The sequence below is a fragment of the Hordeum vulgare genome, chromosome 3H (assembly GCF_904849725.1).
Source record: "Hordeum vulgare subsp. vulgare chromosome 3H, MorexV3_pseudomolecules_assembly, whole genome shotgun sequence".
Lineage (NCBI taxonomy): Eukaryota > Viridiplantae > Streptophyta > Magnoliopsida > Poales > Poaceae > Hordeum > Hordeum vulgare.
In genome coordinates, this window is record NC_058520.1 from 408259427 (window position 1) to 408403605 (window position 144179).

The window sequence follows — 144179 nt, forward strand, 5'->3', positions numbered from 1 at the left end:
CAAAAACCTTTGAATCTGTCCGAGTCAAAGTTTGTGCCATTGTCGGTGATTATGCTGTCCGGAATCCCGAATCTGGCAATGACGTCTCTGACAAATTTGATGGTCGTAAGGGCGTCAAGCTTCTTGATGGGCTTGGCTTCAATCCACTTGGTGAACTTGTCGACTGCTACCAACAGATGAGTGAATCCCCCTTGGCCTGTTCTGAATGGCTCGACTGTATCTAATCCCCACACTGTGAACGGCCAAACAAGAGGGATTGTCTTCAGCGCAGATGTTGGCTTGTGGGACTTGTTCGAATAGAACTGACAGCCTTCGCATCGGTCGACCATATCTTTTTCCATTTCATTTGCCTGCAACCAGAAGAAACCAGCTCTGAATGCTTTGGCGACGATTGCTCTTGAGGAAGCATGATGGCCGCAGGTTCCCGAGTGAAGGACGCCTGAAACACTTTCCTTGTACAACTAGCCATCAATGACGGTGAAGGACTTCGACCTGCGGACGATCTGCCTAGCTTGGACTTCGTCTTCTGGTAATTCTTGCGTCACGACATACACAATGAACGGCACAGTCCAATCGGGGATGAGAGCAAGAATCTCCATGATCAAATCGACCACAGCAGGGACCTCGACTTCAGTCGGATCTGTTGAGCTCTTCAGTTGTACTGGTTCTTCTGTGAAAGGATCTTCTTTCACCGAAGGGAGATGTAGGTGCTCAAGGCAGACATCACTCGGGACTGGCCTCCAAGTGGATCCGAGTTTTGCCAACTCATCAGCTGCTTGGTTTTTCAGTCGGGGAACATGGTGAAGTTCCAGACCTTCAAACTTCTTCTCGAGCTTCCTTACTGCGTTGCAGTATGCGGTGACGGCGGGGTTCCTTACATCCCATTCTTTCATCACTTGATTAACCACCAGATCGGAATCGCCATAGACCATCAGGCGACGGACACCGAGTGTGATGGCCATGTGCAATCCATAAAGGAGAGCTTCGTACTCTGCCTCATTGTTGGAAGAATCAAAATGTATCTGCAACACATACTTGAGTTTATCACCTTTTGGCGATATGATCACTACGCCAGCGCCGGAGCCATTCAACATCTTGGACCCATCGAAGAACATGGTCCAATGAGCCGAGTAGATGTGAGTCGGTTGCTGTTGTTCTACCCATTCTGCTATGAAGTCAGCCAGAGCTTGAGACTTTATAGCCTTCTTGGCTTCGAACTTGATGTCACAGTATAACATCTCCATTGCCCACTTCGCCACTCGGCCTGATGCATCCCGATTGTGGAGGATTTTCGACAACGGAGCATCAGAAATGACAGACACCGAGTGGTCTTAGAAATAATGAGCCACGTTCTTTGCAGTCATGTATATCCCATAAATAAGCTTTTGATAATGGGGATACCTCTGCTTGGAAGGAGTGAGGACTTCGGAGACATAATATACTGGCCGCTGAACCTTGTACGCTTTGCCGTCTTCTTCATGTTCGACTGTGAGAACAGTGCTGACGACTTGATTTGTAGCTGCGATGTATAGAAGAAGGGGTTCTTTGCTGAGCGGGGCAGTAAGAACCGGCTGGGTGGAAAGCAGGGCTTTGAGGTCGTCGAATGCAATTTGGGCTTCGTCTGTCCACTCGAAAGTATCTGATTTCTTCATGAGTCGGTACAGAGGTAGCGCCTTCTCGCCGAGTCGAGCGATAAACCTGCTCAAAGCCGCTAGGCAACCTGTGAGCCTTTGAACATCATGTATTCTGACCGGCCGTTCCATTCGGACGATGGTCCCGATCTTTTCGGGGTTGACATCGATCCCTCGTTCGGAAACGAAGAAACCAAGTAACTTCCCGCTGGGAACGCCGAATGAACACTTGGCTGGGTTGAGCTTGATATCCTACCTACGCAGGTTGGCGAATGTTTTTGCCAAGTCATTCAGCAGGTCGGAACCTTTGCGTGACTTGACTACAATATCGTCCATATATGCCTCCACATTTCGACCGATCTGGTCAAGGAGGCATTTTTGGATCATGCGCATAAAAGTTGCTCCTGCATTCTTCAAACCGAATGGCATAGTGATGTAGCAGAAGCACCCGAATGGGGTGATGAAGGATGTTTTTAATTCATCCGGACCATACAGACGGATCTGATGATAGCTCGAATAGGCATCAAGGAATGATAAACGCTCGCAGCCCGCAGTCGAATCGACAATTTGATCAATGCGGGGGAGCGGGAAATGATCTTTCGGGCAGACCTTATTGAGATGCTTGAAGTCGATGCACATATGGAGGGACTTGTCCTTCTTGGGCACCATGACAACATTGGCGATCCACTCGGAGTGGTGTACCTCGCGAATGAAGTTGGCTGCCAAAAGTTTAGCCACCTCCTCTCCGATTGCCTTCCTTTTGTGCGCGGCGGACCGACGCAGGCTTTCTCGGATGGGCCGAGCAGCAGGATCCACATGCAGTCGGTGCTCAGCCAACTCCCTGGGTACACCTGGCATGTAAGCGGGCTTCCATGCAAAAATGTCCCAGTTCTCACGGAGGAATTGGATGAGCTCGGCTTCCTATTTTGGATCAAGGGTGGTGGAGATGTTCGTCGGGGCAGCGGCGTCGTCCGTCGGGTGGATGCTGACTTTCTTCGTGTCTCCTGCCGACTGGAATGCGGACTCCGAAGCTGGCTTCTTCGAACGCATCAAGTCAGCGGGGTCGGCTGTCTTCTTGTACTCATCCAGCTCGAGGATAGCCATCTGCTGATCGGCAATCCTTGACCCCTGTTGCAGACACTCCTCGGCCCGCTGCCGATTGCGTGTGACTGTGATGACACCTTTGGGACCCGGCATCTTCAACTTCAAATACACGTAACATGGACGGGCCATGAAACGCGCATACGCCGGACGACCCAGAATCGCATGGTATGCACTCTCGAAGTCCATCACCTGGAATGTCAGCTTTTCCTTGCGGAAGTTCTTGTCGGAGCCGAAAACGACGTCCAACGCGATCTGGCCGAGTGACTTGGCCTTTCGTCCTGGGACGACTCCGTGGAACTGCATGCTGCTCTCGCTAAGTTTGGACATCGGAATGCCCATCCCCTTGAGAGTGTCGGCGTATATGATGTTCAAGCCGTTGCCGCCGTCCATGAGGACTTTGCGCAGTCGGACTCCTTCCACCACCGGGTCGACAACCAGAGCTTTCCTCCCTGGGGTGGGCATGTGTGCTGGATGATCCGACTGATCGAAGGTGATCGCAGTCTGAGACCATTTGAGGAACGTGGGGTTGGTTGGGGTTGCCATGTTCACCTCCCTGTTCACCAGCATCAATCGACTCTTGCTTTCCACGTCAGCAAAAATCATCAATGTTGCATGGACTTGGGGGAACGGATCCTCCTTGTCCTCATCATCCTGCTCGTTGTCCTTTTCACTCGGCTGCCCTTCGCCGAACCCTTGGATCAGGAGGCACCATTGCCGAGTGGTGTGCTTCGGGAATATGGCGTTGCCTTCTTCGTCCATCTTCGTATGGATTGGACATGGCTGATCCAGGATGGAATTCCCGAACTGTTTCTTCTTGGGGGTGTACTGAGATTTCCCCTTGCCCTTGAACTTGGCATTGGTAACGGCTGCTGCCTCTGCCTGCGGAGTGGACGGAGCTTTCTACTTCTGCTTCCGATTGCTGTTCCCATCTCCACCGGCGACTGCCTTATGCTTGCCGCTACGTATGCGGTCCTCTTCTTCGCCATTTGCATAGCGTGCAGCTATCTCCATCATCTTGCTCATGGAGATGTCGCCTATCCGACCGAACTTCAGGTACAGATCTCAGTACCGCACGCCTGCCTTGAAGGCGCAGACTGCTTGGTGCTCTGTAACATTCTCCACCGTGTGGTAGAGGGTCGTCCAGCGCTGGATAAAATCGCGCAGGGGTTCATTCTGCTTCTGGACACAGTGCTGGAGCTCCACGAGACCAGCAGGGCGTTTGCACATGCCCTCGAAGGTCCTGATGAAGACTCGAGACAGATCTGCCCAGCTATAGATGCTCGATGGAGCCAACTGGTTCAGCCACGCTCGTGCCGAGCCGTCGAGCATCAGGGGGAGATGTTTCATGGCGACCTGGTCATCTCCGCCACCGATCTGGACTGCCACTCGATAGTCGTCCAGCCATGTTTCTGGCTTGGACTCTCCTGTGAACTTGCTGATCCCCGTCGCCAATCGGAAGTTGGGAGGGATGTCAGCTGAACGGATGGCCCAACTGAAGCACTCGGGACCAGAGACGATGGTCCTGTTACCACTCGGACGGTCTCTATCGTGACCATCACGGTGGGCTCGACTCCTGTCGACCTTCCTCTGGGCGATGTACCCTCTTGCGTCGGGCCTTGGATCATACGCGTCACCGACTGAACGCCGATCATCGTGATGTCGGGGCCCGTAAGGCCCACCCCGCGGAGGGGTGCGTGAACGGCGACGATCTTCAGGATTCATGGAACGGCTGCCCCCTCTGCGTCGCTGATGAGAGTCAGGGCAGAAAACCAACCGATGCGTGTTCGCGTGAACAGAACTGTTGTGGATCCTGTTGTGCGACTCGGAGACCGCCGAATTCTGCTGCTGCGCTGTGTGCAACAGGGCACGGATCTGCTCGATCCCTCTACCAGCCTCTGAATCAGTCGGTTGAAGGGAATCGGCTATCTTGGCAGCGGCAGCCAGGTTGAGGACGGGTGTGCGGAACACCTCGACGTTGCTCTGGCGAGTGCGCCGACTGGCAGAAGGCGGTGTTGACGACGAGCGCCGGATGATTCGCCAACCTCACGCTCGTTCCGACCAGTTCGGAGGGGACTTTCATGGGAATCATCCATGAGAACTTCGGCTGCAGGCCCGCAACCCAAGTACTCGGAAGGTAACTCAGTCGGAACTGAGTCCAAGCACTGGGACGGCGGCGCGACCACAACCGACTCGAGGACCGCCACTTGAGAAGACGCGTTCTGTCGCGCCTTGGCGTGTCGCACCCAACGCAGGAGCCGTGGACGGCGGGACCGCCTGTTGCGGCGCGTGACGGGGGAGAAGATCGACAACGGGGCCGATTGCTGGAGAAGAACGACGCCGCGGGCACCGGCACGGAAGTGCGTAGCCCCGCGACTGGGGAGCGCTTCGACATCGAGAGGCGCATCCCGAAGCCATGCCGAATCGTCGACGATGAAGGAGGGCGCGCCGAAGAGGATCTCATGACCCATGCACAAATCTCCGTCGAACGACATGATGAAAAGATGAAGTTGCAAACTCGCCGGAATTCCCTTAGACGCCTGCCCCACGGTGGGCGCCAACTGTCGATGGTATAAGTCTGACAGTAGATGTGTAGGGTACGAAAGGATGGGTAGAGCCTTAGCTACGGCGAGGTTGTATGAGTTCAGGCCCCTCTACGGTGGAGGTAAAAGCCCTACGTCTCAGTGCTCTTGGGAGCTTAGTGTCGAGTGGAATATCATATTACAGTAAATGCCAACCCCTGCACCAGTGGGGAAGGGCGGCTTATATAGAGTGCGCTGCCCTCCACAACGGCCCGTTGGACAGGGGTGGAATAGTGGCGAATAAATGCCTACGTTACAGGTAACGTATGCCTTAAATGCTAATAATGGTGTATGAAAACGTATGACCGTTGCCCTCCTGGGAGGTTACGATGTACAGAGTGGAATTCAGTCGGTACGTTAAATACGCTCCGAATTCTCGTCACCGACTGGATGATGGGGGAGTCCTTAGTTCAGTCGGAACTGTCTAAGGGCCTTGTCCTCTATGAAGGGTAGTCCTTGGATAGGACCTATAGGGCAGGCCTATGACCCTACCCTGGGGCTATAACCCCATCACCTTCTTAGTAGTTGGAGATCTTTCGGTGTGCCACTGAGAATAGTTTGTCATGATGTTGTCCGAAAGTTTGGTTGCCTCTCCTAATGTCACGTCCATGAAGGTCCACGTGCATCAGAATCTAGAAGGTTCTAGACACAAAGTTTAGTCCAGCATAGAAATTTTGGATGATCATCCACAAGTTCAAACCATCAACAGGGCAATTTTTAATCATCAATTTCATCCTCTACCAAGCTTGTGCAACATGTTCCCGGCCATGTTTCTTAAAATTCATAATTTGATTTCTAAGCGAGATGATCTTAGCAAGAGGAAAAATACTTGGTAATAAAAGCATCTTTATATTTATCCCATGTTCCAATACTATTACGTGGTAAAGATGAGAACAAAGATTTAGCTTTATCTTGAAGTGAAAAAGGAAATAATTTTAATTTGACAACATAATTATCCATATCCTTTTTCCTTTGCATATCACATAATTCAACAAAGTATTAACATGAGCATCGAGATCCTAAAAGGACTATCCGAAAAATATCCTTTCATCACAAGATTCGGCAATGAAACATTTATATCATAAGACTCCACACTGGTGGTGGGTGGTATATGAGTAATAATAGAATCATTGTTATTAGTATTCGAGAAGTTACACAACTTGGTGTTATCTTGAGACATGGTGACCGAGCAAGCAAAGTAACAAGCAGAACAAGTAAACTAGAAAGTTAAGCATGCAAACAGGTAAACTAGCAAAGATAAATATTTTTGTGTTTTTTATTGAAAGAAAAATATAAGAGAAAATAAAATGTATAACAAGTGAATGATAATTTGTGATAAGGTACTTGATAGTAAGTTAATGATACTCCCCAACAATGGCGCCACAAATCCTTCCTGATACTTGTGATCTGCGTTGGGTTTTTCCTCGAAGAGGAGGGGATGATGCAGCACACTATAGATAAGTATTTCCCTCACTGAGAACCAAGGTTATCGAACCAATAGGACGATCACACAACTTCCCGTCTTCACCACATACTTGCACCCAACACGGGTAAGAGGGTTGTCAATCCTCTTGAACTCGTTACTTGCAAGCAAATGAATAGTGTGTTTGATAGTTGATAAATATAAATAGGAAATAAATAAAAATTAAACAAAGTCAAGGTGTAAATATTATCATTTGTATATATATATATATATATATCTGTGTGTGTGTGTGTGTGTGTGTGTGTGTGTGTGTGAATAGATCTGGAGGCCCTAGTGTTCTATAGTGGCTTCTCTCTTGATGATGGCGTACGGTGGGAAACAAATTACTGGTGGGCAATTGATAGAAAAGAGCATAGTTATGCAATATTTATTCATGGAAACGATCATATGTATATAGCCATCATGTCCATAAGCAAGTAGACCGACTCCTGCCTGCATCTACTACTATTACTCCACCCATTGACCGCTACATCTAGATTATTAAGTTAAATAGAGTAATGCTTGGAGAACAATGACATGATATAGACAAAGAAAATCCAATTAATATGAATCAAACCCATTGTTTTACCCTTAGTGAGAGCCATACAAATACATGTCATGTTCCTTTCTATCACGGGGATTGAGCACCGCAAGATTGAACCCACTAGAACGCATCTCTCTCACTGATAGATCGACCTAGTTCGCCAAACCAAATCAATATGTCGGAGAGAATTAATAAGCTATAATAATCATGCAAATAAGAATCAAATAGTAGTTTAAATAACTCAAATATTTATCATGAATAATCTGAACATAAACCCACAATTCATCGAATTCCAACGGATGCACCACACAAAGTGATTACATCGAATAGATCATCTCAAAGATGCAATGGACTTTGTATTGAAGAACACACACACACACACACACAGACACACACACACACACACACACACACACACACACACACACACACACACACATATATATATATATATATATATATATATATATATAGAGAGAGAGAGAGAGAGAGAGAGATCTAGGTACTAGCTATCGACCCGTAGGTATGTGGTGAAATACTCATACATCACCATGGGAGAAACAAGGTTGATGTAGAGGCCCTCCATGATCGATGCCCCTCTGGGAGGGCACCGGAACATGGCTCCAGATGGGCACACGGCGGAACAGAGATTTGCGGTGGTGTAAAAAGTGTTTTCTAGATCCCTTTGGGATTTTGGTGTATATATATATATATATATATATATATATATATATATATATATAGAGAGAGAGAGAGAGAGAGAGAGAGAGAATTTATAAGCTAGAGTACAAGGTCACAAGAGCGGGGAGCGGGAGACAAGGAAAAGGGCGCACCCTGTTGGCTTGTGGGGCCCTCGTGCAACCACCGATCTTCTCTCAAAGCTTTCAGGTCTTCTTTTCGTCTAGAAAAAATCATCAAAAAGTTTCGTGGTATTTGGATTCCGCTTGGTACTCTAAACCTGAAAAACCAAAAACATAAAGAAAATAACAAGTGGCACTTGGCACTGGGTTAATAGGTTAGTGCTACAAAATAATGTGAATCAACAAATAAATGCACAAAAGGTATCCTAAAAAGATAATATTATGGCATAGAACAATCATAAATTATAGATACATTGGAGACGTATCAACGGGTTGTGAACATATTGATTGTCATACTTTGTCTACATTATGTCATCTTGATTAAAGCCTTACTCTGTTTGTCATGAACTTAATATCATGGATGTATGTTCAAAAGCAGTCTATTGGTGGAGTAATAGTAGTAGATACAGTCAAGAGTCGGTCTACTTGTCACAGACATAATGCTTATGTACATGATCATGCCATGGATAACATCATAACTATGAGCTTTTCTATCAATTAGCCAACAATAATTCGTTTATCCACCGTATGTTATGTTCTTGAGAGAGATGCCTCTAGTGAAAACTATATCCCCCAATTGTGTTCCACATATTTACCAAAGCTCAATTTACTTCGTGTAATTTATCTACTTTTCATTTACTTTCTAATTTATCTACCAATCACTATCAAATTTGATTGTTGCAGTTAACGAGTATATGGGGATTGACAACCATCTTCCTGCGTTGGGTGCAAGTATTTGCTCTTGTTCGTCCTGGTACTATCGATGATTGATTGCATGTTTCTCCTAATTGTTCGATAAACCTTGGTTCTCACTAAAGAAAATACTTGTTGCTACTCTACTACATCGATCTCTTTCCTCTTTGGCAAAAACCCAACGCATCTACAAAGTGCAGTGATCTACCATGAGATCAGATGTGAATGAACCTGGCTTTTACGGCCCTGGAACCTCTGCTTATATAAACACTAGGGATACATAGGGTTTACACAATGTGGGTCGTATCTAAGGGCCAACTTTGTCGAGGACTATCTCTATCCCGTTAAGTACGTGTCAAGTCTTAGTGTTATTCCTTCTTGATGCTTCCGGTCCATACGAATGAACCCACGAGTGATAAGCTTAGGGGGGTCCTCGCCACGACCCAAAGGTCGGACAACCAACATGCCAAGCATCCCCTAATACTGGTCTCTGTGATACTCCTCCCCTCCCATTCAAGCTTAGCTTGACGCGCTCATCATCGTCAGACGATTAGCCTCTTGTCGGCTTCACGGAGGCAGATAGCTTCAATTCCTAACTTCCTGGTGCTCATGGCGAGCCGAACTTGGCGAGCCGAACCTGGTGCTCATGGCGGTCATTTATGCTATGTTTAGAGTACAATTTACTACAAATATGCCAAAATGTAATGATTTTGCTCTAGTTTAGATGAAAAACATTCGAAAAATTATACAAGTATGATTTTTTTTGCGGAAATACAAGTATGAATGATATCACCCAGTTTGTTTAAATATGTATTAAATGTGTTCGCTTTCATTAATTTAATTCCTAAATGCAACCTCGCATTTGTTGGATGACTCGCTCCGGTATCAGTGTCCACGGACTAGTCACCCATTCAGATTGAGGACGGACACATTGTCCTTTTTGAAGGTGAGCGTTAGAGATGCCCTTACTTTCTTTTTAAAAGAAGAAGCAAAACTGTAATTGTGAGATCAAGAAATATAGATAACTAATAATCAACATGTGGTTGTCTGATAACGGGGTGGTTGTACTCACAATTCATCATGAATCAAATCCTAAGTTTGACGTTTAGGCGTCTTATAAATATGCAAAAATAAAATAAAATAGAAGAAGATATACCTGTCGATAACAAGGTCCCTGTAATGTCTTCATCAATCTTATGATCTCCTAATCTAATCAATTAAAGGCGTTAATATGGTTAAGGTATTTGTGCGTGGGTTCATTTGTGTGAATGTACATGCGAGTATTTTGTTTTCTAAGAAAAAGAACCCTTGTGACCAGCAAATGTTCGATGGGAGGTATTACGATTGCGAATGTTTTGTATGACATTTTTTGTTCTTTGTGGATGAGAAGTTTAATTGATAAACATGGAAAAACAATAATTTCATTTTTTTTCAAGATTTGTGGTGCTTGCTAACTAAATTTGCCATATTCACATCAACTAAAATTGACAAAGAACAAAACCCTTTATATTGCAATGCCTTCTCTTGGAATCTCAGCACAATAAAAGTCGACAACGTTCAACATAGGAGACATGAATATCTTCTTCGTTGATAGCAGATCGTTTCCAATCCTAGATTCGGTATCAAGTTCCAACAAAAGCGCATAATTCTAAGCAAACTCGTGGGCGGTTCCAATCTAGTTCATTAGAGCTAGTGCCGAGGATTTGATACGTGTACTTTATACGCCCCTAATCAGCTCCTGTCCTTTGGTCAAGTCTCTCTATCCTTCTATTTTTTGCAGAATCTTAAATAAGCACCTCAACATCACCAAAGAATCGTTCAACTAGTGAAACGATCATATATATATATATATATATATATATATATATATATATATATATATATATATATATATTCTTTGAAGCTGGAAGCATTATTTTTTTAATACAGTACATACACAAATGCTCAGATACACGCGCATACACTCACCCCTATAAACGCGCATATATATAGTTTACCCTTATGAGCACCTTTAAGAAACTGAGCCGACATATCACCTTGAGATTTACGAAGTCACCATAGACGGCTCGTCGGCGGCAGGAACATCTCCTCCCATTGAAAGCTTATCATCGGATATTCTGAAATAAATTCAACAATAATGCAAGCACCACGACTTAGGCTGAGGATACCACTATCCCTCTAGCCATCCAACCACAGGTTGGTTTGCAAACATTATTTGCATTAACCAGAGGGAAACAAGAGGAGCAATGTTATGTGACAGGAGGTACGTATTTCATGGAGCTCGCGGCTTCTCCCCCTCCCGGTCGCTCCCGCGAGTGACATGGAGGGGAAACCCTAGCTCTCCGCTAATGCCCCCCTCCTTCCCTACTCCCTCTCGCCGCCAGGGCCAATGCGGATCGGGGTCTACGGGCGGCTGCACCGCATTGGCCGAGGGCGTGGCGGCGGGCGGCGGGCAGCGGTGGCGGGCTAGTGTGTGGCAGCTGTGCGTTCGGTTCGGCGGTTTCTACGCGGATGTGCCTCGAGGTGTTCGGAGGCCGCACGCGTGTGGTTCCCCTCTTTTCTTGCAGCGGGTGGCACGGGCGGATGCAGAAGAACGCCTGCCTGGCCACGCGGGCGACGGTTGGTGGCAGGCGTGGAGCTTGCTCCCGGGACTCCCCCGCAGTCCTCGGATCGGATCTGAAGGATGGTGGTCCCCCTCACGTCCCTTCTTGCCTCGCCAACCCAAGCTACCGGCTGGTGGTCCTCCGGCTCGTCGGATCTGGTAGTTGGGCGAGGGTGCAGGCTGGTTTGGATCGAGGGAAACCTTTGGCTGGCTGCTGCATCCGCGATGTCGGTGGCACTATGGGCATCGCTCCCCTTCCTGAAAGCGCCATCGCAATCCTCCAATGCCCCTTCCTCCATGGTCCGAGTGAAAACTCGAATTCAGGGATTGGGTGGCGATGGCGCCGTGACGTCGTTGTTCTTCTTCAAAACGTCACCTTTCAACTGTGGCGTGGTGGTCGGGGATGCGGTGGTGATAGTGGTCTACCGGATTCCTTTAGTGGGTGCTCCAGCTTGTTGGGAACGTTGCATGGGAAACAAAAAAATTCTTACGCACACGAAGACCTATCATGGTGTTGATCATCTACGAGAGGGAGGTCGGATCTACATACCGTTGTAGATCGCTATGCGGGAAGTGTTAAGAAACGCGGTTGATGTAGTGGAACGTCTTCGCGATCCAAATCGTCGCCGTCCCACGATCCGTCCCGATCTAGTACCGAACGGACGGCACCTCCGCGTTCAGCACACGTACAGCTCGATGACGATATCCACCTTCTTGATCCAGAAAGAGAGACGGGGAAGCAGATGAGTTCTCCGACAGCGTGACAGCGCGCCGGTGGTGGTGATGATTTATTCCTGCAGGGCTTCGCCTAAGCACCGCAGAAATCCGATCTAGAGGAAGAACTACGAAGAAGAGGTTTAGGGTTGCACGTGGCAAAGTTGTCTCTCAAAAAACCCTTAACCCTCTAGTATATATAGGAGGAGGGAGGGGCTAGGCTTGAGGCTCAAGGAGAGCCTCCTTGCCTCGGCCGAAGAGGAGGAGGGAGGAGTCCTCCTCCAAACCCACTTGGATTAGGACTCCTTCCTAAATTGCCCACCTCTTTTGGATTTTCCACCTTTTTCCTCATGAGCTTTCCTTGGATGACTTGTGAGCCCATTAAGCCTTATTGCGCATCCAATAAACTCATGTGGACCCCTTGGGGCGTGGTGAGCCCACTAGGTGGGCTCCCAGAACCCATTCGTCACTCCCGGTACACTACCGGTAATGCCCGAAAACCTTCCGGAATCCAAATACCAACTTCCTATATATCAATCTTTGTTTCCGAACCATTCCGGACACCCTCGTGAAGTCTGGGATCTCATTCGGGACTCCAAACAAAACTTCAGTCACCAGCACCTATAACTCGACTATACTGAAACGTCACCGAACCTTAAGTGTGTAGACCCTGCGGGTTCGAGAACTATGCAGACATGACTTGAGACACTTCCCGGTCAATATCCAATAGCGGGACCTTGATGTCCATATTGGATCCTACATATTCTACGAAGATCTTATCGGTTGAACCTCTATGCCAAGGATTCATATAATCTCGTATACCATTCCCTTTGTCGTTCGGTATGTTACTTGCCCGAGATTTGATCGTCGGTATCTCTATACCTATTTCAACCTCGTTACCGGCAAGTCTCTTTACTTGTTACGTAATACAAGATCCCATGACTAACTCTTTAGTCACATTGCTTGCAAGGATTATATGTGATGTTGTATTACCCACTGGGCCCCGAGATACCCATCCGTCACACGGAGTGACAAATCCCAGTCTGGATCCATGCTAACTCAACACACACCTTCGGAGATACCTGTAGAGCACCTTTATAGTCACACAGTAATGTTGCGACGTTTGGTACACACAGGGCATTCCTCCGGTGTCAGTGAGTTACATGATCTCATGGTCATAGGAATGAATACTTGACCTGCAGAAAACAATAGCAACAAAATGAGACCAACACATGCTACGTTTATAGTTTGGGTCTCGTCCATCACATCATTCTTCCAATGATGTGATCCCGTCATCAAGTGACAACACTTCTCTATGGTTAGTAAACCTTAACCATCCTTGATCAACAGGCTAGTCAACTAGAGGCTCACTACGGACACAGTTTTGTCTATATATCCACACATGCATTTATGTTTCCATTTAATACGGTTATAGCATGGATAATAAACGATTATCTTGAAACAGGAAATATAATAATAACTATTTTATTATTGCCTCTAGGCCATATTTCCAACAGTCTCCCACTTGCACTAGAGTCAATAATCTAGTCTCACATATTCATGTGATTTACAATGTAATGAATCTAACACCCATACAGTTCTGGTGTCGTTCATGCTTCGCTCGTGGTAGACGTTTAGTCAGCGCATCTGCAACATTGAGATCAGTGTGCACTTTGAAAATATTAACGTCCTCTCCTTCGACATTGTCGCAGATGAGGTTGAAGCGTCATTTGATGTGTCTGGTCCTGTTGTGAAACCTTGGTTCCTTGGCCAGAGCAATGGCACCGGTGTTGTCACAGAACAGAGTTATTGGATTCAGTGCGTTCGGCACAACTCCAAGATCTGTCATGAACTGCTTCATCCAGACACCCTCCTTAGCTGCCTCTGAGGCAACTATGTACTCCGCTTCGCATGTAGAATCTGCTACGACGCTTTTCTTGGAACTACACCAGCTTACCGCACCCCCATTGAGAATAAATACGTATCCGGTTTGTGACTTAGAGTCATCCGGATCAGTGTCAAAGCTTGCATCAACGTAATCCATTACGATGAGCTCTTCGTCACCTCCATAAACGAGAAACATTTCCTTAGTCCTTTTCAGGTACTTCAGAATATTCTTGGTCGCCGCCCAGTGTTCCACTCCTGGATCACTTTGAAACCTGTCTGCCATACTTATGACCATGATGACATCTGGTCTTGTGCATAGCATTGCATACATGATAGACCCTATGGTTGAATCATAGGGGACGACACTCATCTTTTCTCTATCTTCTGCGGTTACTGACCATTGAGTCTTACTCAACTTTATACCTTGTAACACAGGCAAGAACCCCTTCTTGGATTGTTCCATTTTGAACTTTTTCAAAACTTTATCAAGGTATGTGCTTTTTGAAAGTCCTATCAGGCGCCTCGATCTATTTCTATAGATCTTAATGTCTAATATGTAAGCAGCTTCTCCTAGGTCTTTCATTGAAAAACTTTTGTTCAAGTAATCCTTTACACTCTCCAAAAACTCGACGTTGTTTCCAATCAGCAATATGTCATCCGCATATAATATTAGAAACGCTACAGAGCTCCCACTCACTTTCTTGTAAAAACAATCTTCTCCTACAACTTGTATAAACCCAAACGCCTTGATCACCTCATCAAAGCGCTTATTCCAGCTCCGAGATGCTTGCACCAGTCCATAAATGGATCGATGGAGCTTGCATACTTTTTCAGCATTCTCTCGATCGACAAAACCTTCGAGTTGTATCATATACAACTCTTCCTTAAGAAACCCGTTAAGGAACGCCGTTTTGACATCCATCTGCTAGAATTCATAATCGAAAAATGCAGTTATTGCTAACATGATTCGGACGGACTTAAGCATCGCTACGGGTGAGAATGTCTCGTTGTAGTCAACTCCTTGAACTTGTGAAAAACCCTTTGCTACAAGTCGAGCTTTATAAACGTTCACATTACCGTCCGCGTCTGTCTTCTTCTTAAAGATCTATTTGTTCTGAATAGTCTGGCGACCTGGAGGTAATACTTCCAAAGTCCACACTTTGTTTTCATACAAAGATCCTATCTCGGATTCCATGGCCTCTAACCATCTGTTGGAATCTGGGCCCACCATTGCTTCTCCATATTTTACAGCTCATTGTTGTCTAACAACATGATAGACAAGACAGGATTCCCGTACCACTCAGGAGCAGTACACGCTCTTGTCGACCTGTGAGGTCCGACAGTAACTTGATCCGAAGCTTCATGATCATCATCATTAGCTTCCTCTTAAACTGGTGTTGCCTCGACAGAAATTTCTTTCTGCCTTGCGCCACCATCTTGTTGAAGCATAGGTTCCACAACCTCATCAAGTTATATATTCCTCCCACTCAATTCTTTCGAGAGAAACTCTTTCTGAAGAAAAGCTCTGTTGTTAGCGACAAACACTTTGCCCTCGGGTCTGAGATAGAAGGTGTACCCAACTATCTCTTTTGGGTAACCTATGAAGACACACTTTTCCGCTTTGGGTTCCAGCTTTTCACGTTGAAGCTTTTTGACATAAGCATCGCATCCCCAAACTTTAAGAAACGACAACTTTGGCTTCTTGCCATACCATAGCTCATATGGTGTCATCTCAATGGATTTTGATGGTGCCCTATTTAAAGTGAATGCATTTGTCTCTAATGCATAGCCCCAAAACAATAATGGCAAATCGGTAAGCGACATCATAGATCGCACCATATCTAATAAAGTACGATTATGACGTTCGGACACACGATTACGCTGTGGTGTTCCAGGCGGTGTCAACTGTGAAACAATGCCACATTGTCTTAAGTGAGCACCAAACTCGTAACTCAGATATTCACCCCCTCGATCAGATCGTAGGAACTTGATCTTCTTGCTACGATGATTTTCAACTTCACTCTAAAATTGTTTGAACTTTTCAAATGTTTTAGACTTGTGCTTCATCAAGTAGATATAGCCATACCTACTCAAATCGTCGGTGAAGGTGAGAAAATAACGATATCCCCGCGCGCCTCCACACTCATTGGTCCGCACACATCAGTATATATGATTTCCAACAAGTCACTTGCACGCTCCATTGTTCCAGAGAACGGAGACTTAGTCATCTTACCCATGAGGCATGGTTCACATGTGTCAAGTGATTCAAAATCAAGTGACTCCAAAAGCCCATCAACATGGAGTTTCTTCATGCGCTTAACACCAATATGAGCTAAGCGGCAGTGCCACAAGAAAGTGGTGCTATCGTTGTTAACTCTACATCTTTTGGTCTCAATGTTATGGATATGAGTGTCATCACAATCGAGATTCAACATGAACAAACCCCTCACATTGGGTGCACGACCATAAAAGATATTACTCATATAAATAGAAAACCATTATTCTATGACTTAAATGAGTAACTATATCGCAATAAACAAGATCCAGATATAATGTTCATGCTCAACGCAGGCAGTAAATAAAAATTATTTAAGTTCATAACTAATCCCGATGGTAACTGAAGTGAGATCGTGCCGACGGAGATCGCATAAACCTTGGAACCATTTCCCACGCGCATCATCACTTCATCCTTCGCCAGCCTTCCTTTATTCCGCAGTTCCTGTTTTGAGTTGCAGATGTGAGCAACAGAACCGATATCAAATACCCATTCACTACTATGAGAGCTGGTTAGGTACACATCAATAACATGTATATCACATCTACCTTGTTTGGCGTTGGTCGCCTTCTTATCGGCCAAATACTTGGGGCAGTTGCGCTGCCAGTGACCAGTCCCCTTGCAATAATAGCACTCAGTTTCCGGCTTGGGTCCAGCGTTGGGTTTCTTCGTCGGAGGGGCAACAGTTTTGCCACTCTTCTTGGAGTTACCCTTCTTGCCTTTGTCGTTCTTCTTGAAACGGGTGGTCTTATTGACCATCAAGACTTGATGCTCTTTCTGGATTTCTGACTTAGCGACTTTCAGCATCGCAATTAACTCGCCGGGTGACTTATTCATCCCTTGCAAGTTATAGTTCAACACGAAGCTCTTGTAGCTAGGTGGCAGTGATTGAAGAAATCTGTCAGTGATAGCTTCTTGCGGGAGAGCGATCCCCAGCTCAGCTAGACGGTTTGAGGACCCAGACATTTTGAGCACATGTTTAGTGACAGACGAATTCTCCTCCATTTTGCAAGCATAGAATTTATCGGAGGTCTCATACCTCTCGATCCGGGCATTCTTATCAAAGATAAACTTCAACTCCTCGAACATCTCATATGCTCCATGACGTTCAAAATGTCGTTGAAGTCCCGGTTCTAGGCCATACAAAACTGCACATTGAACTAGTGAGTAGTCATCCTTACGAGCTTGCCAAGCGTTCAAAACATCTTGGTCAGCCGTAGCAGGTGGTTCATCTCCTAGCGCTGCATCAAGAACATAATTCTTTTGCCAAGCTTGAAGGATAAGCCTCAGATTTCGAGCCTAGTCTACAAAGTTGCTACCATCATCTTTCAACTTAGCCTTCTCGAGGAACATATTGAAATTTAGGGTTGCTACTACGCGAGCCATTGATCTACAACACAAAATTTTGCAAAGATTACTTAGACTATGTTCAAGACAATTTGAGTTTAGCTAATCATATTACTAATAAACTCTCACTCAAAAAGACATCCCTCTAGTTATTTCAGTGTGGCATGATCCAAATTCACTAACTCAAGTCCGATCATCACGTGAGTTGAGTATAGTTTCAGTGGTGAACATCTCCATGTTGATCATATCTACCATATGATTCATGCTCGACCTTTCGGTCTCTTGTGTTCCGAGGACATGTTTGTACATGCTAGGCTCGTCAAGTTTAATCTGAGTGATCCGCGTGTGCAACTTGTTAGAGCATATATCTCCATATGTGGTTTTGGTAATTGATGACAATTCCTATGGACTAATGGTTTCCTTAAGTTACATTTATAGGATTTGTCCATAGGCACTTCTTGAAGTCCATCTGTTGGGTTCAAGGAGTTTATATATGATGACCAAGATGGTATTCAAGGTATTATCCAAAGAATGGTCATAGAGACACATGGTTGATCAAGGTCTCAGACAAAGAGTAAATCAAGATGATCAACACACAAAGCGTACAAGATGTACCGAGAGGGATCAAGTGATCCTATGGTATGGTAAGCATTGTCCATTACGTGTTTGTGTAGTAACCCATGGTCTTCGTGAGAGTTCTATGTGTGGGTTAGGTGTGTTTCCATGGGCTTGCGTCAAAAGGAAGATCTCATACAACCCATGAAGGATGACGTCAAGTGGTGATCGTCATCAAGATTGCGGTGTGCAAGTTCAAGTGGATCAGCACGAAGATATCATGCTTGAAGCTTGCCATCCATTGTGGTGGCAATGGACTTGTGAAGATATGTTGAAGAGTGGCTCACCCATAGTGAGTATGGGGGAGCAATCAACTAGTCTTCATCAAGCCAACGCAGTCAAGAAAGGTGGTCCATCTTGAGGAAGCCAAGATCATCATCATCTAGCTCAAGAGGACGAGGTGCAAGGTATAGGTTTGCCCTTGATAGGTTTTCTGTTTAGGATAGATTGTTGTACTGTCAAGGGGGGCTCTCAAGTGAGTAGCTTGATCATATCGTTGGTTGAGAGCTCAAACCATTTGCATCCTTGCATCATACTTCTTGGTTCTTGTTTGGTGTTTCTCTTTGTGAGTTTTAGAGCTTATGGTCATCTTCATGACAAGCTCGAGTTCATCGAAAATGGAGTCCATATGAATCTACTATGATGTTTTCGATGTTCGAGTTTTTGCCGGTTCTTCATTCATAGAGGACTCACATCTCTAAATCATTGGCATTTTCATATCTGCATTTTTCATATTGTTGTTTGGATAGCTCTTGTCATCCTAAATCCAACAAGCTTGGGTTTGCTCGATTCGTAGCTCGTATGCGAAAGTTATGGTTGTTTCAGTGGCGAGCAGTAGTACCGCTGGCCCTAGCGGTAGTACCGCTAGAGCTGGCGGTAGTACCGCTCTCCCAGCGGTAGTACCGCCCCTGGCCAACGGTAGTACCGCTCCAAGTTTTTAGTACCGTCATCTTTGCGGTTGTACTGCGTCGGACATTTTTGCGAAGACTTTCTTGGCGGTGGTTGACCTGGTAGTATCTCTGCGCTACCATGGGCTCAGCGGTAGTACCGCTGCAGCCAGCGGTACTACCGCTGGAGGGTCAGCGGTAGTACCGCTGGGCTCGGGCTGTAAGTGGGGGTAACGGTCTGATTCCTTCCCCCACTATATAAAGGGGGTCTTCTTCCCCCTTGGTCTTATCTATCCGTTGAGCTCTTGTTCTACCTCCATTGTTGACATTCTTAGAGCTTGCTTACTCTCAATCCCTCCAATGATTCTTGCTTGTTCTTGAGGGAAAAGAGAGAGGAGATCTAGATCCACATCTCCACCAATCACTTTCTCCTCTATGTGAGGGGAACCCCTTGGATCTAGATCTTGGAGTTCTTTGTGAGCTCCTTGTTCTTCCTATCATATTTCTCCATCGCTTTCGTTGTTGTGGAGGGATTTGAGTGTGAGGGACTTGACCACTTCGTGTGTTCTTGCCATTGCATTGGTTGCATCGGTTTGAGTTCTCCACGGTGATACGTGGAAGTGAAGTTTGAGAAGCTTATTACCTTTGGTACTTAGTACCCTAGATATTGTTCTTCGTGGATGCTTTGGCGTCCTAGAAGCTTGGTGGTGTCTCGGAGCTCAATCATTGTGGTGTGAAGCTCCGGGCAAGCGTTGGGGTCTCCAATTAGGTTGTGGAGATTGCCCCGAGCAATTTGTACGGGTACCGGTAACAGCCCCCAAGGGTTTCCACGTGTACGGGTTCGGTGACCGCCCCCAAGGTTTGCCATTTGTACGGGTTCAGTGACCGCCCTCAAGGGTCCCTTAGTGGAATCACGACATCTTGCATTGTGCGAGGGCGTGAGGAGAATATGGTGGCCTTAGTGGCATCTTGGGGAGCATTGTGCCTCCACACCGCTCGAACGGAGATTAGCATCCGCAAGGGTGTGAACTTCGGGATACATCATCGTCTCCGCGTACCTCGGTTATCTCTTACCCGAACCCTTTACTTATGCACTTTACTTTGTGATAGCCATATTGTCTCTTGTCATATATCTTGCTATCACTTAGTTGTTTATCTTGCTTAGCATAAGTTGTCGATGCACATAGGTGAGCCTAGTTGTTTGAGGTTTTGTCCTTGACATATTAAACGTTAGTTTTATTCCGCATTTTTTCAAGCATAAACCTTAATTATTTTAAAGCGCCTATTCACCCCCCCTCTAGGCGACATCCACATCCTTTCACAACTGTTTTGCACCCGTTGTATGTGAACGTTGAGTCTATCACACCCGATCATCACGTGGTATCTCGAAACGACAAACTGTCGCAATGGTGCACAGCCGGGGAGAACACAATTTTATCTTGAAATTTTAGTGAGGGATCACCTTATAATGTTACCGTCGTTCTAAGCAAGATAAGGTGCATAAAAGGATTAACATCACATGCAAATCATAAGTGACATGATATGGCTATGATCTTGTGCTTCTTGATCTCCATCACCAAAGCACCTGCATGATCTTCACCGTCACCGGTGCCACACCATGATCTCCATCATCGTGTCGCCATCGAGGTTGTCATGCTATCTATGCTATTACTACTAAAGCTACTACCTAGCAATATAGTAAACGACTGTTCAAGCACAAACGTTAGATTAAAGACAACCCTATGGCTCCTGCCGGTTGCCATGGCATCGAGGTGCAAGTCGATATTTAACTATTACAACATGATCATCTCATACATCCAATATATCACATCATGTCTTTGGCCATATCACATCACATGCATACCCTGGAAAAACAAGTTAGACATCCTCTAATTTGTTGTTGCATGTTTTACGTGGCTGCTATGGGTATCTAGTATGATTGCATCTTACTTATGCAAAGCCAGAACGGTGATATGCAAATTGCTATTTAACCTTCTCCAAGGACCGCCTCGGTCAAATCTGATTCAACTAAAGTTGAAGAAACAAACACCCGACAGTCATCTTTATGCAACAAGTTGCATGTTAGTCGATGAAACCGGTCTCTCATAAGCGTACGAGTAAGGTTGGTCCAGGCCGCTTCAATCCAACAATACGGCCGAATCGATAAAAGACTAAGGAGGGCAGCAAATTGAACATCAACGCCCAAAAACTCTTTTGTGTTCTACTCGACATATCATCTACGCATGAACCTAACTCATGATGCCACTCTCGGGAATGTCGCATGGGAAACAAAAAAATTCCTACGCACGCGAAGACCTATCATGGTGATTATCATCTACGAGAGGGAGATCGGATCTACATACCCTTGTAGATAGCCAAGTGGGAAGCGTTAAGAAACGCGGTTGATGTAGTGGAACGTCTTCGCGATCCAAATCGCCGCCGTCCCACGATCCGTCCCGATCTAGTACCGAACAGACGGCACCTCCGCGTTCAGCACAAGTACAGCTAGATGACGATCTCCGCGTTCTTGATCCATCAAGAGAGATGGGGAAGTAGATGAGTTCTCCGGCAGCGTGACGGCGCGACGGTGGTGGTGATGATCTATTCCTGGAGGGTATCGCCTAAGCACCGCAGAAATCCGATCTAGAGGAAGAACTATGAAGTAGAGGTTTAGGGTTGCAGGTGGCAAAGTTGTGTCTAAAAAACCCCTAACCCTCTAGTATATATAGGAGGAGGGAGGGGCTAGGCTTGAGGCTCAAGGAGATCCTCTTTGCCTCAGGCGAAGTGGAGGAGGGAGGAGTCCTCCTCCAATCCCACTTGGATTAGGACTCCTTCCTAAATTGCCCACCTCTTTTGGATTTCCACCTTTTTCCTCATGGGCTTTCCTTGGATGACTTGTGAGTCCATTAAGACTTATTGCGCATCCAATAAACTCATGTGGACCCCTTGGGGCATGGTGGACCCACTAGGTGGGCCTCCAGAACCCATTCGTCACTCCCGGTATAGTGCCGGTAATGCTCGAAAACCTTCCGAAATCAAAATACCAACTTCCTATATATCAATCTTCATTTCCGGACCATTCTGGAAACCCTCGTGACGTCTAGGATCTCATCTAGGACTCCGAACAAAACTTCGGTCACCGGCACCTATAACTCAACTATACCGTAACGTCACCGAACCTTAAGTGTCCAGACCCTACGGGTTCGAGAACTATGCAGACATGACCTGAGACACTTCTCGGTCAATATCCAATAGCGGAACCTGGATGTCCATATTGGATCCTACATATTCTACGATGATCTTATCGGTTGAACCTCTATGCCAAGGATTCATATAATCCCGTATAGCATTCCATTTGTCCTTCGTTATGTTACTTGCCCGAGACTTGATCGTCGGTACCTCTATACCTATTTCAACCTCGTTACCGGCAAGTCTCTTTACTCGTTCCGTAATACAAGATCCCGTGACTAACTCTTTAGTCACATTGCTTGCAAGGATTATATGTGATGTTGTATTACCGAGTGGGCCCCGAGATACCTCTCCGTCACACGGAGTGACAAATCCCGGTCTTGATCCATGCTAACTCAACGGACACCTTCGGAGATACCTGTAGAGCACCTTTATAGTCACCCAGTAACGTTGCGATGTTTGATACACACAAGGCATTCCTCCGGTGTCAGTGAGTTACATTACCTCATGGTCATAGGAATGAATACTTGACATGCAGAATGCAATAGCAACAAAATGACACGATCACATGCTACGTTTATAGTTTGGGTGTCGTCTATCACATCATTCTCCCAATGATGTGATCCCGTCATCAAATGACAACGGTTGTCTATGGTTAGGAAACCTTACCATCCTTGATCAACAGGCTAGTCAACTAGAGGCTCACTAGGGACAAAGTTTTTTCTATATATCCACACATGCATTTATGTTTCCATTTAATACAGTTATAGCATGGATAATAAACGATTATCTTGAAATAGGAAATATAATAATAACTATTTCGTTATTGCATACAAGGCTTATTTCCAACATCGCTTGGCTACTTGTCGTGGATGCCATCCTTGCCGATGGCCACGACGAAGTTTGGGGAGTCGCCTCGCATGGTGACGTAGTTGTCCTCTATCTCTCCACTACAACTCGTTGGTCCTCTTCCTTTTTCTTGGTGGTGAGCAGCTTTGCATGCCGATGGTGTGGCACCCTATGATGCAAATGTATGGATGCCCTCTTTGCCGGCAGAGACAGATGACAGACCAACTAGGGGTATCCTTCCGAGTTGATGGAGCACGGTTTTGCTCTAGCTGCGGGATACTCCCTCGTCCTCGTCATGTCGTATGCGTGGTCTTGTTCGTCGAGTTGCTCTATGCCCAAGCCTCATTCGACGTTTTTAGTGGCTCTTTTGGTGTCGTGTACCTTCGTTGTTTTCTATTTTCCTGTTGTACTTGGATCTGTTGATCGGTGTTGTGGTGGTTGATTCATAATATAAAGTGGCGGGTAACCGTTTTTCGTATCTCAATGTTATGCAACCAATCCACAATTGTTGTGGCTCCCGATGCTGACCATGGATTCGCCTCCTAGTTCATGCCCTTGCCTCCATCGTCGATCGGTCTCCATGCCAGTTCGGTCGCGCTGCTGCTCCGACTTCTCTCCACCTCGTTCTCCACACCCCTTGCGGGTCACATACAGATCTATAGCTGGAAGATTTCGCTACCTCCGTGGAGTCCGTCCCTGACTCTCAGCCTGCTGGAGCGCCCTCAGGCTGGGTTGTGTCTGGGGCGGCGCTTCTCGCCCCTTCTCCCCCTGCATCGCATCTTCAAGTGGTGCCTGGTGAGGGCCATAATTCCGCGTGTGCGCGACAGCTGGCTTCCTCCATCCCTGCTACTGGTGTGCCTTCAATGCCGACGGAGCGTTCTGATGCGGGGCACAAGGCAAGGGTGACCAGCTGGCAGCTCGTCCCATCGCGTAAACGCTCGCACGTCCTGGCTCTGCTCAACCTCCAGGCATGTGGTCACTGTCGTCCGGGGTGGTGCGGGCTTTGACATCGTGTCATCATCCACCTCACGTCCTCGAGGACCACTCGAAGGGGAGAGATGATGACTACAACTCAATGTCGCCAGACATCAACGAGTTTACTTGGTACCGCAAGACGGTAGATGGAATGTACGTCCCAAGGGAGTGGCAGCAGCAGCAGGGAGACATGGTCCGCCATTCAGACAGGCGTGATGATGAAGGCCACCGCAATGGTGGACGGACAAGGGAGAGTTGGGGAGAGTGGGTGTGGCGTTCTCGCACTTGCAATGCTCGCAACCTCCACCACGACGAAGGCCAGTAGCGCACCCATGACCATCCGATGGCCGTCGACACAATGGAGGTGTCTGAGCTACAATATTGGCCACTTTTGTCGGTGGCACTTCTACTGATGCCCCGGCTGCTGCCTTGCGGTGCTCGGGGTCCCGCAGTGGATTGGAGCTCCTTGTCATCCAGGAGACGGCACCTACGATGGGTCGTGGCTGCATCCCGGTGCGGTAGGTCTCACCACGCTCAGCTAGGCACCGCTCTCAGGAGGAACGCACCCCACCGACGTCCCCCTCCCCTCTCTCCACAACCACGGTGTTGCCTACCAACCCCAAATCCAAGTTGGCGGTTACCTCAAGCTCCCTTCTCCTCCAAGCGGTAAAAAACGAGTCCCTGCTTCAGCTATGCCACCAGGATTCCACTCCTCCCCAACCCCACCTCTGAGGTGTATCGCCCCCTCCAACACACTCCATCATCCTCATCGATGCGTCCTCAGCTTGGCATGTCCCTTGTTGATCCAGTGTAGTCCCTTTTCGAGGTGAGGCAGCAGGGCATCCTTGCCTCTTCTCCATCGCCACCCCAAGACCTCCTACGGCTTGTCGTAATACACTGGCTGGGGGAAGATCTCCAGAAAAGGTGGCCTCTCTCTCCAGCGGATAAAGCGCCCTAGTACAAGTGCTGCTCCAGCGGGCAAAGCAGCAGAAAAGCTGGTCTGTCGCACGCTCGGCATCATGAGAGATGGCAAAAATGTGATGAAGGGAACCCTGGATGAATTCATTACCAAGTTCAAAGATCAGCTAGCTCCAAATATTATTATGGCGATGAGAGATTTCTTCCATCTTGACGACCCGGCGGTTAACAGAGTCGAAGATGCCCTGCATGCTCATGGGGGTGAGGGACCGCTGGAGCTTGATCAGTTGGGAGATGTTGCTCTTGTGGGTGAATGATGTTATTTGTTTACTTGTTAGGGTCCCTCCCTCTCTTATGTTAGCCCAACCACTTAGTGTGTTAAGTAAGGCCAAGATAAATGCGTGTGTGTTTGCTATACCTAGTGGTGTGTGTTTTATCGGCACCGAATGGTCATGTGTTAAGCGTCTTGTTATCTCTGTCATGGCTCTACTCTACCTCTTAGCTGTGTTCAGCTGCTCTGTTTGGCAACTAACAAGTGTTCGTTTGGGTGACCCATAACCACACAACCCGTCAACACTTTAAGCTGGAACTTCCGCGGGCTAAATTGTCGGGATCGGAGGGCAACACTCAGGGAAACGATTGTTCATTCCTCATGCCAACTCGTTTGTTTGCAAGAGACTAAGCTTGAACACATTGACAAATTCGTCACTGCATTTCTAGGTGGCAACAAGTTTCACATCTTTGCACATCGTCCTCCTCTTGGGACTAGGGGAGGTATACTTCTCCCATGGGATGACAATGTCTTCGACGTTTCTCATATCACCACATCGACCTACTGCCTCTGTGGCATGGTCCATATCTATCGGGGAAATGACCCCGCGGTATAACCCGCCGTTTGGGCCGGGTTAGACTGTAGGCGATTCAAGAAGTATATACTCCATGGGTTGTACAAAGTACACAAGGACAACAAGAAGACTTACCAAGTGAGCCACCGGTCGGCCCAGTACGTGAAGATGGCAACTCAAGGCACACAAGGTAAGAGACAACAGTAGCCTTCCTAACTTGGGGAAGAAGACAAGGTAGAATTACAATAGGTCACGTGCGTTTGTTGACCCGGACTTTGTTGTAAACTCGAGGCATGTGCCTATATATAAAGGGGATCCCTTGACGCGGAAAGATCAAGCAAGAAACTCTCGAGAGCTTGTGAAAGCGCAATATGCCCCCTTGGTGGTTTTGATAATTCATGACAACATACATTATCTCTTGGACTAACACTTTTACCTAGATATTTCAGGAATAGTCCATGGAGAGCATTTTCGAAAGGTTTATGTGGAGATGCCCCTTGATGCAAGAAAGGAATAGGATTCGCTCAAGCTTCAAGCTAGAAAAGTCTTCATTTTATATTTGTGAGAAATCACTTTTGTGTCCATATGAAAGCCAATACTATTAAAAGGGGTGAGGTATTAACATGAATTGGTTGCTCAAGTGCTCAAAGTTAGCCACCAAAATACTAACTTATTTTTTCCATATAACCATTCTATCCAATTCCACATACTCAAATTCGGTGCCACCTACTTTCGCATTTCGGCCTCACCGAGTTTGACCTCACACAGGAACACTAGCCATTCCCACCAAATCGGTGCAATCGAAACCATATCGGTGCTACCGAGTACACGGTGACCAACTTTCTGTTGCCTCGGTACACAAAATCGGAATTTCCGTGTTTGTGTCTCGGTGTCACCGAGTTTTGTCATCTGACCGTTAGCCACCTTTTTGGTGCCACCGAGTTGTGTATATCGGTCCCACTGAGATTCAAAAGTTGTTGCCTTTTGTGCGAGTCGGTACCATCGAGTTTATGACTTTGGTGTCACCGAGTTTTCCACTTTAGGTGTAACGGTTGGATTTTGTGTGCTGCCTATATATACCTCTTCACTCACCTCTCATTCATGGGAGAAGCACTCAGAACACACATTTCATTTCTAGGTCCATTTTCTGAGATAGAACCACCTACTCATGTGTTGAGACCAAGATATTCCAATCCAATCATTTGAAACTTGATCTCTAGCCTCCCCAAACTGATTTCCACCAAATCAATCTCTCCTACCCATTCCAATTTTGTGAGAGAGTGACTTCGTGTTGAGGAGTCTATCTTTAGAAGCACAAGAGCAAGGAGTTCATTGATCTACCACATCTATTACCTTTTTGGAGGGTGGTGCCTCCTAGATTGGTTAGGTGTCGCTTGGGAGCCTCCTACTTCGTGTTGTGGAGTTGAACCAAGATGTTGGTAAGGGAAAGGAGATCGCTTACTTCGTGAAGATCATCCGTGAGTAAGGCTAGTCCTTCGTGGGCGGAAGCCGTGGTGGAATAGTCAAGGTCGCTTCTTCGTGGACGCCTTGTGGGTGGAGCCCTCCATGGACCCTCGCAGCCGTTACCATCCGTGGGTTGAAGTGTCCACTAACATGGACGAATGATAGCGCCACCTATCGGAACCGAGCCAAAAATCGTTGTGTCAACCTCCTTGCGTGTGATCTCCTAAACTCTACTACCTTACAGGTGCAAAGTCTTTACTTTTACGCTGCCATATATGTTGACTAGCATGTGTAGGGTGTACTAGACTTAGAACTGCTGAATTTCTGCCTTCCTTGAAATTGGGTTAGGCTAGGATTTTTATCTTGACAAGTAGTCTATTCACCCCCCCTCCTCTAGACACACCTTCTATCGATCCTACAATTGGTACCAGAGCAAGGTCTCCAAAACTTTGGTATAATCATCGTTGAAGGAAGATGAATGTGACTATTTCAGGGATTTTTAGTTGTAGAGTGCCTATTCTTGATGGGGAGTATTTTAGACAATGGAAAGATGAAATGCTTGATATATTTGACGAGTTCCATTTGAATATCCCTATGTGCCTCCCATTTATCCCATACATCCTTCTCATGATGATGAAATCGATATGCTTGGTAATCTTAACACTATTAATCTAATCATTATAGGATTACCAAGAAATGTGTGTAATGAGTTGCAAAACTTTGAGTGTTCTCATACCTTGTGGAAAGACTTAGTGAAAATATATCCAAATTATTCCTTGAAAAATCTTGATATCATTGTCCACAAATGGATTGTCTTTCACAAGATGAAGCCAGCCGATCCTAACTTTGATAAATGCCTATTTGAGCTTTGCGACCTCATGCATGCTAAACGAGATGTCATTACTATTAAAAATATCATTGTTGAAGCCATTTGAATGCATAAACATGCACATTGCCATAGTCAAAATTCTGATGAAACTCTTGTTTCTTATAAGGGAAATTCATCCGACGATGATTATGTGGAGCATGGCTACTATGATGAAGATGAGGACTTTGACATCGAGTATGAGAAGACCATGAGGAACCTTAATCATATGACGAACCTTAGAGACTACATGGCCGGTGGAAAGGAGTGGGTTCTCAACAGTTGATGGACCGATCACATGACCGGAGATAAAGACATGTTCCATGAGATCACACCAAACCGTGGACCTCGAAGGTATGTGACTTTTGGATATAAATCCAAGGGTAAGGTACTTGGTCTTGGTAAGGTGGTCGTATCTCATGATAGTTCCATTCAAAATGTCATGCTTGTTGAATCCCTTGGCTAGAATATTATTTTCGTATATGGACTAGGAGACTTCGATTTGGATGTGCTATTTATGGAAGTTGACTGTCGAGTGTTTCGTAGCGAAAATCATAACATTGTCTTTACTGGTTTCCATAGAGGTGATCTATACATTGTTGATTTCTCTAAGAAAACCAAACCCCATACATATCTTATTGCAAAATCTTCTAAAGGTTGGTTATGGCATAGAAGTTTAGGACATGTTGGTATGCGTAATCTTGACAAACTTATCAAAGGTGATCATATTCTTGGTGTTAAAGATGTTATCTTTGACAAAGCTACACTTTGTAGTGCTTGTCAAGCAGGAAAGCAAGTTGGTAGAAGTCATCATGTGAAGAACATCATGACTACTACAAGATCACTCGAGCAGGTTCACATGGATCTCTTTGGTCCCAATGCTTACAAGAGTCTCGGTGGAAATTCTTATGGTTTAGTCATTTTTGATTTTTTTTTCCAGATTTACGTGGGTATTCTTTCATGATGATAAGTCACACGTACAAAAGATCTTCAAGAACATTGCTCGGAAAGCACAAAAACAGTTTGAAGTGAATATCAAGAAGGTTCGGAGCGACAACGGAACAGAGTTCAAGAACACGAATGTGGATACTTTTCTTGACGAAGAAGGTATCTCACATGAGTTCTCGACGACGTACACACCTCAACAAAATGGAGTTGTTGAGATGAAGAACCGAACTCTCATAGAGATGGTGAGAACGATGCTTGACGAATACAAGACTCCAAGAAACTTTTGGGCATATGTTATGGAAATAGCTTGCCATACCATAAACCGACTCTACCTGCACAAACTTCTCGGTAAAACGGCATACGAGCTACTAACCGGTAACAAACCCTAAGTTGGATACTTTCGGGTATTCGGCTCTAAATGCTATATTCTTGATAAGCATCATAGCTCTAAATTTTCTCCTAAATCTTATGAAGTTTTCCTACTTGGTTATGGATCAAACTCTCATACTTACCGTGTCTACAACAACTTCACTCAAAAAGTTGAAGAGACGGTAGATGTGAAGTATGATGAGACTAATGGTTCACAAGTCGAACAATTGCCAAATGATGTAGGAGACAAGGAACCTTCAGAAGCTATCAAAGACTTGTCCATTGATAAGATTTGTCCCATAGTGGTGAAGGAAAGTACTTCATCATTTCAAGTGGAAGCCCCTACTTCGCGTCAAGGCAAACCACAAAACGACATGGAAGCATCCAGAAATGGTACTTGACATGATGAAGAAGAGGAAGAAGTACATCGTGATGATCCACCTCAACCTTCCTCACCACCACCTCGAGGAGATGATGGCGTCAACGACAACGTGCAAGATGATGATGAAGAATAAGAAGCTCCACCATCGAACAAGAAGAAGTTGTCAAGTGTTAGAGCAAGAGTGGATAGAGATCATCCGTTGAATCAAATCTATGGTGACATAAAAACCGGGAGAATCCCTCGCTCTAAATCTCGTTTAGTTAACTTTTGTGAGCATTATTCTTTCATCTCTAGCATTAAATCTATGGTGACATAGCACCACCTATCGGAACCATGCCAGAAATCGATGTGTCAACCTCTTTGCGTTTGATCTGCTAAACTCTACTCCTTTACATGTGCAAAGTCTTTATTTTTCCACTTCCATATTTGTTGACTAGCATGTGTAGGGTGTACTAGACTTGATAGAACTGCTGAATTTATGCCTTCATTGAAATTGGGCTAGGCTAGGATTTTTATCTTGGAAGTAGTCTATTCACCTCCTCTCTAGACACACCTTCTATTGATGCTACAACTAGGTTACCTATTTCGCATTCTTGTAATCGAGACCGCCGTTAATATAGACAAAAAACCAGGATGTAGGCTTTTAACTCCAATGGAGGGGCCAAACCTGGGTAAATCCGTGTCTCGTTCCTGATCAACCCCTTCAAGTCGCCACACAACGACGATGGTCTCACCTCTAAGTCCTTTCACGAGGACATCTGACGTGACAAAACCAGGACAACTAGCGCCCATCGTGGGGTTATTGCAAGGTGGAGTTGAGTTCTCGGAGGGATCTCTTCCTAGGTTCGGGAGCTACGCGGGTGGTCTCATGATGAAGAGCCGCCGAGGCAAGCTCAGCATCGACGAATCAGACTCGGGCCCCGAGGGCGGCTCAATCGAGTCGGGGTACCGGGTCCTCTTCGGCAAGATGAACGTCTTCATCGAAAAAATCCGTGCGCCGGTACCAGAGCCGGACACCTTCACCGACATCGTTGAGTTGGCTCGGTACGCCCAACCCAGCCGGCGTCACATCTTCGTCGACTTCACTCAAGGAATTAGCCTGCCGGATGAGTCAGCAGGTGGCGAGGACACCCTCATCAATACCGATGGAGAGTCATTGATGGGAGACACCGAATCAATTTCTCCTCTCAATACCGATGGCGAGTCATTGATTGAAGCAAGACTTGAGCCTCGAAAGTCGTTCTCTTTTTACCGTGTCTCACTGAGCCGACGTAGGAGTTATGCTTTATTATTATTTTCTGCATGATATTACGTCCTAAGCTTTCAAGGACAAGTACTACTTTTGCTAGTTCATCATGAATTACCGGATTATGAAAACTGCGGTCATAATATAACCAGTTCAAAATTTCACATCTTCTACAACAATGTTGTCAGAAATTTAACTCAAAGGGTGAGCCTCGCAAATCAAGTTTGTTTGCCAGCATAAAGTCCTACTCTTTCTACCGTTTCTCATTGAGCCGACCTATTAGTTGTACTTGATTTTCTGTAGGGTATTATGTCTTAACCTTTCAGATACAAGTACTATTTTACAAGCTCATCATGAATGATCGGGTTGTAAAAATGCAATCATATAATGGCCAGTTTAAGTCATATGATTTCACACACGATATTGTGGGAGAATTCAATAAACAAGTCTCTGTGACAACTTGTTTTTTCCTATTTCAAAATTCAACAAAATATCCGGAGCCAAGCAAATACAAACATGTTGGTAAAGGGATCAAAATGATAGAATATCATGACAAGTTTTACCTCATCAAGCTAAGTACAAACCAACATGCACGATGGCACGAGAAAACATCTCGGAGTTTCTAATACCCCTATTACAAACTCACATCAGGAGTTGTTAAATATTCAAGCTTTTAATTCTAAAAAATGCTTGGGTGCTAGTTCTATGTTGGGCGAGTTATATGTTCTGAAAGGAACCCGCCTTCAATTTTCGTCGTTGGCTAATTCAGCTTATGATTCCTCCGGCTTATCATCATAAATGACCTTTTGACCCTTTTGAAGCCATCGGATTGTCTGTAGGGACTCATAGTTTGAATTTCCTTCAACCTTAGCGGAAGCATCAACTTTAGGAGCAGTTTTTCTCTTGTGACGAGGCGGGACCAGATGAGAATGTACATCTTTAGGCATTGGGATGCATTCATTATCAATGGTATACACGACGTAGTACCCGCATGTGTCAACTTGCTCTGCTAAAAGAGTCGCCAGCGGCTGGGTCTCTTCCATTACACGATGAAATCTTCACGAGTGAATTCCGAGTTGTCCACTTATATTCTAGCAATCCATTTTTCAGAGCCGCCAAATCGAGTTCGGGTAAATATGCCTTAGCACGCGTAAGAGCCAAATTTGCCCCGCCGCGGGCTATTGACTTCCGGGTTTCAGAGACCTATTGCAGCACATTGGATAGTTGCTTTAGCATATCCTTGAGGGTCCAGGGTGGATAATTCAAATTCTTGATGGACATAATGGTATAAACAGACCTGATGAATAGTTGTTCCACATAAGTGAATATCGCTTTCAGCTTCGTAATGGGCAACTGCATCAGGGACTGATCTGTTCGGCCTACACATGAAAGCCAAATACAGCTTTGAGTCACCCTTTTTCATATCAATCTGAGAAGATCAAAGCAATAAAGGTCACAAGGTCTTACCAAAGATGACAGTTAGCATCTTGATTTGACATTTTAACCGAATGGCATAATTTTCTTTCAAGGGACCTAGTTTCTCCTCGGCCTTTTCGGCACAATTCAAGAGGGCAGTTTTTTCAGCTTCATAATTTTTCACGGTTTGCTCAAGACGGTCCAGCATGTGACAAACGAAATGTTCAAAATAACCCGTCGTCGATTTGGCCTCAGCCCTTAGCTTCATCTCTTCCTTCAGATGCTTCTACAGGTCCGTGGCCACATATTCAGCATCTCCTACATACCTCTCAGGGATGCACAAAGTTTGTCAAAAATTGTGATTATGACATGCTTTAAGAGCGGATTATTATAAGCAATAAGAAGGTAATGATAAGGAAATATTTTTTGAAGTTCCCAGCATATGGCATGCAGTTCTTTACAAAAGGATATGACGAAAAATAGGAAAAACTACTTCATCTCACAGAATGAGCTGGCCCTTTGGGCGCTATAGGTCGAATCTTCATAAAAAATCCATCATAAAGAAGTACCGACTCATTATCATCATAACGACTCCGTCCTTGGGGGCTAGGGACGCAAGTTCACATTTACCTAGTTTAAAAAGAACCGACATATCATATTTATAATAAACTGGCCCTTTGGGGTTGGAGACAATATATAAAGATAGGGTAGGTAAGCAAGAGTTTTTACCTCATATTTCTCCATCATAGTACAAACCATATTGGCTTTAATTTCTCGGCTTTAAGACAGCTGGGTCAAGTATTGTTGGTAGATTTCTTCAACAGTAAACAAAGACATATTCGGGAGCTCCAATTGGGTTTTCCCTTTTTCCAAGTTCATCATTTCTTCCTTGGTCACAATCTTAATAAGTGGGGTGGAAACAACACAAGCTTTAAACTTTTCTTTGACAAAAACAACATCTGGAGTGCTCTGGTCTACCGGTGGAATAGGATCATTCACATGAGTCGCCGAACCTACTGGATGAGCAGGAGGATCAACTAAAATGCGTGTAATCTCTACTAGTGTGTTCATTAAAACCGGCTCATTTGATTTAGGCATTTCAACAATGATTGTCAGTTCGGTTGCAACATATGGAACGTTCTTCTTAGAAAGGTCAGCCTCGATGGCTGCTTTTCTGATTGGGGGTTTAAAATGTCTTGGTTATTAGCACATGGCCCGGCATCACGACTAGAAAAAGTAGCGTTGGCCCTACACAGATCATAAATCAAATACTATGCTACGGAAGGTAAACATATGGAATCAGGTCATGATTAGAAACTTGCTCGCGATAGATATTAAAGCTGGAACTAGCGTTGCAAATGAGGTGCCCAAAGATGGAGGAGACAACTGGTAAATGAGTTTTGAAAGACTAAGAGGTTTTTTGAAGAAACCATCCTTAAGACAAGGATCATATGGTACCTCAACACGTGTCTTATGAGCCGACAGTGCATGGTGCAAGCTAGGGCCTAACTTGCCCTGCTCACTTCGGGTATTGCGTTTTGACTCACAAACGAATTGCATTTTCTTCAAAATAAAACTAGGAACTAAATGAGTATCTTGATTTGACATTTTAACATTCCAGACGGCTTGCCTTGTCCTTGTTGCAACAAAGGTTTCTGAGGAACTAGAGGAAATTGCAATTACGTCAACGTCGTCGGCTTGGCTGGCTTCAGAGTGGCCCTAAGAAGAAGGATGTGAGCAAGTTCAGTAAAAAAGGACCAAGTGAGTCGAGTTCTACCTCAGATGGGTCTCGTGAATATGAGCCGGAAGTCAGATCATCATGGGACGGATCATTCCTTTGACTCATGGAAAGAACAGGGATCTGAGGTGTGACTTTCCAAGAGCTAGAATCCTCGTGCAAATGAAGGAGCATGGTAAGGATGGCGGGTCAAAATAAAATCAACAAAGGAACATAGTAAACTTGAATGAAAAGGATCAGTACCAATGGCAGAGGATTTAGCAAATAAAATAGACCTAAACTAGTAATGTTGCACCTCTCCTTTGAGTCGAAGAAAAACTTTTTCGTCTCTTTATTAAGACCACTGTCGGATAAATCTTGGGTGGAGAAGAGTTGAACATCGGATGAGTCGCGTGAGTAGTCGCACGTTAAACTGGTCCTCGCGCTGATAGGCTGGATGTGCCACTTTAGCCACCAACGGATCAAGTCGATCCCGGTTAGGCCATGACCAACCAAGGTTCTCAATTTTGTACGAACATCATCCATCATATCCCTCTCCTCATCTATTGGCCAACCGGGAATTCTATGTTGTTGTCGATCCTCTCCAATCTGTAACCCGACAATGGATTTTTTTTGTGTAGGGGCAGTATTTCTACAATAGAACTAGGTCTTGTAGCATCCCTTCGGATAACTCGCCAATTTAGACTCATGGACCAAATTAGTTTTCCTTTTCTGGAAGGATATTCCGCCAAGTTCACAAGAGGGGCCGTTCCTGACTTCAGTCTCACGGTTGGCATAGAAGAACTCCCTAAAGAGAGTCACTAACGGCTCAATCTGGAGATATATTTCGCATAAAATTTAAAATTGACATATGTTCATTATAGAATTAGGACAAATATCCTAAGGCCTCAGATTGAAGAAGTGTAGAAGGTCAGTGAAGAATTTTGGTCAGGTGGTCGAAAACCTCTGCGTAAGTTATGAGTGAAAATAACAACTTCTCCTTGTTGAGGTTGCGTGTAGGGCGCTTCTTTGGGAGCTCGCCAGTTTATCTCCTTTCGAGCCAGCAAGAACCCTTGAGTCACAAGGTTTTCCAAAGTAAGTTTGGATTTCTAGGACCTAGCCTAGTTACAAGATTTGGATTTCTTGGGGGCCATTAGGCGATATGAAAAAGCTACAAGGATGCTCAAAGAAAATAAGGTGATGCATGATAGCACCACGTGACTATGGTCGTTATTCAAGGGGTGTATAAATGGCCAAAATTATTACAGAACAGTGTTCTAAGTCAGCCAATGCTACAACAAGGTGTTTTAAGCCGGCAACAACCAGTAAATGATTTTGAAAGGTAAACTCCATGGGAGACTTAGCAGAAATTCTTCACAAACAGGTTGCAACAAGCGACATCTCTTGCGATGGATCTAAATAAAGCGTGAAAAATAGGAATATGTGTTCAATACCGGCGGGATGCCCGAAGTTCAAGACATTTGTAGAGGATCTCCTATAAAGAGTCTCATATCAAATCTATGCGCAGAAGATGCCAAGCGGAGGCCGCGGCAAACATATGGATGCACAAGGGATGAGAAGCTTGTGGATTGATACGTCTCCAACGTATCTATAATTTTTGATGGTTCCATGCTATTATCTTGACAACTTTGGATGTTTTATATGCATGAATATGCTATTTTATATATTTTTTGGGACTAACCTATTAACTCAGTGCCTCGTGCCAGTTTCTGTTTTTTCCGTGTTTTTGATCTTTTTCAGAAAAGAATATTAAACGGAGTCCAAACGTAATAAAACCTGCGGAATGATTTTTTCCATAGCAGAAGATACGCATCGGACTTGAGAACCAAGGCAGGAGACCTCGTGGGAGGTCACAAGCCCCCTAGGCGTGCCTGGCAGGCTTGTGGGCCCCGCGTGCCTCCTTTGCCCTACCTCTTTCGCCTATAAATTCTCTAAATTCCCGAAACCAAAGAAGAGGGCCACGAAAATACTTTTCCGCCGCCCCAAGCTTCTGTCTCCGCAAGATCCCATCTGGGGACCGTTCTGGTGCCCTGCCGGAGGGGGATTCGGAAATGGAGGGCTTCTTCATCAACACCATTGCCTCTCCGATGATGCGTGAGTAGTTCACCACAGACCTTCAGGTCCATAGCTAGTAGCTAGATGGCTTCTTCTCTCTCTTGGATCTTCAATACAAAGTTCTCCATGATCTTCATGGATATCTATCCGATGTAACTTTCTTTTGCGGTGTGTTTGTCGAGATCCGATGAGTTGTGGATTTATGATTATATTATCTATGAATATTATTTGAGTCTCCTCTGATCTCTTTTATGCATGATTTCGTATCCTTGTAATTCTCTTCGAGGTGTGGGTTTCGTTTGGCCAACTTGATCTATAATTCTTGCAATGGGAGAAGTGCTTGGTTTTGAGTTCATACCGTGTGGTGTCCTCACCCAGTGACAGAAAGGGTAGCGAGGCACGCATCATGTTGTTTCCATCAAGGGTAGAAAGATGCGGTTTATATCATGTTGCATGAATTTATCCCTCTACATCATGTCATCTTGCTTAAGGCGTTACTCCGTTTGTTATGAACTTAATACACTAGATGCATGCTGGATAGCGGTCGATGTGTGGAGTAATAGTAGTAGATGGAGAAAGTATCGGTCTACTTGTGTTGGACGTGATGCCTATATGTATGATCATTGCCTTATATATCGTCATGACTTTGCGTGATTCTATCAATTGCTCGTAAGTAATTCGTCCACCCACCGTAATACTTGCTATCAAGAGAGAAGCCTCTAGTGAACACTATGGCCCCCGGGTCTACTTCACATCATATATTCAGATCTACAAAAATACCAAAAATACTTTGTTGCACTTTTCACCTTCAGATCTCACCTTGCAAATTCACGTGAAGGGATTGACAACCCCTTTTTCGCGTTGGGTGCAAGTTTGTTTGCTTTTGCGCATGTACATTGGTGCCTCATCTTGATACTCCTAATGGATTGATACCTTGGTTCTTAAACTGAGGGAAATACTTATCGCTACTTTGCTGCATCACCCTTTCCTCTTCAAGGGAAAAACCAATGCAAGCTCAAGAGGTAGCAAGAAGGATTTCTGGCGCCGTTGCCGGGGAGTATTCAAGTGAAACATTCCAAGTAACTATCGCAAACTCATCTCTTGCATTTACATTATTTGCCTTTTGCCTCTCGTGTTCCTCTCCCCCACTTCTGAAAAAATAAAATTTACAAAAATATTTTCCTTTTTCGTTCGACCTTTCTTTCGCTTGCTTTCTGTCCTCTCCCCCACTTCTGAAAAAACAAAATTTACAAAAATTTACAAAATTCACCATGTCTGAAAACACCAAATTGTGTGACTTCTCGAATACTAATAATAATGATTTTCATAGTACTCTCATTTCTCCCGCCACTCGTGCGGAATCATATGAAGTCAATGCTGCCTTGTTGAATCTTGTTATGAAAGAGCAATTTTCCGGCCTTCCAAGTGAAGATGCCTCATCCCATCTTAATACCTTCATTGAGTTATGCGGTATGCAAAAGAAGAAAGATGTGGATAATGATATGATTAAATAGAAGCTATTTCCGATCTCATTACGAGATCGAGCAAAACCTTGGTTTTCATCTTTACCCAAAGATAGTATTGATTCTTGGAACAAGTGTAAAGATGCCTTTATTTCCAAGTATTTTCCACCGGCTAAGATTATCTCTCTCCGTAATGATATCATGAATTTTAAGCAACTAGATCATGAACATGTTGCACAATCTTGGGAGAGAATGAAATTGATGATTAGAAATTGTCCCACTCATGGCCTGAGTCTTTGGATGATTATACAATTTCTCTATGCTGGTTTGAATTTTGCTTCTAGAAATATCTTGGATTCCTCCTCTGGTGGAACTTTTATGGAAATCACACTAGGAGAAGCCACAAAACTCCTAGATAATATCATGACAAACTATTCTCAATGGCACACTGAAAGGTCACCTACTAGTAAAAAAGTGCATGCTATAGAAGAAATTAACTCTTTGAGTGCTAAGATGGATGAGTTAATGAAATTGTTTGCTAGTAAAGATGCTCCTCTAGATCCAAATGATATGCCTTTGTCTTCCTTGATTGAGAATTGCAATGAAAGTTTGGATGTTAATTTTGTTGGTAGGAATAATTTTGGCGACAACAATGCTTATAGAGGTAACTTTAATCCTAGGCCTTTTCCTAGTAATCCCTCTAATAACTTTGGCAATTCCTACAACAACGCTCATTTAAATTATAATAAATTACACTCTGATCTTGAGAGTAATATTAAAGAGTTTATCAATTCACAAAAGATTTTCAATGCATCCATAGGAGAAAAACTGCTCAAAATTGATGACTTGGCTAGGACCATTGATAGAATGTCTCTTGATATTGATGTTTTGAAATTGAGATGTGCTCCTCCCAAGATTAATATGGATGAAACTTTGAAAGCTATGTGTGTTTCCATGAATGAGAGTAAAGAAAGAACCGCCCAAATTCGTGCTAGACATGAATGGCTTAAAAAGGCGTGTTCTCGTGATGAGAATCACGAATATCTGAAAGTGCTTGGTGTGACTCCTATTGAATCCTTGTTTTCTAATGTTAATCCTAATGATGATGGGGCTGGATATGAATCTGTTGGGTGATGTAGCATAAATTCAAAAAATTTCCTACGCATATTCAGATTTTCCTATGGAGAGACCAGCAACGAGAGAGGGGTAAGAGCATCTTCATACCTTTGAAGATCGCTAAGCGGAAGCGTTGCTAGAACGCGGTTGATGGAGTCGTACTCGCAGCGATTCCGATATGGTGCCGAACTACGGCACCTCCGCGTTCAACACACGTGCAGCCCGGTGACGTCTCCCGCACCTTGATCCAGCAAGGAGGAGGGAGAGGTTGGGGAAGAACTCCAGTAGCACGACGGCGTGGTGTCGATGGAGAGACGAGGTCTCCCGGCAGGGCTTCGCCAAGCACCGACAGAGAGGAGGAGGAAGAAGAGCGAGGCTGCGCCGAGATAGAGGCAAAAGTATGATTTCCAATGGCCAAAAGTGCCCACTATATATAGGGGGAGGGTGGGGCTGCGCCCCCTTGAGGGTTTCCCTCTCATGGGGGGGCGGCAGCCCTAGATGGGGCTGGTGCGGCGGCCAAGGGGGGAGGAGGGGTGTGGCGCACCCCTTAGGCCCACCTGGCTTAGGGTTTACCCCCCCTTTTCTCTCCCCCACGCATTGGGCTGAGTGGGGAGGCACACTAGCCCACCTAGGGGCTGGTTCCCTTCCCCACTTGGCCCACCTTACCTCCCGGGGTCTTTGCCCCCCTTCGGTGGACCCTCGAGGCCACCTCCGGTGGTCCCGGTGGTCCCGGTACGTTACCGGTGATGCCCGAAACACTTCCGGTGTCTGAAACCATCCGTCCTATATATCAATCTTTACCTCAGGACCATTCCGGAGCTCCTCGTGACGTCCGGGATCTCATCCGCGACTCCGAACAACTTTTGGTAACCTCGTATAACAATTCCCTATAACCCTAGCATCACCGAACCTTAAGTGTGTAGACCCTACGGGTTCGGGAGACAGGCAGACATAACCGAGACACCTCTCCGGCCAATAACCATCAGCGGGGTCTGGATACCCATGGTGGCTCACACTTGCTCCACGATGATCTCATCCGATGAACCACAATGTCAAGGATTCAATTAATCCCGTATACGATTCCCTTTGTCTGTCGGTATAGAACTTGCCCGAGATTCGATCGTCGGTATACCTATACCTTGTTCAATATCGTTACCAGTAAGTATATTTACTCGTTCCTTAGCACGTCATCGTGTGAATAACTCCTTAGTCACATTGAGCTCATGATGATGTTCTACCGAGTGGGCCCAGAGATACCTCTCCATCACACGGAGTGACAAATCCCGATCTCGATTCGTACCAACCCAACAGACACTTTCGGAGGTACCCGTAGTGCACCTATATAGTCACCCAGTTACGTTGTGACGTTTGATACACCCAAAGCACTCCTACGGTATCCGGGAGTTGCACAATCTCACGGTCGAAGGAAAAGATACTTGACATTAGAAAAGCTTTAGCATACGAACAATTCGATCTAGTGCTATGCTTAGGATTGGGTCTTGTCCATCACATCATTCTCCCAATGATGTGATCCCGTTATCAATGACATCTAATGCCCATGATCACGAAACCATGATCATCTATTGACTAACGAGCTAGCCAACTAGAGGCTTGCTAGGGACACATTGTAATCTATTTATTCACACATGTATTACTGTTTCCTGTTAATACAATTATAGCATGAACAATAGACGATTATCATGAACAAGGAAATATGATAATAACCATTTTATTATTGCCTCTAGGGCATATTTCCAACAGTCTCCCACTTGCACTAGTCAATAATGTAGTTACATTGTGATGTATCGAACACCCATAGCATTATGGTGTTGATCATGTTTTGCTCACGGAAGAGGTTTAGTCAACGGGTCTGCAATATTCAGATCCGTGTGTACTTTACAAATATCTATCACTCCACTCTGGACATGGTCCTGGATGGAGGTGTAGCGGCGTTTGATGTGCTTCGTCTTCCGGTGAAACCTGGGCTCCTTGGCTATGGCAATGGCCCCAGTGTTATCACACAAGAGTGTCATTGGACCCGACGCGCTTGGAACCACTCCAAGGTCGGTGATGAGCTCCTTCATCCAAATTCCTTCATGAGCTGCTTCTGAAGCAGCTATGTACTCCGCTTCACATGTAGATGCTGCCACGACTTCTTGCTTGCTGCTGCACCAGCTCACTGCCCCACCATTCAACACATATACGTATCCGGTCTCTGACTTAGAGTCATACGGAGCTGTGTCGAAGCTAGCGTCGACGTAACCCTTTACGACGAGCTCTTCATCACCTCCATAAACGAGAAACATTTCCTTAGTCCTTTTCAGGTACTTAAGGATATTCTTGACCATTGTCCAGTGTTCCATGCCGGGATCACTTTGGTACCTCCCTACCAAGCTTATGGCAAGGTTTATATCAGGTCTGGTACACAGCATGGCATACATTAGAGAGCCCACGGCTGATGCGTAGGGGACATAACTCATCTTCTCTCTATCTGTTGCCGTGGTCCGCGACTGAGTCTTACTCAATCTCACACCTTGCAAAACTGGCAAGAACCCTTTCTTTGAGTTTTCCATATTGAACTTCTTCAATATCTTGTCAAGGTATGTACTTTGCGGAAGACCTATGAGGCGTCTTGATCTATCTCTATAGATCTTGATGCCTAATATGTATGCAGCTTCTCCAAGGTCCTTCATTGAAAAACTTTTGTTCAAATAGGCCTTTATGCTCTCCAACATCTCTATATTATTCCCCATCAATAATATGTCATCCACATACAATATGAGGAAAGCTACAGAGCTCCCACTCACTTTCTTGTACAGACAGGCTTCTCCGTAAACCAGTATGAACCCAAACGCTTTAATCACCTCATTAAAGCGAATGTTCCAACACCGAGATGCTTGCACCAGCCCATAGATGGAGCGTTGGAGCTTGCACACTTTGTCAGCCCCCTTAGGGTCGACAAAACCTTCTGGTTGCATCATATACAACTCTTCCTTAAGGTTCCCGTTCAGGAACGCTGTTTTGACGTCCATTTGCCAAATTTCATAATCATAAAAGGCGGCAATTGCTAACATGATTCGGACTGATTTCAGCTTCGCTACGGGAGAGAAAGTCTCTTCATAGTCAACTCCTTGAATTTGTCAAAAACACTTTGTGACAAGTCGAGCTTTGTAAACGGTTACATTACCGTTTGCATCAGTCTTCTTCTTGAAGATCCATTTATTTTCTATGGCTCGTCGGTCATCGGGCAAGTCCACCAAAGTTCATACTTTGTTCTAATACATGGATCCTATCTCGGATTTCATAGCCTCAAGCCATTTGTTGGAATCCGGGCCCGCCATCGCTTCTTCATAGTTCGAAGGTTCACCGTTGTCTAACAACATGATTTCCATCACAGGGTTGCCGTACCACTCTGGTGCGGAGCGTGCCCTTGTGGACCTTCGCGGTTCAGTAGTAACTTGATCCGAAGCTTCATGATCATCATCATCATTAACTTCCTCTTCAGTTGGTGTAGGCGCCACAGGAACAACTTCCCGCGCTGCGCTACTATCCTGTTCGAGAGGGGGTGTAATTACCTCATCAAGTTCTACCTTCCTCCCACTTACTTCTTTCGAGAGAAACTCTTTCTCTAGAAAGGATCCGTTCTTGGCAACAAAGGTTTTACCTTCGGATCTAAGATAGAAGGTATACCCAATAGTTTCCTTAGGGTATCCTATGAACACGCATTTCTCCGCTTTGGGTTCGAGCTTTTCTGGTTGAAGTTTCTTCACATAAGCATCGCAGCCCCAAACTTTAAGAAACGACAACTTAGGTTTCTTGCCAAACCATAGTTCATACGGTGTCATCTCAACGGATTTAGACGGTGCCGTATTTAAAGTGAATGATGCAGTTTCTAATGCGTATCCCCAAAATGATAGCGATAGGTCGGTAAGAGACATCATAGATCGTACCATATCTAATAAAGTGCGATTAGGATGTTCAGACACTCCGTTGCATTGCGGTGTGCCAGGCGGCGTCAGTTGTGAAACGATTCCACACTTCCTTAGGTGTGTGCCAAACTCGTGACTCAAATATTCCCCTCCACGATCAGAACGCGGACATTTAATTTTTCTGTCACGTTGATCCTCAACCTCACTCTGAAATTCCTTGAACAAACGTCTAAGATTTGTGCTTCATTAAGTAGATATACCCATACCTACTCAAATCATCGGTGAGAGTGAGAACATAATGATAGCCACCGCGAGCTTCAACGTTCATTGGACCACACACATCAGTATGTATTATTTCCAATAAGTCGGTTGCTCTCTCCATTATTCCTGAGAATGGAGTCTTAGTCATCTTGCCCATGAGGCACGGTTCGCATGTGTCAAATGATTCAAAGTCAAGAGACTCTAATAGTCCATCAGTATGGAGCTTCTTCATGCGCTTAACGTCGATATGACCAAGGCGGCAGTGCCACAAGTATGTCGGACTATCATTATCAACTTTACATCTTTTGGTACTCACACTATGAATATGCGTAACATCACGATCGAGATTCATCAAGAATAAACCATTCACTAGCGGAGCATGACCATAAAACATATCACTCATATAAATAGAACAACCATTATTATCTAACTTAAACGAGTAGTCGTCTCGCATTAAGCAAGACCCTGATACAATATTCATGCTCAAAGCTGGTACTAAATAACAATTATTAAGGTTTAAAACTAATCCCGACGGTAGATGTAGAGGTAGCGTGCCGACGGCGATCACATCGACTTTGGAACCATTCCCCACGCGCATCGTCACCTCGTCCTTGGCCAGTCTCCGCTTATTCCGCAGTTCCTGCTTTGAGTTGCAAATGTGAGAAACAACACCGGTATCAAATACCCAGGAGCTACTACGAGCGTTGGTAAGGTACACATCAATAACATGTATATCACATATACCTTTAACGTTGCCGGCCTTCTTGTCTGCTAAGTATTTGGGGCAGTTCCGCTTCTAGTGACCTTTTCCCTTGCAATAGAAGCACTCAGTCTCAGGCTTGGGTCCATTCTTTTTCTTCTTCCCGGCATCTGGCTTACCGGGTGCGGCAACAGCTTTGCCATCTTTCTTGAAGTTCTTCTTACCCTTGCCTTTCTTGAAACTAGTGGTCTTGTTGACCATCAACACTTGATGCTCTTTCTTGATTTCCACTTCTGCAGACTTGAGCATCAAGTACAACTCGGGAATGGTCTTTTCCATCCCTTGCATGTTGTAGTTAAGCACAAAGCCTTTTTAGCTTGGTGGGAGAGACTGGAGGATTCTGTCGATTATAGCATCATCCGGAAGTTCGACTCCAAGTGAAGTCAGACGACCGTGTAACCCAGACATTTTGAGTATGTGCTCACTGACAGAACTATTCTCCTCCATCTTACAGCTAAAGAACTTGTCAGAGACTTCATATCTCTCGACACGGGCATGAGCTTGAAAAACTAGCTTCAGCTCCTGGAACATCTCATATGCTCCGTGTTGCTCAAAACGCCTTTGGAGCCCCGTTTCTAAACTGTATAACATTCCACACCTAACCAGAGAGTAGTCATCACTCCGCGTTTGCTAGACGTTCAGAATGTCATGGGCTGCTGCGGGAGCGCGAGGGTCACCTAGCGGTGCATCAAGGACATAAGCCTTTTTAGCTGCTTCAAGGATGAGCTTCAAGTTGCGAACCCAGTCCGCATAGTTGCTACCATCATCTTTCAGCTTAGTTTTCTCTGGGATTGTGTTGAAATTGAGGTTGATGTTGGCCATCTACAATATTTATAAAGATAACTTTTAGACTAAGTTCATGACAATTAAGTTCATTTAATCAAATTAAGTATGAACTCCCACTTAAATCGACATCCCTCTAGTCATCTAAGTGATACATGATCCATGTTGACTAACCCGTGTCCGATCATCACGTGAGACGGACTAGTCACCATGGTGAGCAACTTCATGCTGATCGTATTCAACCATACGACTCATGTTCGACCTTTCGGTCTCTTGTATTCGAGGTCATGTCTGTACATGCTAAGCTCATCGAGTCAACCTAGGTGTTTTGCGTGTGTAAATCTAACTTACACCCGTTGTATGCGAACGTTAGAATCTATCACACCCGATCATCACGTGGTGCTTCGAGACAATGAACCTTCGCAACCGTGCACACTTAGGGGAATACGTCCTCGAAATTTTAAGAGGGATCATCTTGTTATGCTACCGTCGTTCTAAGCAATAAGATGTAAAACATGATAAACATCACAATGCAATCATATAGTGACATGATATGGCCATTATCATCTTTGCTCTTTCGATCTCCATCTTCACGCATCGCATGATCATCATCGTCACCGGCGTGACACCATGATCTCCATCATCGTGTCTCCATGAATTCGTCACGCCAACTACTACTATCACTACTACTATAGCTAACCGTTAGCAATGAAGTAAAAGTAGTAAGCACATGGCATTGCATCTCATACAATAAATTAAGACAACTCCTATGGCTCCTGCCGGTTGTCATACTCATCGACATGCAAGTCGTGAAACCTATTACAATAACATGATCATCTCATACATCATACATGCAACATCACAACTTTGGCCATATCACATCACATGTCAAACCCTGCAAAAACAAGTTAGACGTCCTCTAATTGTTGTTGCAAGTTTTACGATGCTGATTTGGGTTTCTAGCAAGAACGTCTTCTTACCTACGTGACAGCCACAACGATGATATTCCAAAGCTATTTACCCTTCATAAGGACCTTTTTCATCAAATCCAATCCGACTAGAGTAGGAGAGACAGACACCCGCTAGCCACCTTTATGCACAGTATGTATGTCTGTCGGTGGAACCAGTCTCACGTAAGCATACGTGTAAAGTCGGTCCGGGCCGCTTCACCCCACAATACCGCCGGAAAAGAATAAGACTAGTACCGGCAAGCAAATTGACAAATCATCGCCCACAACTTTTGTGCTACTCGTGCATAGAATCTACGCATAGAAAACCTGGCTCGGATGCCACTGTTGGGTGACGTAGCATAAATTCAAAAAATTTCCTACGCATATTCAGATCTTCCTATGGAGAGACCAGCAACGAGAGAGGGGTAAGATCATCTTCATACCTTTTAAGATCGCTAAGCGGAAGCGTTGCTAGAACGCGGTTGATGGAGTCGTACTCGCAGCGATTCCGATCTAGTGCCGAATTATGGCACCTCTGCGTTCAACACACGTGCAGCCCGGTGACGTCTCCCGCACCTTGATCCAGCAAGGAGGAGGGAGAGGTTAGGGAAGAACTCCAGTAGCACGACGGCGTGGTGTCGATGGAGAGACGAGGTCTCCCGGCATGGCTTCGCCAAGCACCGGCAGAGAGGAGGAGGAAGAAGGGCAAGGTTGCGCCGAGAGAGAGGCAAAAGTCTGATCTCCAATGGCCAAAAGTGCTCACTATATATAGGGGGAGGGAGGGGCTGCGCCCCCTTGAGGGTTTCCCTCTCCTGGGGGCGGCAGCCCTAGATGGGGTTGGTGCGGCGGCCAAGGGGGGAGGAGGGGTGTGGCGCACCCCTGGTGGGCCTTAGGGCCACCTGGCTTAGGGTTTGCCCCCCCCTTTTCTCTCCCCCACGCATTGGGCTGAGTGGGGAGGCACACCAACCCACCTAGGGGCTGGTTCCCTTCCCCACTTGGCCCACCTTACCTCCCGGGGTCGTTGCCCCCCTTCGGTGGACCCCCGGGCCACCTCCGGTGGTCCCGGTACGTTATCGGTGATGCCCGAAACACTTCCGGTGTCCGAAACCATCCGTCCTATATATCAATCTTTACCTCCGGACCATTCCGGGGCTCCTCGTGACATCCGGTATCTCATCCGGGACTCCGAACAACTTTCGGTAACCTCGTATAACAATTCCCTATAACCCTAGCGTCACCGAACCTTAAGTGTGTAGACCCTACGGGTTCGGGAGACAGGCAGACATGACCGAGACACCTCTCCGGCCAATAACCATCAGCGGGGTCTGGATAACCATGGTGGCTCGCACTTGCTCCGCGATGATCTCATCGGATGAACCACAATGTCAAGGATTCAATTAATCCCGTATACGATTCCCTTTGTTTGTCGGTATAGAACTTGCCCGAGATTCGATCGTCGGTATACCTATACCTTGTTCAATCTCGTTACCGGTAAGTCACTTTACTCGTTCCATAGCACATCATCGTGTGACTAACTCCTTAGTCACATTGAGCTCATGATGATGTTCTACCGAGTGGGCCCAGAGATACCTCTCCGTCACACGGAGTGATAAATCCCGATCTCGATTCGTACCAACCCAACAGACACTTTCGGAGGTACTCGTAGTGCACCTTTATAGTCACCCAGTTACGTTGTGACATTTGATACACCCAAAGCACTCCTACGGTATCCGGGAGTTGCACAATCTCACGATCGAAGGAAAAGATACTTGACATTAGAAAAACTTTAGCATACGAACAATACGATCTAGTGCTATGCTTAGGATTGGGTCTTGTCCATCACATCATTCTCCCAATGATGTGATCCCGTTATCAATGACATCTAATGCCCAGGATCAGGAAACCATGATCATCTATTGACTAACGAGCGAGCCAACTAGAGGCTTGCTAGTGACACATTGTGATCTATTTATTCACACATGTATTACTGTTTCCTGTTAATACAATTATAGCATGAACAATAGACGATTATCATGAACAAGGAAATATGATAATAACCATTTTATTATTGCCTCTAGGGCATATTTCCAACAGAATCCACTTTGGTTGAGAAATGCCCCAATGATTCGGAGTCTATTTATCTTGATGCTAAAAGCACTGAAAGTGGAGTAGAGGATATCAAAACTTTGTGTAGTGATGAAATTACTACTTTGGATTTCAAGGAATTTAATTATGATAGTTGCTCTTTGATTGAATGTATTTCCTTGATGCAATCCATGCTAAACTCTCCACATTCTTATAGCCAAAATAAGGCCTTTACCGATCATATCGTTGATGCTATGATGAAATCTCTCGAAGAGAAACTTGAGTTGGAGATATCTATTCCTAGAAAACTTCATGATGAGTGGGAACCTACTATCAAAATCAAGATTAAAAATTATGAATGCAATGCTTTGTGTGATTTGGGTGCTAGTGTCTCCGCAATTCCAAAGTTTTTATGTGATGTTCTAGGCTTCAATGAGATTGATGAGTGCTCTCTTAATTTGCATCTTGCGGATTCTACTATTAATAAAACTATGGGAAGGATCAATGATGTTCTTATTATTGCAAATAGGAACTATGTGCCCGTAGATTTCATTGTGCTTGATATTGATTGCAATCCGACGTGCCCCATCATTCTTGTTAGACCTTTCCTGAGGACTATCGGTGCTATTATCGATATGAAGGAATGGAATATTAGATTTCAATTTCCATTAAAGAATGGCATGGAACACTTTCCTAGAAAGAAAATAAGATTGCCTTATGATTCCATGATGAGAGCTACTTATGGTTTGATCACCAAAGATGACGATACTTGATTCTATTGCCTTATGCCTAGCTAAGGGCGTTAAACGATAGCGCTTGTTGGGAGGCAACCCAATGAATAAATTTATTTTTGCTTTTTGCTTTCTGTTTTGTTGAGTCCACACCATCATGATTCTATTATGATTGTGTTTTTTATGTTTTAGTTAGTGTTTGTGCCAAGTAGAACCTTTATGATTAGTTTTGGTGATAGTTGTTTGATCATGCTGAAAAAGACAAAAACTTTGTGCTCACGAAATTAGTTTTAATTCCTCTCCAGAAAGAGCTTTTGAGTTTATTCTTTTGGCTGCTGATTGATATGCAAATTTCCCTAATTGTCATAATGTTTCAGAATTTTTGGGATACCAGAGGTATACGAAGTATACAGATTGCTACAGATTGATCTTTTTTTGACAGATTATGTTTTTGTTGTGTTGATTGCTTATTTTGATGAAACTATGTTTAGTATCGGGGGGTACTAGCCATGGAGAAGTGAGAATACAGTAATATAACATCAATATAAATGGAAATCAAGTTTACTACAGTACCTAAAGAGTTGGTGGTTTGTTTTCTTATGCTAATGATATCACGAGTTTCTGTTTAAGTTTTGTGTTGTGAAGTTTTCATGTTTTGGATGATGTTCTCATGGACAATGGAATAAAGAGTGGAAAGAGCTTAAGATTGGGGGTGCCCAAGACATCCCAGGCCAAATTCAAGGACACCAAAAAGCCTAAGCTTGGGGATGCCCCGGGAAGGCATCCCCTCTTTCGTCTTCAATCCATCGATAACGTTACTTGGAGCTATATTTTTATTCACCACATGATATGTGTTTTGCTTGGAGCGTCGTGTATTTATAGGAGTCCTTGCTTTTTGTTTTGTCACAATCATCCTTGATGCACACCTTTTTGACAAGGACATGCACTCATCGTGAATTTGCTAGAATGCTCAATGAGCTTCACTTATATCTTTTGAGCTAGGCAATTTAGCTCCCATGAGCTTCACTTATATCTTTTGAGCTATATAATTTTGCTCTAGTGCTTCACTTAAATCTTTGTAGAGCACGGCGGTTTCATATTTTGAATAAATAAAAACTCTCGATCTTCACTTATATCTTTTTAAGAGTGCTCTCTCTAAGTAACTTGGTAATTGGCGTGTGCTATGAAATTAGTCCCAAATATGATAGGCATCCAAAGAGGATATAATAAAAACTTTGACATTCATGTGCATTGATTAGTAAGAGAAGTTTGATTCCTCACAATTAGTTTTGAGATATGGATATGGCAATATTAGAGTTATGTTAGTATGGTGTTGTGAATCTAGAAATACTTGTGTTGAGGTTAGTGATTCCCGTAGCATGCACGTATGGTGAACTGCTATGTTAGGAAGTCGGAGCATAATTGATTTACTGATTGTCATCCTTTGTGTGGCGGTCGGAATCGCGCGATGGTTAACACCTACCAACCCTTCCCCTAGGAGTATGCATTTAGCACTTTGTTTCGATTACTAATAAAACTTTCGCAATAAGTATATGAGTTCTTCATGACTAATGTGAGTCCATGGTATAGATGCACTCTCACCTTCCGCCATTACTAGCCTCTCTAGTGTCGCGCAACTTTCGCCGGTGCACAAACCCACCATATACCTTCCTCAAAACAGCCACATACCTACCTATTATGGCATTTTCATAGCCATTCCGAGATATATTGCCATGCAACTCCCACCGTTCCGTCTCATGACATGAGCCGTCACTTTCATATTGCCATTGCATGATCGTAAGATAGCTAGCGAGTTGTTTCAATGTCATACGCTAAGCTAGATCGTTGCCCATCCCGGTACACTGCCGGAGGCATTTCATATAGAGTCATCATTGTTTTAAGTATTGAGTTGTAAGTAAATGAAAGTGTGATGATCATCATTATTAGAGCATTGTCCCATGTGAGGAAATAAAAAAAAGAGGCCAAAGATTCCCACCAAATAAATGAAGAAAAAAAGAGGCCAAAGAGCCCAAACAAAAAAATGAGAGAAAAAGAGAGAAGGGACAATGCTACTATCTTTTTACACACTTGTGCTTCAAAATAGCACCATGTTCTTCATGATAGAGAGTTTCTTGTTTTGTCACTTCCTTATACTAGTGGAAATTTTCATTATATAACTTGGCTTGTATATTCCTGATGGGCTTCCTCAAAATTACCCTAGGTCTTCGTGAGCAAGCAAGTTGGGTGCACACCCACTAGTTTTCTTTTTGAGCTTTCATACACTTATAGCTCTAGTGCATCCGTTGAATGGCAATCCCTACTCATTCACATTGATATCTATTGATGGGCATCTCCATAGACCATTGATATGCCGAGTCGATGTGACCATCTCCTCCTTTTTGCCTCACAGCCTCAACCACACTCTATTCCACCTATAGTGCTATATCCATGGCTCACGCTCATGTATTGTGTGAGAGTTGAAAAAGTTTGAGAAATTAAGAGTGCGAAAACAATTACTTGGCCAATACCGGGGTTGTGCATGATTTAAATTCGTTGTGTGGGGACGATGGAGCATAGCCATACTATATGATTTTGTAGGGATAACTTTCTTTGGCCTTGTTATTTCAAAAGTTCATGATTCTTTTCTAGTATGCTTGAAGTATTATGGTTTTCATGTTAATAGTAAACTATTGTTTTGAATCTAATGGATCTGAACATTCATGCCACAAGAAAGAAGTTACAAAGAACAAATATGTTAGGTAGCATTCCACATAAAAAATTCGGTCTTTATCACTTCCCTACTCGAGGACGAACGGGAGTTAAGCTTGGGGATGCTTGATACGTCTCCAACGTATCTATAATTTTTGATGGTTCCATGTTATTATCTTGACAACTTTGGATGTTTTATATGCATGAATATGCTATTTTATATGTTTTTTGGGACTAACCTATTAACGCAGTGCCTCGTGCGAGTTTCTGTTTTTTTCGTGTTTTTGACCTTTTTCAGAAAAGAATATTAAACGGAGTCCAAACGGAATAAAACATGCGGGATGGTTTTTTCTATAACAGAAGATACGTAGGGGACTTGAGAACCAAGGCAGGAGACCTCGTGGGAGGTCACAAGCCCCCTAGGCACGCCCTAGGGGGGACGCCTGGCAGGCTTGTGGGCCCCACGTGCTTCCTTTTCCCTACCTCTTTCGCCTATAAATTCTCTAAATTCCCGAAACCAAAGAAGAGAGCCACAAAAATACTTTTCCACTGCCACAAGCTTCTGTCTCCGCAAGATCCCATCCGGGGACCGTTCTGGTGCCCTGTCAGAGGGGGATTCGGACACGGAGGGCTTCTTCATCAACACCATTGCCTCTCCTTGATGCGTGAGTAGTTCACCACTGACCTTCGGGTCCATAGCTAGTAGCTAGATGGCTTATTCTCTCTCTTGGATCTTCAATACAAAGTTCTCCATGATCTTCATGGAGATGTATCCGATGTAACTATCTTTTGCGGTGTGTTTGTCGAGATCCGGTGAATTGTGGATTTATGATCAAATTATCTATGAATATTATTTGAGTCTCCTCTGATATCTTTTATGCATGATTTCGTATCCTTGTAATTCTCTTCGAGTTATGGGTTTCGTTTGGCCAACTTGATCTATAATTCTTGCAATGGGAGAAGTGCTTGGTTTTGGGTTCATACCGTGCAGTGTCCTCACCCAGTGACAGAAAGGGTAGCGAGGCACGCATCGTGTTGTTGCCATCAAGGGTGAAAAGATGGGGTTTTATTTATGTTGCATGAATTTATCCCTCTACATCATGCCATCTTGCTTAAGGCGTTACTCCGTTTGTTATGAACTTAATACACTAGATGCATGCTGGATAGCGGACGATGTGTGGAGTAATAGTAGTAGATGCAGAAAGTATCAGTCTACTTGTCTCGGACGTGATGCCTATATGTATGATCATTGCCTTAGATATCGTCATGACTTTGCGCTATTTTATCAATTGCTCGTTAGTAATTCGTTCACCCACCGGAATACTTGATATCATGAGAGAATCCTCTAGTGAACACTATGGCCCCCGGGTCTACTTCACATCATATACTCAGATCTACAAAAATACCAAAAATACTTTGTTGCACTTTTCACCTTCAGATTCACCTTGCAAATTCACGTGAAGGGATTGAGAACCCCTTTTTCGCGTTGGGTGCAAGTTTGTTTGTTTTTGCGCAGGTACATTGGTGCCTCATCTTGATACTTCTACTGGATTGATACCTTGGTTCTCAAACTGAGGGAAATACTTATCGCTACTTTGCTGTATCACGCTTTCCTCTTCAAGGGAAAAACCAACGCAAGCTCAAGAGTTAGCAAGAAGGATTTCTCGCGCCGTTGCCCGGGAGTAATCAAGCAAGAAACTCTCAAGAGCTAGGTTAGCATTTTCACATCAATGTAATTGAGACCACAATTAATATAGACACAGAAGCAGGACGTAGACTTTTACCTCCATTGGAGGGGTTGAACCTGGGTAAATCCATCTCTTGTTCCCGATCAACCCCTTCGAGTCTCCACACAACGACGATGGCCTCACCTCTAAGTCCTTTCACGAGGACATCTGTCATGACAAAACCATGACACCTGGGCCACCCATTAAGCATGAAGCTGGTTTCCGTCATGGAGACCCAATTTCTCCACTACTCTTTGTCATTGCAATGGACCTGCTTCATAAGATTTTGGATTTGGCAACAAGGAAAGGACTCCTGCACAAGATTCGGGGGCGTTGCCCCATGATCCGTACCTACCTTTATGCGAATGATGCTGCCATTTTATGGATCGTATCAAGACGTACATGGACAAACTTGCATCCATTTTGAGAGGTTTTTGGAACGCGACTCGCCTTTGCACCAACTTCTAGAAAAGTCCCATCATGCCAATTAAATGCAATCACCTCAACCTTGGACACATCCTTCGGAGCATGCCGGCAAGTCGTGGATCTTTCTCGGTGAAATATCTAGGTTTACCTCTCTCTGTGCGTCAACTTATGCAGGTGGGTTTCCAATATCTTGAGGACAAGGCAACTAGTAAGTTGGTCACGTGGGATGACCAAACCATCACCATAATTGGTCGCACGACTGTCGTCAAGTTGGTCATCTCCTCCCAAGAAATTTACTCGATCATGCCTCTCATCGTGCCGACATTTATGTGGTCCGGAGCGAACAAGAGAACGGGCGCCAACTGCAAAGTGAATTTATATATGGTTTGTCGACTAAAGGAGTATGGGGGTCTAGGGGTTCTCAACTCTCACAAGTTCGCGCGTGCCTTATGTCTTCGGTGGCTGCGGTATGAATGGAAGGCGCCCCACAAGCCTTGGGTGAGTTTTGGAAACCCTTGCACCGAAGATGACCTTGAGTTTGTCTATGCCTCCACTATGATCATCGTGGGTGATGGTGCAAGGACGCCTTTCTGGGACTCTCCTTGGCTGCTTCGGCGAAAGCCCAAGGATATTACACCGCTAATTTTGAAGGACTCAAGGAGAAATCATTGGAAGGTTTGGGATGTACTCAGAGAGAGTGTGTTTATTCTTAAAATAAGTACCAAACACCGCTTTCATCGTTGGCCACATTCGCGAATTTTTCACTCTTTGGATGCTCCTGCATGACTTCCACCTCGATGGCAATGCCGAAGATGATGTCATTTTGGAAGCATGCGAATGATAGGATTTACTCGGCGGCATTCGCGTGCAAGGCTCTATTCCTGGGCTTGACTCTCTATCCGATGGACCGCATGGTTTGGAAGGCTTGCCCCCCTTAAAGTTAAATTCTTCACTTGGTTAGCTCTCCAAGACCATATTTGGACGAGTGACTGGTTGCAGAAGCGCGGGCTGGGACTATTGTGGCATTTGCAAACTTTGCCGCACAGAGCAAGAGACGGGGCCACATCTCTTCTTCAAAATGTTGGTACACTCTTAGGCTTTGGAGATCCACCATCGAGAAGCTGGACCTGCCTCACGTCAACACCTCCAGCCCGCACCTTGATGACTCCGTCATTACATGGTGGAGGTCTCATAATCGAAGCCCAAACTGAAATGTAATGACTTCCCTCACCATGCTCATCCCTTGGACCGTTTGGAACGAGCGAAATGCGAGTCTTTGGCCAAAAAATTGCTCCATCATCGGTTCTTCTTACCTCCATTCTGAAAGAGGCAAAATTGTGGGTCTTGGCCGGCGTAAAAAAACTTGGGTCTATAATCTCTTGCCAATAATTCTCATGCCATTGGGGTGACTTATATGTAGGAAATAAGTTGTGGCGAGCCTCAAACGCGAGTGTGTGCGTGCATGCTGGGCGCATCAAGCGCGAGCCGCGGTAGGATTTGGGTGCATGTGTGCACGTCGGGTGTAGTTATGCGTGCATGCGTGCGTGCGTAGGGCAGCCACGCTATTGCAACGGTCGAGCTGACCGCGTGCGCCCTTAGTTGGCCGCGTCGTCCCCATGCATGCGTGGCGGGAGCGCACGTCAAGCGGGCGCGGTGCATGGCGAGTGAGGAGCGTGGGCGTGGAGTGTGCAGGCGCGAGCACATATAAAGCTCGCCCAGACAGTTTAATATGTGTGGATTGAGTTTGAGCTCAAGTAAAAATACGTCGTTCGTGCGACGGGGCGTTCGTGCGCCGGCAAATCTTGTGTCCACCTTTGTCATCTCTCAGTCCCGTGTTGTCTTCGATGATCCCCGTGCCAGCGCGGTTCCATTTTTGCCCCAACAATTGGTATGAGAGCCACGCGTGAGGGAGAGCTCGCCGGAGATGTCCTTGGTGCCATACGGTGGTGAGGCAGGTGGGTCGTTGCCCACGCACAGCTAGTGCTCATTGGTGAAACTACACCGTGTGGGCGATCAAGGTAGAGGCCAACTTGGATGCGGCCGGGCTATGGGAGGCGATGGTGCCCGCGGTGGACTCGGCGCCGGCGGTCGTCGCCAAGAAGGCTAAGCTGGCGTGGGCGTACCTGCTCGGGGCGATGTCCGAAGAAATCCTCCTGCAGGTTTCCGCGAAGAAGATGACGGTGGAGCTGTGGAGCAGCCTGCAGACCCGGTACATTGGAGTGGAGAGGGTCCGGGCGGTGCGGCTCACGAAGCTGCATGGCAACTTCGAGCGGTTGTGCCTGACGGAGGCGGAGACGCTGGATGCGTTCGCCGGCAGGGTCGGCGGGATAGTTGCGCGCTACGCAGTGCCCGGGTCGACGCTGGACGATGTCGCTATGATCAAGAAGCTCCTCGACTCTGTGCTGGACCGCCTATACGCGGCGGTGGCCGGGATCGAGCAATTCTGCGATGTGGAGGAGATGGCGTTCGAGGAGGTTCTCGGTCATCTGAAGGCATTCGAGGAGCGATTTCGGCGGCGCACGCAGGCCAGCGGCGATCGGGCGGATGTGAAGTTGATGCTCACTCAGGAGCAGTGGGAAACGTGGCAGTGACAGAGGGACGGCGGCGGCTACCACGATGACGACGCGGGGGGGGGGGGGGGGGGCGCAGCATGGTGCCGGGCAGGAGAGGCAAGCGCCACCGCCGTTGCTAAACTGCAGGCAACAGGGACATTTCAAGCGCGACTGCCCCAAGCCACGGAAGGCGCTAGCGGAGGAGCAGGCGCTACTGGCGGATGTCGGCGACGACTTCGGCGGACCAGCACTCCTCTGAGCCACGGCTTAGCGGGTGTATGTAGAAAATATGTCGTGGTGGGCCTCAAACGCGAGTGTGCGCGTGCACGCTGGGCGCGAACCGCGGTAGGATTTGGGCGCGTGTGTATGCCTCGGGTGTAGGTATGTGTGTGTGTGTGCGTGTGTAGGGCAGCCACGTTGTTGCACAGGTGGAGCTGGTCGCGTGCTTCGTTACTTGGCCGCGTCCTCCGGATGCGCACGCGGCGGGAGCACAGGTCAAGCGGGCGCGGTGTGTGGCGAGTGAGGGGTGTGGGCGCGGCGCGTGATTGAGTTCGAGCTCAAGTAAAAAGAAGCCGTTCGGGCGGCAGGGCGTTCGTGCGCCGGCAAATCTCGTGTCCACCTGTGTCATCTCTCACTCCGGTGTTCTCTCCGGTAATCGCCGTGCCGATGCGGTTTCATTTTCGCCTCAAAATTGTAGAACTCTAAACTTTATTTTCTTCTTATTTAATAGATGAGGTAAATTGTGTGCTTCCGTTTCAAAAGAAAAAACCCAGAGGGATCAGAAAACTCACTATCAACCAAAGCTGATACAAAGTCATGGCTAGAACCTAGCCAAAACATACTACCGTAGCCATATGGTACCCATTTTGCACAAGCGCATGGGCAGCAGAATTACATGATCGGCGACATAAAGCAGAGGAAACGAGACGGGATCGATCAAGTGATGACTACTACTTGCGTTGTACAGTACCGTAAGAGTTCTCTAGCTCCTTCGTCGACATGGTGAGAGTATAGCGAGGTGAGAGTATTCTTGGCTGCGTCTCGTCTTTTCATCCCACTATACTCTCACCTCGCTGTCGTCTGATCCTGCTGCGTTCTGATTAGAAGTAAGATTCCATATGCTCGACCTGAAATGACACACCTCGATCAGCATTTCAAAGGAGCATCGCATGTTCGCATGCGTGCGTTTTCCGGCCGGTCACAGTGAGAAACGTTCGTTTCATGTGGAACCTGCTTGCATGCGCCGAGACGTGCATCGGTCAGCAATCGACCGGAACTGGAAGTACCAATGCTGAACGATAGAGTACGTATCACCTTTTCTGTAAACAAGTCGTTTCTAGGATACGACGAGAGATCAGTCGTATACCCCTGGATATTATCGATGCCAGCAGCATGATGATAAGCTCCCGTGATGTCTTTTCGCTGGCTGGCAGGGATTCTGGCACTTGACCATCAATCTGTTCCCTCTGCCTTTCGTAAGCCTGTGTGGGCAAATTTGGACCACAAACCATTTTCTCAGGCGTAACACCGGTGGAAATCATTCCAACACATACAGCTAAGCTTCTGGCCTTTGTAGGACTTCGAAGCTTTAGAATAACTAACCCAAAGCTATGCCTGGTAGACTAGTTCATGGACTGCATTGCGGCTAGTTGGACGGAGCGGCCGCGACGACAGCTGGAACTAAAGGTTGCATGCAACTTCAAGTTCCCATGCACGTTCATGCATCTGCAGACAAGTTCCCATGCTGGCCCTGTTTGTTTGAGTTTCAACCGACTTCGAATTGGAAAAGCTGATTCGTATTCACGGAATCAGCTTTGCCAGTGCAGTACATCAGGATGTGCTTCCGTAAAATACAATAAAAATCATCCTAATCAGATTCAGGCTTTCTTACTGAAGCTGATTCGAAATAGTTGTTTGTTTTAGATTTCTTTAGTTTATTTGGTTGCATTTCTTCAGTTTAGTTAAAACTTTGTAAAATTTATCGATCTGCTTGTATTTTTTTGTCCATTTAATTAAAACTCTGTTAAATTCTGTCTATTTGGTTTAAACATATTAAAATTTAACAAATATCGACCGTTTAAAGTAAATTAAATCTTTTTTGCTAATGAAATCTCCCCTAATAATAAAGCGCGCAGCGCTCCTGCCGTACGTCGTCGTCTTTTTTGCAAAAACACCCCTCGCTTTTTCGGTATTCTACTCGCAGTCCGTTTTTGAGTCAAAAAAGAATCGTTTTTTGCATTTTTTAGAAAACCCCCTGTTGTTTCAGGTAATCAAACCGCAGTCCGGATTTAAGTCAGAAAACAAATCTTTTTTTGCATTTTTTCGAAAACCCCTGATGTTTCAGATAATCAACCCGCCCTCCATATTTTAACAAAAAAACCCTAACTTTTCAGTTAATCAATCCACATTTCATCTAAAACAAAATTATCCATATCTTTTAAACCGTAACTCCGATTTTAACATGTTATATATAAAATTTGATTAAAAAATGTGTAGAATCTAAAACAAAATTATCCATATCTTTTAAACCGTAACTCCGATTTTAACATGTTATATATAAAATTTGATTAAAAAATGTGTAGAATCTAAATAGGATGTTATTTTTAGCTGTTGAATATTTCTTAAATATTATTTTTAGTGCAAACTTAATCTGTAGTGCACGGCCTTTTTTTTTCCTCTTTCCGGCGACGATACGAATTGCAATAAACATCCATTAAATTAAAATCAAATTGAGAGGAAAGAAAACATCATTAACAACACATGCACATCTTTGAAAAACCTCGTGGGGAGAAAGAACATATTTCTCATCTTATTCCGAGTGACTGTATATTCAAACGCGTTTTCATTGTGTGAGCACTAAAGCCATCGTCGGCAACACAAATATGATGCCATGTGAAAATATATTGCGTTTAGATTATGTGTTATTTTCTCTTCCGTTGCAACGCACGGACTCTTTTGCTAGTTTCATCAATTTGTTGAAATTATTATTTATAGTAGGTAGATATTTATGCACCGGACTGAATGGCCGGCTCTTCTACCACTTTGCACGGACACGTCCGTTAGGTGAAGCTCGTCGGAGTTGCTCTTAGATTATGAAAACGTTGTTAAATGCTCTCTAGAGTACACGCTCCTCCCGAAGATAGTTCACATGAAAACCGAGTCCTGTTCGGCAGGGCAATTATGCTGTCAGGATGAAGCGCCCAACAGGCCGTGGGACCACGCGAGAAGATCTGTCCAGGGGCTAACTTTTTCTTGCCCTAGAAAAAGCTAACTTTGCAATCGACAGAAATCCAATTCGGCTCTCTTGGGAGCATAGGACCCTACAAGTTAAAAATATATTTGCAAATGAAAAATGAAAAAAATAGATATGTTCATTCTCAATAACTGCAATATTCTACGGTGACAACTTAAGTATTTTGACCTTTGAAAAAAAAAGCGAGACATTAAATGTTACATCGAAATTCTACACTTAATTTTGTTATTATTTTTCGACAAAGCAATGCTATCCCGTTTCACATGACAATTTTCATTCACACTTGTTACACTAGGTTGAACATCTAAAAATTCAAAAAAATTCAAGTTTATTTAGTATTTGTTTTGATTTTATTGTTCATTTAGGAGCATATGCTCTCGAGAGTCAAAACGGTCATCCCATCATTTAGGACCTAACGTAAGATTGACGTGTTGGGTGTGGATGATCTAAGGCATCCATGTTGATGTATACACTCACCTAGTGGCGGAGCTTGAGACAAAAACATGAAAGGGCAATGAGCTTGAGGGGGCAAACATAATTATTCTCAACTGATTTTTCGTGAAAAATATGCCTAATACAAAAGTATATAGGCTTGTTTTCTTTTGAGTTGGGGGGGCCATGACCCAGGTTGGTCCTCACAAAGCTCCGCCACTGCACTCACCCAAAATTTCACATGCATTTCCTTACTTCAACAACTACACATCATTCCTAATGTTCCCACGAAAATGTCATCATGGCGGTTTATATTTCATGTGACAACAACTATACATCGTTTGTTAGTACATCGAATAGAAAATCAGGATCTGAGAATCCGAGACAATGGTTCATGGGGCCTCCAACTTCCTAGCAAGCACATTAGGTGCCATATTGGCTTCCCTAGGGTAGTGGTTAAACTCAATAGTACTAAAAAATTGCATTCACTACACTACAAGAAATATGCTCATACAGGATGTTTTTTAAGATGTCGTTGATGAATTCGTCATAAATCTATGATGATTTCATCCAAGATTGTCGTAAACCGTTTGAGGGGATCAAATTTACATACAAATTACGACGATGTGAGTCAAAAGCATCGTAACCGCATAAGATGAGATCGTCATAAGTTTTACGACGATTATAAAAATGTCGTAACTTTTCGAACCAATCAGAACACTTCTCACGGATCGATGACATGGCGGCCATCCATCCATCCATCTATCTCACCATCTCACATCCATCCATTCATGTATCTAAATAAAAAATAAAAAATAAACCCACCCGGAGACCAAACCCTAGCTCAGACCCCTCCCTCCTCCCCATCTCCTCGCCGCCACCACCTCCTCCCCGTCCCCGCCCCCGCCCCCTCCCGATACAGTCCTCCCTCCTCCCCATCTTCGACGGCGTCGCCCAGGCCAAGGGTCCCAACACCACTGCCACCGCCCCACCTGGTGCTCCGCTGGCCGCCGCTCCCTGAAACTGAGGAGCTACACGCCCTCCCGTTGGTGGTGTCGATGTCGGCCTTGGCAGTGGACGGAGGGGGTGATGGGGACGAGGAGATGACGGCGCGGGAGAGGCAGAGGGAGGCGAGGGAGCTCAAGGCGCGAGACTGGAAGGATTTTCTTTCCTTTTTTGCGATCTGGTTCTTCTGAGGCTTGATGGAAGATTCCGATGGGTGTGTGCGTGTGTGTGTGCAGGGGGAGGGGCGACGACGTGGATGACGGTGCCGACGTTCGGGGGCTGGGATATGAAGAACGGTGCCATGCCAGACTACTCCATGGACTTCTCCAAGATCCGGGAGATGCACAAGCAGAACAAGAAGGAGCTCTCCCGCGCCAGCCTCAGTGGCGACGACGACCTCCTCGCCCACCACAAGTAGCAGCAGCAGCAGCCGCCATCCAAGGCTCCCCAGCCCACCAGGCTCGGCGCTCCGTCCAAAGACCACGGCCCCCTCCACAGCCGCGATGACTCGCCCACCGTAAGCTCCTTCGCTCGCTCGTCTTCCCTCCTCCTTGCTACTTACTAGTATGGCTTGACAGTTTGATTAGTCATCGATGTGCGTGTTTTTTGGCCGGCCTGCAGCGCCAGCGTCTTCGGGGTGTGGCTGGAGTCGATGCAGTGCGGCTACGACGACAGGGGAAACTCCGTCCCCAAGATCCTCCTTCTCATGTAGGAGCGGCTCTACTCAGAGGGTGGCCTCAAGGTAGCACAACTGCGCAAACACATTATTACTCTGTTCCTCTTTGCTAGTAGTTGAATCTTTTTCATTTAATTTGGAGCCAGGCAAATACACAGCTGAGTGTGTTCGTTTCTTAAGTCGAATTTGTTCACTAAATCTAATCCCTGCGGATGAAATCGATGATATGTATGTAGGCAGAAGGGATATTTCGCATCACTCCGGAGAACAGTCAGGAGGAGCATGTCAGGGAGCAGCTAAACAGGGGTGTCGTTCCTGACGACATTGACGTCCACTGCCTCGCTAGCTTGATTAAGGTTCCCATTGTTTACTAGTAGGAGGTTCGAGAGCTCATTATTTTCATCGATACAGTAGTCAATGACTTTCCAGATTGCCCTGTATTTATTTTAGGCAAACCAAACGAATTCGATAAATAGGTTTATGAGATTAATGCTGTAGAGAAGTGTGTAATAAAATTCTTAGTGAACATCCTCCATGGGCAGGAGACATTTGTATCCTCCATGTATAGCCAACTCAGTTAAAGGGCCGCTGCACCTAGGATCAAGCCATCTAATTAACGATATGCTATACCCAGTAACATTTTCAGTTTTCAGACCACATGGCATATGTGTTGCTTGAATCTTTAGCAATTCCCTAAACCTGAATCTTTTCTGACCACATGGCATATTTTCAGTTTTCAGTTTTGTGACCCGCGGGATATCGAACCTGAATCTTTAGCAATTCCGTGTTCTTTAGTAATTCCCTTTTTATGGGTTTTTTAATAGTTTATTTTACTTATTGACCCAGGAAATGCAAAGGCGAATCCAACCTTGTCACAAGATGTAGTGAACACGGAATCCAGAAGCGTGGCAATTTCGTCGTAGACAAACAGTGGCAATTTAGTTGGATTTAGCAAACTAATATGGATTTACAATTTTATAATGGATCAATAAAAGCTTAGAAGTGACACAACCGTCAACAGAACAAAACAGAGGATCTTCCTTTAGGTGTTGCCTCTCCTGTTCCCTAAATCTCACTTAGTAGTCACCTACAAAATATTGGTCATACACCTGACATAGGATGAAATGTGCAGACATAATTTCACCGTAATTGGCACGAGGCAAGTTTAATAGAAACGATCTTGTGTAGAGTTTCTTACTCTTTTTTCTTATTTTTTTATGGTCAGCCGATCAGGCCTGTGTCTCCTAATGAAATTTTGGTAATACCATTTGAGCCGTTCTTACAAAAATGTCAAATAAGTGAAATACACAGATTCCTTGTTGTGTTGTCAGTTCGCTGGACAAATGGAGCAAATGTTCCATATACTAGTGCAGTATAAACTATCATGAAAAACTGATATGGAATCTAAATGCTATACTTTTAGGCTTTTGCTTTTGTTACAATTTATTTTAGCTTTTATGTTGAACGCATATGCCTTGCAGCGGAAATATTTTATATCCTACTGTGTTTTAGTCATGTTACAGGGCGTAATATTTTATATCCTGCTGTGTTTTATCCTGAGGGGGTGTGGATGTAGATGTGATGTTGCTGGTTTGATTTATCCTTGGTGAATATGAACCTGATCATCTAATTCTTCAGTCAAAATTCTTCAGCTTGGTGATCCATCCAGTGCAGGCTTGGTCAGTTAATCTCCAGAATAATGTCACTTTGATCGGCTCACATGAAATGGTCAAAGAATGATGGAGAGTAGTCTTAACTACGGTTATTCTGGTGAGAACAAATTATTGTTCATTACTCCCTCCATCTATTGTTTAATCAGTAGAGATACACATTAACTCAAGTGCTCTGCAGTTTTAGCATCCATCCATCTACTGTTTAATCAGTAGAGATACAACATTAACTCGAATAGTAAAGAAATCTCAGTCCACTTATAACTGATGATTGTGCATGATGCATCGATCCATTCCAACGGAGAGGTTGTATTTTTTTCTTGTGCTAAGACTGATAGCATTGTATATCCTATGCTTTTGTTCATCAAGTAGAGACTTGTGAGATAGATGTGTCTGCCACCATCCTCGAATGGTTGTGCTATAATAATTCTCGATACCAGCTTTTGTACGTACACATGAAAAAGCACGACAGTTTGCTTCAGTCTGTATGTGTCCAATTGATTTGTACTTTGACTGAAACTATCTATCTTGGTGCCACTTGCATGTTTTTTACATACATACATATGAGTCAGCACCACAGTTTTCTTCAGTTTGTATGTGTCATTTTTTTTTGGTTGAACTTTGACTGAAACTAGCTGGTGGCTCCTCAATCTGTACATACACATGAATCAACACCGCCCTTAGTTCAGTTTTGTATGTGTGCATTAGTTTTTTACTTTTACTAACACCAACTCGATGGCACTTGCATATTTTGTATATACATATGAATAAGCACCACACTTTGGTTCAGTTTATATGCGTCCGTTTTTTGGTCTTACTTTGATTAAAAATCTATACGAGTGAGTATCATCAGTCACAATCAAAAAACAATTTCTTTCTCTTTGGAGCTTGTCTTGAACAAAAAATGTTGCTTGATAGATACAACCGAAACTGGAGCATCTCTGTACTGTATATATCAGTAGCATTGTTTGGTTCAAGCACCTACCTGACAAGCTATCTTTAGCAAAAGCTTTTTTTTTTGCCTTTTTTGTTAGATGCTCTTGTTCTAGCATTTTCTTTTGGTAGATTTAGTGTATAGATTACATATTCAAGCACCTACATTTATATTAACTCACTGTCCTTTATTCTTTCTTGCTTCTCATGGGCATGTGCTAAACCAGACTTATGTTGTTGCTTACCTAATGAGCAGAAAGTACTTGACATTGTTCCAGTGAACTTATTGCTGCTTCTCCTGCAAATCAAATTTTTGTTGCTACTTCTCATTCAAATTTCTACTTCTATGTCAAACTTAGTAAGAGTGTGCTTCTGAATTGCATTTGTAGGAGAAGGGCCATGCCTAGACAAGCACAAATATGCGACTGCCTCGGGCTGGGGCTGGTGCACCTTAGGCTGGTGCTGGTACTATTCTGGATCAGCACCGCCGGGGCTAGGGCTGGGTTGGATCAGCTCTGCCTGGGAGAAGTTGCAGCAGTGCCTGGGCGACAAGGAGAAGGCTTGGGTGCTGATGTGCCATTCTATTGTGTAGATGTGTCATTGTTTTATTGTGCAATTCTGTCTGTTCTTGCTATATTCATGTGTAAGGAAATGTATTCATGAGATGAGTTATTGTATTATGTAAACCTGGGAACACATGTATTATGTGATGTTATATGATGGATGATTTTAATTCGATTTGGAGTTTTCTTGATTTGAATATGAAATAGTGTTGGATTTAATGTTGGACAAATAATTGGGTTGAAAAGGCCCAACAAATAGAAATGAAACCTAGTTTTGGAACAAAAAGTTGCTGAATTAAAAAATGATAAAAGATCAAAACTGAAACTGGACCAAATGTATTTGGGCATTAAAAGGCCAGGGCCCAAATTATAATGATAAAAAGAAATTCGAAAAAAAACTAGAAGTGATTGTAAATAGGCTAAGGCCCAAGAAGAAGCCTAATAAGAAAAAGCCCAAAAAAAACCCAGCCCATTTGATTAGTTGAAATGGGTTGGGCTGATTTTAACCATGACGTTTTGATTTCGTCGTAATTTTGCCACGTAGGACTGCCACGTAGGACTGGGTTTGATGGCCAACGATGATTTAGGATCGTCGTAAAGGTTACAACGATCCAGGAATCGTCGTAAAAATTACGACGATTTTGATCAAAACATCGCTGCTGTTCATTTCTGACGCTCCGTTTTCGACGCTTGGTTTTTCGTCGTGAGATCGTCGTAAATTAAAAACTGTGACGATGTAGCAACGAAAAAATAGCGTCGTGTATTAGCATATTCCTTGTAGTGATAAAAGTTGTTTCCTTCGGCCCGGGGGAGTTGACGCCACTATGCATCATCTTGGTTACTTCCATACAATCATCTTCGACTACGGGATTGTTCTAGCCAACCTCGTTTGCCATAACGAGTCCATCCTTGAGTCCTCTAGCCTCCGCAGTCGCTGCATTTTCCACAAAACGAAGATCGATGCACGATGTAGTCAGGAAGAATCCATTTGCATCATGGAGTATTGCTCCTGACCCTCTAGATCCTTTGTTGAAATCGAAAGTAACACCCACACTCAACTTGACCAACCCTCGGGTTGGTTTTTCCCATCCAGGTCTCTTGCTATGATTTATAGCTATGATTGCAAGATCATCGAGCACATCCTCTTCTTGTGACACGTGTAAACGAGTTTTCGAGTTTGCTAGGACTCGGTGACCACATCATAACACATGCACACTTGAAAAGGAAGGAGGTTTAGTTTTAGGTGATCTATTCTCGACCCCATGCACTACTGCTCCGTGACTGTCGGATGTGAACTGTAATGATGTGATTGCGACGGGATGTGGTATGTGTGGTGGGAATGCGGAGATACACTCAAGGCAAGTAGCACTTAGAACCAATCAAATCAGCCCAAGTATACACAATTCATATATACAAGATGTTTTGGAAATCCAGTGACTTGCTAAGAAGAGTTTTCCTTGAGATGTCTCTAAAGAGAACTGTGAGCAAGAGAAGGAAGAAGGAGACCATACTTCTTTTTAGATGAAAGGGAGGAGCTCCTTGGATCCCATTTAATTGAAAGGAAACCAAAGCCAAAATTGAGTGTTGGTCGGTCCTATAAATTAACAATCACTATAGTGCCTAAACTTTTGAGAATGTCCCATCCATCAGCAACACCAAAAAGAAATAACAAAAACTACATTTTACTCGCTCGACCATTTTGCTTTCATTGTGGCAATTCCTTCACCCTTACAAAGCAAGTGGCGAGGCAAACAATGCAGGGTTGAGGATGGAGTTTGGACTCTCCATCATATCCTCAACTCGCACGAGCACCTCTAGAGGGACACACATCTCGTGAGCTTGTTTTTGTGCTTCTCAACCCCATATGAGTTGGGTAGATTGCTTGATCAAATGATCCAGCTTGAGGCCAAAGTCGTCCATCGAGGCAATCATATGATCCTTCAAGATTAGTTACCTTTTCTTGACGAGCCTTAAGACCATCCACCAAACCTAGTTCATAGAGATCCAAGTCACACCATTAAAAATCATGTTAGTATTGTGTTTCCAGATAGCCCATAGTATAGAACCATAGATCGTATTAACATGGTTTAATAGTTTCCCTACAATCCACATGGAGGCTATGCATTCTAAGGATGTCCCTAGAGGTTTGCCAAATAGGGTACTAGCAGTCCTCCAAATTTCTTTAGCCACAACACAATCAAAAAACAAATGCTTGATTGATTCATGACAGGAACAAAAACACAGTCCTCGGGTTTATTAACCCGTCTATTCTTCAGGTTGTTCCTAGTCATTAGTTTGTTATGAAATATCAACCAAAGAACAACGCAGATCCTCGGGAAAAATGTGATTTTCCAAACTGAAAGGAGAAAAATAGGTGACACCCCTCTGAAATTAATGATGACATGTAGATAGCTGGAGGAGTATTGCCCTGAACTGTCATATTGCCACACAAAGTAATCACGGTTTTGAGAGAAGACAAAAGTTTAGCTATTTCTTCCATTTCACACCATCGAAGCATCATACCCTCATTAAAAATTCTCCCGAATTAGAGTTTCTTTGTGCACCCATCTCAAATTTATTGGATTATACTACATTGCTCCCTAGAAATGCAATAGAGATCCCAAAACTAGAGAGCCATAGGGAAGCAACCCCCAAGTGTACTCCAAGAATCTTATCTGCCTCCCATCTCCAACACCCACCTTGATCCCATTTCAAGTACTTTTGCAACCCACATAACACATTTCTAGAAGTTGAAAGCCCATAAACTTTTCCAACAAAAAATATTAGGGACATGGTTGAGGTATTTTGGTTATATAATTTCTCTCCGGATTTTCCATCCCCAACCATGTATCACTTGACCCAAGACCCTAGCTCCCAGATGTTTAGGTCATGTAGGTTTGGGGTCCGTGAACTTCCAAACTCATGTTTCATACAAACCGATTGCGAGTTTGCCAAGGGGATATTTCTACATCCCTCAAAATTGTTCCATAAATAATGGGACATTTGAGAGTTAATCATGTCCATGTCCGTTCCAGAAATTTGAAGAAGGACGATAGATATATTAAGATACTAGCTAAGCATAGTTTAATCAAAATCAGTCTCCCCTTGTATGATAACAACTTGCCTCTCCAACCTACAATCCTTTTGAGTATTTTATCTAGTAAATGTAGGAGGTCCTCCCTAGATAGCTTATCAAAATGAAGTGTGCTACCTAAGTAGTTGATGAGAAACATGCTAATTGAGCAACCAAAGATCTCAGCTAAAACTACAATTTCATATGGGTCCAGATTCAAGGGGGTGATTTCACTATTAAAGTTGATTCTCATCCCAGATATTTGCTCAAAACATATCAAACCCCACTTCACGTTGGTGAGCATATCTAGGTTTTTTCTACAAACATAATAGTGTCATTGGCATAGCGGAGGCTGATAACACCCAAGACAGATGTCGTAACATAGTCGTCTCATTTGGTTGCTAGTAGCAGTCTTACCAAGCATCCTAGTGAGGGCATCTACTACCAGATTAAAGAGGAGGGGAGAAAGTGGGTTTCCTTGTATTAAACATTTCCCAATCACAAAGAGGTTCCTCTCCATCCCATTAAGTTGAACCCCTACTGAGCCTCCATGAATGATCTCGTCGATCCAATTGATCCATTTGGGGCTAAACCCTCTCTTACACAAGAGCTCACCTAGGAAATCTGGATTCACCTTATCAAAGGCTTTCTCATAGTCAATTTTAATCACTACTCCTTTGTCGCCAATTTTATATAGTGAGTAGTGTATATCTTCATGGGCCACAACAACACTTTTTAAGATATATCTACATTTAATAAAGTCACGGTTACTGCAAATAAGTTTGTCCATAAGAAGGGCTAGCCAGTTAGCGAGCACCTTTGTAAAGATTTTGAAAATACAATTCAAGAGACTAATAGGTGTGCGTTTCTTCATTATTGTAGCCTCTGCTTCCTTAAGGATCAGAGTATGCATTGGAAAATTCAACCTAAATATGTCGAGAGATCCTTCATGAAAGCCTCTAAACATAGTCATTATATCACCCTTAACTAAGCTTTAGAATTTCTCATAGAAAACAAAAGGAATGCCATTAGGACTAGGAGCCCTATCATCATAGGTCTCAAAAACTACTTTCCTCACTTCCTCTTCAGACAAAGGTAAATCTAACATCTCATTGTCTACATGAGACATATATTCTTGGCTATTAAAAAGGTCATCTGCTATGGAGAATCCATTTCTATCTTCCTTTTTAAATAAGTCTTTACAATAGCCAGAAGTTATCTCAGTCATTTTACTTTTATCAAATACACGACCATTAGGGTTTCTAAGGAGTGGCCCATGGTCTTCCTCCTTCTTTGGTTTGCAACTACATGAAATCATGTAGTGTTGATATCCCCATATTTGATCTCCCTATCGCTGCATCTTTTCTTATCTTTGGTTTCTTCTTGCAACCAAATTTAGACATCTCTGCTATGATCTCTTGGAGTCTATCTATTTCACCACTAGGGAGCTCATAAGTTTAGGCCATCTAAGCTCAACTGCAATGTTGTCACTCCAACCTTTTGTGGCTCTCCTAAGAGTTCTCATCTTACCTTTCCACTTATGTATAGAGGTCTCCCCGTATAACTTCCTTGGACGAGGCTTTAACTACTACATCACGGAAGTCCTCTCTGAGGAGTCACCCATTTCAAACTTATATGAAGTTATTTTGCCCGTCATCACAAAAAATGGGATTGTGATCACTCCAAAGTCTAGGCAAGGCTTGAATTGAGGCAGAAAACTCTATATACATGAGGAATGGTTAGACCAGTGTGATTATTTTCCCAAGTAAAGAGCATGTTGCCGATCTTGATTTCAAGAAGCCTTTAGATTTCAACCCAGACATTAAAGAGATCACACCACTTCAAATTGACATTACCATTACTCTTTCCATAACCAAATCTAATCAAATTTAAGTCCCCACCTATTATGGTTGGATACTACAGTCCACAAACACAAAATGCAACTCTAAAATAAAATTCTACTTTTCAATTGTCATAAGCAGAGTCATAAACAATTATCTTTCGAAAGTTAACATCGGTACTCTTAGATCTAACATGATAAGAGACAAAATATTTAAGGATATCCCAATTGATGATTTCAATGAGCTTAGCACCAACTCCCAACAAATCCTCCCCCCCCCCCCGCCGAACCACTTGTGATAATTCCAACTAAAGCTTCTACTATTAGTGAAATATTTCAAAAAGGAGTCATAAATGACCTCCTTATTAGTTTCTTGCAGACCCACTATGGATGGTTTGGTCATAATAAAAAATTAGACTTTGCTTCCTCCATGGAGAATTGATCCCTCCCACATTCCGAAAAAGACAATTCATTCAAACTCTCTATTTAAGGAGTGCTTGCCCCTTTTATGCCAAAGAACAAGTGTCCAATGCCCTTTACTACTGTGAGGGGCATCAACACTAGCCAATGCATATTTAGGGGTACTAGGGGATAAAGGAGGAAACACGAGTGAGAGCTAAAATCTAGTGTATTATAACTTCTACTAGTAATCATATTGGCAGCAGAAGACCCGACAACCTTCTAACTAGGAAAAATATCTCTATCATCTATGTCTAGTTCTATATTATTAGACATTTGTAATAAAGAGTGTTTAGGCACAACATGGAATGTTTTTTCTCGAAAATATACCTTGCATCTTACTATGCAAGGGAGTAGGTACCTCCAAGTTTTTTTTCCTTTTATGAAGATCTTGTGCCACCTCTAGCATAGTCTCCCCTTTCAGGTTCACTATCGATCTTTTGCCTAGCACCTTGCATAGGGCCTCATTTCTTCTGTTTTTCTCACCAACTTCATGTTCTTCCAAAAGTTCCCTCTTGTATGATATAGCTTCATGGTGCTCTTCCTGATCATTTGTCACATTGTTGGTCACATCATAATCGTACCCCACTTCTCCTTCTGCATCCAGTAGCTCCATTTGTCATAGTAGATCAAAATAGTTGTCATGCTTCCCTTTGTCATTATCCAGCCAGGTCATAAAGTCTTTTTTGATACCCCCTACAAAGGCCTACAACTTGTTCTGTACGAAGTTATCATGTGATTCTTCAGATGTTGGCATTGGATGTTTATGCCTACTACACAACTTTATTCTTGTAGACGTTGTTGGGCTACCAAGTGCAGAGTTTTGTAGGACAATCACAAATTTCACTCAAGTGGATGACCTAAGTTATATCATTCCATTAGAGGTGTAGCATGAATATGGTCTCTCTTAAACAACCATGCAATAAAATACAAGAAATCTCTTGTGTCCCCAACACACCCGATACAGTGGTAAATTGTATAGGTGCACTAGTTCGGCGAATAGATGGTGATACAAGTGCAATATGGGTGATAGAAATAGTTTTTTGTAATTTGAAAATATAAAAACAACAAGAGAACAAATAGTAAACAATGAGAAAAATGTTATATCAATGCTTGGAAACAAGGAGTAGGGTTCATACTTTAACTAGTGCAACCTCTATACAATGCTAACATGAGTGAATCATATAGCCATCACTCAACATGCGATAAAGAATTAGTCCAAAGTTCCTATCTAGCATAGAATATTAGATGAAATTGTTGTAGGTAGCAAAACCACCTCAAAGTTATCCTTTTTGGTCAATCTATTGAGCCATCCCTATATGTGTAACAAACAACCTAGAGTTTGTACTAGAATAACACATATGATACACATAAACCAACACTAACGTATCCTAGATATTCCAATGTCACCACAAGTATCTGTGAGTTGATTATTTGAAATGCATCAAACAATTTCAGATTCATCATATTCAATCCAACACAAAGAACTTGATAGAATACCCGAAGATTTCTATCGAAGAAAGTAGGATAAGAACTTGTATCAACCTATATGCATAGATTACCCCATTTTCACCACGGGAATCCACAATTGATGACCATAACATATATCAAGTGACACAATAGAATACCCAATTGTCACGATGTGTATCTACATGCAAGACATATATCAAAAGTTCTCAATTCCAATCAAACATAAGCAAAGCCTCAAAGGGAAACACTCAATTCATGACATCAAGATAGCAAGGGAAGAACGACATGTGATTCAATTATATTAACAAAGCTCGTGATACATGAAGATCGTTCCATCTCAAGAACATGAGAGAGAGGGGGGGAGAGAGATCAAACACATAGCTACGTGTGCATATCCTCAACCCCGAGGGTGATCTACTTCCTCCTCGTCCTGGAGGCCGCCGGGACAAGATGGCCTCTGATGATGATTTCCCCTCCGACAGGGTGCTGGAATAGGGATTCAAATGATATCACTTCAGAACAGAGGCTTACGTCAATGGAGCCGAAGTTCTAGGTTAACTTTCAGGGGTTTCCCAATATATAAGAATTTTCAGCGTTGGAATCAAGCGAAGAACTGCCATAGGGGGCCCACAAGGTAGCAGGGTACCACCACTCCCCTTGGGCGCGCATTGATGCCTTGTGGGGCCCGTGTGGGTCTTCTGGTACTCCCTCAAAGATTCATGGGTCCATTTCATTCTAGAAAAAATCATCAAAAAGTCTAAGACGATTTCAAAAACATTTATTTTCTGCACAAAATAACACCACACTAATTCTGCTGAAAACAACGCCAGTCCGTGTTAGTTCCACTTAAATCGTATAAAGTGCATCAAAACCATACAAAAATATTGTAAAGATGAGTAAATATGGCATGGATACTTTATAAGTTATAGATACATTGGGGACTTATCATCATCCCCAAGCTTGATATATGTGCTTGGACCTTTCCCCACCACATGATGCATGCCAACTAGAGATAGAGGCTGGAATAAGAAGGTGACTCAACCTAAAAAGTAAATAACATAAAATAAATAGACTGTCCCTACATAGAGGGAATGAGGGATTTGTAGAGTTGCTAGAGCTCAATGGTTAAGAAAGAGATGAATGTGTTTTGGGTGATGTGCCTTTCTTGTCAACGTTACAAAAAAGGATTTCAATACCTTCCATGCTAATCAAATTAATGGCGGTTCCCGAACATAATTCAAAATTTTCTCCCCCTCAATCATTCAAACAAATTCCATGGCTAGTCGTATCCATGGGTGCCCTCCAAACAATCAACTTTATAGGGGGTTTCTTGCTTATTTATTTTTGTATTATCTAGGATGGGGCATCCTTTTTACCAGCCTCTATCATGCAATGACAAGTGAATAAACACTCATCATGAGAATAACCCGCTTAGCATGGAAGATACTGACCACCCCAATCACTCCACGAGAAGTATATGCACACAAAATCGAAGTTCATTTGAATGTATTAGAGGTGGCACATGCAAATTTACTAACAATACAAAATTGTACCAACAATAATCAAACATGACATTGCAGAACTGAACTAAACTGTTAAATGATCACCACAACTAATGAACGAAACAGTTAACTAAGCACCACATTGCACAATAGAGCATATACTAGAAGGTCAAATTGCAAGTAGTATTACATTGGGCATTTCACTGGAATTTCTAAATGAAAGGCAGGAGCAGCACATGCAACAGGTAAACCAAACATTCTTAATAGACGTAACTAGGTGAACATAGGTCCTTAGTGATAAAGCTAAGAAAAACAAGCTATTCCTCAACGTCGGAGATATCGGTGATGATGTGCTCCTTGAGCTTGGAGGACGGAGAGGCTTCCACATCGTGGGTTCACCCCTCGTAATGGTGAGTGGCCTAATCCTTCCCCAGCATTAACATGCCAAATCTTGAGATAAGATAAGCATGGTCACTATAGGATCGGAGTTATGTCTAGAGGGGGTGATTAGACTACTTGACAAGATAAAACTTAGCCTTTTCCCAATTTTAGTTGTGGTCCAGTTTTAGCAATTATGACTAGTCAAGTTCACTCTACACATGCACATCTAAGAGTAGAACAGCGGAAAGTAAGACATGCAAATGTGAAGTATAGGGTAAGGTAGGAAGATCAAATGCAAAGGTTGACAAGGTGATTTTTGGCATGGTTTTGATAGACGACGCTATCGTACGTCCATCTTAGTGGAGACTTCAACCCACAAGGGGTCCACGAACAGGCGACCTTGCTTATTCCACCACGGCTTCCATCCACAAAGGACTAGCCTCACTCATGGTAGATCTTCACAAAGTAGGCGATCTCCTTGCCCTTACAAACATCTTGATTCAACTCCACAACACGAAGTAGGAGGCTACCAAGCGAAAGCTAACCAATCTAGGAGGCACCACCCTCCAAAAGATAATTGATGTGGTAGAACGATGAACTCCTCGCTCTTGTGCTTCAAAAGATAGTCTCCTCAACACTCAATCACTCTCTCTCAGATTTGGCAGGGGTAAGAAAGATTGATCTTGGGGAGGCTAGAAAACAAGGTTCAAATGGTTGGAATGGAATATCTTGATCTCAACACATGAGTAGGTGTCCCTCTCTCAGAAAAATGGATCTGGCAAGTGTAAGTGTGTTCTAAGTGCATCCTGTGACAATGAGAGGTAGGTGGAGGGGTATATATAGGCGTCCACCAAAATCCAACGGTTACAACATTATTGCCCAACTCGGTGACACCGAAATTAATCTCGATGGTACCGAGTTGCACTAAATGTGGCAAATTTTGCATTCTAGGTGAGACTGATATAAGGAATATCAGTGGTACCGATACGATGACCTAGACCAGTTTCCAAATCTCGGTGAGACCGATTTCAAACTCGGAAATTCCGATTCTTGAAATCTTCTCACAGAAAGTTGGTCACTGAATCTCAATGTCACCAATGTTAAAGTTGGTGGTACCGACTTGGTATGGCTTGGCATAGAATGTGTCAAGTGTAAAATTGGTATGGCCGAGTGGAAATTGTTGGTGGCTCCGATTTTGCAGGTTTGGCTTTGGACACAGATATTTTATGAGAGAATGGCTGAGTATTTTTGGTGGCTACCTCTAAGCACTTGAGAAATCAATTCATCATAATACCTCATCCCCTTTTAATAGTATTGGCATTTCTATGGACTAAAAGTAATTTCTCACAAATGTAAAAAGAAGAGTCTTCTTGCTCGAAGCTTGAGCTAATCCTATTCCTTCCTTGCATCAAGGGGCATCTCCTCACAATCCTATAGCCAATGCAACTTTGAACTTTTCTGAAATATACTTGAATAAACTCATTAGTCCAATGATGCATAAGTTGTGATTAATTACCAAAACCACCTTAGGGAGCAATTGTGCTTTCAGGCACACCGAGAACACTCATCGTAGTGTTTGTTGAACACACCAGTGGTGCCCTGAAAAAATACCATGAGTTGTCATTTATAGCAGTCAACCGCGTGGCAACGTCCTCGTGCTAGGCGTCGACGGTGGCCTCAACGGTAAGGTGCTCCTACAAGATTTGGGGCTCAACATGCATGAAAGCCATTGCTGCCTCATCCCAGCGTGCAGATGTGATTTGCTTCTTTGCTCCCAAATGTGGCGTGAGATCCTGGCTATACTGCGTGCACCATGGCTTTCGGTGGTGATTATTCGAGGATGGAGCAGTGATTTGGGTGGAAGGTGTCGCATCGCGGTCGGGCCATGTGGGATGAGAAGGTGAGGTTGGGAGAGATGGGTGATACGTCTCCAACGTATCTATAATTTTTGATGGTTCCAAGCTATTATCTTGTCAAACTTTGGATGTTTTGTATGCATTTTATATCTTTTTTGGGACTAACTTATTAACTCAGTGCCAAGTGCCAGTTCCTGTTTTTTACGTGTTTTTGACCTTTTTCAGAGGAGAATATCAAACGGAATAAAACCTCCGAAAAGATTTTTTCCGGAATAGAAGATACGCAGGGAGCTTGAGAACCAAGGCAAAGGGTCCCGGGGGAGGCCACAAGCCCCCTAGCCGCGGCCTAGGGGGGTCACGCCTAGCAGGCTTGTGGGCCCCCCGTGGCTCCTTTGCCCTACTTCTTCCGCCTATAAATCCCCGAAAAATCTGAAACCACGGAAGAGAGCCACGAAAATACTTTTCCGCCGCCGCAAGCTTCTGTCTCCGCAAGATCCCATCTGGCGCACGTTCTAGTGCCCTGCGGGAGGGGGGCTTTGGACACGGAGGTCTTCTTCATCAGCACCATTGCCTCTCTGATGATGCGTGAGTACTTTACCATAGACCTTCGGGTCCATAGCTAGTAGCTAGATGGCTTCTTCTCTCTCTTGGATCTTCAATACAAAGTTCTCCATGATCTTCATGGAGATTTATCTGATGTAATATTCTTTTGCGGTGTGTTTGTAGAGATCCGATGAATTGTGGATTTATGATCATATTATCTATGAATCTTATTTGAGTCTCCTCTGATCTCTTATATGCATGATTTCATATCCTTGTAATTCTCTTCGAGTTGTGGGTTTCGTTTGGCCAACTTGATCAATAATTCTTGCAATGGGAGAAGTGCTTGGTTTGGGGTTCATACCGTGCGGTGACCTCACCCAGTGACAGAAGGGGTAGCGAGGCACGCATCGTGTTGTTTCCATCAAGGGTAAAAAGATGAGGTTTATATCTATTGCATGAATTTATCCCTCTACATCATGTCGTCTTGCTTAAGGCGTTACTCCGTTTTTCATGAACTTAATACACTAGATCCATGCTGGATAGCGGTCGATTTGTGGAGTAATAGTAGTAGATGCAAACAGTATTGGTCTACTTGTCTCGGACGTGATGCATATATGTATGATCATTTCCTTAGATATCGTCATGACTTTGCGCGGTTCTATCAATTGCTCGATAGTAATCCGTTCACTCACCGTAATACTTGCTATCATGAGAGAAGCCTCTAGTGAACACTATGGCCCCCGGGTCTACTTTTCATCATACTTTTAGCTCTACACTTTTACTCTGTTACACTTTCCGCCTTCAGATCTCACCTTGCAATCAATCGTGAAGGGATTGACAACCCCTTTGTAGCGTTGGGTGCAAGTTTTTTTTTTGCGCAAGTACTTTGGAGACTTGCCTTGATACTCCTACTGGATTGATACCTTGGTTCTCAAACTGAGGGAAATATTTACTGCTACTGTGTTGTGATACGTCTCCATCGTATCTACTTTTCCAAACTCTTTTGCCCTTGATTTGGACTCTAATTTGCATGATTTGAATGGAACTAACCTGGACTGACGTTGTTTTGAGCACAATTGCCTTGGTGTTATTTTTGTGCAGAAATCAAAGTTCTCCAAACGTCCTGAAAATTTATGGGGAGAAGTTTTGGAAAATAAGAAAAATATCTGCGCCAAGTTCCACCTCAGGGGGTGGGCCAGTGGGCCACAAGCCCTGGCTCCGCCACCAACCCCCTGGTGGCGGTGGGCAGGCTTGTGGGGCCCACAAGGCTGTGCCGCCCCCAATTCTAGCTCTATAAGATCCCTTTCGTCCCAAAAAATATAAAAAGAGAAGTTTTCGTCGCGTTTGCGATACAGAGGCGCCGCCACCACCTGTTGTTCATCTGGAGGGCAGATCCGGAGTCCGTCTTGGGCTCCGGAGAGGGGAAATCGTCGCCATCGTCATCATCAACCTTCTTCCCTCTCCAATTCCATGAAGCTCTTCGTCGTTCGTGAGTAATCTATTCATAGGCTCGCTGGGCGGTGATGAGTAGGATGAGATCTATCATGTAATCGAGTTAGTTTTGATGGGGATTGATCCCTAGTATCCACTATGTTCTGAGATTGATGTTGGTACTACTTTGCCATGCTTAATGCTTGTCACTAGGGCCCGAGTGCCATGATTTCAGATCTGAAATTATTATGTTGTCACCAATATATGTGTGTTTCAGATCCGATCTTGCAAGTTGTAGCTACCTACTATGTGTTATGATCCGACAACCCCGGAGTGACAATAACCGGAACCACTCCCGATGATGACCATAGTTTGAGGAGTTCATGTGTTCACCAAGTGCTAATGCGTTGGTCCGGTTCTTTATTAAAAGGAGAACCTTAATATCCCGTAGTTTCCTTTTGGACACCGCTGCCCCGGGAGGGATGGACAATAGATGTCATGCAAGTACTTTTCCCTAAGCACGTATGACGACACACTGAATGCATGCCTACATCACATTGACGAACGGGAGCTAGCCACATATCTCTCCGTGTTATAACTGTTGCATGATGAATATCATCCAAACAAATCACCGACCCATTGCCTACGAGTTTGTCCTACTGCTGCTGTTACAACTGTTGCTACTACTGTTACTTGTCTTGCTCTGCTGCTGGTACTACTGTTGCTACTGCTATTACTTGTCTTGCTCTGCTGCTGCTACTACTGTTGCTACTTCTGTTACTTGTCTTGCTTTACTGCTACTGTTGCTACTACTGTCGCTTGCTACTATTGCTACTTGCTACTGCTCTCACTACTGCTTTTCCTTGCCGCTGCTATTGCTTGTTACACTGCTGCTACCTGCTACAATCTTGATCGCTGGTCGTTGACGGGAACTGACAACTTCCGTCAACGAGGCAACTTGGCGCCATTGATACAATCGTTAGGAATAGTCTGCCGTCAACAGATCGTTTCTGACACCGTTGTTATCATACTACTTTGCTACTGATACTTTGCTTGCAGATACTAATCTTTCAGGTGTGGTTGAATCTGACATATTCAGCTGCTAATACTTGAGAGTATCCTCTCACCTCCTATAGGCGTATCAACAAATTTGGGTCGAATACTCTACCCTCGAAAACTGCTGCGATCCCATGCACTTGTGGGCCGTCAACAACATTCTTCTAGTTTCGATTGCCACAGAGTGCTAGCAGCATTCTTCTGGTGCCGTTGCAAAGGGGAAGAACATTTGGCATCAAGCATTTTTCTGGCGCCGTTGCCGGGGAGGTATTGCTATATTCTCTGAGTTACTTGGGAATTGGGATTTATATCTGCTGATCACTATGAAGAATCTGAAGGATCCGAAGACCAAAGTCTTGCCCTCAACTACGAGGGGAGGTAAGGAATTGCCATCTAGCTCTGCACTTGATTCACCTTCAGTTATGAGTAAGTTTGCGACATCACCTCCTGCTAGAAATCTAGATATGTTGCCTGTGCTTGATGATGCTTATGATGCTACTGCTAGAGATGCTATGCTTGATACTATGCCTGATGATACTATGCCTGATACTGCTAGAGATGCTATGCTAGATACTGGTAGAGATACTATGTCTGATGATGCTAGAGATGCTATTTTACATGATGATGCTATGCTTGATACTGCCAGAGATACTCCTTTGCCTGATGTTCCACTAGGGGTGTTCCTTGATGCTCCTATTGCTAGAGTTACTGCTAATGCTCGTGATGCTTCTGAAACTGCTGATACTATTGAGATAGAACCTACTTTTGCTCCTGCTAGATCTAGCTCTCCTAGATATGAATTGCCTGATATACCTGAGGGTTACGTGATGGAGGGAGAGATAGCTGAGGATTTTCTTGCGTGTAAGGATGCCTATGACGCTGAGAAATTACTTCTCAAGTGGAAGGAAAAATCTCAGGAAGCTAGGATGAAAAATGACCCGAAGTGTGCCACTTCACCTATCTTTGTCACCGATAAGGATTATGAATTCTCTGTCGATCATGAGATAATCTCTCTAGTCGAATCTAATCCTTTTCACGGTTATGAGTCTGAGACGGTCATAGCCCATCTTGCCAAACTGCACGAAATAGCCAACCTTTTCACTAATGAGGAGAAGATCCGCCACTACTATATCCTTAAGTTGTTTCCTTTCTCTCTAAAGGATGATGCTAAATCCTGGTTCACCTCTCTTGCTCCTGGATGTGTGCGTAGTCCCCAGGAGATGGTCTACTACTTCTGTGAGAAATATTTCCCTGTCCATAAGAAGCAAGCTACCTTGCAGGAAATATACAACTTTGCTCAACTCTAAGAAGAGAGTCTTCCACAAGCTTGGGGGAGGCTCGTCCAGCTACAGAATGCCTTGCCTGATCACCCTCTTAAGAAGAACGGGATACTTGACATCCTCTATAACAGACTTACCGATGCCTCTAGAGACCACCTAGATAGTTGGGCTGGTTGTGTTTTTAGGGAACAAACTGTAGAACAAGCTGAGACTGTACTGAATAACATCTTGATCAACGATAATGCTTGGACTATTCCCGAACCAGCTCCTAAGCCAACTCCGAATAAAAGAGGTATTCTATTCCTCAGACCCGAAGATATGCAAGAAGCCAAGAAATCTATGCAATAGAAAGGCATTAGATCTGAAGATGTCAAAAATCTACCACCTATCGAAGAGATCCATGGTCTCGATAACCCGATACAGGTAGTAGAAGTTAATTCTCTACGTAGGTTTGATGAGAGTGATATTCATTTTGATAAACCTGCTAGTCTATGCTTTGATGAATTTGACAACTTTGTTGACAAACAACAGAGTTTCAATGATTATGTTAGCAGACATTTGGAACAAAGTACTCGTATGCTTAGCCATTTAAGTGCTTGTGTAGACAGAAATGTCAATGATCTGAAGCTTCTGAGTAAACATGCCTCTATGATTACTACTCAGGTAGAACAAGTACTTAAAGCTCAGAATGACCTTCTCAATGAATTAAATGACAACTCTGTCAGAGTCATTACTAGAGGAGGCAAAATGACTCGAGAACCTTTGTATCCTGAAGGTCATCCTAAGAGAATTGATCAAGATTCTCAAGGAATCAACGCTGATACACCCAGTAATCCTAAGGAGAAGAAGAAGGATGATAGAAACCTGCACGCCAGTTCACCAAATACTGTCACACCTGAGGAACCTAATGATATCTCTGCGTCTGATGCAGAAACACAATCTGGTGATGAACATGAACCTGGTGACAATATGGACAGTGATGTTCATAATAATGCTGAACCTAGCAATGATGAGGATGTGGAAATTTAACCTTCGGTTAATCTTGATAATCCACAACCTAAGAAGTACGATAAGAATGACTTCACTGCTAGGAAGCATGGTAAAGAAAGAGAGCCATGGGTTCAGAGACGTATGCCCTTTCCTCCTAAGCCATCCAGGAAAAAGGATAATGAGGATTTTGAGCGCTTCGTTGAGATGATAAGACCCGTCTTTCTGCAGACACGGTTAACTAATATGCTCAAGATGTCTCCATATGCCAAGTACATGAAAGATATCGTGACTAATAAACGGAAGATACCATATCTTGAGATCTCCACCATGCTTGCCAATTATACTTTTAAAGGTGGAACTCCTAAGAAACTTGGTGATCCCGGAGTGCCCACTATACCTTGCTCTATTAAAGGAAACTACGTAAGAACTGCCTTATGTGACCTTGGAGCCGGTGTTAGTGTTATGCTACTCTCTCTTTATCATAGACTTGAATTGGATAAGTTGACACCCACTGAAATTTCTCTGCAAATGGCCGACAAATCAACTTCTTTCCCTATCGGCATTTGCGAGGATGTGCCTATTGTGGTTGCTAATACCACTATCTTAACAGACTTTGTTATTTTGGATATTCCCGAGGACGATGCCATGGTTGTCATCCTCGAAAGACCCTTTTTAAACACTGCAGGGGCTGTTATAGATTGCAACAAAGGCAATGTCACTTTCCATGTCAACTGTAATGAGCACATCGTGCACTTTCTGAAGAAACGATATCAAGTACATTGCATCAATGCTATCGAAAAGACTTCATCGATTCTCATTGGGAGCTTTGAATGCCCTATTCCTCGTGTCAAGATGAAGTATGATTTGCTTGTTGGGGAGATACATATCCCCATTGAGGTGACTTAGTGACTATTCAAAAATTCTCCGTTCTCTCTCGCGATTCGAGAAGGTTTTGTCATAAGGACTTGATCAATCCCATTGACGGGTTTCTTTCGATGACCATGAAACGGATGAATCAAAGAGTCACATACCTCTGTTTTGAGCTTGCATTTTCTTTTGCTTAGAAGAAAAATGATAGAATTAGTTTAGCTTTTCCTGTTTTCTGTTTTAGCGTCCCGGAGAAAAATACCTCGAAAATAAAAGTTCTCCGATGGTCCTGAAAATTTAGTATGATTTTTTCTGGAATTTTTGAAAATTTCTGGGCCTGAGAGCTGGCCCGGGGGCCAGGCCAGTGGGCCACAAGCCCTGCCACCGCCACCTACCCCCTGGTGGCGGGGTGCAAGCTTGTGGGGCCCACAGGCACCCCCTCCACTGATTCCAGCTCTCAGCCTCTTCTTCCACCTCCAGAAAAAATTGTTTCGTAGCTCAAACCCGTGTTCTTGCTCATTTGGTTGTGATTTTCGATCTCCTTGCTCAAAGCACCATTCTCCGAACCATTTTAGGGAAATTACTCCTTGGTAAGTGACTCCTCCATTGGTCCAATTAGTTTTTGCTCTAGTGCTTTATCCTTCGCGAATTCTTGCTACCTCGGTGACCCTGTTCTTGAGCTTGAAAAGTTGATTTTGGCTGGTCCCAAGTAGTTTTAGCGTGTGATACGGTCTCTAGGCACTAGAAGGAGTAGTTGCTACAACTTGGGTTAATCCTTATTCACTTTTCTTTCGAAGTCTCTAAAAATTTCAGAATTTTTCAGAGCTAGAAAAGGGAAAGATGAGGAGGTTCTTGAGAGGCTCTTCAATCCGTAACCCCAAGGAGGACGAGAAGAACCACCCCAAGTACATAATCCCTCGAGTCACCGAAGTTCGAGCATGCGAGTGGCCAAGTGATGAAGTTTTGCGCGCCGCCGGACTTTATGAAGGCTTTTATTACTTGGTGGAGAACGCAGGTCTTACTGCGTTCGTTGAAGATAAGTGCCCACAATACCTCCTCCTCACCAATATTTTCGTTCAAAGCTTCAACTTTTATCCGAGGAAGAATCCTCCCATGGTTGAGTTCATGATATACGATGTCCCCCAGTGCATGACGCTGCAGGATTTTTGCAATGTATGCAAATTACCTTATGTTGGGGATATCCGTGACCCTCGTCCACGGGACTTGGAGGATTTCATTCGTTCGATTGTTGTTGGAGAGGAGAGAGGAGTGTCTCGCGCTAGAATTGCTAGCATACATTTTCCTGTGCTTCGGTACTTCTCGCTATTTGTGGGAAAATGTTTGATTGGCCGTGGGGAGGCTGGATCACTTAGTTCTCCAGACCTTGCTGTTTTGCGCGAAGGCCTTTATGACGATAAGACTTATAGGTTGGGCGCTATAATAGCTCAATGGTTGAACCTGAACCATTCCAAGGGTGTTGTCTATGGAGGTATCTACGCTACCTGTCTTGCCAGACACTTTGAGATACCCATTAGACTGGGAGAGGAAGGAGATGCTTCTCCCTGAGAGATATCTGGATTATGACAGCATGGGTCGCCATGATTTTCTGGATAGAGATGCTAGTAGACGGATGATTTATAACCTGGTGTTTAGTCAGGGTACTCGAGAGACTATTACTTTGCCTGCTCCTTCTTTGTTTGATCTTCATGCAGGCAGGTACACTATTATGCCCGCGGACATCTACGCATATTGGGGCTTGGCCCAACCACAGGCGCCCGTGCCCGAGCCGTCAGTCGAGTACCAGACGCCAGTTTATCTGTGGGAGCCAGAGGAGCTCACACAGCAGTGGCATCCACAGTCTGCTCCGGAGTATCCTGGAGCTGGTTATTTCCCACCATGGTAGTAGACCAAGCTAGGCCAAAAGCCTAAGCTTGGGGGAGTACGTGTTCTCACCGACTTTACATTCATGCTTATGCTTTCACTTTGTTAGCCGGTGTTCACACTTTGCCACTGTATTATCCATGCTAGTTTATTTTTGTTTTCTTGTTTTCTTGTTTTTGTCCTTTTGAGAAAACCCAAAAAGATTTTTCTTTCTTCTTTTTCTTGTTGGGAGCTTTCCAGTGTAAATAGTTTTCTTTTTCTTTGTGTCAAGGTAGAAGATATTGGTTACAATGTTTATTGGTTCTTGCATGCTTACCTATTTAGCTTTCAAAAGAGCCATATTACTTTGTCTTCTCCTTTGTGTTTGCCTGCAGATTCAGCTTAGTCCAATGCGCTTATTATTGTTCACATCGTTCGATCGTGCAAATGAAAGGCAACAATGATGATATATGATGAACTGACTGAGACTGAAAAGCTGGTATGAACTCTATCTATTTTGTTTTTGTAAATATGACTAGCTTGTTGACCCAGATTTAGCATTTATTGTGAGAGAACCATCTTTGCAATGACAACTTAGAGATCATAGTTTCTGATGCCATGCTTATTTAGCTGAGAGCTTATAATGGTTTGTCTTGAATGCCAACATAGATTTTGAGATGACTATGATGTAGTATGATAGGATGGTATTCTCCTTTGAATATTTCAAGTGGCTTGACTTGGCGCATGTTCATGCATGTAGTTGAAACAAAATCAACATAGCCTCTATGATGTTCGTGTTCATGGTGATTTATATCCTGTTCATGCTTGCATTTAATGTTAGTCAAACTCATTGCATCTTGATGACTGTTGTCGCTCTCTAGTTGGTCGCTTCCCAGTCTTTTGCTAGCCTTCACTTGTACTAAGCGGAATACTGCTTGTGCATCTACCTCCATAAACCCAAAAGTTTTTCCATGAGAGTCCACCATACCTACCTATTTGCGGTATCTACCTGCCGTTCCAAGTAAATTTGCATGTGCCATTCTATAAACCTTCAAGAAATAATCTATTTTGCATGCCCGAACCGCTCATGTGGTGACAGAGGGCTATTGGTATCTTCCATGCTATGAGTGTTATCCTCGACATGTGTTTATTCACTGTCATTCACGAGAAAGGGGCCGGTAATTGGAATGCTCAGTTCCACACTTAAATTGAAAACATAACTGTAAAACAAGATTCCCCCCGGATTGATGTTAGTATGCACGGTACCCGAGGATTCGGCTAGCCGTGGAGTGTGATTGATTGGTGGTGGGGGAGTTAAAACTTTACTTTTCTGTTTGGGAACCGCCTATAGCATGAGTAGCATGGAAGATATTGAGAACTCTTGGTCATTGCGTTGACAATGAAAGCATTCCACCCAAAATTATTATCTCTGTTTTCAAAGCTTGATCTCTGGCACCTCTGCAAATCAATGCTTCCCTCTGTGAAGGGCCTGTCTATTTATTTTCCTGTTGAGTCATCCTATTCTTATATAAGCACCAATTAGAGAGCACCTCTGTCATTTTTATGCTTTGCTTTTGATTGATATTGAGTATGACTATGACTGGATCTTCGTTGCTATGAATTACAATGTTTAGTCAGCCCTTGATCTTTGAAAGTGCTCTGCATTTATGTTTTGCGGTCTCAGAAAGAGCTAGCGAGATACCACCTATTCATATTGCTTCATGCTTGTTTTGATTGAAGTGTTGGTATTTGAAACTCATTATTATTTGCTCGTTAGCTGATTATGCCATTGATATTAGTCTACCGTGAGACCTTTGTGTCACTTGCTTATGTGGTTAACTTGTGATCTTGATGAAATTCTGGTTATGAGTTAGACATAGTTGCAACAACAAGATCAAACAGAGTTTGTCAAAGTTTTTCTTTCTCTCTCAGTTTGTCAACTGAGTTGCTTGAGGACAAGCAAGGTTTTAAGCTTGGGGGAGTTGATACGTCTCCATCGTATCTACTTTTCCAAACTCTTTTGCCCTTGTTTTGGACTCTAATTTGCATGATTTGAATGGAACTAACCTGGACTGACACTGTTTTCAGCAGAATTGCCTTGGTGTTATTTTTGTGGAGAAATGAAAGTTCTCCAAACGTCCTGAAAATTTACGGGGAGCAGTTTTGGAAAATAATAAAAATATTTGCGCCAAGTTCCACCTCAGGGGGTGGGCGAGTGGGCCACAAGCCCTGGCTCCGCCACCACCCCCCAGGTGGCGGTGGGCAGGCTTGTGGGGCCCACTGTTAGAGCATATATCTCCATATGTGGTTTTGGTAATCGATGACAATTCCTATGGGCTAATGGTTGCCTTAAGTTATATTTATAGGATTTGTCCATAGGCACTTCTTGAAGTCCAACTGTTGGGTTCAAGGAGTTTATATGATAACCAAGATGGTATTCACGGTATTATCTAAAGAATGGTCATAGAGACACTAGGTTGATCAAGATCTCAGACAAAGAGTAAATCAAGATGATCAACACACAAACCGTATAAGATGTACCGAGAGGGATCAAGTGATCCCATGGTATGGTAAGCATTGTCCATTACATGTTTGTGTACTAACCCATGGTCTTTGTGAGAGTCCTATGTGGGGGTTAGGTGTGCTTCCATGGGCTTGCGTCAAAAGGAAGATCTCATACAACCCATGAAGGATGACGTCAAGTGGTGATCGTCATCAAGATTGTGGTGTGCAAGTTCAAGTGGATCAGCACGAATATATCATTGAAACTATTGTTAATGATCATGTGTTGATAAGGACAAGCTCATGTGCTAACAAGGACATGATCAAGATAAGCATTCCTGAGCACTACATGCTTGATTCTTGTGGATGTTCACATGATGGACAAATGAAGATGAATACATAAGGTAGGCTTTCCACATTGTGTATGGGAGAGCTACTTGAAGACTTCATCATGTCTTGCTTTCAACTTGAGCCAAGAAGGAACAACAACATCAAGCTCAAGTGAAAGGGCTAACCCAAGGTATCAGTTACTTTGATGTTAGCGGTGCGGAGTGATGATCAGCAAATAAAAGTACACACTCAAGTATGGATCATCGGTATCCCTTTTACAATTCTTGAGTCTTTAGGGATGCCGCACTATTAAGAGGGGATCACAGGTTTTTGTGATGAACTTGCTCAAACTAGATATCCACTATTCTGCTCAATACCACATATTCTCTGCTCTGCTCCTATCTCAAAGTAGGTCTAATGTCTCGGACTTCCGGCTCCCTCCGGACGTCCGAGGGCCGGTCAAGAGTCGGACGACCGACAGGCTTCGGAAATCCGGAGCCCTGCACCAGAAGAACTTGAGCCCTATAACTCGGATTTCCGGCTCCCTCCGGATATCCGAGGGCCGGTCGACCGACCAGCTTCGGAAATCCGGAGCCCTGCACCAGAAGAATGTGAGCTCTATAACTCGGATTTTCGGCTCCCTCCGGACGTCCGAGGGCCGGACGTCCGACCCCTTCGGAAATTCGGAACCTTGCACCAGAAGAAGTTGAGTTGAATAACTCGGATTTCCGGCCTTCTTCGGATGTCCGGTCCCTGTTCAACTCACAGTGTTTCCCGACATATCTACAGCTCTCGCACGACCAACCCCTGTCGGACGTCCGACCCCTTGCGGACGCCCGGACTTCCCTAAACTGTCGGACGTCCGACCCGTGTGTGACTTAAAGTGTCCCCAACGGCTGTTTTTCTCTCCTCACTATAAATACCTCCCCTCCCACTTCGTGAGAGGGTGCCCAACACAGCCTTATCCTCATAAGAACACACTTCTACCTCACACACATTTGCTCACACCAAATCTTAGATCCCAAGAGCATTTGTGAGCCCCTTTGAGAGTTGTTCCAATCAAAAGATAGATCGTCTCCCTCTCCTCCTCTCAACCCAAGCTATTTGAGATTTGAGCAAGTTTTGAGCATTCCCCGTGATCTTGTTACTCTTGGAGGTTGGAGACTCCTAGGCGGTAGGAGTTCTTCGGAGAGGAATCAATCCATGTGATTACCCCCGGAAAAGTTTGTGAGGGTTTGGAAGCCACTTCAAAGGCTTACCACTAGTGGTTGAGAAACGCCTTCGTGGTGTTATCTCAAAGGGAGAATAGGGTGAGCCTTCGTGGCGTTGGTGTGCCTTCGTGGTAACATCCACCTCTCTAATGGTGACTAGCTTCCCTCCAAGGAAGTGAACATCGGGATACATCTTCGTCTCAGTGACCTTGGTTATCCTTAACCCTAACTCCTTACTTGTGGTTTATTTGTGTTACTTCAGCATACATACATTGCATATTGTTTGTGCTCATTATATTGTGTTGGCTATTTATTGTACAAGATTAATCATTCAAGCATACCTTCTATATCCACACGTTCATACTTGCAGCTTCTGATATATCGTGTGATATAGTGTGATCTAGTATCTTGTGTTGTTCACCTACTTGTCGTGTGATATAGCTCAAGTAAGTTTGTGTAACTTACTTGTGCTTGTTAGTAACTGTATTGTGTCCATCTTGGTAGATCGTGTTGTTGATACACGTTGCAGTGCCTAGTGCATTTAGGATTTGTGCTTGACAAGTACTCTCTTAGTTTATTTCCGCATTAGTTTCAAGCCAAATCCGAAGAAGTTTTTAAATAGCCTATTCACCCCCCTCTAGGCGTCATCGAGGTCTTTTCACTCACACGTGTCACGCCGAAGATGCGACCCTATCCTCAATTTGGTACGAAGGCCTCGTCAGGGATAGAAGCGCATCTCGTCGTGTCACAAGAATGGATATCGTTACAAGTACATGTACTGAAAAGAAGAGTTATACATAGAGAGTTAGCTTACACTCGCCACAAGCTACATCAGAGTCACAATAGTACATTACATAAACATCAAGAGTAAGAGCAGGGTCCGACTACGGACGAAAACAAACGAGAAAAATATGAACGACGTCCATCCTTGCTATCCCAGGCTGCCGGCCTGGAACCCATCCTAGATCGATGAAGAAGAAGAAGAAGAAGCAACTCCAAATGAACAATCAACGCGCTCGCGTCAAGTAACCTTTACCTGTACCTGCAACTGGTGTTGTAGTAATCTGTGAGCCACACGGGACTCAGCAATCTCATTTCCAAAGGTATCAAGACTAGCAAAGCTTAATGGGTGAGTCATGGTTAAGTGGTGAGGTTGCAGCAGTGGCTAAGCATATGTTTGGTGGCTAAACTTGCGAGTACAAGAAATAAGAGGGGGAAGATCTACGCATAGCGGACGTGAACTACTGATGATCAAATGAATGATCCTGAACACCTACCTACGTCAGACATAACCCCACCGTGTCCTTGATCGGAGAAGGAACTCACGAAATAGACAGTCACGGTTACGCACACAGTTGGCATATTTTAGTTAAATTAACTTCAAGTTATCTAGAACCAGTGTTAAACAAAGCTTCCACGTTGCCACATAACCGTGGGCACGGCTTTACGAAAAGATTTAACCCTGCAGGGGTACTCCAACTAGTCCATCACAAATTACCACAAGCCGCATAGAAATCCTCAATCACGAAGCTCGCGATCTCGTCGGATTCCCTAGTGGAAAACCTCAACTCTGAGATTACCCGAAGCATCACCGGAATCCCGATGCACAAGATATCTCGTCAAAGGTAAAACTAATCCAGCAAGGCCGCCCGACGTGTCGATGATCCCGATAGGAGTCGCGTACCTCGTTCTCAGGACATGACGGATGAGCTAGACGTCGGGATCGCTAAACCTCCGGGTGACCAGAGGGGCGCCAGACATCGCTCAGGTGGGGCCAACACTCATGAGGAGCACTGGCCCGGGGGTTGAATAAATTATCCTCGGGGTCCGGAAAGTCCCTATGCAATTTTATTAGGTGTTTAGGAAAATGTAGTACCAATGTTGGGCCTTGCCAGACCAGCTTTAATCTAAAACGAATTATCAAGGGGGTCCCCATAACAACCCCGATCGTGTTAGGAGTGCTCATTTATGGAACATAACACCGGTAGCCGAAAACTAAGGGGGCAAAGGTGGAACAAAACACCAGGCTAGAAAGGCCGAGCCTTCCACCTTTTACCAAGTATATAGGTGCATTAAATTAAATAGCATTTAAATATGGTGATATAACAAGGAACCCATGCTTTCACATGGAAGCAATGCACCTGCAACTAGCAACGCTAACAACATGGTTAAGCAAGCAGTAACATAGCCAATCAGTGGTTTGCTAGGTTGAACAGCTTGAAGGTTTCATGGCATTGTTGAGATGCTGATATTTAACATGTGGTAGGCAACGAGACATAAATGGTAGCAATGGTAAAACTAGCATGGCAATGATAGTAATGGTATCTGGGGAAATGGTCATCTTGCCTGAGATCCCGCTTGGAAGAAGAATGCCTCCGTGAAGCAGACGAACCGACGTAGTCGAACGGGTCCTCACATCCGACACGCTTGCGGAACTCTATCGAGACGAAGGAAACCGGAAACAAGAATCAACACACGATATTCACCACACGATGCACATACCAAATGATGCATGAGCAGCTGAATACATGCAAGTCACGGCATGACAATTCACACAATCAAACACTACACATTAAGTGAAGTTCAATATGCAACGAGTTGCATATTCACGAAACTCCACGTTTATTATTTAGTTCTATCCCGATTAGATACATCGCTATATTAAATGTGGTTAAACATGGCAAGAGGTGAAGCGTAATTAATCTACCTATCTAGGCATTTTAAATGAGGTCGGAAATGACATATAGCACCTCTAAGACGACCTCACATGTTAATTTACAATTCTATGCAGATCTGAACTAACACATTTAATTAGTTGTTAAACAGCAAAACAAATAGGTTCACGTGATTCTACGCGTCATTTCAAGCAATCTACACATAGAGAACATCTCCAACGGAGCTACGGATCAAAAGATACAAGCTCCGCAAGATATGATGGCATGAATGCAATATGTGTGCAGCGACGGCTACGAGCACTTCAAAACATACAAACAGCAAGACAAAAAGAAACTACACGAGATTCTAAGAAAGTTTCATGTAGGACACGATCAAAACGGAGCTACGGTTCAAAAACTACGAGCAAAACAAGAAATGACTACAATCTGCCAAAATCAGCCACATACCATTTCCTACACCCCACAACTACGAGCTACACAACTCCGATAAACTCAAGCAAGGCATGACACGAAAGAGGGCAAGAAGCACTACTACAAACAACTAACTACAACTAGCATGGCATCATGGGTCACTAGGGAAAGAAGACACAAAATGGCATCTCACACACTATTTCAGACTTAGTGAAAATTACACCTCATGAAAGTGCAGTTTTCGATCTGAAGCCATATTGAGAGAAGCAAAACATATAACTACAGGGCTGCAAATGGCATGAAAATTCACAACATGCTAGAGAAACACAAGGACTACAACTTACTCCATTGCACCAACCTCAAAAGAGCTACAGATCACAAGATAGAAGCAAAACAAAACAGCAACAAAATATAATAGATTCCAAACTTAGAAATATTTCAGCTCCTCCAAATCAGCACTATTTCTAGCAACTTGAGGGAAATCAAACCACACCTAAACATGCATTTCTATTGCAACCGAAAATACAGGGGCTAGTCTAAACACCCAAGAACAACTCCCTAGTTGACAACTCCGTCACACGAAGCACGGATTAAATCCTACGAAAAAGACAAGAGGGCAACATAGCAAATATCGCGCAAACTAACTTGCTCAAAAGCTAAAACTAATTACACGGAAAAATCCCATGGATTTTTCTACCCCGGAAACATATAAAATATGTGGGGTTGCGCAACAAAAATAATGCCACACGTAAATGCGAGATAATAACCTTGACAGGGAAAAATAAACTAGCGCAATTCCCTACGCGCAAAAAAATACGAATGACCGATCTAAAATACATGCAAAAATGATTCCTAAAACATGGACATTTACCTAAGGCATTCGGGCAATCCGGACTTGCGCAAAAAATAAATACGGGACGTTCCCCTATTGGGATAACATGCTAAACTAGGCGTTTGGCACGTTAAACTACGTCAAATATTTATGCAAGTTGTAAATTCATAATCTACGCGAAACTCTACACGAGATCCATATGCTACACGTCTCGTTCCAACACACGGTTAAGAAACTACGCCTTTTTGAAAATCAATGTTTTTTCCTGAAATTAAATAAATCCGAAAACTAAAAAAAATCTATCGGGCCTAATTCTATTACAGATGGGCCTGCAGTAAACGGGTGCAGGATAGTTAAGTCATGCTCGGGGCACAACATAGGCGGGCCAGGGGAATCTAACCTTCGGGCCTTGGCCCGGCTGGAGGTGGGTCGTGGGTGGCCTGGCGGTTGGGCCGATGCGGGCGAGGCCGAGGGCGAGGAGCTGGGCACGGAAGCCGGCGCTCGGCCGGTGGCGCAGGGGATGGACGATGGGCCTTGGGGCGCTGGCCCACTGAAGCGGTGTTGGCGCGATCAGGTCAACGCGGGCAGAGCAAGCGCCCGCGCCTCCCGATCCGATCGAGGCCACGGCTCGCCGCGACGGGACTCGCCGGCGGGGCTGCAGGCGGCCGGGGTGTCGAGGGGAACCGGCGGGAACCGGAGCGGTCGGAGCTCGGGGAAGGGTCCCCGAGCTGGATCTGGCCTGAGCCGGTCTTAAGGCGGCGGCCGACGAAGTGGAGGTGGCGGCGGCGCACCGGCGGCGGGGACGCAGGGGCGTGGCGCTGGGGCAGGCTGCTGGCGGGAACGAGGGGCACCGGATCCGGGCTGCCGGCGGCGAGGCCTGCAGGAGGCGAGACGGCGGCGTGCGACGGCGGCTCGGGCAGCACGGGAGCTGCAGATCAGGAGGAGGAGGGAGCCGGCGGCGACTAGGGGTAGGCATGGATTTCGAGGCAGGGGAGAGGGGGCTGTCTAAATAATGGCACGGGGGTCTATATATAGGCAAACGGGGGGGGGGGGGGGCTAGGGTAGCCGGAATTTCGTTCCGGATCCAACTATGCGGTCGGATTCGGACGATTCCGCACGCGGGAACGGGCGAGTGATTTTGTAGAGGGGGTATCCGGAGACGAGAGGGAGAACGGGCGGCCCGGTAACGTATTTTTAAAACACCGACAAACGTCAGACGGTAGACCGAATACGGTGCCTCTACGGTCGACCGTTCGGGTACCAGACGAACTCGGATCGCGACGAAATTCGACAGGCGGCCTAGCTATAACTAATCACGACCGCATGCCAAGTTTCACCCAGATGAGAGAAACTTTTATACACACTTTTAAAACAGGGTTTTGACGATGCTGCGGGCGCGTGCGAGTGCGCTCGGGCTCAGAACGGACAACGACGGGAATCGGCAACTAACAACGGATGCAAGTTGGAAAACTACCGGCAACGGAGATGCCGATGCAATGCAGATGATGTGCATGATGCGATGATGATGCGACAAATGAAAATACCCACACGACGAAAATGGAAAGAAAGGGGAATCTTCTGGAACGTCGGCATCGGGCTGTCACAACACGGCTGTGCCGCCCCCAATTCTAGCTCTATAAGATCCCTTTCGTCCCAGAAAAAATAAAAAGAGAAGTTTTCGTCATGTTTGCTATACGGAGGCGCCGCCACCACCTGTTGTTCATCTGGAGGGCAGATCTGGAGTCCGTCTTGGGCTCCGGAGAGGGGAAATCCTCGCCATCATCATCATCAACCTTCTTCCCTCTCCAATTCCATGAAGCTCTTCGTCGTTCGTGAGTAATCTATTCGTAGGCTCGCTGGGCGGTGATGAGTAGGATGAGATCTATCATGTAATCGAGTTAGTTTTGATGGGGATTGATCCCTAGTATCCACTATGTTCTGAGATTGATGTTGCTACTACTTTGCCATGCTTAATGCTTGTCGCTAGGGCCCGAGTGCCATGATTTCAGATCTGAAATTATTATGTTGTCACCAATATATGTGTGTTTCAGATCCAATCTTGCAAGTTGTAGTTACCTACTACGTGTTATGATCCGGCAACCTCGGAGTGACAATAACCGGAACCACTCCCGAGGATGACCATAGTTTGAGGAGTTCATGTGTTCACCAAGTGCTAATGTGTTGGTCCGGTTCATTATTAAAAGGAGAACCTTAATATCCCGTAGTTTCCTTTTGGACCCCGCTGCCATGGGAGGGATGGACAATAGATGTCATGCAAGTTCTTTTCCCTAAACACGTATGACGACACACGGAATGCATGCCTACATCACATTGACGAACGGGAGCTAGCCACATATCTCTCCGTGTTATAACTGTTGCATGATGAATATCATCCAAACAAATCACCGACCCATTGCCTACGAGTTTGTCCTACTGCTGCTGTTACAACTGTTGCTACTACTGTTACTTGTCTTGCTCTGCTGCTGGTACTACTGTTGCTACTGCTATTACTTGTCTTGCTCTGCTGCTCCTACTACTGTTGCTACTTCTGTTACTTGTCTTGCTTTACTGCTACTGTTGCTACTACTGTCGCTTGCTACTATTGCTACTTGCTACTGCTCTCACTACAGCTTTTCCTTGCCGCTGCTACCTGCTACAATCTTGATCGCTGGTCATTGACGGGAACTGACAACTTCCGTCAATGAGCCAACTTGGCGCCATTGATACAATAGTTAGGAATAGTCTCCCGTCAACAGATCATTTCTGACACCATTGTTATCATACTACTTTGCTACTAATACTTTGCTTGCAAATACTAATCTTTCAGGTGTGGTTGAATCTGACATATTCAGCTGCTAATACTTGAGAGTATCCTCTCACCTCCTATAGGCGTATCAACAAATTTGGGTCGAATACTCTTCCCTCGAAAACTGCTGCGATCCCATGCACTTGTGGGCCGTCAACAACATTCTTCTAGTTTCGATTGCCGGAGAGTGCTAGCAGCATTCTTCTGGTGCCGTTGCAAAGGGGAAGAACAGTTGGCATCATGCTGCACCACCCTTTCCTCTTCAAGGGAAAAACCAATGCAAGCTCAAGAGGTAGCAAGAAGAATTTCTGGTGCCGTTGCCGGGGAGTATCAAGTCAAGAATAGTCTCCCTTCAACGTGTAAATTTCTGGCACCGGGGACTATTCTAAGTGAATCTTATCCAAGTAACTGTCGCAAACTGATCTCTTGCATTTACTTTTTTGCCTCTCGTTTTCCTCTCCCCCACTTCTGAAAAACAAAAAAATATTTGCCTTTTTCGTTCGCCCTTTTCTTTCGCTTGCTTTTTGTTCGCTTGTGTGCTTGTATGCTTGCTGAAGTCACCATGACTGAAAACACCAAACTTTGTGACTTCTCGAATACTAATAATCATATGAAATCAATGCTGCTTTGCTGAATCTTGTTATGAAAGAGCAATTTTCTGGCCTTCCTAGTGAAGATGTCGCATCCCATCTTAATACCTTCATTGAGTTATGTGATATGCAAAACAAGAAAGATGTGGATAATGATGTGATTAAATTGAAGCTATTTCCGTTCTCATTGCGAGATCGAGCAAAAACTTGGTTTTCATCTTTGCCCAAAAATAGTATTGATCCTTGGAACAAGTGCAAAGATGCTTATATATCCAAGTATTTTCCACTGGCTAAGAATATCTCTCTCTGTAACGATATCATGAATTTTAAGCAACTAGATCATGAACATGTTGCACAATCTTGGGAGAGAATGAAATTGATGATTAGAAATTGTCCGGCTCATGGCTTGAGTCTTTGGATGATTATACAAATCTTCTATGCTGGTTTGAATTTTGCTTCTAGAAATATCTTGGATTCCGCCTCCGGTGGAATTTTCATGGAAATCACATTAGGAGAAGCCACAAAACTCCCAGACAATATCATGACAAACTATTCTCAATGGCACACTGAAAGGTCACCTACTAGTAAAAAAGTTCATGCTATAGAAGAAATTAACTCTTTGAGTGCTAAGATGGATGAGTTAATGAAATTGTTTGCTAGTAAAGGTGCTCCTTTAGATCCAAATGATATGCCCTTGTCTTCCTTGATTGAGAGTAGCAATGAGAGCTTGGATGTTAATTTTGTTGGTCGGAATAATTTTGGCCACAACAATGCTTTTAGAGGTAACTATATTCCTAGGCCTTTTCCTAGTAATCCCTCTAATAACTTTGGCAATTCCTACAACAATGCTCATGGAAATTACAATAAATTACCCTCTGATTTAGAGAGTAATATTCAAGAGTTTATCAACTCGCAAAAGATTTTCAATGCATCCATAGAAGAAAAACTGCTCAAAATTGATGACTTGGCTAGGAGCATTGATAGAATGTTTCTTGATATTGATGCGTTGAAATTGAGATGTGCTCCTCCCAAGATCAATATGGATGAAACTTTGAAAGCTATGCATGTTTCCATGAATGAGAGTAAATAAAGAACCGCCCAAATTCGTGCTAGACATGAATGGCTTAAAAAGGCGTGTTCTCGTGATGAGAATCACGAAGATCTTAAAGTGCTTGGTGTGACTCCCATTGAATCCTTGTTTTCTAGTGTCAAACCTAATGATGATGGGGCTGGATATGGATCCACCTTGGTTGAGAAACGCCCCAATGATTCGGAGTCTATCTATCTTGATGCTAAAAGCACTGAAAGTGGAGTAGAGGATATCGAAACTTTGAGTAGTAATGAAATTACTACTTTGGATTTCAAAGAATTCAATTATGATAGTTGCTGTATGATTGAATGTATTTCCTTGATGCAATCCATGCTAAACTCTCCAGACGCTTATAGCCAAAACAAAGCCTTTACCGATCATATCGTCGATGCTATGATGAAATCTCTTGAAGAGAAACTTGAGTTGGAAGTTCCTATTCCTAGAAAACTTCATGATGAGTGGGAACCTACTATCAAAATCAAGATCAAAAACTATGAATGCAATGCTTTGTGTGATTTGGGTGCTAGTGTTTCCGCTATTCCAAAGTCTTTATGTGATGTTCTAGGCTTCAATGAGATTGATGAGTGATCTCTTAATTTGCATCTTGCGGATTCTACTGTTAAGAAACCTATGGGAAGGATCAATGATGTTATTATTATTGCAAATAGGAACTATGTACCCGTGGATTTCATTGTGCTTGATATGGATTGCAATCCGACATGTTCTATCATTCTTGGTAGACCTTTCCTAAGGACTATTGGTGTTGTCATCGATATGAAGGAAGGGAATATTAGATTTCAATTTCCATTAAATAAAGGCATGGAACACTTTCCTAGAAAGAAAATAAGATTGCCTTATGAATCCATGATGAGGGCTACTTATGGTTTGAGCACCAAAGACGATGATACCTGATTTTATCTTCTTATGCCTAGCTAAGGGCGTTAAACAATAGCGCTTGTTGGGAGGCAACCCAATGAATTTATCTTTTCTTTTTGCTTTCTGTTTTGTTGTGTCCACACCATCATAATTCTGTTATGATTGTTTTTTTGTGTGTTTCTTTTTGAGTTTGTGCCAAGTAAAACCTTTATGACTAGTTTTGGTGATGGTTGTTTGATCGTGCTGAAAAAGACAGAAACTTCTCGCTCATGAAATAATTTTTCATTCTTCTGCAGAAAGATATTTTGAGTTGATTCTTTCAGTGTTTTTGACCTTTTTCATAGGAGAATATCAAACAAAATCCAAATGGAATAAAACCTCCGAAAAGATTTTTCCGGAACAGAAGATACGCAGGGAGCTTGAGAACCAAGGCAAAGGGTCCCGGGGGAGGCCATAAGCCCCCTAGCCGCAGCCTGGGGGGTCGCGCCTAGTAGGCTTGTGCCCCCCCCCCCCCCGTGCCTCCTTTTCCCTACTTCTTCCGCCTATAAATCCCCGAAAATTCTGAAACCACGGAAGAGAGCCACAAAAATACTTTTCCGCCGCCGCAAGCCTCTGTCTCCGCAAGATCCCATCCGGGGCACGTTCTGGTGCCCTGCCGGAGGGGAGATTCGGACACGGAGGGCTTCTTCATCAACACCATTGCCTCTCCGATGATGCGTGAGTAGTTTACCATAGACCTTCGGGTCCATAGCTAGTAGCTAGATGGCTTCTTCTCTCTCTTGGATCTTCAATACAAAGTTCTCCATGATCTTCATGGAGATGTATCCGATGTAATCTTCTTTTGCGGTGTGTTTGTCGAGATCCAATGAATTGTGGATTTATGATCAGATTATCTATGAATATTATTTGAGTCTCCTCTGATCTCTTATATGCATGATTTCATATCCTTGTAATTCTCTTCGAGTTGTGGGTTTTGTTTGGCCAACTTGATCTATAGTTCTTGCAATGGGAGAAGTGCTTGGTTTTGGGTTCATACCGTGCGGTAACCTCACCCAGTGACAGAAGGGGTAGCGAGGCACGCATCGTGTTGTTGCCATCAACGGTAAAAAGACGGGGTTTATATTTATTGCATGAATTTATCCCTCTACATCATGTCATCTTGCTTAAGGCGTTACTCCGTTTGTCATGAACTTAATACATTAGATGCATGCTGGATAGCGGTCGATGTATGGAGTAATAGTAGTAGATGCAGACAGTATTGGTCTACTTGTCTCGGACGTGATGCATTTATGTATGATCATTGCCTTAGATATCGTCATGACTTTGCGTAGTTCTATCAATTGCTCGACAGTAATTCGTTCACCCACCGTAATACTTGCTATCATGAGAGAAGCCTCTAGTGAACACTATGGCCCCCGGGTCTACTTCACATCATATTTTGATCTCTACACTTTTACTCTGTTACACTTTCCGCCTTCAGATCTCACTTTGCAATCAATCGTGAAGGGATTGATAACCCCTTTGTAGCGTTGGGTGCAAGTTTGCTGTTTTTGCGCAGGTACTTTGGAGACTTGCCTTGATACTCCTACCGGATTGATACCTTGGTTCTCAAACTAAGGGAAATACTTACTGCTACTGTTTGCATCACTCTTTCCTCTTCAAGGGAAAAACCAACGCAATCTGAAGAGGTAGCAATGGGGTGTTGGGGAGGTGTTGATTACGTGATTGTTGGACAAGGCTCGAGAAGCAGGAAGGAGCTTCGTCGGCGAGGAGGCGGCATTGCAAGCAAGTAGTGAAGGTGTGAACTAGGAAAGCAATGAGGAAAAGGGGAAATGTGCCTTTTGATTGGTATCGGGGGTGAAGGAATTAGATATTTCCGCGATAGACCAAAAAATTTATTCGGTGCAGCGAAAAACTGTCACCAGAAGTATCATGAGACATAGTCCCTTATTCAGAAGTGTGTACAATTTCTAAACATCGCAAAACAAACATGTACTTTACCCCATGTGTGATGAGATTGAACGTGAAAATTACTCAGAACAATTTGCGAGATCTATACATCATAAACGAAGCATATGCCATATCCTGTGTGTGATGAGCTTGAACGTGCAATTTTTTGTCTCGAAGCTTCCGACGTAAGATTGGATACTACATTGCACAAAGTTTGTTATCTTAGTTACTACACAAAAGAGCCTACACCACATCCCATACTTACTTAATCGAGAAATTAAATAGAGTAGGTTGACCTTAACATTACTTAAACAAAAGAACATCGCTCTAAACAAATACTAATTTTCCGCGTGATGCTCGTCAATCTTTGATGCATCCTCCATGACCATCTCACGCTCGACGACCTCGAGGGGAAGGGGCTCCATGGCATCGATCACCACATACTCCACAAACATCTCACCATCCACGTCTGCCATCTCTTTGGAAAAGGCTGGCACGAGCAGGGTGTGGGCGGCCGCGGTCATGGTGTTGACGACATCCATCTTGGCTAGGGAGACTGTCGACGAATGGACAGCTTCTCGAGCGCTCTTGGCAATTGCCAACTCTTCGAACATAGGTTGTCGACCGGTGTGGGAGAAGGCCGCAGCTATTTGTGCGGTGACCAGCACTAGTTATTGAACCATATGATGTTTGGGTTTTTTTATTATATGGGACCTTTCCCTTCCTCTAATGGGTATACACATATTTTGGTTGTTGTTTATTATGTTACTAAGTGGGTAGAAGCTATTCCGACTAGTAGTGGTAATCATAACACCTCCATTAAAATGCTTAAAGAAGTTATTTTCCCAAGGTTTGGAGTCCCTAGATATTTAATGAATGATGGCAGTTCAGATTTTATTCATGGTGCCTTTCGTAAATTGCTTACTAAATATGATGTCAACCATAGAATTGCATCCCCTTATCATTCTCAATCTAGTGGTGGGGTTGAGTTGAGAAATAGAGAAATAAAGTTAGCATTGCAAAAGTCTGTCAATAGGTCTAGAAAGAATTGGTCCAAGAAATTAGATGATGCACTTTGGGCTTATAGAACAACTTATAAAAATCCTATGGGTATGTCTCCATATAAAAGGGTTTATGGAAAAGCTTGTCATTTGCCTCTTGACTGTGAACATAAAGCATATTGCACAATTAAAGAACTCAATTATGGCTTCAAACTTGATGATGAAAAGAGGTTATTTGATATTAGCTCTTTAAATGAATGAAGAACCCAAGATTATGAAAATGCCAAATTGTTCAAAGAAAACGTTAAAATATGGCATGAGAAAAGGATCCAAAAGTAGGAATTCAAAGTAGGTGTGTATGTTTTATCGTACAATTCCCATTTTAGATTTTTTTGCAGGAAAACTCCTCTCCAAATGGGAGGGGTCATATATCATTGAATAAGTTTATCGCTCTGGAGCTATTAAAATCAATAATGCCGAAGGCACTAATATGAAGTTGGTCAATGGACAAAGAATTAAGCAATGTATCTCATGTACACCTATTAATGTTGAAACTAACATTATTCAAACCATGACACGAGATAAATACAGAAAAGAGACCTTCTGGAACACTCCGGAACCCTAACAATGAAGAAGTACGTGATACGGTAAGTAAACCGACTAAAAAAATTCCATAAAAATGTTTTCTATTAGTTTGACTATTACAAAAAATAAGAAACACCCGAGAAGGCAACCGAAGTGCCCACTAGGCACCATGCGCGCCCTGGTGGGTAGTGGGCCCCTCGGGAACCTTCCGGACCCTGTTTTTTTCCTGTATTACTTGTTTTGGAAGATAAATTTTTTATATATACTCCCACACGCTTTGACCAGTTCATCACAGTGAAATCCTCTATTCTTGTTTCATGCTATTTTTGGCAAATGTGAAAGTATTTGGTCACAAGATTCAAATGGATAGAGCTAGGTTTCCCACTATGTTGCAGATTGATGTCTACTACACAACCTTCTTCTTGTAGACTAATGTTGGGCCTCCAAGTGCAGAGTTATGTAGGATAGTCGCAAATTTCCCTGAATTGGATGACATAAGGTTTATCAATCCATGGGAGGCGTAGGATGAAGATGGTCTCTCTCAAGCAACCCTGCAATCAAATAACAAAGTGTCTCTTGTGTCCCGAACACACCCAATACACCAGTAAATTGTTTACGTGCACTAGTTCGGCGAAGAGATGGTGATACAAGTGTACTATGAATGGTAGATATAGGTTTTTGTAATCTGAAAATATAAAAACAACAAGCTAACAAATAGTAAATAACGAGAAAAACATTGTATAAATGCTTGGAAACAAGGCCTAGGGCCCATACTGTCACTAGTGCAAGTTCCCCAACAATACTAACATAGATGAATCATATATAAATCCCTCACGTGCAACAAAGAGTTCACTTCAAATTCACAAATAGCGGAGTACAAACGAAGAAATTGTTGTAGGGTACGAAACCACCTCAAAGTTATCTTTTCCGATCAATCTTATGAGCTATCCCTATAAGTGTCATGAACAGCCCTAGACTTTGTACTAAAATAACACCTTAAGATACACATCAACCAAAACCCTAATGTCACCTAGATACTCCAATGTCACCAAAATTACCCATGGGCTTGATTATACGATATGCATCACACAATTTCAGATTCATCATGTTCAATCCAACACAAAGAACTTCAAAGAGTGCCCCAAAGTTTCTACCAGAAAGTCAAGACGAAAACATGTGCCAGCCCCTATGTATAGATTCCCAAGGTCACGGAACCCGCAAGTTGATCACCAAAACATACATCAAGTGGATCAATAGAACATCCCATTGCCACCACAGATATCCCATCGCAATACATACATCAAGTGTTCTCAAATCCTTAAAGACTCAATTCGATAAGAAAACTTCAAAGGGAAAACTCAATTCATCACAAGAAGATAGAGAGGGGAAAACTCCATATGATTCATCTATATTAATAAAGCTCATGATACATTAAGATCGTGCCATCTCAAGAACACGAGAGAGAGAGAGAGAGATTGAACACATAGCTACTAGTACATACCCTCATCCCCGAGAAGGATTACTCACACATTATCAAAGTGAGAATAAGAGAATTGTTGATGGAGAGGTGCAACCCCGAAGAGATGGAGGAGATGGCGGCCACGGCACCGGCGACGGGCGGCGGCTCCTTGCCCCTTCCTTCTTCCTTGGTCTTGGTGCTGCAATGGCGGAGCCTCTCCCCTTCTTGGCAGCTGCCAAGGGAGAGGCAAATTCTTGGCTCTTAGTGGCTCTTGGTGGCTCTACCAAAATTAGGGTTTTTTTCTCTCCGTATATGTGCATTTGTGGTGCTTTATGGCCCTTCGATGAATGGACCCTTGATCCAGTGGCTCTCGGGCACCACTAGAACCTTCCTAGGGGTTCCTCACAGCCCTCATGAGTCTCCAAAGTCGTGGCTTGGCCGAATATATCAGATATGTTAAGAATTGGATTCAATCACGTCAACAATTCTCATGATCCTGTAATCAGATATTTTCCTTCAATAAAATGGGTCTCCATATCTCATACGAACTCCGGTTTGGACTAATTTGTAGTTCAGAATCATTGTCATAAAATTCCCCACACTTTGTTAGTTTCAGATTTTTTCCATTTGGCGCGATCTTCGGGGATCAAACATACGATCTCTAAAAACTGTTTGTAGACAGATTTCAGGAGAATCAAAGTCCTCCAACAAGGCTCCTTTTGCATTTTTTGACAATTTCTAATTAATTCCTACAAACCAAAGTTTGAAACAAGAACTTGTGCAATTTTGTAACCATTAATAGGTTAGTCCCAAAAAATAATATAAAGTTATAATAAAATGATTGTAAAACATCCAAGAATGATAATATAACAGCATGGAACAAGCAAAATTTATAGATATGTTAGAGACGTATCAGCATCCCCAAGCTTAATTCCTGCTTGTCCTCGAGTAGGTAAATGAGAAAAATAGAATTTTTTATGTGGAATGCTGTGTAACATGTTTATCAAATTCTTTTCCTCTTTGTATAACATGGACATTTGGACATGTAAGTGATTCAAAGCAATAGTCTAGTTTTAAGATAATGACTTAAAACTCAAGCATGTCAACAAGCAACCATGTCTTTCAAAACATCAATACTAAAGAAAGTTATCCCTAGCCTATCATGCTTAGTCATTGATCCATTCATGAAACATACTCAAATATTAGATATGCCTAATTCTCAAGTACGATCATAATATTCCCTAGTTGGTCTTTATAAGAGAAGATGGAGACTCAAAGCAAAAATAAAAATTGCATAAAATAAATAGATAGGCCATTCGCACAGGGAAGTAGGGATTTGTAGAGGTTCTAGAGCTCAAGTTTGAAATTGACAGAGAAAAATTATTTTGAGTAGCATGCTTTTCCTGTACCAACAAAAATGACAAAGTACCTCACAATACTTTCCATGCTAGATACATTATAGGCGGTTCCCAAGCAGAATGGTAAAGTTTTTATCCCCCTCCACCAATCAATCGAACTCCACGGCGAGCCGAATCCACGGGTACCGTTCATACCAATAACATTCCTCGGGGAGTTTTGTTTCATTATATTTGATTTGATTTTTGAGAATGGAATTGGGCATCCCGAATACCAGCCACTTTCTCATGAATGATAGTGAATCAACACATATCGTGAGAATAAACACCTAGCATGGAAAAATATTAGATACTCCCCACCGTTTTATGAGCGGTACGGGCACACAAAAGAGAAAAATTATTTTGAAAATTTAGAGATGGCACATACAAATTTTCTTGGAATGGCATGGAAATGTCGTATATAGGTAGGCATGGTTGACTCATGAGGCAAAAGTTGGTTTATGGATTTTGGATGCACAAGTAGTATTTCTACTTAGTACAAATGAAGGCTAGCAAATAGATTGGGAAGCAATCAAACCAAGAAACAAAAATTCACATAAGTGAGCATTGAGTCATAACTAACACCGAATAATGCACCACAGTAGGATATAACTTCATTGCATAACTATTGACTTTCGTGCATGCATAGGGAATCACAAACCTTAACATGAATATTCCTAATTAAAGCATAGTTACTCACTAACATGACTCACGTATTACTATCATCATGTTTCAAAACTATTACAAAGAATCAAGTTTAATTTGTCCCATGATCTTCATGAAAGTATTTATTATATCCCTCTTGGATATCTATTACTTTGGGACTAGTTTCATATATTGCTATTGCCCTTTCGACATGCTCAAACCAATTTAAAGGAAGCACAAGAGCATAAAGATTTCATCCCTGAGGAAAGGACAAGCTACTCACAAAAGATATAAGTGAAGATCAATGAGTAATCAAACAATTAAGGAGCTATGTGAGGACTCTCTCTCCCTTAAAAAAATATTTTCAGATCTGATTATTTTATTTAAACAGCAAACAAAAAAAATAGCACTCCAAGAATAGGAGGCATCATGTGAACGAATAAAAATTTAGGCTCAACACAGGCTAACCAATAGTTGACGAAGAGAGGTGGGATGCGTAGCATCCCCAAGCTTGGATGCTTTAGAGTTCTTGAAAGAACACCATCCACAGAAAACTTGAAAAGGACTCGTAAGATAGGTTAGTGCACATAATAATAAATTAATTCTTTATGTACTGTCGAGACAAGTTGCATAATAATTGCAAACATCATCTACTGTTTACTATCATTTTCACAATTTATATATATCAATATAGGCTATGGAAACTATAGGATAAGTAGATAACAAAACTATGACAGCAATCTGTCCAAACAGAACAGTCTGCAGAAATTTATGCAACCAGTGTACTTATCTAACTCAAACAATTCTGAAAATTTAGGAAAAGCTAAAACAATTGTATGATCGTACTGTGTTAAAATTTCAGAAACTTTCCACGTTCCAGTAAAATACCATAATTCAAATAGTACAACAAAACTTTTTGTTTTTGTACAACACACATCAGACATGCAATTCAAGCATCCTAATGCAATTCTAGAAACTTTTTACTGAAAAGAAGATTATGAATAACACCTAACAGAAAACAACAAAATAAAATGACGCTCCAAGCAAAACTCATATTATGTGACGAATAAAAATATAGCTCCAAGTAAGATATACCGATAATGTTGAAGACGAAAGAGGGGATGCCTTCCGCGCATCCCCAAGCTTAGGCGCTTGAGTCTTCCTTGGATATTACCTTGTGGTGCCTTGGGCATCCCCGAGCTTAGGTTCTTTTCACTCCTTATTCTCCTCATATCGGCATCTCACCCAAAACTTGAAAACTTCAATCACACAAAACTTAACGGAACTTCATCAGATGGGTTAGTATAATAAATAATGATCATTCACTTAGGTAGTGTAAAGACAAGATTCATATTTCTTCCCACATGATACGTACTGTATTCTACTATTCCCATAATTTATATCACTGAATATAAGCTATGGGAACACTAAAACAAGCATAATATGCATGCAAAACAGAATCTGTCAAAAATAGAACAGTCTGTGAAGATCTGTAGTGTAACCATACTTCCCTGTCTCTAAAAATTCTGAACAATTAGGACAATCCAGGAAATTTGTATATAAATTATTTGTAAAAAATTAAGATCAAAAGAATGTTCCAGGGAATTTACAAAATTCCTGGATTGAGAGCAAAAGTTTCTTCTTTTGCACAGAATCAACTCAAATATCATCCACACTATCCCAAAGGATTTACTTGGCACTTTATTGGAACATAAGCTATAAAACATGATTACTATAGTAGCTTAATCATGTGAACACCAAAAAACAGAAAGTAAAAGTGTGGGCTTTTTCTCCCAATAAGTGCTTTTCTTTAAATCCTTTTAGCTAGGCATGATGATTTCAATGATGCTCACATAGGTATAATAATTATAGCATGCCAAACATCATCGTGAATCTCATGACAAACACATTTAAGTCTAACCCACTTCCTATGCATAGGGATTTGGTTAACAAACAATTTATGGGAGAAAGAATCAACTAGCATAGGAAGGCAAAACAAGCATAACTTCAAAACTTTGAACACATAGAGAGGAAACTTGATATTATTGCAACTCCTACAAACATATGTTCCTCCCTCATAATAATTTTCAGTAGAATCATGAAGGAATTCAACAGTATAACAATCACATACAACATTCTTTTCATGGTCTACAATCATAGAAAATTTATCACTCTCCACATAAGCAAACTTCTTCTCATTCATAATAGTGGGAGCAAACTCAACGAAATAAATATCATGAGGTACTTGATTGACATAACCACTTTGAATATTAAAATCATGATAAAAAGTTTCATGGTTACTATCACTCTTTATAGCACACATGTCATCGCAATATTCATCATACATAGGAGGCATGCTATCATCATAATAGTTTTGCTCATCAAAATTTGGGGGACTAAATTTATCATATTCATCGAGCATAGCATCCCCAAGCTTGTGGCTTTGCATATCATTAGCATCATGAATATTCATAGAATTCATACTAACAATATTGCTATCATGCTCATCACTCAAAGATTTAGTGCCAAACATTTTAATAAATCTTCTTCTAACACTTGAGGACAATTTTCCTTTCCAACATTTCATGGAAGACGTTGAAACGATGAAGCATATGAGGCAACCTCATTTCCATTTTTTGTAGTTTTATTTTATAAAACCAAACTAGTGAAAAACAATGAACTAAAAGATTTAATTGGAAGATCTAAATATATACCATCAAACACTCACCTCCCCGGCAACGGTGCCAGAAAAGAGCTTCGTCGACGGGAAGTGAGTGCCGCTTACCTAACCTCCCCTCCAACGGTGCTAGAGCTTGATGTCTACTACACAACCTTCTTCTTGTAGACTCGTGTTGGGCCTCCAAGCGCAGAGTTTTGTAGGACAGTAGCAAATTTCCCTGAATTGGATGACCTAAGGTTTATCAATCTGTGGGAGGCGTAGGATGAAGATGGTCTCTCTCAAGCAACCCTGCAATCAAATAACAAAGAGTTTCTTGTGTCCCCAACAAACCCAATACAATTATAAATTGTATAGGTGCACTAGTTCGGTGAAGAGATGCTGATACAAGTGTAATATGGATGGTAGATATAGGTTTTTGTAATCCGAAAATATAAAAACAGCAAGCTAAGAAATAGTAAACAACGAGCAAAACGTTGCACAAATGCTTGGAAACAAGGCCTAGGGTCCATACTTTCACTAGTGCAAGTTCCCCCAACAATACTAACATAGTTGAATCATATATAAATCCCTCACGTGCGACAAAGAGTTCACTCCAAAGTCACAAATAGCTGAGAACAAACGAAGAAGTTATTGTAGGGTACGAAACCACCTCAAAATTATCTTTGCCGATCAATCTTATGAGCTATCCCTATAAGTGTAACGAACAGCCCTAGACTTCGTACTAAAATAACACCCCAAAATACACATCAACCAAAACCCTAATGTCACCGAGATACTCCAATGTCACCGCAAGTACCCATGGGCTTGATTATACGAAATGAATCATACAATTTCTGATTCATCATGTTCAATCCAACACAAAGAACTTGAAAGAGTGCCCCAAAGTTTCTACCGGAAAGTCAAGACGAAAACATGTGCCAACCCCTATGCATAGATTCCCAAGGTCACGGAACCCGCAAGTTGATCACCAAAACATACATCAAGTGGATCAATAAAACATCTGTTGCCACCATAGATATCCCATTGCAAGACATAAATTTAGTGTTTTCTCAAATCCTTAAAGACTCTATTCGATAAGAAAACTTCAAAGGGAAAACTCAATTCATCACAAGAAGATAGAGAGGGGAAAACTCCATATGATTCATCTATATTAATAAAGCTTGCGATACATCGAGATCGTGCCATCTCAAGAACACGAGAGAGAGAGAGAGATTGAACACATAGCTACTAGTACATACCCTCATCCCCCAGGAGGATTACTCACACATTATCATGGTGAGAAAGAGAGATTTGTTGATGGAGAGGTGCAGCCCCGAAGAGATGGAGGCACTGGCGGCCACGGCACCGGTGGCGACGGGCGGCGGCCCCTTGCCCCTCCTTCTTCCTTGGTATTGGTGATGCAATCAAGGAGCTTCTCCCCTTCTTGGTAGCTGCCAAGGGAGAGGCAAATTCGTGGCTCTTGATGGCTCTTGGTGGCTCTACCAAAAATAGGGTTTTTCTCTCCTAATATGTGCCTTTGTGGTGCTCTATGGCGCTCCGATAGATGGACCCTTGATCCAATGGCTCTTGGGAACCTATAGAACCTTCCTAGGGGCTCCTCATAGCCCTCATGAGTCTCCAAAATCGTGGTTTGGCCGAATATATCAGATATGTTAAGAGTTGGACTCGATCACGTCAACAATTCTCGTGATCCCATAATCTGATATTTTCCTTCACTAAAACGGGTCTACATATCTTATATGGACTCAATTTTGGACGATATTGTAGTCCTTAATCATTACCATAAAATTCCCCACAGGTTCCTTGTTTTATCTTTTTCCATTTGATGCCGTCTTCGTGGATCAAACTGACGATCTCTAAAAACTGTTTGTGGACAGATTTCACGAGAGTTAGAGTCCTCCTCCAACAAGGCTCCTTTTGCATTTTTTTTGACAATTTCTAATTAATTCCTATAAATCAAAGTGTCAAACAAGAACTTGCGCAATTTTGCAACCATTAATAGGTTAGTCCCAAAAATTATATAAAGTTGTAGTAAAATGATTGTAAAACTTCCAAGAATGATAATATAACAACATGGAACAAGCAAAAATTATAGATATGTTGGAGACGTATGAGTGATCCAAAGATCTTTGGGAATAGTTGTCCCTAACAATAGTCCAAAGATAAGGAGGAAGATACTGACTTGGAGGATGCGAAGGATGCCGCTTCAGATGACGACGAAGTTCCACTACCTCAGCTTGGAGTTATGCATGTGGAATTCAAGAAGTCAAGTCTCCCAAACAGGGTAAACAAATCTAAGATCCAATTTATACTGTCATGTTGTCTCGAGGAAAGCAAGGAGGCATTATGCATAAAGATATTGAAGCTTGAGAAAGAGAACCATGAATGAAGGGAGGACAATTTTGTCCTCAAATGTAGGTTAGGGAAGAAGAATGACACCTCATCACCACCACCATCACGAAAGAAGGACACTTAAGTAGTGATGTCTACTACACAACTTGTTTTTGTAGACCCGTGTTGGGCCTCCAAGCGTAGAGTTTTGTAGGGCAGTTGCAAATTTCCCTCAAGTGGATGACCTAAGGTTTATCAATCCTTGGGAGGTGTATGATGAAGATGATCTCACTCAAACAACCCTGCAACAAAATAATAAAAAGTCTCTAGTGTCGCCAACACACAAAATACTTTGGTAAATTGTATAGGTGCACTAGTTCGGCGAAGATATGGTGATAAAATTATAGTAATGATAGTAGATATTGATTTTTGTAATAGGAACAATAAAAAACAGCAAGGTAGCAAGTAACATAAGTGAGCATAAACGGTATTGCAGTGCTTGAAATTGAGGCGTAGGGTCCATATTTCGCTAGTGCAATCTCTCAGCAATGCTAATATAATTGGATAACATAAAAATCCCTCAACGTGTGATGAAGAATCACTCCAAAGTTCCTATCTAGCGGAGAACATAAGAAGTTATTCTTTCTGATCAATCTTTCCAAGAGTTCGTACTAGAATAACAAGTTATCCTTTCCGATTGATCTATTCAAGAGTTCTTACTAAAATAACACCGTTGATACATATCAATTAACCCTAATGTCACCTAGATACTCCAATACCACCTCAAGTATCTGTTGGCTAATTATACGACATGCATCAAACAATTTTAGATTCTTTATATTCAATCCAACACAAAGAACTTGAAGGATCACCCCAAGATTTCTATCGGAGAACATAGTATGAAAATGTGTAATTAACCCCTATGCATAGATTACCCCAATGTCACCTAAGGAATCCGCCATTTGATGCCACAACAAATATCAAGTGAATCACTTGAATACCCCAATGTCACTATGGGTATCTGCATGCAAGACATACATAATGTGCTCCCAAAGATGATTATTCAATCCAACATAACGAAATCTTAAAGTGAAAGACTCAATTCATCACAACAATAACATCGGACAAGCACCATATGATCCAACCATATTAACAAGGACCATGATATTGTTGGAATTATGCCCTAGAGGCAATAATAATATAGTTATTATTATAATTCCTGTATCAAGATAATCGTTTATTTTCCATGCTATAATTGTATTGAATGAAGACTTATATACATGTGTGGATACATAGACAAAACACTGTCCCTAGCAAGCCTTTAGTTGGCTAGCCAGTTGATCAAAGATAGTCAGTGCCTTGTGATTATAAACAAGGTGTTGTTGCTTGATAACTGGATCACGTCATTAGGAGAATCACGTGATGGACTAGACCCAAACTAATAGACGTAGCATGTTGATCGTGTCATTTTGTTGCTACTGTTTTCTGCGTGTCAAGTATTTGTTCCTATGACCATGAGATCATATAACTCACTGACACCGGAGGAATACTTTGTGTGTATCAAATGTCGCAACGTAACTGGGTGACTATAAAGATGCTCTACACGTATCTCCGAAGGTGTTCGTTGAGTTAGTATGGATCGAGACTGGGATTTGTCACTCCGTGTGACGGAGAGGTATCTCGGAGCCCACTCGGTAATACAACATCACACACAAGCCTTGCAAGCAATGTGACTTAGTGTAAGTTGCGGGATCTTGTATTACGGAATGAGTAAAGAGACTTGCCGGTAAACGAGATTGAAATAGGTATACGGATACTGACGATCGAATCTCGGGCAAGTAACATACCGAAGGACAAAGGGAATGACATACGGAATTATATGAATCCTTGGCACTGAGGTTCAAACGATAAGATCTTCGTAGAATATGTAGGATCCAATATGGGCATCCAGGTCCCGCTATTGGATATTGACCGAGGAGTCTCTCGGGTCATGTCTACATAGTTCTCGAACCCGCAAGGTCTGCACACTTAAGGTTCGACGTTGTTTTATGCGTATTTGAGTTATATGGTTGGTTACCGAATGTTGTTCGGAGTCCCGAATGAGATCACGGACGTCACGAGGGTTTCTGGAAGGGTCCGGAAACAAAGATTGATATATAGGATGACCTCATTTGATTACCGGAAGGTTTTCGGAGTTACCGGGAATGTACCGGGAATGACGAATGGGTTCCGGGAGTTCACCGGGGGGGCAACCCACCCCGGGAAGCCCATAGGCCTTGGGGGTGGCACACCAGCCCTTAGTGGGCTGGTGGGATAGCCCAAGAAGGCCCTATGCGCCATAGGAAGAAAATCAAAGAGAAAAGAAAAAAAAAGAGGAGGTGGGAAAAGGGGGAAGGACTCCTCCTTCCAAACCTAGTTGGACTCGGTTTGGAAGGGGAGGGCTGCCCCCCTTGGCTCGGCCGAAACCCTTATGGGTCCTTGGTCCCCAAGGCAAGGCTCCCCCTCTTCCCCCTATATATATGGAGGTTTTAGGGCTGATTTGAGACGACTTTTCCACGGCAGCCCGACTACATACCTCCACGGTTTTTCCTCTAGATCGCGTTTCTGCGAAGCTCGGGCGGAGCCCTGCTGAGATAAGATCACCACCAACCTCTGGAGCGCCGTCACGCTGCCGAAGAACTCTTCTACCTCTCCGTCTCTCTTGCTAGATCAAGAAGACCGAGATCATCGTCGAGCTGTACGTGTGTTGAACGCGGAGGTGCCGTCCGTTCGGCACTGGATCGTGGGACTGATCGCGGGACGGTTCGCGGGGCGGATCGAGGGACGTGAGGACGTTCCACTACATCAACCGCGTTCACTAAGCTTATGCTATACGGTCTACAAGGGTACGTAGATCACACATCCCCTCTCGAAGATGGACATCGCCATGATAGGTCTTCGTGCGCGTAGGAAAATTTTTGTTTCCCATGCGACGTTCCACAACTGTGGCATCATGAGCTAGGTTCATGCGTAGATGTCTTCTCGAGTAGAACACAAAAGTTTTTGTGGGCGGTGATGTGCGTTTTTCTGCCCTCCTTAGTCTTTTCTTGATTCCGCGGTATTGTTGGATCGAAGCGGCTCGGACCGACATTACTCGTACGCTTACGAGAGACTGGTTTCATCGCTACGAGTAACTCCGTTGCTCAAAGATGACTGGCGGGTGTCAGTTTCTCCAACTTTAGTTGAATTGGATTTGACCGAGGAGGTCCTTGGATGAGGTTAAATAGCAACTCATATATCTCCGTTGTGGTGTTTGCGTAAGTAAGATGCGATCCTACTAGATACCCATGGTCACCACGTAAAACATGCAACAACAAAATTAGAGGACGTCTAACTTGTTTTTGCAGGGTATGCTTGTGATGTGATATGGCCAACGATGTGATGTGATATATTGGATGTATGAGATGATCATGTCGTAATAGATAATATCGACTTGCACGTCGATGGTACGGCAACCGGCAGGAGCCATAGGGTTGTCTTTACACTAACGTTTGTGCTTGCAGATGCGTTTACTATTTTGCTAGGATGTAGCTTTAGTAGTAATAGCATGAGTAGCACGACAACCCCGATGGAGACACATTGATGGAGATCATGGTGTGGCGCCGGTGACAAGAAGATCGTGCCAGTGCTTGGTGATGGAGATCAAGGAGCACATGATGATGGCCATATCATGTCACTTATGAATTGCATGTGATGTTAATCCTTTTATGCACCTTATTTTTCCTAGAACGACGGTAGCATTATGAGGTGATCTCTCACTAAAATTTCAAGACGAAATTGTGTTCTCCCCGACTGTGCACTGTTGCTACAGTTCGTCATTTCGAGACACCACGTGATGATCGGGTGTGATAGACTCAACGTTCACATACAACGGGTGCAAAACAGTTGCGCACGCGGAACACTCGGGTTAAGATTGACGAGCCTAGCATGTGCAGACATGGCCTCGGAACACATGAGACCGAAAGGTCGATCATGAATCATATAGATGATATGATTAGCATGGGGATGCTTACCACTGAAACTATGCTCAACTCACGTGATGATCGGACTTGAGCTAGTGTAAGTGGATCATGAACCACTCAAATGACTAGAGAGATGTACTTTTTGAGTGGGATTTTAGCGAGTAATTTGATTAAGTTAAACTCTAATTATCTTGAACATAGTCTAAGTCCACTTGGATATATTTGTGTTGTAGATCATGGCTCATGCAACAGTCACCCTGAATTTTAATACGTTCCTAGAGAAAGCTAAGTTGAAAGATGATGGAAGCAACTTTGTAGACTGGGCTCGTAATCTTAAGCTAATCTTACAAGCTGGGAAGAAGGATTATGTCCTTAATGCTGCGCTAGGAGATGAACCACCCGCTACGGTTGATCAGGATGTTAAGAACGCTTGGTTAGCACGTAAGTAGGACTACTCAGTAGCTCAATGTGCAGTCTTGTATGGCTTAGAATCGGGACTTCAACTTCGCTTTGAGCGTCATGGAGCATTTGAGATGTTCCAGGAGTTGAAATTTATCTTTCAAAAGAACGCCCGGATCGAGAGGTATGAGACCTCCGATAAATTCTATGCTTGCAAGATGGAGGAGAACTCGTCTGTCAGTGAACATGTGCTCAAAATGTCTGGGTACTCAAACCGTCTAGCTGAGCTGGGGATTGAACTCCCGCAAGAGGCTATCACTGACAGAATCCTTCAATCACTGCCGCCAAGCTATAAAGGCTTTGTGTTGAACTACAACATGCAAGGGATGAACAAGTCACCCGGCGAGTTGTTTGCGATGCTTAAAGTCGCAGAGTCTGAACTCCATAAAAAACATCAACTGTTGATGGTGAATAAGACCACTAGTTTCAAGAGAAACGACAAAGGCAAGAAGGGTAAATCAAAGAAGAGCGCCAAGCCTGTTGCCAATCCGACGAAGAAACCCAAAGCTGGACCTAAGCCTGAAACAGAGTGTTACTATTGCAAGGGTATGGGTCACTAGAAGCGCAACTGCCCCAAGTATGTGGCTGGTAAGAAGGCGGCCAAAGAAAAATCAGGTATATTTGATATACATGTTATTGATGTGTACTTAACCGGCTCTCGTAGTAGTGCCTGGGTATTCGATACCGGTTTTGTTGCTCATATTTGCAACTCGAAACAGGAACTGCGGAATAGACGAAGGTTGGCGAAAGATGAAGTGACGATGCGCGTAGGAAATGGTTCCAAGGTTGATGCAATCGCCGTCGGCACAGTTTCACTTTAGTTACCATTAGGATTAGTTATGAACTTGAATCATTGTTATTTAGTGCCTGCGTTGAGCATGAACATTATATCTGGATCTTGTTTATTGCAGGACGGTTACTCTTTTAAGTCAGAGAATAATGGTTGTTCTATTTCTATGAGTAACATCTTTTATGGTCATGCACCCAATGTGAGAGGATTGTTCATATTGAATCTTGATAGCGATACACACATACATAACATTGAGACCAAAAGAGTTAGAGTTAACAATGATAGCGCCATATTTTTGTGGCACTGCCGCTTAGGTCATATTGGTGTAAAGCGCATGAAGAAACTCCATGCCGATGGACTTTTGGAGTCACTTGACTTTGATTCACTTGACACATGCGAACCATGCCTCACGGGCAAGATGACTAAAACTCCGTTCTCCGGAACAATGGAGCGTGCAAGTGACTTGTTGGAAATCATACATACCGATGTGTGTGGTCCGATGAGCGTAGAGGCACGCGGCGGATATCGTTATTTTCTCACCTTCACTGACGATTTGAGTAGATATGGTTATGTCTACTTAATGAAGCACAAGTCTGAAACATTTGAAAAGTTCAAGCAATTTCAGAGTAAAGTTGAAAATCATCGTAACAAGAAGATCAAGTTCCTACGGTCTGATCGTGGGGGTGAATATCTGAGTTTCGAGTTTGGTGCTCACTTAAGACAATGTGGAATTGTTTCACAGTTGACACCGCCAGGAAAACCACAGCGTAATGGTGTGTCCGAACGTCGTAATCGTACTTTATTAGAGATGGTGCGATCTATGATGTCTCTTACCGATTTGCCGTTATCGTTTTGGGGTTATGCATTAGAAACAGCTGCATTCACTTTAAATAGGGCACCATCAAAATCCGTTGAGACGATACCATACGAACTGTGGTATGGCAAAAGGCCAAAGTTGTCGTTTCTTAAAGTTTGGGGATGTGATGCTTATGTCAAAAAGCTTCAGCCTGAAAAGCTGGAACCCAAAGCGGAAAAGTGCATCTTCATAGGTTACCCAAAAGAGACAGTTGGGTACACCTTCTATCTCAAATCCGAGGGCAAAGTGTTTGTTGCTAAAAACGGAGCTTTTCTCGAGAAGGAGTTTCTCTTGAGAGAATTGAGTGGGAGGAAGATAGAACTTGATGAGTTTGTCGAACCTCTCATCCCTCTGGATGGTGGCGCAGGGCAAGGAGAAACCTCTATCGTTGCGACGCCGGTTGAGGAGGAAGTTAATGATGATGATCATGAAACTCAGGTTCAAGTTTCCATCGAACCACGCAGGTCGACGAGACCACGTGCTGCTCCAAAGTGGTACGGTAATCCCGTCTTGTCAATCATGTTGTTAGACAACAATGAACCTGCAAATTATGAAGAAGCAATGGTGGGCCCAGATTCCAACAAATGGCTAGGAGCCATGAAGTCCGAGATAGGATCCATGTATGAGAACAAAGTGTGGACTTTGGAAGTACTACCTGAGGGCCGTAAGGCTGTTCAGAACAAATGTATCTTTAAGAGGAAGACGGACGCTGACGGCAATGTGACCGTTTATAAAGCTCGACTTGTGGCAAAGGGTTTTTCACAAGTTCAAGGAGTTGACTACGATGAGACATTCTCACCCGTAGCGATGCTTAAGTCCGTCAGAATCATGTTAGCAATAGCTGCATTTTTCGATTATGAAATCTGGCAGATGGATGTCAAAACGGCGTTCCTTAACGGTTTCCTTAAGGAAGAGTTGTATATGATGCAACCCGAAGGTTTTGTCGATCCTAAGAATGCTAACAAGGTGTGCAAGCTCCAGCGATCCATTTATGGACTGGTGCAAGCATCTCGGAGTTGGAACAAACGCTTTGATGAGGTGATCAAAGCATTTGGGTTTATACAAGTGGTTGGAGAATCTTGTATTTACAAGAAAGTGAGTGGGAGCTCTGTGGCGTTTCTAATATTATATGTCGATGACATATTGCTCATTGGAAACAACGTAGAGTTTTTGGAGAGCATAAAGGATTACTTGAATAAAAGTTTCTCTATGAAGGACCTAGGAGAAGCTGCTTACATTCGAGGCATTAAGATCTACAGGGATAGATCAAAACACTTGATAGGACTTTCACAAAGCACATACCCTGATAAAGTTTTGAAAAGGTTCAAAATGGAACAGTCCAAGAAAGGGTTCTTGCCAGTTTTACAAGGTACGAGATTGAGTAAGACTCAGTGCCCAGCAACTGATGAGGATAGAGAGCATATGAGCACCATCCCCTATGCTTTAGCCATAGGTTCTATCATGTATGCAATGATGTGCACTAGACCGGACGTTAGCCTGGCCATACGTACGGCAGGTAGGTTCCAGAGTAATCCAGGAGTGGATCACTGGACGGCGGTCAAGAATATCCTGAAGTACCTGAAAAGGACTAAGGAGATGTTTCTCATGTATGGAGGTGACGAAGAGCTCGCCGTAAAAGGTTACGTCGATGCAAGCTTCGACACAGATCCGGACGACTCTAAGTCGCAGACCGGATACGTATTTATTCTTAATGGGGGTGCGGTAAGCTGGTGCAGTTCCAAGCAAAGCGTCGTAGCAGATTCTACATGTGAAGCGGAGTACATGGCTGCCTCGGAGGCAGCTAAGGAGGGTGTCTGGATGAAGCAGTTCATGACGGATCTTGGAGTGGTGCCAAGTGCACTGAATCCAATAACCTTGTTCTGTGACAACACGGGTGCCATTGCCTTAGCAAAGGAACCACGGTTTCACAAGAAGTCTAGACACATCAAACGACGCTTCAACCTCATCCGCGACTACGTCGAAGGGGAGGACGTGAATATATGCAAAGTGCACACAGATCTGAATGTAGCAGACCCGCTGACTAAACCTCTTCCACGGGCAAAGCATGATCAACACCAGAACTGTATGGGTGTTAGATTTATTACAATGTAATTCGCATGATGATGTGAGGGCTAGATTATTGACTCTAGTGCAAGTGGGAGACTATTAGAATTATGCCCTAGAGGCAATAATAATATAGTTATTATTATAATTCCTGTATCAAGATAATCGTTTATTATCCATGCTATAATTGTATTGAATAAAGACTTATATACATGTGTGGATACATAGACAAAACACTGTCCCTGGCAAGCCCTTAGTTGGCTAGCCAGTTGATCAAATATAGTCAGTGTCTTCTGATTATAAACAAGGTGTTGTTGCTTGATAACTGGATCACGTCATTAGGAGAATCACGTGATGGACTAGACCCAAACAAATAGACGTAGCATGTTGATCGTGTCATTTTGTTGCTACTGTTTTCTGCGTGTCAAGTATTTGTTCCTATGACCATGAGATCATATAACTCATTGACACCGGAGGAATACTTTGTGTGTATCAAACGTCGCAACGTAACTGGGTGACTATAAAGATGCTCTACAGGTATCTCCGAAGGTGTTCGTTGAGTTAGTATGGATCGAGACTGGGATTTGTCACTCCGTGTGACGGAGAGGTATCTCGGGGCCCACTCGGTAATACAACATCACACACAAGCCTTGCAAGCAATGTGACTTAGTGTAAGTTGCGGGATCTTGTATTACGGAACGAGTAAAGAGACTTGCCGGTAAACGAGATTGAAATAGGTATACGGATACTGACGATAGAATCTCGAGCAAGTAACATACCGAAGGACAACGGGAATGACATACGGGATTATATGAATCCTTGGCACTGAGGTTCAAACGATAAGATATTCGTAGAATATGTAGGATCCAATATGGGCATCCAGGTCCCGCTATTGGATATTGACCGAGGAGTATCTCGGGTCATGTCTACATAGTTCTCGAACCCGCAGGGTCTGCACACTTAAGGTTCGACGTTGTTTTATGCGTATTTGAGTTATATGGTTGGTTACCGAATGTTGTTCGGAGTCCCGGATGAGATCACGGACGTCATGAGGGTTTCCGGAATGGTCCGGAAACGAAGATTGATATATAGGATGACCTCATTTGATTACAGGAAGGTTTTCGGAGTTACCGGGAATGTACGGGGAATGACGAATGGGTTCCGGGAGTTCACCGGGGGGGCAACCCACCCCGGGGAAGCCCATAGGCCTTGGGGGTGGCACACCAGCCCTTAGTGGGCTGGTGGGATAGCCGAAGAAGGCCCTATGCGCCATAGGAAGAAAATCAAAGCGAAAAGAAAAAAAAAGAGGAGGTGGGAAAAGGGGGAAGGACTCCTCCTTCCAAACCTAGTTGGACTCGGTTTGGAAGGGGAGGGCTGCCCCCCTTGGCTCGGCCGAAAACCTTAGGGGTCCTTGGACCCCAAGGCAAGGCTCCCCCTCTTCCCCCTATATATACGGAGGTTTTAGGGCTGATTTGAGACGACTTTTCCACGGCAGCCCGACCACATACCTCCACGGTTTTTCCTCTAGATCGCGTTTCTGCGGAGCTCGGGCGGAGCCCTGCTGAGATAAGATCACCACCAACCTCCGGAGCACCGTCACGCTGCCGGAGAACTCTTCTACCTCTCCGTCTCTATTGCTGGATCAAGAAGGCCGAGATCATCGTCGAGCTGTACGTGTGCTGAACGCGGAGGTGCCGTCCGTTTGGCACTGGATCGTGGGACTGATCGCGGGACCGTTCGCGGGGCGGATCGAGGGACGTGAGGACGTTCCACTACATCAACCGCATTCACTAACGCTTCTGCTGTACGGTCTACAAGGGTACATAGATCACACATCCCCTCTCGTAGATGGACATCACCATGATAGGTCTTCGTGCGCGTAGGAAAATTTTTGTTTCCCATTCGACGTTCCACAACAGATATATCATGATCATGACATCTCAAGAACACGAGAGAGAGAGAGACATTTAACACATAGCTACTTGTACAAACCCTCAGCCCCGAGGGTGGACTACTCCCTCCTCGTCATGGCCTTCGCCGGGATGATGAATATGGACACCGGAGATGATCTTCCCCTCTGACAGGGTACCGAAAAGGGCTACAGATGGTTTCACGTGGCTACAGATGCTTGCAATGGCGGAACTTCTCATCTAGGGTTATTTCTGGATGTTTCTTTATTTACAGGAATTGTTGGCATTGGAATCATGCCAATATGGGCCACGAGGTGCCCACTAGGTACCAGGCCACGCCGAGGGGGGGCAGGTGCGCCTCGATGCCTAGTGGGCAGCCTGGGCCTCCTCTCTGGTGGTTCTTCGCTCCTGTGGATGTCTTCTGGTAAGAAAAAATCTTGAAAAACTTCATGACATTTGGACTCCGTTTGATATTGATTTTCTGCCAAATAAAAAACTAGCAAAATAACAACAATAGGCACTGGGTACTATGTCAATAGGTTAGTCCCAAAAAATATATCAAGTCGCTATAAAATGATTGTAAAACATGCAAGAATTATAATATATCAACATGGAACAATCAAAAATTACTGATACGTTGGAGACATATTGGCATCCCCAAGCCTAATACATTCTCGTCCTCGACTAGGTAAATAATAAAAACAGAACTTTTGATGTGGAATGCTGCCTAACATGTTCATCATACTCCTTTTTTTCTTTATAGATGGACTTATGGACTTTTAGACGATTGAAAGCAATAGTCTATAATTTTACATGTAAAGTGTAGTACTCAAACATATCAACAACAACCAACTCTTTCAAAATATCAACGCGAAAGACCGGTATCCCTAGCCCATCATGCGCAATCATTGATCCATTCATGCAACACACCCAAATATTAACTACATCCAATGCTCAAGTATGATAATAGTGTTCCTTAGTTCATGGTTTATAAGAGAAGATGGAGACTCAAATTCAAAATAAAAATGCATAAAGTAAATAGATAGCCCTTGGCACAGTGAAACAGAGTAGAGGCGCCAGAGCTGAGAGTGAGAAAATTAGAGATAAAATATTTTTGGTGGTATGCTTTTCCTATCAACGAAAATGACTAAGAGTTTCCAATATGTCTAATGCTAAACAAATCATAGGCGGTTCCCAAACTAAAAATAAAGTTTATTCCTTTTTCCACCATTATTCACATTCCACAGCTAGCCGCATCCACGGGTACCGTCCATACCAACACTTTCCAAGGAATTTATTATTTGATAACATAAAATAAATTGTCTTTACATTTTTGGACCGAGCATCCCTATTACTGCCATACTCTCATGCAATGACAAGTGAATAAACACTCATCTTGAGAATAATATATTTAACATGGAAGATACCAGCCGTCCCTCGCTGCTTCATGAGCGGTACGAGAACACACAACAGTAGTTCATTTGGAACATTAGAGTTGGCACATACAAATTTCCTTAGAATGGCACTCAAATACCGCTTATATGTAGGTATGGTGGACACATGTGGCACAACTTTGGGCTTAGGATTTGGATGCACAAGCAACATTCCCGCTTAGTACAAGTGAAGGCCAGCAAATAGATTAAGAAGCACCCAACCAAGAAACGAAAACCATCACAAGCGAACATTAAACATAAATAACACCGAATAATGTGACACAAGTAGGATGTAATTTCATAGCATAATTATTGACTTCATGTGCATGCATAGGAATCACAAACCTTAACACCAATATTCGTACTAAAGCATAATTACTCATAAACATAACTCATATAATATTATCACCATATCACAGAACTATTGTAAAGAATCAAATTTAACATCTAATGATCTTCATGAAAGTTTTTATTGCATATCTCCTGGATATCTATCACTTTGGGACCAATTTCATTTAAAGCAAATTGCCATTGCTAATAACAAGCTCTCAAACAAATATAAGTGAAGAATGAGAGCACAAGTTTCTTTAAAATTCTCAACTCTAAAAATAATATAAGTGAAGCAAGAGAGGCTTTCTTCAAAGTTTCTACTAACTCTCAAAATACTCTAAGTGAAGCATGAGAGCATATTTCTTCAAAATAACATCACCACCGTGCTCAAAAACATATAAATTAAGTACTAGAGCAATTCAACCAAACTAGTCCCAAACGATAGAAGTGAAGATCAATGTGTAGTCAAACAATTAAGTGGCTATGTGAGGACTCTCTCTCAATAAAGATTTTCAGATCTGATAATTTATTTCAAACATAAAATAAACAAAAGACACTCCAAGAATAGAGCATATCATGTGTAAAAAATAAAAATTTAGGCTCAACATAGGCTAACCGATAGTTGTTAATGAAGAAAGGTGGGATGCGTAGCATCCCCAAGCTTAGATGCTTGAGAATTCTTGAAATATTCAGTTGGGGTGCCTTGGGCATCCCCAATTTTCATCTTTTGTATCTCATTCAATCCTCTCATATCCCGGGTTCACCTAAATCTCAAAAACTTCATCCACACAAAACTTGAAAAGAACTCGTGAGATAGGCTAGTACAAATGAAAGTAAATTAACACTTCATGTACTGTCAAGACAAGTTTCATAATAATTTTCAAACATTAGGTATTGTAGACTATCATTTACATAATTTATATCTACCAATCTAAGCTATGGAAACTAGAGGAAAAGTAGATAACAAAACTATGACACCAATCTGTCTAAACAGAACAGTCTCTAGCAATATATATATAAAGTGTACTTCTGTATCTCCAAAAATTCTGAAATTTAGGAAGAGATAAATAATTTATATGACAGTACTGTGTAAAAATTTCAGAAACTTTCCATGTTCCAGTAAAATATAATAATTTAAATACTACAACATAAATTTATGTTTTTGTACAACACACATCACACATATAATTCAAGCATTCTAAAGGCCATTCTTGCAATTTTTATTCAAAAACAAGATTATAAGTAACATCTAAGAGAGAGCAACAAAAAAATTACATTCCAAGAAAAACACATATCATGTGATGAATAAAAATTGAGAGGCAATTTCCTATGCATGGTGGTAGCTACGCACCCTTTGGTATAATTGTATTTTTTGGTATACGAGGTGTCGGGTTCCAATGGCATTGGCACAAGTGCATTTTTGTTGTATACGAATGACGTTTTCTCAGTTTGATTTGTCTTTTTTGTTACCTTTTTGACACAATTGTCTTTTTGTTGTGTAGAAAGGGCGTTTCTCACTAGGAGAATGGCGACGTAGGACGGCGACGTAGGATAATGAAGAAGGGCACCGCTGGTGGGATGCATGGTGGCGAGCGACCCGAGGGAGGTTGCCGGGTGGAGGCGCAGCAAGGGAAGGAGAGGATGTGGGTTCCGCGCAGGAGGTTGGTGGAGGTGTCTCCTCCGTAATGGGAGGCTAGTGGGTGGGTGGGTGCACGAACAAGAAGGTCGGGAGGGGGAGGGGAATCATGGGCAAGGTGAGCGGTGGGAGAGAGGGAGCTGCGGCGCCACAGGGTTGGAAGTGGATAGGGGTGGGCGCTTCTGGCGGTTGAGGTCATGGGGATCTGGCAGGGGGAGGTGAGGGCGTGAGGAAGAAGGTGGAGTGGCTGGGGTGGGGTGAGTTTTGTGGTTTTGCAGTTCGGTGCGTCCCAGCGCAGGTCGGGATGCGGGAGGTGTGTTCAGAATAAGACTCTTAGAGGTGTGTGTAGAATAGATCCACCCTATATATGGGGTGGTAGCTACACATAGCCTCAATTTTTATAAAACACTGCAGTCCACTCGCTGAGTCCTTGCTGTCCACTCGTCCGGTCAATGAACGTAAAACTACCAAAGCACATAGAAACCATGCAGTGCATTTTCTCATTTGATGCAGTGTGGTGTGCAGTCCGAAGCACTGCGCTCTTCTGTCTGATGCAATTCCCTCGTCGGTTTATGTGCCGCGAAAAACAGAGTGTCCGCAATTTAGTAAAATCGAAATTACTCTTAAATCGTAAAGAATTCAAGAGAGTAATCTGCATGAAAAAGTTGTGCCTCGTCGATATCTTTCCAACATCGTATAATTTGCATCGTTCTGATGAGAGGTTTGATTTTTTTTATGAAAATACGCTTGATGTCACTCGTAGGCGGCCACACCGTTTTCAAAATTCATTTAAAATCATGAGGAATCTCAACAAATGAGCAACATATGAAATTTTCGCCTATTCCATACCTTTCAAACGCCATATCACATGCCTTGTTCCGACAAAAGGTTAAAAAAGTGCAGCGAAAAACGTACCGAAAAATTTGAAAATTTTCAGAAACAGAATTCCTTTTTTAGTAAATTTGAAATTACTCAGAGCGTAAGGAATTAGAGAGAATAATCTACAATAAAAAGATGCAGTTCCATGATAAATTTCCAATGCCATACCGTTTGCTTCATTCCCACAAGCGATTTAGAAAAAAAACGCAACAATACGCTCGCTGCCACACGACACGCGTCCATCATTTTCAAAACTACTCTCAAACCGCGAGCAATCGCGATAAATGTTCTACATGACTGAGTTGGGGATTTGTCCAAGCAATTCAATAGTATGTTATACGCCTCATTCTCACAAATGGTTCAAAAACTGGAGCCAAAATGGTTGAAAAAGCGCGTGCGTTTTTTCTGGTGACATTGTAGTGTTTCGTTTGATAGGGCTGCAGTGCACTAACCTTGAGCGTGCAGTTGGGAAGTGTGTGCATAATAACTATTCTGCTAATATTAGCAGAATATATATATATATATATATATATATATATATATATATATATATATGATAATGAGTTCTTGTTTTTGACAATTATCCCTCTTGTAAATAAGTTGGGAGGTGAAACACTAAGGCCCCGTCTTCCTTGTGTCTAATTAAAACATTTTGTTCTAAAAATATGATCTTGAGTGCTAGAAATCATTAGAAGACTATATGATACTTGAGTATGTGAAGTTTGCTTAAATAAAGTTCTCACATAGGATCTTCTAGAAAATAGTATGAATTGTAATTCGTTAATGACTGAAAACATAGTTTGTTGGGTTTCAAGGGATTTTATCGCCTATGACTTAATATGTGAATTGATTTTTACTTGAGCATGGGAAGTTTTATGAATGAAAGATGTTAATTATGAGATATAATGATACTTATGAATACGATGCGGCCATGTACGTATTGTTTATTATCGACACCTATCTCGATAAACTTGTGTTCATGTTTACCGACCTCGGTATTCACTTAGGGACAAGTGGGGTCTAAGCTATGGGGAGATGATACGTCCATTTTGCATCATTATTTCCTATTGTAATTTATCTTATTTTAATTTTATTTTTCACGTTATGGTGAAACTATAATCCCTTTTATTTGTTAAAATGCAAGTTATACGGAGAGAGGGAGATCGCTGGCAACTGGAGTTCTGGACCTAAAATAAACACTAAAGATATAATTATTGTTCGGAGCTCAAAATGAAGTATGAACTTTTGGAGAATTATTTTGGAATGTACAATGAATTATGAAGAAAAGAAATGCCACAGAGGGGCCCACCACCCAGCCACAAGGGCAGGCGGTGCAACCACCCCCTAGCTTCGCCACCTGAGCTTGTGGGCCTTGGTGGCTCCTCTCCTAAAGTCTTTTGGCCATAAAATCCTAATTTCCCTAGAAAGAATCAAGACAAGAGTTAAGAGACTTTGCACTACCGTTTGCGAGCCTAAATAGAGGTGGAGCACTTTTGCTCTCCGGTGAAGCGATTCTACGAGAGAAACTTCCCTCGGGGAGAAGGAAGTCGAAGCCATCATCATCACCAACATTCCTCTCATTGTGGGAATCAACTTTTTCAACAACACCATCACACCTTAAAATAGTGGAGGAGCCACCTCCCGGCGACCCCGGGCAGCTGCCCGGGCTCTGCTTAGGAATTACCATTGAAATTACAGCATTAAACATGAAGTGATTAGCTTTGTCTGGGCAAATGGCCGCTGGCTGGGTGCCTCTTTATGCTGATGCCCGGGCTGTACGGCTGATCTGGCTCCGCCACTGCCTCAAAATCCTAGTTCATCCTTTGTGTTCAATCTTTTTGTACCAAACCTGAGGCCGGTACCGAGTTGCTAGTAGTGTTTATTACATCTTGTAGTTAATGCTTGTTGGTTTAATTGGTGGTAGATTGTTAGGTTTAGATTCTTAATCATATATTTATACGCATTGGACATGATCGATATGATGAGTTGTGAGTAGTTCAATTTTTTTATTGAGGACATGGAAAAAGTATGTTGCTACTAATCATGTCAAGTTGATCACCATATAATGTTTTGATATTATGTTGTGTTGTTCTTTCTCTAGTGATGTTATGTGAACATCGACTAGATTGCACTTCACCATGTTTGGTCCTAGAAGAAGGTATTGTGGAATTAGTTTGTAGATAATTTGTTGCGGAAGTGATACAAACATAAACCCTAGTTTATGAGTTATTGCATAAGAGGTTGTTTTGGATCCAACTGTTTAATGTTATGGTTAGATTTATCTTAATTACGTCTATTGTATGTGGTGATTCTTGCATGGAGAGTATAATCATAAGTAGGTATTTGTTTTCAAGTAAGGATTGTACCTTAGCTTCGGTCCACCCATATAACACCTATCAAGACAATGAACTTAAGTCCATGAATCACGGTGAAAGTAACTTGGCTATGTTTTCGTGTGTCCTAGAGAGTGTTTTAATCATCATAAGAAGTACCGTCCATTTGTCCTTAGCACAATTAAGGATTGAAAAACTTGTTACACCTTGTTATCTTGTTATAAATTGTCTTGCTATCAAACTATCTGTCAAAATTATCTTAATACTTGAAGTGAATTCCTTGTTGGAAGCTGCCTAGCATTCTTCTGCTCGTTGTTGGGTTCAGCACTCTTTCTTACCGAAAGGACTAGATTGATCGCCTATACTTGTGGATTATTAAAGTTTGTTTGTCAATGATCATACTCTATTCGACATGAATCCAGTGCCTTCGCCCACATGGCGCACAGATCTGACGCGAGGCGCGTCGCTGCTACTTCATCGAAGACGATACGGTCCGTCTAGAGTCCGAACGCCATGGCGAAGGTGCAACCCCTTCGTTGGCGCTCCAAGTTAGAGGTGCACGGCTGCGTCATGTGTCACACAAATATGACGGGGTGTTCCCGCTATGCGAGGCAGCGACCACGGGAGGCCGCGGTAGCTCTTGCGAGTTACGAGCAACCATGGGCGCCGCATAAGCGTCATCATGGATGTTACGACGGGCACCAAACACGACAGATACATCATCGACCTCACATCGATTGGGGGCATGCAAATCATGGGCTTTGACAAGGAATAGTAGGGCATGGGAGACGGAGGCACCTCGAGGCCCGTGAGCCTATCCATGTCCCATGTACTACTCTTCCTATCAGCGACGGCACCGTCACCCAAGGAGCGAAGTTGGACGCCGCACATGGACACGACCGGAAGAACTAAGATGGACACGGTCAAAATTTCATATTATTTTTACGTTCCATGTAACCATATGAATTTAATGACTTAAAAATAAGGTATTCGATTGTGGAAACGGAATTTTTGTGCAACTTGTCAGTGTCATGTCTAGGGAATGAATTTTGTTAGTCGTGGCTGATCCACAAAACTGGGTCGCTTGCGCGCACCAATGCGACACACGGGGAGAGCGAGCAGCTAGCTGACCAGACCAAAAGCGAATAAAATGTGCGTCCGTTTGGGTTGATGCGTTGGAGTTGCTCTTATGCTCACCTTGAGAATATGTCCCATCCTCTGTAACACTAACTTCATAGTTTCAAGAGCCCATGTTTAATTGAGGTCTCCAATTGAAATTAGATCTTCCGATTTTCACTACCTCAACAATTTCTCGAAACTTTCTCATTATTTTTTTTAAACTACATATTATGCTTCCTAATTTTTGAGGCCTCAAAATTAATTAAGGTATTCATTTTATAATCGAATTACTCGATTTTGACCAGGTCAATAATTTCTCAAGCTCTCTCATTCAATTATTTTAGTTCACTATTATTCCAAATTTCAAATCTCTTCAACTGACTTAATTCAATTTTGAATTTGGTTACCATTTTGACCGGTCCATCGATTTTTTAAATCAATCAGCACCAACCGGCCTATAAAACATATCAATTCCGTAGACCCTCTCACCATATAAAAATCAAGCGTCATCATGTAATACTGTAACACTAATATAATACATGTCGTCATCGGTGCAGAAATCACCCACATAAATATAGGTTGGTCAGCGGATAACCCAAAATCACACCAGAAAAGCCCACCAACTCACCATATTATAAATAAAAATAAAACACATTCCACCATCTTTCAAAATATAATGGGTATTAGATTTTTTTGAAAAGTCCAATTTCATTCCCTTTGATCAAATTGAGAACAAAAATATCGACATTCATAATATTAAACAAAAAAAGAATGAAAAATCATTTCAGGATGAATCTAATCATATCAATTTGTATCATAAATTTTAATATATTTTTCTACAAATTTAATCAAACTTAAAAAAATTTATTTTCCCAAATATTAACACATCTTATTTTTAAAGAGAGGATTTATTTAAAAATCTCAACAACACCAACGAGACACCAAAGCGTGTTCAACACTTCTAATTAAAAGTCAAGGAAAGAGTTCAAAACAAACCTTGAAGTTGTAGACAAACCTAAATCACACCCTAAACTCTCAATCCCTCAAAACAGTACAACAAACTTTGTGATCAACGTCTATTTTCAACCCTGAGAGGATTTAGCCGGTATTTGCTTAATTCGTCTATAATAAGGTTTGTTTTGAACTTTTTCCAAATGTCAAGTTCATGGGCAATGGAATCCTCTTGGGAGAATAGAGAAATTCGGATCAGACGGGACTCCTGGTTGCCAAACTCCTCTACGACCGACTCCTCTACAACTGACTCCAACGAGTCGACCGTCGCGGCGTCGACGCACCAAGGACTCTGCGTCCGCCGCAATGCAGCATATGGACGGTGCAATGAAGAATTTTTTCCTTCTATTTTTAGGTGGGCAAGTGCAATGCAGCATTCGACACGGATCGAGCAGTGAGGGATGGGAAACATTTATGCTTGCGGGGAGCGAGCGTACGACGCGCGACTGCCCGATTGAAACCGACTCTGACGAGTCAAGCAACACGTGGCACGCGCGGTGCTGCAACCCCGCGCGCTGCTCATCTGCCTGCTGTTGGCCGCCCATGTCAAGGGAGCGCGCGTACTTGTGTGTCCTTCCGCATGACGCTGCGCTCTGCTTTTTCCCGTCACCGACACAACTTGCGTACACAACCACAATGTGTAAGATGTATCGTGGGAACATAGGGTAACGCGTGGGCGCGCCACGCCGTAATTGACGAGTTGTCCCGTCCAGTGGAGCAGGCGTGTGTGTAAGGCACTCCGACGGGACGTTGGAGTGGAGTGTGTCTATAGTGTGCCTCAAGCCGACCGCGGACCGCGCTTGGCTGGTGGCATGGCATGGGATGGTAATAGCACCCCAAGTCCTAGAACTTGCACGACATGTGATGGTTTTGTCCTAGAACTTGCAAAGTGCACCTATTTGGTCCTAGAACTTGCATGTGTGGTGCAGATTTAGTCCACAGCCAGTCACAACTTGCCAAGTGGACAGGTGGGTCAGGTTTGGTCATTTTGCGCCCAGGCCCTTGCGTTTAGCACTTATTAATCAGGAGCTGTCGGCAGAAACCTGAGAAAACACCTGCATTTAATAACCATGTGCTTACTTACTCCTCCTCCTCCTCTCTGCTTACCCCCGCGCTGGAGACAGTAGCTCAGCCGCTCCCGTCGCCCTGCCCCTCTCTGTTTATCTTCTCCCCAACCTCTGTGTGTTGTTCTTCAACAAGGTCGACGCGTGCAGCAATGGTGTCCTGGAGCGAGGGATCGTACTCCTCCTCCTCCTCTGACAGTGACGTCAGCAGCCCGGTTAGCTTATCTTCTTGTTCTTTTCCTCCTCCTTCATTTAGGGTTTGCACATTTGGGATTTCCTCACCAGTTATGATTTTAGGCTCCTCCAACCATTTTGTGCGTGGAATGGAGAGGTCTAGCTGCAGATCTAAGTGCTAGATGTGAACATGAAGCCATATGTGAAAAATATGTTGCCTTTCAGTCAGTGGATAGTGGCAGAAGATTCTTAGGTTGTGCACAAAATGTTAGTGGATTATCAGATCTACACATTTTCTATATTATGGTTTATGTAGCTCTGATGTACAGGTTTTGCACAAAGTGTTTTTGTCTGTCTTGGTAGTTATTCAGATAACATAATGTTTATTATTCAGATAACATAATATTTATTATTCATATAACAGAATGTTTATTATTCATATAACAGAATGTTTAATTCAGATAAGCACTTATTAAAATAACTGAAATGTCTTTCTATTTTCTATTTATAGGAAGGACCTAAATGTGGCTATGTGGAGTGGGTTGACCCAGAGTGGCCTCCTCAGTTGAAGACTACACTCGGTAGGCTGTGGGACATGTATGAAGATGAGAACAAGCTTAGGCTTTCTCATGATCTTGCTAATGCAGAAGGGGATTTTAAGGTGCTGAAAGAGAAGGAGAAGATGGAAAAAGATCTAAGGTTTTTCAAGCTTGATTTTGCTAAGATGGTAGCTCACAAAGAGCAGGCATTGGCTGAGCTAGGAAACACAAAAAATGCTCTTACTGACCTAAAGGAAGAGTTACAGAAGAAGAGCATTTCAGAGAAATCTGCCACAAATATTCATCAGGTATTTAGGGCTAAGGCAGAGAAAGACCTTGAGCTCATGAAGAAAGAGCTTAAGCTCATGAAGCAGGAGAGGGAAAAAAACAATGAAAGATGGTGATGAGGTTATGCAAGAGATGGAGAAACTGATGCAAGAGAGGGATGAGTTGAAAAAAGACAAAAAGAAATTAGAGTACATGATTGGTGGCCTATTCAAGCATAAGGAAGAGACAAAATCAAAGATAAGGAAGGTCAGGGAGATATTAGATGGATTTGAGTGATGAATGGATGTATTATTTGTTGAGACCTTAGTAATGTTGGCTTATTTGGTGAACTTATATATTGTAACCTATCTCATTTGCAGAATTCTTAGGCTTTATGTTTATCCAGAACACTGATTTGTCATTTGCAGTGAACTGAATCTGCTTTTGCTTAACTACAAATGCTGTTAGTGATTTAGTTTTGAACCTAACTCCACATCTCTGGTGGACCACATTTTGCTCATTCTAGTAAGTGGACCACATTTCTACTTGAGGCATGTTGCTACTTAGCAAACCAATATTTCTATCTTTGATATACCAGCATACCTTAATAGCAAGAACAAGCAATGCATTGCTACTTATATCCATAGCAACAACAAGCAATGCATACACATAGACAATGAAATAAGAGTAGGCAACCATTGCTACTTATATCCATAGCAATAACCTTAACAGTCAGTCCAAAAGATTTCTAACTTATATGCTGTCATATATATCAGCATACCTAAACTAGAGATCACCCAATATTTGTAACTTATGTGCTGCCATATACATCAGCACACCTAACCTACAGATAACTCCATATTTCTAACTTATATGCTTTGATATACCAGCATACCTAACATCCACAGCATCTTCTTCTTCAGTCTTGGGCATCTTCTTCTTCACTCCTGCATTTTCTTCAGACGCTCGGAGCGGCGCACTTTGACAGGGATGGGGATCTTGCACTTCTTCTCTGACAGTTCTTCCTCTTCATCCTGAAGTTCTTTCTTCACACGAACTGCTTCCAGATCTCGAACATCCGGCAGCTTCTCCACATCAATAGGGATCTCTTTGTCCCCCTCGACTGCGGCGACCACCGCCCCGACCATCTCCACCTCTACCTCTTCCTCATCGTCAGAGAGCTCGACGAAGTCGTCATCCGAGACGCGGTCGTCGTCAGAGTCGTCTGACGGCCCCAACAGGATTTCAGGATGCAGGCGCTCCTAGTAGGTGTTGTTGACGGGTGCTGCGAGAGCAACGACGACGTCGGAGACGTGCTCTGCCCTCGAAGCAACACGATGAATATCCGGCAGCGGCGGCACGGTGGATGAGCGGTACATCCACCAGCGGGCCCGCTGGAGGGGGTCGTTGGATGTCGTCCCCTCCCGCAATGCCCAGAGGAGGACGGTAGCGGCTGGGATGCTCTGGCCGCCGGGGAATCCATGGAGCTTCTCACCCTCCGTCATCACCTTCACAAGGCTGCGGGCAATGTTCCTCATCATCTGCACAGATGGGAACCAGCGCGCGATCTCCCGATACTGCTCACGTATCTGCACGTGGTTGCTGGCAAGGTCTTCGATTGCCTTCTGCCAGCCAAGACTTTGCTCCATGGCGACGGCGGCGATGGCTGGCGGTGGTGGCGGTGCTTTTGGTGGTGGATAGGACAGGAGGGTAATGGGGATTGGACACTGTTAGCGGTGGTAGTAAATACATGACGGTGGTAGTGGTAGTTGGGATACGAAACGGCCACACACGGCTTGATAACTTCAACATAAAGCAATATCCTAACAAATCACTACTCCTATTCTACTGGCATTGCACACTCTCTTGCAAACTGCAGGTCCTGGGTTCAAGCCCCAGGTAGCACATTTTTTTCTTTCACTTTTTTTCAATTACACAAATCAGTACTCCTATTCTACTGGCATTGCACACTCTCAATTCTATTTGTTCCTATTTTTTGCAGCACACTAAGACCAGCATTCCAACTTTTTCTCAACACATTAAAACCATCATTCCTGGTTACATCATACTAGGGCATCCAAAAGACATGTCTTAAATCCATTAGGTTACATCATACTGGTTACATCTTACACTAGGGCTTGCATTAAGGAACAACATTAAGATCAGGGACAGCATTAAGATCAGGGATGCTGCTATCATCTCCAAAGAGGAGCCAGTATGCCCCTCTTCCCCTTCCAGTTGTTGTTCCTGAAAATGCTCCCCTTCCTCTGCTTCCTATTGGATTAACTGGCCCTGCACCAGCTCCTCTTGCCCTGCCTGAACCTCCACCTGCACCAGCTCCTCTTGCCCTGCCTGAACCTCCACCTGCAGCAGCTCCTCTTGCTCTACCTCCACCTGTACCAGCTCCTCTTGCCCTTCTCCTTGCTCTTGCAGTAGGTTGAGATGTTTGACCTATATCAAGTGTTCTGGTTGCCCTGGTCAGCCTGGCAGTACTCATTTCTGTAGTCACCCTAGGCTGGGGTATTGCAACCCCAGTAGAAGCAACAAAAGATGATTGCTCTGGTGGTGGACCATGAACCCTATTTGGAGGCCTTCTAGAAAGCTCCCTCTGAGCCATGTTGTACACCATACTTGTTGGTGATTCAATTGGATCCAAAAGAGGATCTGCCTGGTTGGGGTAGATGTTCTGCAAATATGAAGTGCAAGTTACATGTTCAGTTTCAGTCCAGTATGAAGTGCAAGTTACATGTTCAGTTTAAGTTTAATATACTTGTAGGAATGATGGGTCATCATAATGTTCATCAACAACCTCCATTCCCTCTTGAATGAGAGCTTCTTGCCATTTATAGTGCCCCTTCCTGTTATGATCTGCTCTGCCACAAATTGAGCAGTGCATTGAAACACCCTTCCTATTCAACACTTTTACACCATGTTTAATCTTCTCATCTGGTGTCTTCTTCCTGTTCTTCTTGGGCCTTCCCAACTGTTTAGTAAACACTGGTGGATGCACTTTGTAAGCATTCTGTATTTGCCAATCCTTTGGGTCTGCAAGAGGGAAAATAGTGTATCCATATGCCTTCAGATATGTTTGAACTGTATAGCAATCATGAACCATTGTCTCTGGGTCAATCCTCTCCTCTCTGCAACAAGATATGGAATGGCCACATGGTACCCCAGACAACTGCCATCTCATGCATTCACATGTGTGCTTGCAAAGATCAACTGTGTAGCTAGAGTTACCAGACTGAACTCTGAAGATTTGTTGGCCAGCTTCTGATACATGACATTTTCCAGCAAACTCAGTATTTTTCTCTAATTTCTTCCTTATCTTTGGGCATATTCTATGCCATGTCCACTTTTCTATAGCTTCTCTTTGTTTAGTCACTATCCTATGCATGATCTTGTAGAATATATATCAAGCATACTAAGAACTGCCATCTCTCTGCCATCAAGAATGTAACTGTTAAACACTTCAGAGTTATTGTTCAACAGAATATCACATTTGGGAAATGTACTGAAAAATGCCTTGCACCAGGTCTTTGCCTCAAGTCTTTCAGTCCAATGGAAGGCAGCTGAGGAGTGATCATCCATTTTCTGACAGTTCTCTCTCCACTTCACCTTGTTTGGTGATCTTGCAATGGCCCACAAATCTTGCTTCAGTACCTCTCCTTTGTGCTTCTCATTAAATTTTTGATAAATATGCCTCACACAAAACCTGTGTTCTGAATCTGGCCAAACTTTGTGCACTGCATTGATTAATCCTTTCTTCTTATCACTCATTACTGTGAAATGAGCAGTGTTGGTGATGTTCAGATCATCTCTTAGAGTTGTCAAGAACCACTCCCAAGAACCAGTGCATTCTACTTCCACCCAACCCATTGCAATGGGGAAAATGCAGTCATTTGGATCAATTCCAACAGCACTAAGAAGCACTCCTTTGAGTCTTGTTTTGATGTGACAACCATCAATAAATACAATGGGTCTACAACCTTTTAGCCACCCTCTCTTACATGCATCATATGACCAGTACAATGTTTTCAAACATGTCCTACCCAATGGAAATTTTGTATCTTTTACTAGTGTAGATGTTAGCAGGAATGTAGAGCCAGGGTTTTTGCTCCTTAACTCATGGCCATAATCCCAGAGCCTACTAAACTGTTCTTCCTCATCACCATGGATCTGCTTAAGTGCTTCTGTTCTAGCTCTAGCTAACTTCCATCTGTTAGGACTAACATTAAACTCCTTAGTTATTTTCCTTGCAAATGTTCCAAGTGACATCTTCTGGTCATCTCTGAATTCTTCAATGAATGTCTTGCACAGGAATTTAGCTGTTAAATCCTTTAACATCCATTTCTTTTGACACAAATGCAATGGATTGAATGCCTTGATCACAAATCCTCCAGTCCTGTTATCATTTCCAGCCTTGAGCATCCATGGGCACCCTACCTGACAAATTGCCTCTAACCTTATCTTGTCATTCTTCACCTTCTTAATTTGCACTCTGTTTCTTATTGCACAGGCAGTTAGAGCTTTCCTCATCTCAACCACATCAGCAAATACCATACCCAAAGTGAAAACAGGGCATTTCATGTCCACCTTTGACTTGAAAGTTGTGAACTTGTACTTAAGTTTTTGTTGTTCTTCAATGCAGAGGTTCAGATCTTCATCTTCAAGTAAATACTCAGGCTCAACATCTTCCACCTCTGGCTCAGCTTCTTCATCAACATCATAGTCAATGTTGTCTTCATACAGATCATCATCTCCATCATGAATGTCAAAATCACTATCACTGATATCTGATTCTTCCAACAACACAACATCAGTCAGCAAGTTAGGCTGGGTAGCATCATTCAGAAAGTTTGACTCTGCACCATCATTCTGCAAATTTGAGTCTGCATCAGCATCATTCTGCAAGTTTGAGTCTGCAGCAGCATCATTCTGCAAGTTTGAGTCTGCAGCACCATCATTCAACAAATTTGGCTCTGCACCATCAGTAAGCACATGTGTGTGTACAACATCAGTACAAATATTTGCAGCATCAGTAAGCAAATTGTCTGGTTCAGTGCTATCTTCTGCAACCTCTGAAGTTGGTTTCTCAACATTCAAGCAGATGATCTTGCCTGAATTGCTTGCATCAACAGAACAGTTGGCCTCTCTAACAGGGCTTTGAAATGATGTCTCCTTCATTACCAAATCTCCCCTGAAATTACTCATGAAGTCTGAATGGTCAACCATTATTAGAAGCACTTTATGATTAACACTAGCTCTGATCACTTGCTGCAGATCCTCATCATCTTTAATTCTCAACAGGCCATCTAATATTGTCTTGTCAGGGAAACACCAGTATATGATGTGCTGATTCTTAGGATATCCCAACCAGTTTAGGTGATGTTCTAATACTTCATAACTAAATGTGGCACGATCTAAATAGTCCAGCACCTCCATAGAAGAGTTGCAATACTCCAGCTCACTGACTGCTCCTAGGAAAATGCCACCATGCTCAATTTCCAGTGTGAAAAAAGGAGTGCACACACTTTTTCCCATTAATGAATCACACACTGCATCCAAACAGTGCAAAATTCAGTTAAAACTACATGATTTGTTCAGTTACAACTAAGCACCAGATGCAAAATCTCTTCTTCTCACAAGATCTAACAAGAAAATGTAACTTGCACACACACAAATACACACTAAATAGCAGAACCTAAATCCATAGCTTAAGCATTTAAAACTACATCAACCATAAATTAGCACCAACTCTTCTTCTCTCTTTTTCTTACCAGAGCAAGAGCAAACCATTAAATCAGAAGCAGCAGCATATGTAATACTTAAATCAGAAGCAGCAGCAACTCTTATTCTCACCACAGCAAATCATGGATAAGCAAACCAGAGAGGAGATCACGGGGGACAAGAGAGAGCAACGACAACTACCGTAGTCTGGTGGGTAAACAGAGTGCGGCCGGACGAGGTGGGTCGACGCAGGCGGTTCCCGGTCGCCGTAGAACTCAGGCGACGCCATCACGAGAAGACAAGCTGACGCGCACGAGGGAGAAGAAGAAAGAAGAAAGAGGAAAAGCGGCGCACGAGGGAGAACACGGAATTGAACAAAAGCTTCTGTCGTCGTGGAGTTATTAGGGTTATTAAATGCAGCTGTTTTGTGTGCTGCCGACAGCTCCTGATTAATAAGTGCTAAACGAAAGGGCCTGGGCGTAAAATGACCAAACCTGACCCACCTGTCCACTTGGCAAGCTGTGACTAGGTGTGGACTAAATCTGCACCACACATGCAAGTTCTAGGACCAAATAGGTGCACTTTGCAAGTTCTAGGACCAAACCATCACATGTCGTGCAAGTTCTAGGACTCGTCGTGTCCGGCTTACACGTCCCATCTGGTCGAGCGGTCAAGTGGCCATGTCGTGCCGCAGAAGTGAGCTACAGGGAGGGCGACCACGTAGTATCAAATGAATTTTGATTTGATGAAATCCGGAAACTTGCATCTTGCACCTTTGGATCTACAACAAACGACATCAAATCAAAGTTGGAGCTATGCCTGCAGCTTAAGGCCACCTCCAACACACGACTCCAAATGATTCGGCCGCATCCGTTTGTGATAAAGGGACACGACAAGCCGCTCAGCGTGCGGGAGAAAACGAAACAATGTCTATTTCTGATCCATTTTTGACTCATTTTCGGTCCACCTTTGGTCCGCGTTTGCGCATGAACGGACACACGTGAACGGACGGGGACGCGTCCTTGTCCTTCCACTGGCCCGCGCGTTGGGGACACGATGGCCGCACTTTTCCTTCATTTTGCCCAAAACTCTCCCACGCCATCTCTCCCCACTCCCCCTTCCATCATGGCGAACGACCCGATGAATCCCGGTGACCCGGCCGCGGCCGCACGCCTAACATCACAGAAAAAGGCTCCCAAGTAGCCGCGGTCAGAGCTCATGCCGGCGGAGCTCCCCAAGCTCGACGCCGAATCGTCCAAGAGGAGGAACCGTCATACAAAGTACAAGGAGAAGAAGGTTGTTGCGGACGTCGCCGCTGAGGCAGCCGCGATGCGTGTCGCGCAGCACAAGGCCGGAGTCACCGACAAGGAGGCAATCCTTGCCAAAGCGCACGCCCTCCTTGTGTTAGGGTTGTGTCGACACTCGTCGGTCGTTCTACGGGTCACTCTCAGGGCTGCGAGAAGTACACGCTCATCAGTCATATGTCCTCCGCAACATCGTTCCAACAGCTCGTCCGTCACGCCCGAGGCATATAGTGCGCCGCCACGACACGACCATGGGGAGACAAGGTTCTCCATGTTCTCGGACTACGGCGTCGTAGCTCCATCCAGGTCCGTGGGAGTCATCGACTCCAATGCCACACCAGGGTACAGTGGCGCTGGCTAGCCATCCGACGGGACGCAAAGGAAGCAGCTCTGGTCGTTCCCTTCGGCAAGCATGACCTCCGCCCGTAGGTTGTTCGACGGAATGCCGACGCCGACGGTCGACGACCCTGACTAGGTGGCATTTATGGAGAACATCATCTTCGAGGGTCGTGGTGAGGCCTTCCAAGTCGACGGCCAAGGCCCAACATTTGATCCTGACGCGGCCCAAAGCGAGGACAGCCGAGGCCACTGTGATGAAGACACTCAATTCGCTGGCCATTACGAAGATGAGGACGACCATGGCAATTATTGGCATGTAGATGACGACTTGAGTGTGAAGATCAGTAAGAAGAGGTTGAAATTTAGGCAAAACCATTGTTGTTCATCGACGAGCTCTCCCAAAGGGTCAAGGCACAAAAGAGGAGGCAAAGCATTTAGACGGGATCATATACTCAATTGGAGGACAAATTGATTTGCGAAAGTTAGATGGCGATAGGCCAAGATCCTATGAAAGGTGTCGAGCAAAAAAGGTTCCGTCTTTTGGACGAGACTTCACAACACTTTTCATGAGCGAAGGAAGTTTCCACCTACCAATTTGCAAGCACCCGCAGCATCAGTTCAATCCAAAGGACATGGGGGTTCATGCAAAAAGAGTGCAACAAATATTGTGCTACGCTTGAGAGTGTTCAAGCCCATCCCGTGAGTGGCCTAGGCATTGGTGACTTGGTATGAACCTCTCATTTTTTATCCTCTCTCCATTCATGTTGGCATGCAATTTATGTTTTGATGTATTATTTGTCCTAGCATGTTACAATTGTGGCTGCATCTTTGGTTGTGTAGGTATTCCAATATTTGGAAGCCTTCAAGGCCCAGCACAAGAACAAGCCATTTACTCACAGCATTGTTGGGCGCTCATCAAAGATTTCCCCAAGTTCAAAGAACAATATGTCGCTCGTAAGAAGAAACGAGGGCCGGCGGCCATGGCTGACGAGGGAGACTTTCTCAAGTGGCCGAGGGCGAAGACAAGCTCAAAGGCCGACGAGAAGTGTGATGCAACTTCTATATCCTTGCAAGGAACATTGGAGAACATGATGAGCCAAAAGGAAGTTAGGGAAGAGGGAGGAGCAAATGAAGATGTACCTAGACCTTCACACGAAAAAGTTTGAGATGAAGGAGGCCGTGAAGAGGATGAAGCTTGACATTGAGGAGGCCGCTCAACTAAATAAACTTGAGATCGAGGCCACCAATGCCGACACCATAGCAAAAGGGGTGGCACTCGCCTTCATGAGCATCGACAAGAACTACATGTCATCGGAGAGGAAGGCTTGTTTCATGAACCCGTAGAGGGAGATGCCCGCTCGCGACGGCCTGAACTAGGTGAGACCTCGACCAGCTCGGTGTCCATTTTGAAGGTTGGTTATGCCGGCCGCTGGCTTCATTACCCCTGCCAAAAACTTGTCCATTTTGAAGGCTGGCTCATGTGCCGGCTGTTGGCTTTGTTGACGGCCCCAAAAACTAGTCCATTTTGAAGGTCGGCTACTGTGTCACTGCTCGCTTTGTTGCTGGCGTGAAACTAGGGTTGCCATTCTGTAGGCCGCTTGCTTTGTTGCCGGCTCGCGTGATGAACTAGCGAGAATGCGGCCGCTGGCATGAACTATCCACAAGTCCTTTGGTATTTTCATATTTTCCTTGAAAAGCGGATGAGATGCGGCACAAATGCGTCCAGGCATTGGGCGTACAGCCACCACATCCACAAATCAGGGCGGACACTACCCCATTGCCAAACCCAAATGGACGAAAAGCAGATGAAACACACGTCTATTCGAGGTCGTGCGTTGGAGGTAGCCTAAATATAGGAATGCAAGCAGACTATTGCATGTGCGCGACTGTCTGCAAAATGAAAAAGTAAACAGAGAGCATCTACAATCAGACATGGTAAATCTGATCCCTCAAATGCTAACCAATCAAACCTTAAATAGTGCATTTTACAAGCACATACCTCAAACTTAAACCTTGGCAACGTAAACCTAATAGTAATCAGACCTCGTCCAGCTCCGGTGTGCCCATGTCCGGCGGTTGTATGTGCCGCTTCGTAGTGTTGGTTTGGTTGCCGGTGAGGTAGAGTAGGACATAGGACACTAGCCGGCTCACTAGAGTCAAGCCCCCATCGTCTCACATGCCCTACTCTTCCGCGTCGGAGCCCATAACCCGGACGGTGCTTGCGGATCTGAGATCGATGATGGATCCCTCCTCGGAGGAGCCGGCATGCACCATGACGCGGTTGTGGTGCCCGTAGTAGTTCATTATACGGGGTGCCCGAGAGTGCTACTCCGCCTCGCCAATGTCCACCACCACGAGGTTTTCCACCGCCTCTCGTGCATGTTGCCTCGCAAGCGCGGGAACGCCTCGCCATGTTTATGTACGAAGATGCACATGGTGCGTATTCCATCTCGTAGCATGAAACGTCTCCGTCGTATCTATAATTTTTTATTGTTTCATGCCAATATTCTACAACTTTCATATACTTTTGGCAACTTTTTATACTATTTTTGGGACTAACATATTGATCCAGTGCCCACTGCTAGTTCCTGTTTGTTGCATGTTTTTTGTTTAGTAGAAAATCCATATCAAACAAAGTCCAAACGGGATAAAAACTTACGAAGAATTGTTTTGGAATATATGTGAATTTTGGGAAGTGGAATCAAGAGAAGGCGGTGCCCGAGGGGCCCACAAGCCAGAGGGGCACGACATGGGGGGTAGGGCGTGGCAGGCTGGCTTGTGGCCACCCCGTAAGATGGTTGGTGCCCTTCTTTCGTTGCAAGAAAGCTAATATCCGGTTAAAAGCCGTGTTAACATTTCAACCCAATCGGAGTTACGGATCTCCGAGAATTTACGAAACAGTGAAAGGCCAGAATCTAAAAACGCAGAAACAGAAGGAAACAGAGACAGAGATCCAATCTCGGAGGGGCTCTCGCCCCTCCGCCGCCATGGAAGCCAAGTACCACAGGGAAAACCCTCCTCCCATCTAGGGGTAGGCCAAGGAAGAAGAAGAAGGAGGGGGCTCTCTCCCCCTCTCTACCGGTGGCACCGGAACGCCGTCAGGGCCATCATCGTGACGGCGATCTACACCAACAACATTGCCGCCATCATCACCAACTCCGTCCCCTTATATGCAGCGGTGTAACACCCCTTCTCCCCGCTGTAAGCTCTACTTAAACATGGTGCTCAATGCTATATATTATTTCCCAATGATGTATGGCTATCCTATGATGTTTGAGTAGATCTGTTTTCTCCTATGGGTTGATTGATGATCATGATTGGTTTGAGGTGCATGTTTTATTATTGGTGATGTCCTATGGTCCTCTCTATGTCGCGCAAGCATGAGGGCTGTAGGGTGTTGCAATGTGTTCATGATTTGCCTATGGTGGGTTATTTGAGTGACAGAAGCATAAACCCGAGTAGGTGGGTTGTTGCATATTGGAGTAAAGAGGACTTGATACCTTATAATTCTATGGTTGGGTTTTACCTTAATGATCCTTAGTAGTTGCGGATGCTTGCTAGAGTTCCAATCATAAGTGCATATGATCCAAGTAGAGAAACTATGTTAGCTTATGCCTCTCCCTCATATAAAATTGCAATAATGATTACTGGTCTAGTTATCGATTGCCCAGGGACAAATAACCTTCTTGTGACAAAAAGCTCACTACTAAGACTAACTTAGTTGTTTCTTTATATTAGCAGCCCCTGGTTTTTATTTACGTGTTCTTCATTATCTTGGAAACCTATCCTATCACACCTCCAAAGTACTTCTAGTTTCATACTTGTTCTAGGTAAAGCGAATGTTAAGCGTATGTAGAGTTGTATCGGTCGTCGATAGAACTTGAGGGAATATTTGTTCTACCTTTAGCTCATTGTTGGCTTCGACACTCTTACTTATCGAGGAAGGCTACAATTGATCCCCTATACTTGTGGGTTATCAAGACCTTTTTCTGGCGTCGTTGCCGGGGATCAATAGCGTGGGGTGAATATTCTCGTGTGTGCTTGTTTGATTTATCACTAAGTAGATTTTATTTCGTGTTTAGCTTGTTTTCTATCTTTTGTTATGGGTAGAAAACGCAAAATACCGAAAAAAAATTAGATGTACTTGCTGCTCCAAAAGTTGAGGACCACTAGTGTTCCGTACCAGCGAAGAATATTACTTGGGTCATCTTCGATCCATTTCTGCTCGTGCTGAAACCCCAACTAGCTTAGTTGAGGGCAAATCATTAAATGAGCATGCTTATTATGTGTGACACCGCTTATCTCAAAAAGATGAACTTTTATGGCATCATATTAATACTTGGCAATGCTATGCTTGGAATTTATGCAAAATTTATGATTTTAGTTTTTGTTCTGAAGACCCTAAAAAATACCTTCCATGTCAATGTGAGTATAAGGATAATGGAATCGTATCTTCTTATGCCAAGGGTGTTTATAATTACTATGATATTGAGAAAATTGAAGAATTTGTTGCTTTTAAGGGTGGGTATGAAATTGCTTCTTTGATTGAAAAGTATGGTGCTACTCATTACAAATCTAAAAGTTTTTCCATACTTAAATATTGCTATGAAAACTATGCTTCTAATGCTTATGTTAAGCCATATATTGAGGACTCCTCTGCTGTCCAAGAGGAGACTAATATTTTGCAGGAATCTATGGAAGAAGAAACTGATGACACTGTGAGCTCATTGGATGAAACAAATGAGGAGGAGAGCGAAGAACAAAAGGAGGAAGAGCGGATTAGCTACACGTGCCCACCTTCTAATAAGAGTAACTCTTCAACTCATACATTCTTTAATTTCCCTTCGTGCTTACCGATGAATGCTATGATAATTGCTATGATCCCTTGGATTCGTTTGAAATATCCCTTTTTGATGAACTTGATGCTTGCTATGCTTTTGGACATGATGCCAATATGAATGATGATTATGGAGATGAACTTGCTATAGTTCCTTATGTTAAGAATGAAATTGTTGCTATTGTACCCACACATGATAGTCCTATTATCTTTTTGAATTCTCCCAACTATACTATATTGGAGAAGTTTGCACTTATTAAGGATTATATAGATGGGTTGACTTTTACTATTACACATGATGATTTTGATAGATATAATATGCATGTGCTTGTTGCTCCTATTTGAAATTATTATGAGAGAGTAACTACATCTCCGCCTCTCTATGTTTCCAATCCGATAAAATTGCAAGAGATTGTTTATACTATGCATTGGCATTTACTTTGTGTGCATGAATTGCTCTTTTATGACATGCCGATGCATAGGAGAGAGTTAGAATTCGTCCTTGTGTGATATATGTTACTTTGTGCTCACTACTAAATTACAAATCATTGTTAATTAAAATTGGCTTTGATATACCTTGGGATCCCGGTGGATCAATTACTTGAGCACTTTATGCCTAGCTTAAGAAAATGCTGCCAGGGAGACAACCCAAAAGTTTTAGAGAGTCATTTTATTCTGTTGTGTGCTTTTATATAGTTTAAAAAACAAAAATAAATAAATAAGGGAACCTAAAAAATTTTCAAAAAGAAAAGTGAAAGTGAGAGAGACGAGCATTGTTAAAATGGGTGAATCCCTTGAACTTTGTTCATGCCCATGGAAACCTTGTCAATCTTAATTACAGAAACTTTTCAACAAAAATAATTATCCCCTTGTATAAATCCATTTTATTGTAAAAATAATGTGCCAAGATTTTCCTTTAGGATGATTAGATTGCTTGCTTGGTGTGTGCAGTGTAATAACAAAAACTTTAGCTTTAGTGCGTGAATTTATATTTTTTACTGGAATGTCAAAAGTTTATGAATTTTTTACACAGCACTGATATGCAAATTTTTTGTTTCTTCCTAATGTTTCAGAATTTTTCAAGTTACATAAGTATGGTGAATGCACAGATTACTACAGACTGTCCTGTTTTTGACAAATTCTGTTTTTGATGCATTGTTTTGCTCGTTTTGATGAAACTATCGATTGTATCGGTGGTATAAGCCATGGAGAAGTTATATTACAGTAGATACAATGCAAAAGCGAGATATGAATTGGTTGGCAACAATACTTAAAGTTGTAATTTGCTTTATTATTACTGACGGATCTCACGAGGGTTTTGTTAAGTTTTGTGTGATTGAAATTTTCATGTTTTGGGCAAGATCACGATGGATGAAGGAATAAGGAGTGGAAAGAGACTAAGATTGGGGATGCCTATGGCACCCAAAGGTAATATTCAAGGACTCCCAAGCAACTCAGCTTGGTGATGCCCCGGAAGGCATACCCTCTTTCTGCTAACAACCATCGATAATTTCACTTGGAGCTATATTTTTATTCATCACATGATATGCGTAAATATTGGAGCGTCGTGTGCTTTTTATTTTTATTTTAATAATGCACCATTCTGGTATGAGAAAGTCCTTCGTTGATCTATAGAAGGCTCTTTGCACCTCACTTATATCTTTTGAGTATGGCTTTATAGAATGCTTCATGTGCTTCACTTATATCATTTGAAGTTTGGATTGCGTGTTTCTCTACACATAGAAAACCGCCATTTGTAGAATGCTCTTTTGCTTCACTTATATATTTTAGAGCGTGGGCATATCTTTTTTAGAAATAATTAAACTGTCATGCTTCACTTATATCTATTTAGAGAGTTAACAAGAGTTGGTCATTCACATGGTTAGTCATAAAATCCTACATGAAACTTGTAGATCACTGAATATGATATGTTTGATTCCTTGCAATAGTTTTGCGATATAAAGATGGTGATATTAGAGTCATGCTAGTGAGTAATTGTTGATTGCTAGAAATATTTGTGTTAAAGTTTGTAATTCCCGTAGCATGCACGTATGGTGAACTGTTATGTGAAGAAGTTGGAGCATGATTTATTTATTGATTGTCATCCTTTCTGTGGAGGTCGGGATCGTGCTATGGTTAACTCCTACCAACCCTTCCCCTAGGATCATGCGTGTAGTACCTTGTTTCGATGACTAACAAATTTTTGCAATAAGTATGTGAGTTCTTTTTGACTAATGTTGAGTCCATGGATTATATGCGCTCTCACCCTTCCACATTTGCTAGCCTCTCTAGTATCGCGCAACTTTTGCTGGTGCATTAAACCCACCTTCCTCAAAATAGCCACCATATACCTTCCTCAAAAACAGCCACCATACCTACCTATTATGGCATTTCCATAGCCATTCCGAGATATATTGCCATGCAACTTCCACCGTTCGTGAACAAGCGAGTTGGATATAAAACCACGTATTTTCTTTTTGAGCTTTCATACACTTATAGCTCTAGTGCATCCGTTGCATGGCAATCCCTACTCACTCACATTGATTTCTATCGATGGGCATCTCCATCGCCCATTGATACGCCTAGTTGATGTGAGACTATCTCCTTATTTTTGTCTTCTCCACAACCTCCACAGTACTCTATTC